General features: G+C 37.6%; 5 protein-coding genes across 19 annotated transcripts; 2 read left to right on the top strand and 3 right to left on the bottom strand.

Annotated features, from left to right (window-relative positions):
• Positions 1-10,051: 10,051 nt before the first annotated feature.
• LOC6583975 (probable G-protein coupled receptor B0563.6) lies at positions 10,052-39,594 on the top strand. Of its 8 annotated transcripts, none has more exons than XM_032732300.2 (9): positions 10,053-10,183; positions 20,569-20,855; positions 23,288-23,590; positions 25,892-26,045; positions 33,239-33,388; positions 34,916-35,009; positions 35,091-35,688; positions 35,762-35,806; positions 38,107-39,594. In XM_032732300.2, the coding sequence occupies exons 3-9, from the start codon at positions 23,402-23,404 to the stop codon at positions 38,107-38,109; spliced, it is 1,233 nt and encodes a 410-aa protein (XP_032588191.1). In that variant the 5' UTR covers positions 10,053-10,183; positions 20,569-20,855; positions 23,288-23,401; the 3' UTR covers positions 38,110-39,594. The 8 variants fall into 8 exon arrangements, with proteins under 8 accessions (XP_015016838.1, XP_015016836.1, XP_032588191.1 ...); XM_015161351.3 differs by lacking the exon at positions 38,107-39,594 and adding an exon at positions 36,383-37,190; XM_015161352.3 differs by having other exon boundaries at positions 10,052-10,183; positions 35,091-35,806.
• Positions 39,595-41,654: 2,060 nt separating this feature from the next.
• Positions 41,655-42,519, bottom strand: LOC6583973 (putative cyclin-dependent serine/threonine-protein kinase DDB_G0272797/DDB_G0274007). The gene is made up of 2 exons (XM_002009597.4): positions 42,179-42,519; positions 41,655-42,097 (listed from the first exon to the last, which is right to left on the bottom strand). Exons 1-2 carry the CDS (start codon positions 42,473-42,475, stop codon positions 41,753-41,755), a joined length of 642 nt encoding a protein of 213 aa, XP_002009633.1. The 5' UTR covers positions 42,476-42,519; the 3' UTR covers positions 41,655-41,752.
• Positions 42,520-53,026: 10,507 nt separating this feature from the next.
• On the bottom strand, positions 53,027-102,270 carry LOC6583972 (frequenin-1). Of its 5 annotated transcripts, XM_015161462.3 has the most exons (9): positions 102,147-102,270; positions 101,836-101,884; positions 75,566-75,798; positions 58,414-58,438; positions 57,561-57,609; positions 55,100-55,189; positions 54,961-55,039; positions 54,804-54,892; positions 53,027-53,670 (listed from the first exon to the last, which is right to left on the bottom strand). In XM_015161462.3, the coding sequence occupies exons 3-9, from the start codon at positions 75,627-75,629 to the stop codon at positions 53,503-53,505; spliced, it is 564 nt and encodes a 187-aa protein (XP_015016948.1). In that variant the 5' UTR covers positions 75,630-75,798; positions 101,836-101,884; positions 102,147-102,270; the 3' UTR covers positions 53,027-53,502. The 5 variants fall into 5 exon arrangements, with proteins under 5 accessions (XP_015016948.1, XP_015016949.1, XP_002009632.1 ...); XM_015161463.3 differs by lacking the exon at positions 101,836-101,884; XM_002009596.4 differs by lacking the exons at positions 101,836-101,884; positions 102,147-102,270 and adding an exon at positions 82,065-82,336.
• On the top strand, positions 98,903-100,071 carry LOC6583970. The gene is made up of 2 exons (XM_002009594.4): positions 98,903-99,652; positions 99,742-100,071. Exons 1-2 carry the CDS (start codon positions 99,133-99,135, stop codon positions 99,858-99,860), a joined length of 639 nt encoding a protein of 212 aa, XP_002009630.1. The 5' UTR covers positions 98,903-99,132; the 3' UTR covers positions 99,861-100,071.
• Positions 102,271-113,648: 11,378 nt separating the features above from the next.
• LOC6583968 (frequenin-1) lies at positions 113,649-142,645 on the bottom strand. Of its 4 annotated transcripts, none has more exons than XM_044007028.1 (9): positions 142,484-142,645; positions 142,269-142,409; positions 130,824-131,134; positions 117,004-117,028; positions 116,875-116,923; positions 116,187-116,276; positions 114,304-114,382; positions 114,075-114,163; positions 113,649-113,911 (listed from the first exon to the last, which is right to left on the bottom strand). In XM_044007028.1, the coding sequence occupies exons 3-9, from the start codon at positions 130,885-130,887 to the stop codon at positions 113,744-113,746; spliced, it is 564 nt and encodes a 187-aa protein (XP_043862963.1). In that variant the 5' UTR covers positions 130,888-131,134; positions 142,269-142,409; positions 142,484-142,645; the 3' UTR covers positions 113,649-113,743. The 4 variants fall into 4 exon arrangements, with proteins under 4 accessions (XP_043862963.1, XP_043862967.1, XP_002009628.4 ...); XM_044007032.1 differs by having other exon boundaries at positions 130,824-131,101; XM_002009592.4 differs by lacking the exon at positions 142,269-142,409.
• Positions 142,646-144,179: the final 1,534 nt, after the last annotated feature.

Below are 144,179 nucleotides of genomic sequence, written 5' to 3'. Positions count from 1 at the left end.
GCTCTTACAATCCCAAGTTCAAATTCAGCTCCCAAAAAATAATAATATTAAGAAAAAAATAAAATAAAATAAATAAATAAATCAAAATAAAAAATAATAATAATAATAATAATAACAATAATAATAATAATAATAATAATAATAAAATTAATTTAAAATAATTTACAAAATAATAATAACAAAATTGAATATTTAATTCATTTGACTATTGATAATAATCGATAGATCAATAGATTATTAATAGAATAGATCATTAATGTATTCTTCAATTTACTATTCAACTAGATAATATCTATAGACACTCGCTGGAGACGTGACAGTCAGAGCTCCTTATATAGGGCTGTCCATATTCGACGGACCCATCTGGCAACCCTACAAGTCTGCCCACACTCAACGGACCCATATTTCCTGTCTTTATTCTTATGTTGACGATAACAATAATTTTATAGATTTGTTGACATTCTTTTTTTTTTTGAATATGATATCTCTCAATTGGGAGCCTAGAGTCTGCCCGTCTTTGCCAACAGATATAGGGTTGCCAGATGGTTACATCGAATATGGACAGCCCGGTATGGAAACAGTACTCGTTTGAAATCAGTTTAAGTGCATGCAAACATCTGTCGCCTTGCTAGACATTTGTCAAGTGAGTGAGAAATTTCCTTGAGGCTGATTATCTGAATTTGAGCTGAGCAACATGTGGCAAAAGCTTTGCCCCACTGTGCGGCATTAGTTGGCGGCAATGGCGCAAACAATGGAGGCATTAATTTCTCAAAGGCTGCGGCGCAGCTGCACGGCCCAGAATAGGGACGAAGCATGGGACTGGGGGCAAGGGCTGGGCCAGGGGATACGCGGGAGGGGCAGGGGCAGCTGCGGCAGCTGTGGCAGCTGGGGCAAGTGGAAGTGCGTCAACACGCTCTCGTTGGCCCATCGACGCGTTGACGCTCGACTAAGCTGCCAGAGATTTAGCATGTCGCGAATGGCTGCGGCACCTGCGTGCTAAATGAGCGTTCGTCTTGAGTGTCGAGCAGGAGCTCGAGCTGTAGTCGTTCCACTTTGCCACGTAGCAGTGGCAACTGTTTGTGCGTTTGCTCTCTCTGCTTTTTTTTTGGCGAGGTCATTGCACCACGAATTGGCAGTGGCCGTTGCCATTGTCCGAGGTCCACGGTTACGTGTTGCGTGCTTTGTTTTTAATTGGCTAAAACAAACGTAATTAAAGCATTCAGCAGCCAGATTGAATAATGAGTAATCACCGAAGGGGTGGGGCGGAGCGGGCAGCAGCCAACAGCCAAGCAGGAAAATTGTTACAGGCAACCAGTGAACTGGCAATTAGTGCCACCAGCTCTCTCTCAGTGTGTGTGTGTGTGTGTGTGTGTGTGGGCCAACTGAGCCGAGTGTGCCGAGTGTGCCGAGTGAGCCGAATGACCCCTGGCCGCAAGTCACAGGCAACCGGTAACTGAATCCAAATTGCACACACATAACAAAGGAAGCTACGCTTGCATCACTGATATACTTGTGATGCTGCGGCCAGTCAGTCAACAGGCAACAGGCTATAGCAACCAGCTGGTGGTAGATAATTACGGCCATCTTATGATGTCGGCTTCCTAATTACCACAAGCATCTCAAGATATTAACGCATTTAATGCTTAGCTGCAGCTGTCCAAAAACTAATCAAGCTGTCGCTCAGCTTGGCTCCCAGTGAGGAATGCAATCGGATCGAAATGCAGAAAATCACCAGGCACAAATTACACAATTACACTGGCCAACAGCATTTGGTAAGCAGAGAGTGCCAACGCCTTTTTCAGTGATGCAACTAAAGTGCACAGCAAAATACATTTAAAAATGATTGCATTTTATTATTAATAATATAATAAATTAAAAAAAAAAAAAAAAAAAATTTGTATCGCTTTTTTTGTAATTTTTATCAAGAAGTCTTAACTTTGTGCTATGAATTTTTTTAAATTAAATTTAATTTTATTTTTCAATTTTTTTTGTTGCTATGCACTTTTTCCTTTACTGTTGCTAGGGTTCAAAAAATAAATCTTATTGTTTTAAATTTTTAGTTTTTAAAAGGTTAAATTTTTTTTTATATCTTCGGTATTTTTTTCTGAAAAAAAAAATCGAATTTTGTAAGTTAAAATGATAATAATATAATCACAATATGTTCAAAAATAAAATAAATAAAATATTAAAAACAATGTTTTGAGTATATTATTATTAATATTATTATTTTGTTTACAATTTATTTGTTTTTGTTTTTTTTTGTGTGCTATAGCTAAAATTCAAAAACAAAAATATTTTGGTATTATTTTCTTTATTTTTATTTATCTATTTATTTTATTTATTTTTAAGTTTATTTATTATTATTATTATTATTTTAATTTTGTTTTGACAATTGACTGAAACAAATCGACATAAACTTTTATTTTTGAATTTTAAATTTTTTTGTTAGTATATTATTTTTTGTTATATTATATTATTATTATTATTTCATTTTTTACTATAAAAAAGCAAACATAAATTTTAATCATTACATTCATTTTTTTAATTTTCTAAAAATTGTTTTCAGTGTAGCTTAACTTAAAATTGATATCTAAATAAAATAAATAAAAATTCCAATAATAATTGATATTTAATTAAAATACTTACAACTAAATAAAATAATAACCTGTTGCACATTGGTTCCTAACATTTTGCTGACCTGTTTTATTCGGCTAGTTCCATTGTGCATAGCCTCGCTTCAATTGTGTTTAGTCACTTTTCAGATATGCCATTTGCTTAGCAACATGCTCTCTCTGTGGTGACAGATGGCCAAAGCTGAAATATTAATTATTTACTTCCCATGTAATACCAGGCTGAAATGTGGCAATCGAAGTGAGCAGAGCATAAAATTTGGACTCGCAGAGAAGAGTGAATACAATTGAAGTGAAGCTGCCATACTTCATGTGGGTTATTAGAAAATTGTTTTGGGCTATTTTTTAATTCTAGACATTGACTAAGATAACCCAAATAGCTATTCGAATTTCCAGTTGCACAATGAACTCACTCTTGGTCTCTCTCGCTCTCTGACTTTTAATTAGTAGCGCGCAAACCGAGTGTTAATTGAACTGAAATGCAAAAAGGCATCGACTTGAACGAATCTTTGACAAATGCCCAAAAAAAAAAAAAAAAGTGAAAAGAATCATCTCTGCGTTAATGAAATGAGCTATCAGAAGTCATCCAAGTGTCTTTTGTCGCTAGGTACGCCCAAAATTGAGGCTAAAGCTGAGACAGATGCTGAGGTTGAGACAGGGGCTGAGGATGCGGATGGGTCTGCGGATGGGTCTGAGGATAGGTCTGAGACTAATGGCAATGCTGATGAACACATGTTACACCACACACACTATTGATTTCCATGGAGGCGATGGCAAGTATTGTGTACGGGTTGCTCGCCTGCCTGCCGAACTAATCTGTGTCACTCTCGAAATATTATAGAACATGCTGCGTCAAGGAATTTTTTATTTTTTTATTTTATTTTTTTTTTTTTCTCTTTCCCTTTCTTTTTTTGTCGGCAAACTGAGTAAGTCCCCACTGAAGCGGCATAGGCATTGATAGTGGAGGCTCATTCAAGGGAACGAATGATAGGCATTCACACGTACCTAGACTAGAGGCGTGCCAAAAGACAACAGCAATAATATCAACAATACCAGCGCTCTGCGAGGGTGGCTTCGTAACTTTCGACCAACATCTCATTAAGTAAAAAAAAAAAAAAATCGAAAGAGAGAAAGAAAAAAAAAACAGAAATAGAACACTTTTTCAATGTCAACAAAGTTCAGATCTTTGTTACTCCGCCGCCTGGCTGGTTTTTTGCGTCTCTCTTTCCTTGAGGATAGCGCTTCGGCCCCCTTCCCGCATCCTGCTCAGCCAGCCGCCCGAAAAAAGCGCCTTGCACGCACTTCTTAAGTAACCGCCGTGCTGCAAACAATTTTTTTTGCTACTGACCTACTTTTGCCGAGAGCGGGGAAACTAAAAAAAAAAAAAAAGAAAACGGAAAACATAAAAATGAAAAAAAGAAAAAAAAAATGGAGAAAAAGAAAATGTTGCCACGCTTGGTTTTTGTTTGACTTGTCCAGACATATCGATGTCGTTGTTGGCATTACACAGCCTGCGTTTGTGCCTGGGGCTGTTTTTGTTCCTGTTCCCGTGACTGCGACTATCACTGTGACTGCGACTGTCACTGTGACTGTCCGCGTGGCTAAAATATCAAAGCTAAAGTCGCAACAGTTGCAGACAGCGCCGACTGATTGTGACAAGGTGTCGTACTTAGGAACGAGGACTCGAGCAACCGGCTGACTGGCCACAGTAAAGAGGGCTGAGTTACCTGACGTGTCACGGGCACAGGCAGCGTCACTGACTCTGGGGCGTGGCGAGGCGTGGCGCGGCGAGGCTGGGTAAGGCAAGGTAGGCACGCAAAGGCCGTTGACAATCAACAAAGCCACTCGGTGCAGTGCACACACACACACACACACACACACACACACACACACACACAGACGCATACAGTGCGGAAACGGAAGCTGCAGCCATGTTGGCAGCGCTGCCAGTCGACGACGATGAAAAGGACAATATCATTGAGCAGCTGGCGACCGGCTGAGCAAATAGAAACCGAAATCAAAATGACAATCGTAAAATGTAAAAATGTTGAAATTCAGTAAATTGGTTGTAGGCAAGGCAGGCAGCGAGATGACGACTGCGATTCCAATGATGACAAAAGCTTAATGCAACGACCAACGTGAAACGACAAACGGCAAACGACGAACGACATGCGACATGCGACAGCGTCGCGGTCGATGCTCGAGCTCAAAAACAGGGTGAAGGACACGGCGCGTGCATAACGTAACGCTTATTGAAATAGTTCTGAAGTGAGCTCGACGACGCCAGCACCAGCAGCAGCAGCAGCAGCGGCAGAGGCAGCATAAGATTTCAGTCAGCGTCAGCCCAGTTGAGTGCATGTGTCTAAGTGGGCCTTAGACCCAGTTACTGCCACTGCCACAGCGAGCAATTGTTCAGCTAACAATCTGCCCTAACGAAGGCAGCAACTGCAACAGCAACAGCCACAGCCATAGCAGCAGCCACAGCAGCAGCCACAGCTGCAGCCACAGCCTCTGTAGCAGCTGGGGACCTTTCTCATGGATCTTTAGTGGCAGCAACAGTAGCGGCTGCTCGGCAGCTTATTTAGCGCCGCAGCCGTTAAGAAAAGTGCATGGCATAGATTTTTATCGATTCGTCTCACACAGCCACTCAACGCTGCGTTCTCTCTGTGCGCTTAGCTAACCAAAAAGACAAAACGAAGAAGAAGAACAAAAACGCAACAAAAATGCCAGCAATAGCCGTAGAGAACCAGCGACCCTTCAAGCCAACTACTTAGCCAAGCTGAGCTCAAGTCTTGTGCTATTTAGCATATTTCATAAATGCACAAAAGCCACAAGTAACATGCGATTCCGCCTCTGGCATTTGCACATGTTGCATGCATCTGTCGTAATTATTCACTGAATCGGAATTTGGGGTATATTAGTTTTGATAAAAGCTATTCAACAGGCCGCAGGAGGCGTGGCAGGTAGATACATATATATAATGAGCATGATGAGCTGAGAGTCAGCTCAGTATATATAAATAAATATATATAAATCTATTATGGAAATGGTAAATGAATAAATTTCTAAAATTTAAATAAATAATAGACCAAAAATTAAATTTAAAAAAAAAAAAATATTTCTTATAGAAATAGAAATCAATATATTTTTAAAAATTGAAATAAATGAAACTCATATATTATATATCATATATAAATAAAAAAAAATACATATTTGAAATATATATTATACTAAGTAAATACCAACAAAATAAATAAATTTATAAAAATATATGTATATAATCGTAGCCCACACTTTCATCTGCCCGTCTGTCTATTCACAATTGGAAGTCTCTTAATATACATGCATACATATATATCAAGTTTAACTTTTTTTTTCGATAGCTCATCCCACGTTTATATTTTCCGAGAAAACTCATTTGACTCCTTTTCTTACGCGTGACTCGAATGATTTAAGAGCTAGAGATTTTGAATTTTGTTCGGCAGGTCCGTGAAACTTTAATACAACCTGGCCTATGCTAAAATAAAACATGTAATTATCATGCTCTGAAATTCTTCAGATTTTCAACAAATCTATCAGCATATATGCCCATAGCCTATGCTGCTGCCCAAGCGCAGTCGCTGCCCAGTAAGCAGAGCGAATACTTAAATGCGCGTGTATGTGTGAGTGTGTATTGCACATTTCTGCATAAAATAGGCTTAGTATAATGGGTATATTAAGTCTTCAAAGGGCTTAAAGTATCTTCCTGTCGAGAAGTCTCAACTATGTCATTGTCATTTCTTATATTATGATATATTTTCTCCGACCTTAAGGTATCTCCTATGCGGGCAGCCTCAGCTATGTCACTCTTATTTTCTATTATTACGATATGTTTTTTTTTTTCGGGCTTAGGGTATCTCCCAGTATCACGATATAATTTTCTTCGACTTTAGGGTATCTCCCAGTCGAGTAGTCTCAGCTACGTCATTCTCTTTTGTTATTATTATGATACAGTTATCTTCGACTTTAGGGTAACTCTTATTCGAGCAGCCTCAGCTATGTCATTCTTATTTCCCATTCTTACGATATAGTTTTCTTCGGACTTAGGGTATCTCCCAGTTGAGCAGCCTCGATTTCGTCATTCTCATTTCTTACTATTAGGATACAGTTTTCTTCAGTTGCCTTTGTCAATACTGAATGCAAATTCCTGGCATATTCATTGCGAATTGCTGGCAGTTGTTGTTGCGGCCCACTCAGGTATGTCCACGCATCGATTTCACATAAATTTGAACGCAAGTCTCTTTGTCGTAATGCGAGTGTCTTTCAATTTGAGCAGTCCGCACATTCCATCATCAGCTAAGGCTCTTTATCGCACTCTGTGGCCCGCCCCAGCCCCTTGTCGCAGTCTGATTTTCTATTAGCATCTCGAGATTTGCTGCTGATTAGCCAACCTGAGAAGCTGAGCAGAAAAGCTTATAAACATTCGCCTGCTGCTGCAGCTCCAGCTACTCCGGCTACCGTTGACAGCCAGCGACGGCTTCAGTTCCAGCAGTCGGGGCCATTCATTGAGCAGCATCTGCATCTGATACCAGTTTATTGTCATCATCAACTCCCTTCTTATGCCATTGTCGTTGCCCGTGCGACTCATGTTTTGATTTTGTCCTGCTGCTGTTGTTGTTGTTGTTGTTGCTGTTGTGCTTGTTTCTGCTTGCAAAGTTGTCGTGGCGCTGCGAAATCTGCTTATCAAAGCCAATGATAACGTGAGACGCGTCGCAGCAACCTGCTATGGTCTTTGCCTTAGATTAGAATCATAAGTTGGAAATGGAAATTGCATCTAGTTATGCACACATTTGTAGCAACTAGATCTGCTCGGGGGGAGGGGGGACTAAGGTGGAGTTACCCATGTATCATTATAGGTTTTCTGATGACTTGTTCATATCATTCCAATTAGAATATAGCATATCAAATATGCATATACCATATATATTCTGTACTACTACTCTTTGAATTTATCAGCTAACTGCCCTTCTTTGCCCCCCTCCAACCGTCTTTCCATCTCTCAAATTTAGACCTCTTTCTTTGGCTTCTTCCACCAGTTCAACCAGTTTTAATTGTTCACTTTGCCACTGAAAATGAGTTTTACTCTCTGCTGCAATCTAAATTAAAATTTGTTTTTTGGTTTCTTTACAAGTGGGCAAAATGTAATAAAAAAAGGGAAAAAATCATTTATAAATGAAATTCAGCAAACTATGAATTTCCTAAAAAAAAAAAAAAAAAACTTAGCGAAACTCTAAAAGTGTTAATTAAAATAACAAACTTTTCTTAACCCATATTCATTTATTCATTTATTTTTCACAATTATCATTATTTCAATTTCCAGAAAGCAAATATAAATAACAAAATTTTTACAAATATGAATATATAAATATAAATTGTAAATTACTAATTGAAAAAAAATTTTTTCAATTTAAAGTCAATGAATATTGCTAAAAATATTTCATAAATTTTAATCATATACAAATGGAAGGTAGACATAAATACATATATTGATAAAAAATAAAAAAAATGTGCTAATTGAATAAATTTATAGAAAATTTTAAAAATCAACAAATTTATAAAAACTCATATAAATATAAAATATTGTAAAAATTTATTTATTTACAATATTTGTTATAAATTTATTTATTTATACACACTTAAACAACGCTTTTTTAAATAAATATATAAAGCGAAATAAATAAATAACAAAATAAATAAATATATAAATAATAAAATAAAAAATAAATCAAAATATATAATTGAACCAAAAATAAAAATGTTTAATTTGTATAAAAAAAAATAAATTACATATCATTCCAATTAGAATATATGCATATATCATAAATATATTATTCTATTACTCTATGAATTTATTAAGCCCTTCTTTCCCCCTTCCAACTGTCTTCCTTTCTATCAAATAAATAAAGGTGAAATTTGAATGCCATACGACTAAAAACAATTTTAAATAAATATAAATATATAAAAATATATGAGGTCTGATATTTAAAAGATGTAGAATAATAAAATGTTTATATAAATTTACAAAAAAAAAAAAAAAAAAAAAAAAAATAATAATAATAATAATAATAATAATAAAATGTAAGTAAAATAAAATTTTAAATATATAAGAATATATAAATGCAAATTATAAAATATGTATATGTAGGTATATATTTAATTTTCCCGAAAAAAATATAGTGTCTTAAAAGTATAATCATAAATAAGAAAAGTATATATTATAGAATCAGCGTCTAGCACAGCTGAAGCAAACCTTCCGCTCGTTGGCTAACAGCGGCATAACAGCTGGGGAAATTTGTGGCTAACAGCGGCCGTTAAAATGTCCCACACTTGGCAGGCGCCTGGCCTGATAAGAGCCGCGTCGCAGGCTGGCTTTGAGCTAGTTGCCAGCGAGCAACCAAACGACATGGACGTGCAACAGCAGCCGCAGCAGCAGCAACCATAGGCAGCAACTGAAAGCCATTTGAGCCAACATTTGAATGGACAACGGTCAGCAAGGCAGCACCAACTAAAAATATTGAAGTTTCCGTTATTTTGGAGTTGTGTTTTTTTTTTTTTTTTTTTTGGTGCTCGTTGCTGATAACTTTTGAAGGCTGGCAGCCAAGTGAATGACTCTTAATTGGCAGTGAAAAAAAGAAGAAAAAAACAAAAATAAATAAATATAAAAAATAAATAAATAAATAAAAAAAAATAGTGAATATAAATTAAGTTTGCTTTGCAATATTTTTTTTGTGTGTGTTAAATTTTGCATTTGTTCCTTGCGACATTGCTGTGGCTAATAACAAGTACATTGAGTGAGTGAATATGTGCATGAGTGTGTGTGTGCGTGTGTGTGTGTGACTGTGCATGCTGTGTGTGTGCGTGTGTGTTACGTGTTGTGCATGTGTAAGCAGGCGCATAGCGAGAATTGCTTGGCGCGCTCAAAAGTAGGCAACGGAAACGCAACGCACTGAACTTGGCTGCCATTTGGCCGTATGTGTGTGTGTGCATGTGTGTGTGAGTGTGTCACTCTGTGTGGGTGCATGAGTAAGTGAATTGAGTGTACGTGTGACTGCATTAGTAAGTATGTGAGCATTCCGTCTAAGCGTTTTTTACTCGGCTCTTGCCTTGCCTTGTTTTGTGCATGTGTGTGTGTGTGTATGTTATATTTGCGACAATTTATCATAATTGGCTTTACATTTAAAGCAGCTGGAGTTTACCCACCGACATATATATATATATATACATACATATATTGAAATACTACTGCCAACTGCGTAACACAAGCTGCCAAAAATAAACGTTAAGCAACAAATAAAACTGCCAAGACAAAGTCAGACGAAGAAGAAGCAAAACAAACAGCAAAAAATACGCTTTCTTCCACCTGGTTTTTTTTTTCTGTGTGTGTTTTTGTTTGTTTGTTGACAAAGTGCAAAACAACAACAATAACAACAACAACAACAACAACAATCGACAATAGAAGCCGCCAACGTGTTCACAATTTCGTTAATGCTGACGCCCACAGAGCAGGCCGTGCGGTAAGTTGACAATTCCATTCCATTCATTTCCATTTTCATTTTGATTTCTCTCTGCACGTTGCTCCCCCCTTTGTCGGTCTCTGCCTCCTGCTCGTTACACATTTTCCAACGCAATTGCGAGTGCACTTTTAGCAGCATTTTGTTCGTACTACACGAACAAGCTTCAAACGCCGCTTGATTTCTAAGTGCATCTGCATGTTTGCATGTGTTCGATGCTCTCTGTGTGTGTGTGTGTGTGTGCGAGCAGGGGTCGTGGTCGGTTTCGTTATTACAAGTTATGCGCTTTGGCATGCCAACAGCCAAAGCCAACAAGCCAACAAGCCAACAGGCCAACAATCTAACAATGCCAGGCAGCTGCTACCAATGCTGCTCCTGCTGCTGCTGCTGCTGCTGCTCCTGCTGCAAGCGCCAAGAAAAGTCACGTTGCCAATGGCAAATGGCAACTTTGAGTTGCTGTACCCCAAAACAACAAACTATAGATATATAAATGTATATATATATATATATATATATATGAGAGCAAGGAGCTGAACTAAAACGTATAAAAGCTAATTTCGTCACACACACACATACACATATATATGCACATGTAGTGGCATCTCTTTCGCACACGCTCACGCTGTCCACTGATAGCAGTTGGCAAAAGTTGTCAAATTGCACGCTGCAGCGACGCAGCAGCAACTCTCATCAAGCCAAGGCCAATAATTGTCATTTACGAGCGGAGCAAGGAGACAGACATAGATAGACAAATATATATAGATATATACAAATATATATAGCATATAAATATTTATCTATCTCTTTTATATTGTTAAAAAATAAACCAATTTTTAGTCGGGTGCTACCGACTGCAGAATACTCATTCATGTTCAAAACGCTGTCAGCTCGAAAATTTTGATTATTTACCTATATTTAATAATCTATATGAATATTTGATATTTAATAGAAATTTATATATAAACCATATTATTTATGATTTGAAATTGGAATAATATCTTTATTAAAATCTGTAATATATATTAAATCTATACCAAAATCTAAAATATATATGTATATCCATATTCAAATTTGTCTTAGAGCTGACCTCCTTTTGGCATAAAATGTTTTAGATATAAGCTTTGTATAACACATTATATTATTATAGATTATTCTGATTTACCATGCCCAACCCAAATGGATATATTTAAATATATATACAGTTTTTAGTAGATCCTTATATGAAATCAATAATGATCTCTTAGCATTGGCTAAGCGTTTAGTCTCTTACTGCAAGACCATAGAGGGTACAATTTTTCTTAATGCACCACGCCCCCAGCTCTACGGTACTTTTTTGATCTTGTATTAAGTATATGTACATTTCCAATCTCTAGTCTAATAGTCATCAAAACCTAAATGAACACAAAAGTCAGACTCGATTTGCCACGCCTCCAATGAGCGCGGACACAGAAATTTTGTCAATCTTAAGAAGAGCTCTAGAATAATGTAATCTAACTGTTGTGTGACATCATTTCCAAAACTGCAAATTAGAGGGTATTTTTCAATATGCCACGCCCTCATGGGAGCGCAAAATTCTTTTGGACTTCTGAATACAGGAGATTAGAGCTAGGAGCTGTGAAATTATATATATTGAGTTGAATTATTCCCAATTATATAATTCTCTAACTTCTAGCTCTAACAATCTAATGAGCGGCTTTTTTCTTTATCTGCCACGCCCATGTGCCCATTAGAGGCGTATCAAGTAAATTTTACTGCATTATCAATATACATACCACGAGTATATATTTCAAATTTCTAGCACCAATAGTGCCCAAAATATAATAACTATATCCGAATATTCACGCCCCTAATGGGCGCATCGTAATGATATCAACAGCAACGAATATGTAATTCAAATTGCAAGTCTCTAGCGACGAAATGTTTAAGGACAGACGGACGGAGGGACTGCAAAGTAGAGAATACACTAAGCCAATATACCCATTTCCATTTCCATTTCCATTTCCATTCTTGACTGAGAGTAGAATGCCAACAATGTGCAAATCGAAGTAGATTGACGGCATTTTATGGTGACTATAAAGAAATGTTATGCTTAAATTCGAATTTGGTTTTCCCTTTTGGCCGCATTTGAAAGCTAAAAGCTTGGCACAAACGAATTGGTTAATTGAAACATATTTTTGTCAAGTTAACCAAATTCAATTAACTCGAATCGAAAATGAGATTCATTAATGACTAGAATTCATTTAATAATAATTGCAGGAAATATATGTAACTCACTCTAGCTCTATCCCCATGCTCTCGCGCTCTCTCTCTCTCTCTCTCTCTCTCTCTCTCTCTCTCTCTCTCTCTCTCTCTCACTCTCTCTCTCTCTCTCTCTCTCTCTCTCTCTATCTATCTATATTCTATATAAATATATGCTTAAATATTTAATACAAAGAACACTTTGAATGCTTTGACTATGCCGCAGCAAACTGAGTCAAAGTTTTATAGCTCGGGTCAAAGCAATTTATAGCAATCTCTCTCTATCCCTCTCGCTCTCTCTCTCTCCCTCTCTCTCCCACGCTCTCTTGGTTAATGCTGTTGCTGCTGCTCTGCATACCAATGTCAATTTCAATTGCAAATTAATCGAGCAGCCTCCCGTGTCACGCCCGTGTCACGCGCGTGTCACGCGCGCCACGTCGCCACAATCGCTCTGACCCTGAACGACTCTCGCTGATGACTTTTGCGATAAGCCTTCGATTAAAAACTCGCCCATTTGCACTGGCCAACAAGTTAGTCAAACGGAAAGTTTCGAGTTATATTTCTATACGCGCACATATAGAAATCTAATCAGCGCAAAGTGGAAATTTGTTGGAGAGTGTTATCAGCATTGGCTACTCAGCACTTTCGCTCGTCCTTGCCAGCAAAGTTTTCCAGCCAGCTTCCATCTAAGTTTTCTTTGTATTTTCTTTTCTTCTGCACTTTCACGATTTTCTTTGAAATTATTTTCACATAGATTTCTTTTAGCTTTTTGCTCTGCGAAGTTGGCGCCTGCAAGTATGCAAGTATTTTTTTAATGCTTTTTTTCTTGATTTCATCCGCTTTTGAGCCGCACGCGCCTTATTTCTATATTTTTTAATTAAACGCTTAATTGGCTGCCACACCTTTGGGAAAATTAATATAAGAAACGATTGCGTAATTAAAAGCAAACAACAAACATATTTGCTGCTGTTATTTTTATATATCTCTAATATAAAATACATACCATACAATATATAGGTATATCTGTTAAGATCTTTCGGCTTGATAGCGTCACAGTCCCAGACACGCCCCACACATCTCGACTCGTTGACGCCTCGTCACAGTCCGCATAGAAATTATAAACTTAATGGTCTGGCAGGCACACACACACACTGACACACACACACACACACACACACACACCCATCTCATGTGCTCATAGTGTTTAGTATTAGGCTTCACCAGCTTTGCTCCTAAACAGAATTTGTAGTACGAAGTGAAGTGCGCGTGGGCTTAGCCCAGTTCAATGGCTATGCAAATATTGACAGCTTTGTTTTACAGAATACGGAATACATTAAAAACGTTCAACGTTCTCCCATGATAATTACGAAATGGCTAAATATTAAATGCTTTACTTTAAATATAGTTACAAATATATACATACATACATTCATATATATGTTCAGTTACAAAAGCTGAACAAACTTAGATAATGAGATCCTGAAAATCCTATATACAGTAGTAGTATACAGTAGCATCCGGCTGTAATGATGCTCAAGATACCGTCGTTATAGCAGGAAGACGCTTTACCCATATAAGTTTGCTCATATTAGTTTATCTGGGGACCAGATGAATATGAATTTCGTCGCAATGACCGTACGGACGCTTTAAACAGAGTCGTTATAATCGGACTCTACTGTATTTGTATATACATATAAAGTCAAGACATTGAGTTAAATTTTTAGCGTGTATTGCTCATCCTCTCTCTTTCTCTCTTTTCATCTCTCTATCTCTTTCTCTCTCTCGATCTGTCTTTTGTAATTTCTCAGTCTTTATGAGTGTTTCACACTATTTCTCTCTCCTTTGATCTCACTTTATTACGATCTGTTTCCATACTCTCCCATTCGCTGTTTCACTCACACTCTAACTTTTCTCTGTGTCACTCTCTCTCTATCTCTCTCTGTCTCTATCTATCTCTGTCTCTATCTTTCTCTTTACCTCCCTCTCTATCTCGCTCTCTATCTCTCTATCTCTCATTATCTCTCTCTACTTCGTTCTCTTTCTCGTTCTCTATCTCTTTCTCCCGTCCATTCAGCTGTCCGTTCATCCGTCTCTTCATTCATCCGTCCACCCATCCGTTCATTCATTTCTTATTCTATCCGTCCATCCGATTGTTCAATATTCGTTCGTCTGTCGGTTTATTCGTCCGACCCACCATTCGTTTTTCGTTCGTCCGACGTGTCGGTCACTCCGTCCGTCTGTTCGCCCGTTTGTCACGCCGTCTCATAAGGTGCTCAGAAATTCCCGATATATTCTATCTGGGGTCATGGCTAATCGCTATTTATTATATTAGCAATGAAAGAAGATTATAGATACATGAGCAGATAGTTCCCTGAGCAGATAGTTGCACAACGAAAATATATATGGGTCTTTTTAAGGGCGTGGCAAATTGAGCTCCACAGCAATAGAGTTTGATTCCCGCAGATGTCCACTTAAAATTGAATTCAAAATTAAAGACATAGTAAACAGAGGATGGCGCCCGACTTCAGTTAAAGACTTGAAAAGTAAATGGGAGATATATATCCGCATTTATAGCTTGCTACCCTTACAAAAATCTGCAAATTTGCCAAATAGGATATCATGTATGGAGCTCAACGCGTTTGTGAGCCGAAGATCTGCTTCGCATCGCAGCAGCTGATAGACGCTTTCAATAGTCTCTAATCTGATTTGGGTTCCTTTTGAGGCGTGAGCTGATGTTTAAAAGGACATTAGGAATATACAAATCAAATACTTTAAAACTCATTTAACTTTGATTCATTGCAATGCGCCGTCTGTCGCCTTGGCTTAAAGTCCAACTTTTCTTTCGCTCTGTTTTTGTATTTATTGACTTGAGTTGATTTCCTGCTTTTCTTTTTGCTTTCTGCTGCTTTGTTTTTGTTGCGTGTTTGTGTGTGTATGTGTGTGTGTGTTTTTCCTTTTCTGATATGTGGCTTTGGTACAAACTTAATTTGTGCTTGGCTAGCGTGAGAATGCTCGGCTCGATGCGATTTCCTGTCGCTCCCTTTGTATGCCGGCCAAAGGACGAAGCTCATTTTGTGTGTAAATTAAAGGAGGTTCAACAATTTTTGTTTTTTTCTCTCTTTTTGTTTTTTTTTGTTTTTTTTTTTGGGGACATTGGCCAACTACCCGCTGGCAAGCGGACTAGAACACGCACGCACACACATGCACACACACAGACATACACATGTGGCATATTCATCTATGTCGCACATCGTTAAGCGCTGCCAGTTTGACTTAATTTGCGTTAAACTTTTTTGTTAAACATATCATTCGACTGGCAGGCCGGCAGCAAACAGGCCAAAAACCAAGCAAAACACACACACACACACCCACTCCCACACCCACACCCACACAGACACACACACACATATGCATAAATGCGACGCGGGAAACACAAACAAAGGCATTAATCATGCCAGCTCGGGGACTAAATACATATACACACATAGAGGGAAGAGTTAGAGAGGGCGTGGTAGAGAAAGAGAGAGATAGAGAGAGAGGGCTGTATCTGAAAAAGAAAAAAAATGAAGCGTAACAAAATCTTTATGGGATTTATTAAGCATTTGCTTCATTTCGCTTTGTGTCTATTGAGGGCCTCAAAAATGCTCAAAATCAATGTCAAACAGTGCAGAGTCATCTGTGTGGGTGTATGTGTGTGTGTGTATGACAGACCATATAAAGCCCAAATATGAGTAGAACCATTCACAAATACTCTTACCTTTAACTAAATCAATTCAAAAGGAACTGCAAGAATATCTTTTTTTTATTATTTATTATATAAAATCAAAGATTACTTCCAAGAGAATATTCAGCTGAACGTAAAAGCAGAGTGAATATTGCAGAGTTAGGGTATTATAGAATTAGAGACTTAGTCTGACTTGCCACAGAGGTGGACGCCGAGGCCTGAGAGCGAATAGCGGAAAATTTTAGGAGTAGGGGCTTCCGCTGGTCCAATTAAGACCACGCCCAGGAAGTTGGGGGATGGGGGACAGACATCGACGCAGCTTAGCGAGCTGGGCAATAAGATCTATAAGCAGACGATTCGAATTAGTGTACTTACGCTCTTTCAGGAGATGTACATATGTATGTACATGTTGAGTGAGTGTGAGAAGTGAAACAACAAGCAAAGGATGCTCGGGTCGGCACTGCTCGACCTGGCGATACCCTGACAACTACAAAGAACTTGCATTCCCATCGTTCAAACACTTATCATCAAATAGGGGAAACTTCTTAATTGAATAACTTTTCGAATAGATAGCTGCGCTTAATCACTTTTGCACAGACAGCAATGATTTGAAATATGGGCTTCTCACACTTCAAAAGGAAACGAAAAGGGTATCGGAAATGCAAATATTAAATATTTCCTTTGTACGCAGTACACGGAGCTACACACCAAACCGGCATTAAATTATCAACTTATATCGATAATAAACATATTCGATGAGCTACCGAAAAAGTCTTTGGCTTTATGGATTTTAAAAAATGATTTGGCTGCTCGTCGTCCTGTCACAAACCGAATATTTTCTGTAGACGCTGCTGACTATCCATTATGGATTATAGATTATCGCTTATCGAGAATCGATTACCAGCTATTAACAAGCAATTACCGACAATCGATTAGTGAATGTTGATTGTCGCCTATTCATTATAGATTATCGATAATTGCATGCTAATAATCGATTGTCAACAATACATAATCGACTATAAATGATCAATTACCGATTATAGACTGTTGATTGTCGACTACCTCTAATTCTTGATCGATTATAGACTGTCGATTACCAACTATCAATTACTGATTTTCTTATTGAATTTCAACTATCAGCTGCAGAGTAACGACTCTTCATTTTAAATGATCGATATTGGTCTATTAATAATCAACTATCGGTGCTGGGCTCTCGATTAACAACTATCAATAACCGATCTTCCACCGATCTTCCACCGATCATCAACTATAGATCATTAACTGCTTATTTTCGACTATCGATTGTTGTCCTTTAATAATCTATTTTTGACCGATAGTCAACAATAGATGATCAACAATAAACGATAGACTATTAATAGAGTGTTTGTCTACTATAATTCGTTTTGATGGATTGTTGACTGTCGATTATCGATTGATTGTCATCTATAGATTATCGACTATCGCTTATCGACTATTGACTGTCGCTGCATATGCTGGTCTCTGACGTCGATAGACGCAATCGGACAGGTCGTCAGTTAGCTAGGGCTTGGTCATGGTCAGGCGGGCATTTTGCTTTGTTATTTTCCCTAATTTATCTCACCCACTCAATATCTCTGTCTCTCTTTCGCATGGTCTCTGTCTTGCTGTAGCTTGTTTATTTAACAAAATGAAAACTTTTGGCCCGAAACTAGACCGCAATAACTGTAAGTGCTCAGCAAACAGTATCGCAAAAGCCCAAAAACTAACAACGCCAGCGACAAGTGTAGACACACAGAGACAAGCGCACACAATAATACGCACATATAAATATATATATTGAGGTACGAGTATATCTATTTATATAGCTCTACCTGGCCTTGCCCAGTCACTGGCACACACACACACACAGAGTGAGAGAGAGAGAGAGAGACAGAGATATACACCAGCCTCCATATTGGCGCGCTTGAATCATTCGTGTGTGTCGAGCGTCCTGGCCACTGGCAAATGATTATGATAATCGCTGGCATAACTTATGCGACATTTTTACAATATGACAGTTCGATGCGTGCGATTGCGTTGGCGCTGGCTGCTGGCTGCTGGCTGCTGCCTGCTGCGTGTTGGGGTAGTCGCACCTATCGAGTGGCAACAACGTGTTGCCAGGGTGTTGCCGCGATTCATTCAGTCACTCTGTCGGGCAGCTAGTCGGGCAGCGGGAGGGGGCAGTGGGCGATGGCTGCCTTGGGGAAATTAAGTTTGTGTCATGTTTTGTGTCATTCAATCTCCCCAGACGGCAGCTACACAGCCAGCAAAGCCGAGCAGAGCAGCCAAGCAGCCGAGCAGCCGAGCAGCCACCATACGGCGTCTGCGTGATGTGGGCCATATGCAAATGGCTGAAAGTGTTGCATACTTATTCGCGCGCGCGGCAAGTGCAGGCTGCAAGTGCTTGGGCCAAGTGGCAAGTGGCAAGTGGCAAGTGGCAGCCACAGTGGGACATCGATAGATGCGCGTCAGCAAATGATTAACGCACAGTTTAAGTCTAGTTTTTATAGTCGATTTACGGTCAAGGGACAAGAGCGTCAGCAGGCCAAGGGGATTGCTTTTGGGCCAACCAAGGCTGTGCTGCATGCAGAGTTTAGAGTTTAAGGGGGAAATACGTTTTGCTACTGCCTCAATTTGATGAAAAACTCAATTGGAAAACAATTTGTAATTCGGATTAGCTACATCATTTGGAGAGGATGTCCGGACGGACGGACGGATGGACGTACGGACTGACGGTTGAATAGATAGATGAGTGGATAGAAGAGCGGAAGAATAGATGGATAGATGAGCTATCTCATTGACAGATTGATAGACGCACTGATAGATGCCATAGGTAACAGGGTGGTTAGACTTGACCATGTAAAGTCTAAACTCTGGCTGTCCTAAACTCAGAAAGCTTTTAAAGCATAAATAACTTAGGGCAGCCAAATTCCGAGTTGACTATTTGAAATAAGTCAAATTGATCGATATTAAGAAATAATTAATATGATAGAAAAAAATACTGTAATAATAATAATATTATGGATAAAATAGATATATTCATATATTATTTAAATTAATATAGCCATATAGCAATAATCTCTAAGCTATGGCTTAAGAGACACATCAAAAGTTATATTGATAACAAAGTAGAGTTTAGAGGTATCGGAAAATAAACAACAAAATTCTATGACGAATGAAACTAGAAAAAAAAAAAAATATATATATATATATAATTTGTAGCTTATGATCTTCGAGATCATTGAGAATATGAAGACGAGAAAGAGAGAAAGAGAAAGGAACAAACGAAGAGGCAGAGACCGACGCGTCGGCTGAACAAACTGGCATAGCTAATCAACTCAGCTCGAAGAAACTTAATCATGCTTGCATATTTTATCTTCTTCTTATTTCCATATGACCTATTTATATCGAAAAGCTAAAGCTTTTCTGTAGTCTATGAGCCTCTAGTCCTGTTTATTCCACAAACACACACACCTCAGCAAAACCAATATACCCGGCCAGCGCACTTGCAATTGCAACAGGGTATCGTCAGACAAGGCCAGACAGAGATTGAAAAATGTTGATTATACTGTCATGGAATTTACTCAACAATTTCCATCTCAGCTGCATATGAGAAATCAACTTATCTGCTCAAGGATTAGGGTGGACTGTAGAGCAATATGAGCAGGTTATTAGACACAGAACAAGCCAAGGCCAAGCATATTCTAGTCGGATATTCGAGGAAAATAATCTATAGCTCAAAGTGTTGCTAGAATATTAAACTAGAAACCCAGCAAAATTTCACTCTGTTGAGTATATATACATACTTATATACTATATATCTACACAATATGTATGTATGTATATGCCTTATTAATATATGTATGTATATATTGACACATTGATATATGGATATCTGGCATATTTGCCTGGCACTTACTGTGTCCCGCTTTATGACACTCGCTCCTGAATCCTTGGCTAGCTGAACGTCACGGGCTTCTGGTTGGGGCAATTTATCAAATATCTTATACAAAACTCTGTCGCCTGTCAGCGTTGATTTTAGCGCTTAGCGAGCACTACACTCGGCCCCCTTTCTCTCTCCCCCCTCTGTGTCTGTGTGTGTGTGTGTGACAGGCGCGTGTTGACTGCGTGAATATAAAACACACCTGTTGCAAGGGCCCCGGGACGCGTACGTGCACGGCGAGTCGACATCGTCATTTATATGACACATGAGGTGCGTCCTTAACCCCAACTACCAATGGGCAACACTCCCGCCTCCTGCCTCCCATCCCAGTTTATTCCCGCTCAAGTGCCGCCAGCACCGTCTCCTGCTGGTGTACTTTGAGGGCACAATAAAAGACAAATAAAGTGTGCGCGTCGGGCGAGTGTCACAAAATGAACATGGCTGAGCGTATTATTTTTATTGCAGCGTGTTGATTGCAGCCCCTGACCAACATGCAACATGTGTCAGCAGCAGCAGCAGCAGCAGCAGCTACAGCAGCAACAGCTACAGCAACTAGGGAAACTGCCTCGACATCTGCTCGAGCGCTTCAAGTGCTAAGAGACTTTCAGCCAAGCACCGAAGTTCGTGGGACTAAAGCAGCATAAGAAGAAGAAGAAACAGCAAGAAGAAGAAGAGCCGAAAGAAGAAGGAAAAACAGAGAATTTGACACTGCGATTGCAGCTCGTTCCAGTCGATCCCCAAGGTATTTACAGGTAAGCTCCACGTATCACACCCATTGTATATACACACACATGTATAAATATATATATACATATATATATACATATCTCTTTATATACTAATCCAATGTTCTAATTGCACGCAAATTCAGTTTCCATTCATATACATTATGCATAAGCCAAGCCAAGCCAAGCCAAGCCAAGCCAAGCCAAATCCAGCCATGAATTTTGGCTAGCAGAACTTCAGCTAGTTCAGCAACTCGTTTCCCCCCTTGCCCCGCTCAGTCAACGATTCTCGATTGTCGGATGTCAGCGCACTGACAACAACAACAAGCAACAATGAGCCACAACAACAACAATCAATCAAAAACAACGTTTACCATAAATTTAACTCAAGCAATTTGCTTAAAATTTCTCAAATTCTTTACTTCGATCCACCCTATTTGATGGGATTGTTCGGATTGTTCGGAGAATAGAAGAGCTCAGTTCTTTTCTTTTGGGCTCGTACATCCACAGCTTATAAGCATTACAGTAAGTATACAGATATATCAGCTATCACTTTACAGCATTCTCTATCATCTCTCTCTATATAAGTTCCAAAAATTACTAGAATTACTCAGACCTTGATCAATTCCTCAAGACTTTTCCAAACAAAACACCCATAAGAGAATTGCATATAATAATAATCATAATAATAATCTTATATACATATGAAATATGCATGATGGGGACTATTGACTTATCCTAGAAGCTCTGTTTTAAAAGTATCCCGAACTTTTAGGTTTTATACTCTATTTGCTATGGAAATAGATATATAGGGTATTTATTGTTTTATGAGAATATACATATATGCGACAGTTTGTCTGGGGACCAAAAATATCGTCGCAAATAACCGTACGGACGATATAAGCGGACGCATTATAACCGGATTCTACATTTATCAAGATCTTTAGTATATTTTTTAATAATCAGTCTTCGTTTTGACACTTTTCTAATTTCTGATATTGCAGGGTACTTTTATTGAGCATGCGACAAGGAACTTCTCTCGACGGTTTTCAATGTAAAAGTTAATTTGCAAACAGACATATTCGATGTTTTTTACCTTACAGATTAGATCCATAGAGACTTAGTAATATTTACTTTAACAGAAACATTTTTTTTTTTTAATACTTAAAGCTTAAAATGAAGTCAACCATTTCTCAAAACTGCTCCTTCGATGTTGGCTTTATATAATATTAAAATATTTCAATTCTGTTCGGTTGCAACATAAATGGAGAGCTTGATTGGAAAGTGGAGAGAGAAGAGTGGAGGGTACGCTATGTCTGCTCCCACAATCTCATAATTCACTTAATCACGAACGTCGCTCAAGTTGATCAATTCGGATCCGATTGGAATTCACTCAATCCTTCATCTCCTTCATGATTGGAGTGTAGAGAGTAAGCCCCGTTCCCTCACACAAACTCATAAATGATATAGAACTACTCCCATAGATCTAAATCGATTCAATTGGAACTTACTCAAATACTCTGTTCCCTGCATTCAACTTCAGCCTGTTTCATTTCCCATACATTCCCAACCAATTCATACAGAGATCATCGCATCTCTCTCTCTCTCTCTCTCTCTCCTCTCTCTCTCTCTCTCTCGCTTTGGGATTAACTATCCTGTTCCGCCCATTTAGTGGGCATTGTTTCGCAAACGATTTGCATTCAATTCAAACATATTTCAGAGGCCGCAATTATTTCCAGCATTTTATTTTTATGGCTGGACGTTTGCTTTACAATTTGTTTCCATTTTTGATTTTTCTCCTTTTCCTATTTCTTTTTTTTTTTTTGTTTATTTGTGAACAATGATTTGATTTGCGACAATGGCTATCAAAGCGTCAACTGTAATGTGTCTTGGGCATTGGGCGCTGATACAGATGATTGGTATGAATGCTGCCAGCTGCCAGCTTACAGCTCCTGCCAGCTCCTGCCGGGTCCTGCCAGCTCCTCCGAGCTCCTGCCAGGTCCTGCGAGCGCCTAGCTCCCCATCGACTTACAACTTTTGTTTTTATAGCAAAGTGTACGCTTCCGTTTCCGCTAGTCTCTGTCGCTCTCGCTCTCACTCTCTCTTTCTGTCGTTCTCTCTCTCTCTCTTTCGGATAGCTCTTGTTGCTGCTATTATCTGCGCCCTTCATCTCAATGGCGCTGCCGTTCCGGTGTTGAGGGTCGTCGTCGTCGTTGTCATTGTTGTTGTTGCTGTTGTAGTTACGGCTATTGTTGTTGCTACTGCTGCTACTGCGGCTGCTGCTGCTGCTGCTGCTGTTGTTGTTGCTGTTGTCATCACCGACATTTAAATTACATAGCTTCGACATGGTAGAGGGCCCGCATTCATTCATGAGCTTGTTCCCGCCAGCTATTTTTACACGCAATTTCTTTGACTTTGCCGCCTTTGTTCGCTTTCTTTACTTACACAAATTAAACTAGAATCTAACTGCGGATACTTGAAGGCTTAACACATACCAGCACCCACCCACCCACACACACACACACATACGCGCACGCTTGCGTACGCACACTCCTACACAGATTGATAGTCGCATGGAACGAATCGTGAGAAATCATCAGAGCAAAACTATGATAACACGACTCTACAACACCGAGGAGGATCCCGCCTATTGCTCCGTCATCTGGGGCGCGAATCTAACCAGCAGCAGCGACCTCGTCCTGGGCACCGCCACCAATGCCACCCACATTTACGCTAACGACTTGCGAGACGACCTATATGCGGTAAGTGAAATCTCTCAGCCTCAGTTCCGCACCCAAGCGAGGGGTACTCCCACAATTAGCATAATAATCACATCAAAAAGCAAATAGTAAACGGAAGCAAATTGCCTAGTTTCGGTTTTTTTTTTTTTTTTTTTTTTTTTTATTATTATTTTAATTTTGCAAAAACAAAATAGGTATATTTTAAAATTCATTGGAAAAGCTCTCAAACGGAATTCGATTTATATGAAATATAAAGTAAAAAGTTATAGTTACAGAAAAAAAAAGACTTAAAATATCAATATAATGGCATAGTGAAATAAAGAATATTTAGTATTTTTTCAAATATTTAAAACAAGTTTCATATATTTAATAATATTTAAAGTATTTAATTTAAAAACAAAAGAGAAATTATTTTTTTTAATCCCATTTTTTTTCAAAGGATATACTAATTAAAAAAAAAAAAAAATAAATAAATAAATAAAATGGAAATAATTATAACAACAAAAATAAGAAAATTTTAAAATAAATACACAAGACTAAAATCAGAATAATAATTGCCTAGTATTATTTGACTAATTTGTTAGTAGCTAATTAATACTAGGATTTTTTATTTATTTATTTATTTTTTTTTCTTTTTCCTAACAAAAATTTTTTTTCTTAACATTTATACAAAAAGAATTTTTGGAATACATTTTAAAACTTTTCGATAAATTAATAAAATATTTATTAATAATTTAATTTCCAATTTTAAAGAGCTAAATTTTACTAAAAAGAAAAAAAAGAAAAACAAATAAAAACACTCAAAACATAAAAAAAAAATCTATCAATTAATTATAAAAAAAAAAAAATCTCCTTTCAAGCAAAAAATGCTGTTTGCTAGCTCGAAAATAGTTGCGTAAACTGACATAATTTTTCTATTCTATGTTTTTATTTTATATTTGAACTTCTATGTTATTATTTCTTTTTATTTTTTTGTGGTTCAATTCAAACTGTTCTTTGAGTAACAATACTTAACGCTGGCTAGAGGGGGGCAGCCTGCTGTGAGCAGCTGTGCTGCGAGCTGTTGCCTACTTTTACATCACACACACACGCACAGCACAATACTCATGCGTTTTGTGGTTCTGTGTGTGTGTGTTGCTGTTATTATTATTTTTCTTCTTTATCCCATTTAGCAGTGGGAGCAGGCAAACGTTATGAACAAAGTCTCATTCAAGGCGAACGCGAAATAACTCATTTCATAGCACAGCACGTGCAAAAGTTTGCTGCTGTTGCACTAGATGTTGTTGTTGTTGCTGCTGTTGTTGTTGGTGTTGCTGCTGCTGATGCTGTTCTTGCCGTTCAAAAGGTGCTTTGTGCACAACTTTCGCCCAAGGCTGCAAAAAAGGCGAACTCAAGTGAACTGGCGGTGCCTGTCTATCTCAGTGTGGAAGAGAGGGTGTAACAAAACCAAAATGAAACAACAGCAACATCAACAGCAGCACCAGCACCAACAAGAACAACAACAACAACAGCAACAGCAACAGCAGAACACAGCAATAAGAGGAAAACATAACAAAGAGCAAAAGCAAAAGCAACAGCAAAAGCAAACATGCTAAAAAGCATGCAAAACATATTTACAATACGAAAATGCCAACCCACTTAGTGGTAGACGTGCAAAAGATAGAGCGAGATAGATATAGACACAGATGAGATAGAACAAGAGCGTGTGCGTGCTCGTGTGTGTGCGTGTGTGTGTGCGTGTGTGTGTGTGCGTGTGCATAACAAGTCACAAATAAAAGTGTCAAGTTGACTATTGAATTTTTATCTGTAGCAGCCCATCCAACTGGGCAACAATGCGACAGGCATAACTGCAAGCGCGACAGAGACGGACTGAGCCGAGCTGGAGTGTGCACATGAGCAAGAAAGTAAATGCAGCATGATTTATGAGCTTTGACGATTTTGTTTACCGTTCTCGGGCTAGCGCAGCAAATGTGATGAAGTCAAGGCATATTCGTTTCATCAGCAAAAAAATCGTTAAAAAAAAAAAATAATAATAATAATAAAATAAAATAAACTACATATTGTATTTATGTGTATAAATCAATGAGTATTTCGTGCTACATTTTATTATAATTTTTTTTTTATGTGTGCTGTAAACGAGCATTGTGCAATCAGCTATAGCCGATGGTCGAGTGTTTATGTTTGTTTTTGTTTTTTACTCTTATTCTATTACTATTATTACTTTCGATTAGCTTCGTTACGCTCGCACTAAAAAAAAAAAAAAACACCATGTGATATTCTTTGCTTACTCCTCTTCTTCTTGCTTTGCTGCGTATTCCGCAGGATGTGGAAGATCCGCGCACCGAGGCTCTACGCGAATACTGCTATGGCCTGATGCTGCCCATCATCTGCGCCCTGGGCATCATTGGCAACGTGCTCAACCTAATTGTCCTGACCCGACGCAATATGCGCGGCACCGCCTACATCTACATGCGAGGTAAGTGCCGCCCGAGCTGACCCCTCCCACAATGTACATCTTCTTTAGGCCGCCTCGCTCCCCGGCTATCCGATTTCATTTACTGCCCGGCGAGCCGCACTTATTCGCTGAATAATTGCCAATTTTAGTTTCATTCACTTAAAATGCCCACGAATTGCCGATTTCAATTGCCGGCAGCGCAATTACGATAACTTGGCACAGCTTGGCATGAAAGCGAATCGAATAAAGACAAGCAGCAAAAGAGAGCGGTAGGCGACTGAAAGATACCCCTTTCAGATAATCTCTATGATAAATATGCAGTTGGAAAAAACTCTTAATGGAGGATTTGTAGTCAAAGTCAAAGTGAAGACAAATAAATGAGCTGAGCAATATGATATATACATATAGATATATGATATATAGATATGATATATAGATATATGATATATAGATATGATATATGAAGGGGATTGGTATAGTAAGCGTAATATATGATATGTTATTTACAAAAGTAAAGGAGATAGTGAAGGAAGTTAAATGATATATGTGATATAGTAAATATAGATTTATACTCGAGTCTGATATGGTATGATGCAGTATGATAAAAAAAGATATGGTTCTATATATATAATCTTTAAGTAAATAAATGAGATAAGGAAATCATATATATGATATAATATATGAATATGAAATATGCCTTTTAGTTTATATATAATAAAGTATGGTATTATATATTTTTATATAAATGAATTGAAAAGAAAGTTTTTATATCCTACGAGTTCTGGACAGATATATAGTAGTACAGAAATATCAGCAAAACATAGAGAACAGATCATAATTAGATCAGCTTGCCTTCACCATCCTGATAAGGAATATCTATAAAAACCAACTTCATCAACCAAAAAAAAAACTTTGTTAAGAAACAGTTTACTTTCAATTTCACATATACACATACACACATATGTGTCTCCTTCCCATAGCAGCTTGCAGAATATTTAAGATTCGTCCTTTCGCATCGTTGCATTTAAATTTAATTTGGGTTGCTTGGGACATTCGGGAAGTTCTTTTCCTTCTCAGAAATTCTCGTTTCTTTTATACAAATATTTTCGCACTTATTTATACTACTAAAGAAATTAACCTTTGACCCCACCCCAATCCCAATGACCTGGCAACTTCAACAACAATAGCCATAACAATACAAAACAATATGCGTGTAAGTGTGTATGTGTGGAAGTGTGTGTGTAACTATGTGTGTATATGTGTGTCTCTTCGTATATGAACTGGCGCTGTGGAACCTTATTTGATTAGGCAGTCCTCTGAAATTTATGTAAAGCCTCTAAGCTCTAGAGAGAAAGAGGGAACACGGCCAGCATTGCGTCAAAAAAGTAAGAAGAAGAAGATGAGGAGTAAGAGGAGCAGTGAATAAAAAGACAATGGAAACAGACGTGCAGAGACATAACGAAGTCTCAATACACTAGAACTGAATAACCGAATGAGAAAATAAAAATGAAATAGTAAAGTAAATAATCCAAGGATATAAAAACATCTATATAGATGATATAGTTATACGGATATATAGATGTATAGCTACATAGATAGTCAGCTCTCTTACTATATATTTGATATAGATATACGGATATATAGATTGATAGATAGATAGATATGTATATAAATATATATAGAGATATATAGATATATAGATACATAAATAAATAAATATATATATATATATATATATATAGATAGATAGATAGTTAACTCTCTTATCACTTGCCCCATCTGTGTGTTACATATGCCTCGCTCTAGTCGCAAATGCCCCGCCTGCGGCCGCAACACGTGGCTGCTGTATCTAAATGCGTGAAATAATGCTGAAATGTATTAGACAAGTTGTTAAATGCTCGCAAGTAACTGGCTAAGCTGAGGCTCTCGTTTGCTCTGGGGCCGCCTAATTGATTAATGCGTTGGCCGACAAAAAATGAAGCATGTCAACGGACGCAGCATGTTGCCAATTCCGGCGTGCAATCAGTCATGCGGCGTGTGGCAAGGACTCGAGCGGCTCACATTACACTCGGCAACTCAGCAACGACAACGGCAACAACAACGGCAACAACAACGACAACAACAACAACGGCAACGGCAGATGAGGGGAAGAACACGAAATTTATAATTCAATTAAGATTAGTTTCATTTTTTTTTTCTTGCGCTTTCTCAGTTTTAGACTCAATTTAAAGCGAGAGGTTTAGCATTTAAGTGGCATTGCAATGCAAATGCAAAGCAGCTTTAATCAGAATCTTTAATCTCTAATAAATAGCCAGAACTTAAAAATATTTAATTTATTTTCCCTTTTGCAATAGACTTGAGCTGTTCAAAGTTAACTATAAAATGAATTGAGAACGAGTAGATGCAAAAATCAGAATTTTGTACGAGAAAAAGGTGTTGGTAGTGCTCAACTGATAAATACCCTCAGTCTACACAGACTTTAACGCACTACGTTATACAAAAAGGCCTCCGGTTTGGTTAAAGCGTCCCTAACGGTAAAAAATCGTCGATACCTTGAGCGTCGCTATAACCGGACTCTGCTGGGCATGAATCAAGTCAAGTTTTTATATAGGTCTGATCAACGTACAGTGGGGAATGCACAACAGGCAAATACTCTGAACCTGCTCTTCCACAACTTCAAGTTTTGTGACTGCGATCGTCACGTTCTCCAATCGTAGTGAATATTTTCTATATTTTATTGACTATAGCTCTAAAATGATGTTTCCATTTATTGGTTTTTTTATTATTTCATTTTTTTTAAATAAAATTAAGCTGGATTCTGTAAACCACAAAAAATGGAAAATAAAAATTCGTCCGAATAGCGCACTGAAATTAAATTTTTAATATCTAATTCAATTTGACAATCACAGCTACCTACATATTTTTGGTACGCTACAAATTGAATCTCTTTGAGAAATAAATTATTTATAGAAAATTTATATATAGAGATTTATATATTTACATATTTAGAGGAGGAATCTAAGACTGACTCACAGACAGATTGGCTTACTGCACTCGACTCTTAATTCCAAGCAAGAATATATTTGTATATGTATATTCATCTTAGTTATATACAAAGATATGCAGTTTCAGTTAACTCATTCTGAAAGTGTAGTCCATAAAGAGTTTTTTTTTTATGATTAGCCGGTGTCTGTTTGTGGCTGTTCCATTAAGTCGAGCACAAGTGAAACGAATATTACTTTCACAAAGATAATTTGCTACATTTGTTTTTGACCAAAAGCCTGCGAGGCTAAAGTAAATAGCAAAGAGCAAATAGCAAAGAGCAAATAGCAAATAGCAAATGGGAAATTTGTTGAGCAGTGTTGGCCTGCCAGGCAGCCGCCAGTTGAAGGTGGCGAAAGGTTGGTGAATGTGGTGAAGGTAGTATCTCTGTAAAATGTGAGCATAAAATGTAAAATGTAAAATGTAAAACGTGAAACGGCTCCAATGTAAGACGCAAGCGATGGCAACATAATTGATTGCCTTTTGGCTGTTGCCTGGGCGGCGGAAGCTGCGGTGGCTGTTAGCTGATAGGTGATGGCTGTTAACTGGAAATTGGAAAACCTAGCGACTGCTGCCACTTAAAGTTCTTTGTATACCCTGCATAAAGATGTGGTTGAGTGCATGTAACAGGCAGAAGTAGGCGCGGTATACCCCCATAAAGTATATATTATTCTTGAGCTGAGTCAAGCAGCGTTTTGTCCGTCTATTCATAAATCTGAAACTTTTGAGAAATGATATCCCCTAGACCTTTAAAGCTAGAGTCTCCAAATTTTAAGTATAGATTCATGTATATTTTATAGAATTTCGATTTTTGTTATATGTGAAATATCGGCACTAAACTCTACACCCTATATCAATTCCTCGCAGCGGTTCAGCGGTTTTCGTAGTCGAACAGCTCCGACTAGAGTTTTCTTACTTGCTTTTTTTCTCTGAAGTCAAGAACTGGTTGGACTGGGCTGCGCTGTTTGGGCTGGATAAATGCAAAGTGAGGTCCTTTTGCCTGAAATATCACCAGTCTCAGTTCGAGTGGCAGCTCGCAGTAAATAAGTTGAATAGCCGTGCAGTTGCCAAGTTCGCTAAGAGTGAGGGAGAAAGAGAGGGGGGAGAGGAATAGGGGCAGAGCTGTTGCCAGGCCCTGAGAGTAATAATGACCGAAATCAGAGCAGTCATTTTATTAAAATAACAAAAATATTTTGCTGCCAGCAGCAGCCTTTTTACGACGCGCTCGGTTGCCATTTGTCGGTCATTGCCTTCGAATATTTGTCCGACTTGCTTTATGTGTATTTCTCTATCAAAGTGGGCGTGTGTGTGTGCGGGTGTGCGGGTGTGTGTGTGTGTAGGAGGCTACTCTGCTACTGTCACAGATTTGCGCTGGTCGAGTCAAGGAAGTGTCGATACATTTTAGCTAACCAAAGTTATGCATTTGGGCTTCGAGAGACAGAGAGATGGAGAGTGAGTGAGAGAGAGAGAGAGGGAGAGAGGCAGAGGAAAAGACTGACCCTTGCCGCTTGCTTTATGACTCACAGGGGAATAGATCCGGAAAAATTATTGACTCTACAATAAAACGAAGAGCCCAACTTGCTGAACGTAAAAGCAAAAACTTGTCAAGCGAGCTTAAGGACCCCTAACTCATATTTCCATTACAATGAACTACAGATCCATATGCTCTTAAATGAGCTGCTAATCTCGATCTTTATAGTGAGTATTACATAGTTGATTTAATAGTCACTCGGAAGGTATATGTAGTCGCTCACAGTACGAAACATATGTGCCTCAAGATACAATGCAATCGCCATGAATCATTTCGAGTATTATCAAGGGAATCTTTAGCGAATTTTTCATTTTGGGCAATATATTTTGATTTATTCTTGATTAACTTACATAAATTATCGCTGAAAAGTCGACGAAGAGATAAGATATGAATTCCAATAGCAGAGGAACTTAAAGTTTTCAGCAATAGCTAGGAGGCGCTGTGCCGTGGGAAGTGCTCAACTAGTAAATACCCTGAACCTGAAGAGATGGAGGTTGTTATACAATACACTTGAACATTTTTATAGTAAAATAAGCAGAGCATGGGATTTAGGAAATTAATTTAAAGTTTTTAACAGCCGTTGACTAGCAAGAGCTTGGGGAGTGCTCTGCTAGGAAATACCCTATAGGCTGTACTATAACCCATCAAGCATCTACCTCTGTCGAAACGTATGCTCTCATTTCATTTAATTGTCATAACTAACCCACGTTCATCATCCATCCACTAGGTTTTTATGGCATCAATTAACCCTTGTTCTTGTGTAAACACATTTTCACTTGACTGTGTAACACCCGACCTTTACAGCTATAGTCCTACGCCCTTGTCTCGCTTAACGATCTACCAATTATTTGCCTATTAAAAGGAACAATTGAGGACTTGTTCAAATGGTCGTATATGGATATTATTGAGCAGTTATCAGATTAGTTCAGTTTCTTGTCCTGCTTGTATTGTCATATTTAATGCATAATCCCATTTCCGGATGCCTTTCACGTAAAAACCTTTTCCACCAAGCTGGCAATCCTTTGGACTCAGGCAGCGCTGCCAAACGAACAGATTTGTATAAGTTGGCCCCATGTGATGGACAGTCATCACACAAAAGTGACATTTATATTGATGTGCCATCAACCCAATTAGATCAACAATCTAATACAAAACTGTCTAACTGTGTGTGTGTGTGTGTGACTGCTTCTGTGTGTGTGTGCTTGTGTGTGTGTGGTTTGTTTGCATCACAGGAAGTCATATATCCCGAATTAAGCTTTGTGTGCACGGCAATTTGCGGCATCAGAGGAGCGGGTCAAATGGACCCGACTCGACCCGACCCAACACACACGAGCCGAGCATATAAGTAATAATGTAATTATAGGCCCATAAACAAGTCGTAAATCAATAAACAACGCTCACACACGCACTCACACTCGCTTGCTCTCGGCCATAAGTAGAAATTACATATCACAACAAAAACTACGTCCAACAAATCAACTAAGTGCGGTTATCGCACAACTGTCCGACTAGCCCATACCCTAATCGAGCGAGCTAATGGAATATGCTGATTGCTAATTAAATAAAGGATCGATTTGAGCTCGATAGCTAAACGAATTCTCAATGAAGAATGTCAAGTCTCAAAATCGATATTTATCGATCAAGTGAGGCTGCTTAGAACATTAAGCCTTCATCTTATATTGCATTAAATTTATCAATGATATTTCTAGTTCATAATATTCATGGTCTATGGCTAAAAATTATATGAATAATATTTATAGATATTACAGCCCGTAAAATATCTAAATGGCATTATTCATATACAAAATATTCATATATAAAACTAAACAAATAAAATAAAATATTCATATATAAAATATTCATATTAATATCGAATATATCTAATTATGTATACAAATCTAGTTCACAGATTTTATTCAGTTTTTGATCTTCTTAAGTCTTCAGATCGGTAATCATTATAGAAATAGTTAATATAGCTAAGCCAAGCTATCTAAAATATTTAGTGCTTAGACGACTTCTAGTTTACTTTAAAAGCCAAAACTTGAAATCCAAATTTATCGATAACATGTAGAAGTGCAGAGAGCGCTATGTCATTCATACATAAATACACATATTACATTAGTAAAAATTATTTTTATATATGTTTTATTGATTGCAAAAGTTAAAAAAAAAAAAGATATTTATTATATACTTATAAATATATTAGTACATGAAAGCAGCTCAATATTCTTAGAAACAATATATAATGATTATATGAAGTCAAAGTCGAAAACTCTGTGACATGCAATAAGGCAAAACAATCCCAGCTCGCTTACACATTTTAAATGGGTTCAGGGTATACAAATTATTTATTTCAAAAAAAAAAAAAAAAAAAAAAAAAAATGAAATAAATAAAAAAGGAACGCAAAATTAACGATATAAGAGAGATAGAGAGAGATAGAAAGAGAGAGAGAGAAAGAGGGAGACACAGCAAGAGGAACAGGAACTCGAAGCAATTCATTCTCGTTGAAGTCGGTTGGTTTCGTGTTTCGGTTGCTTCCTGTGGCGCGCCACTGTCGGAAGCGTCGCCATAATTATGGCATAAACTCAGCCATAAAACTGCTATAATGTGAGCTTTGCACATTTCCCGTTTCGTTCGCAGCCTACTCGACGGCCGCACTGCTTGCCATTGTCTTTGCCATACCCTTTGGCATACGCATGCTGGTGCACAAGGATCGCGGCCAGTGGGAGGAGTTTGGACCGGCCTTCTATACGGCCCACTTGGAGCTTTTCCTCGGTAACGGTTGTTTGGGTAAGTGACCATTGAACTTACTACAACTACAGACAAAACAAATATATTGAAAAGCTCATCTCCTAAGGGCTTACACAAAAAGTCGAGCAGCACTCGAGAGTTGAGTATGATTATAAAAGTGAAATACGCAAATATTACAATGCTGATGAAATGTTTATGTTTTTAAAGTGTACGACTTGCAAATACCCTATATCAAGCTCTCATATACAATATAATAAATTCTTTATTATTATTAATTTATTCAGTTAGTGAAAGAAAAGAATAAGACTCATGTAATAAATAAATAATTTATAATAACACCTTTTTATTTGAATAATTTTACAGCATTTGCTTAGATTTTTTTTAGTATTATTTAGCGTTTTATAAAACACTTACTATTTGATAGTAGCTTGTATTATTATTATATTTAATAGATTGTAGCTATTTATATTCTAGCTTTCTTTAGAATTTATTTATTTTTATTATTAATATATTTTAATAGGTTTCAGTGTTCGTTTAGTTTTTTCAAGAATTTTTCAAATATTCTATTATTAGTATTTACATATATACCAAATGGAAAATATATCACAAATTCAATATATATTATTTTGAATATATTTGAATATATTATAGCACTTTCTAGTATTTGTTATTTTGTATATTTTGTAGTATTTGACATTTTCTTGTGTATTCTAGTACATTTTAGTACTTCTATTTTAAATAAATAATTCATTTATTCTTTTATAATATATTATACCATTAGTTCATCACCTTGTAATATTTTTAATTAGGTATATTCTGTAGTATTTTATATTTTCCAGTATTTTACATAATTCTTGTGTATTCTAGTATTTTAGAGTACTTTTTAATTCAAATAAATAATACTTATTATTTTATAATATATTATAGCATTTGTTCATCACTTTATAGTATTTTTAATTAGCTATATTTCTACATGTTTCTCGTGCATTCTAGTATTTTGTAGTATTTTTTGTAGCTATGCATATGCATTTCATACTTTCTAATATTAGCATGTTGCAATTTTATATTGATTGACCCAACAAGAGCAACAGCATAACGAATTGCAAAGGAAAAAAAAAAAAATTATTTAAGTTTTAAAGTTGAAACTATTTTTGCTGTAAGGCCACATCCATGCCATTTAGTAGGACATCAAATAGTGGCCTTCCCTTCGCTGGCAGAGCTTCAAGCTTGAGCATCAATTTGGAACGCCTCGCCTTAACGTTCCGCACAGAGCGTATCGAATGCTCGCCTCGACCTCATTCGAAGTGCTGGGCTTGTTAGCGTGAGCCAAGGACTTGACGTTGTTCCAGAGAACATAATCGAGTGGTGTTAAATGTCAAGATGACAGCTGAGTCGCCAAATTGCTGCTTCACAACAGTCGAGCTGGAGTTTAGATGGAAATTTGAAGAATGGCTAATGAGAAAAGTTACGACAAACTTCGATAGATGATAATTATCGATAACAGAAATGATGATTGAGATAATGAATGACTAAATATAGTTATGTATATATGATACTCTGTTTCAGGTGTTGGCGTCATGATGCTATTGGTGCTGACCATCGAGCGTTATGTTTCCGTCTGCCATCCGGGTTTCACGCGACCCGTGATGGGTCCGCCAGGGTGAGTATGGGCAGTCCGGCCGTGCCGTAACCAGCTAACGTATGCCAGCTAACTTTTGCATGCCGTTGCCCCACATTGCAGCGTGGTTGTCTTCGTCACCTGCTTGGTGACCTTCATCATCTACTTGCCGAGCATCTTTCGCGGCGAGCTCATCAAGTGCATGCTGACCTCGAACAACGTGTACGTGTATCTCCGGCGGGACAACAACATCTACCAGCGCACCATCTTCTACTCGGTGTACAAGATAATGCTCGAGGTGATCTTCAAGCTTGTGCCGACCGTCGTGATCGCTGGCCTCAATTTGCGCATTATGCTCGTCTATCGCCGGACCTGCGAGCGCCGCCGTCAGATGGTCCTGTCGCGCGCCACCTATGTGAAGGACGACGATCCGCGCAAGTTTGCCGAGGAGCGACGCCTATTCCTGCTGCTCGGCAGCACCTCGATCCTGTTCCTGCTCTGCGTCTCGCCCATGGCCATACTGCACATGACCATTGCCTCGGAGGTGCTGCCCAGCTTTCCGTTTCAGGTGTTCCGGGCAATGGCCAATCTGCTGGAGCTGATCAACTATTCGATAACGTTCTACATCTACTGCCTGTTCAGCGAGGACTTTCGCAACACGCTGATGCGCACCATCAAGTGGCCGTGGCTGAAGGGCAAGCTGTGCCACCAGGTGGATGAGGTGAGTGCCACACCGCCAGCAACGGCTACAGCAGCGGTTTGTAATCCAGTTTGCCCGACAACTCTTCACACAGACCACACAGGCCATCATGGGTGTTCCAATGGTGCGATTCGAAAAGGTGAACATGCGTAATCATCACATCACCACCACATCCGGCATTGGACGGTCCAGCAGCATATAGTCCCGGCCTAACACTCCCCAATCCTCTGTATCCTCGCCCACGCACTCACCCACACCCACTGCCACGCCCTCACCCTCGCCCTCGCCCTCGCCCTCGCCCCCCGTCACCAACTCCGCCCCCTCTCTTCGCCCTCGCTCCCATCATCGCGCACGCCCACCTCCTCGCCCTCGATCACATGCTCGCCCTCGCTCTCGCCAGCTACCACGCCCATAACCTTACCCAGCCCATTTCCGTCACCACGTCACACCGCATCGAGCAACGATCCGAGCGTGGTTTGAAAACGCCAAATCCACTCGATTGCTATCAATGAATCATCTCGCTATCTACATATTATTACCCAACTACCGGAATATCCCAACTACTCGCAATACGTAAATACGTAAACCTCTGGACGCATCCACAACTCTTCATGACGCAACATTTTCAATACTTTTCATCTGCTTTGTTCGAGATGTAACAGAATTCTTTATGCCTTTCACAGCTCTCAATAGACCTTTTAACTCGATTTTACAGATTACAGACTATAAACCAGACAGACCGATCAAGATAAGCAAGTTTGAGTTTGAAGTTTAGATTGAGGAATTTCCCACAGAGAAGAAGAAGAAATAATGCATATGAAGCACTCTACTCATATATATATATAATCAACGAAAATTATTGGTGTTGTTCAATTTCGATGGTAGAAAATGAATTTCCAAGGAAAACTTAAGAAAATATACAACTTTACGGATAAGAAAAAACAAATATGAAAATCAATATTCAATACAGGTTATAAAATTGCGAACCAAAGAATTTAGATAGACTTGAAGGGGAAGAGGGAGACCCTTCAAGGCTTAGAGTATCGCACGGAAAGGGGAATGAAGTGGGGACGTAAGACAGTTCAAACTCCGCACTAAAATGCTTGGGGTATGTTTTGGGGCTTAAAGCGACGAAATTTGGAGTCAAGGTGAACGCGCCTAGAAACTAAGCGAAGCTTACATCAGCAGCGAAAAATAAGACAGAGATACAGAGAAAACACATTCAATTAGGGATAATGCAAATATTAAAGGAGAATAATATAGATCATAAAAGGTGAAGGGCCGAATGGGCAGGGGGATTCATCGCAGAAGGGGGATGCAGTGGAGTAATAAAAGCAGACAGTCAAAAGACAGTTCAAGCCGAACTTGGGAGTATAAGAAGATTTTTTTTTTAGTAAATTAAAACGAAAGAATTTGGAGTCGAGGTGAATGAATCCAGAAACTGAGCGAAACTTAAAGCAGCATCAAGACAAAAATGGAGGAAATCGAGTTATAGTTACAAATGAGATCTATCCAGAATTATATATATAAGAGAGAGAGGGAGATAGAGAGAGAGAGAGAGTGAGAGAGAGAGAGAGAGAGAGAAAAGAGAAAGAGAGAGCGATAAGGAAAGACAGATAGAGAAAGAGACAGTGAGAGGAAGAGCGAGAGAGAGACAGAGATATAGAAAGAGCGAGAGAGATATAGAGAGAAAGAGAGAGACAGAGAGAAAGATAGAGAGACAGAGAGAGAGAGAGAGAGAGAGAGAGAGAGAGAGAGTGAGAGAGAGGGAGAGAGGGGAGAGAGAAAGAGAGAGAGAAAGAGAGAGAGAAAGAGAGAGATAGAGAGATAGAGAGATAAGAGCCACAATTTCCGATTGAAGCTGGAAAAAATTTAACAGTTAAGCTGAACTTAAAAATTAGCAGAAAACGACAGACTGACGAATGACAGACTGACGGAATGACAGACTGACTGACAAACTGACTTACTAATACACAGACAGACAATGATAGACAGACTAATACGTAAATTGACAGATAGATTGACTATTATATATATAAAATATAGAGAGATCCACGAGAGATATTTTAAAGATGTCCGAAAGCCATATTCAAGAATGATATCAGAGAAAACAGAGAGAAAAGGTAAATGAAGTGAGAAGTTGAGCTGAGTCAAAAGACATAAAGACAGATATGTGGACAGCATGGGGACGAACAGACTGATGTGCGAGCAGAGGAACGGTTAAATGGACGGACAGACAAGCGGACGGACGGACAGTCCATTGCGAGTGCAAAAGAAAGAGCTTAGCTAACAGAAGAAAAAAGTATCACAATGCATTTAATTAAATCGTCGAAGCATTTAGATATTCATAAGCATTCCTACATAATGAACAAAAAGAAAAAAAAAAACATAAAAAATATCTAAAAAAATATTTCAATATTTTTGTGTGTGTCACCGTAGTAAATGGCATTTAAAGAAATAACCCCCACAGCCAGATGATGTCTAATGCCATATAGCTATATGTCTAGTTTAGTTTTAGAAGCATTTCGAAAAAGACATGAAGATGATGATGAAGAAGAAGAAGAAGAAGAGAAACAGCAACATCACAAAATGAGATTAAAACACGAATATGATATTTATGTAAACTGATATATTTATGTATCTATATAGACAAGCGCGTATTTATTGAAATATACATGCATGTGTGTATATCCATATGAATATGTGTGAGCGTATACAACAATTGAATATATTTATATACACGTATATATTGATCTATTGAATGTAGTACTTAAGTGCGTGCAAGTGAGTCTCTGTTCGAAAATCAAACGCAATTCTTGAGTTCGATTTTGACTTTTGATTTGAAACATTCGTCAGACGAAACGCGTTTCAAGTTGAATACTAGATTGTTAAACTAATTTTAGTACTATTTGTATGCTACTGAATTAGGTTAGTCGATAGAGAATACTTTGGCTTGTCCTTATGTGTGCTATGGATGATAAGGATCAAGGCTTTACCTGCCATAAATTAATTTACTTTTAGTCTTATTGATAGAGCGTAATACTCAAAATTTGTGTATACCAGAGAAAATCAATATCGAAAATATTCGAGATGTCCAAGATATGGGATCAGCTTTGTGATCTGATATCTCACATCTGGTTCGATTTGTTTGTATCATTGCATTTAATATACCCGCTTCGAGCAGCTACCTTTAATGGGTATCCTTGAAATCGTCTCCTGACTTCTGTTGCCAAAACTAATTTTGATTGGTTGAGCAAAATGTTTCGAGTACGCAAAGAATTTCAGATGCTTGCAGCACTACTTAGTAAAACGTAAAGAAATAAATGTGTGTACCTAGCGAATAACTGTGCAAAATGTTGTCTACCTACAAGAATCTTAAAGAAAAATGTTTCAGTCGGACATGACCGACTACACAATGCTCGTTCACAATGGCGTTACGAAGGAACAAGGAAGGAATTTTTATAGAGCTCAGTTTCAAATCAAGGATTAGAAATTCTATATCAATTAGAAGAACAATCACAGATATTTTCCGATTTGATAGATCATTTTGTATAGATCTTGAGATTTACCCACATAGTGCACTAACAGTGAGGCAGGTATACCTTTAATAGTTTTTTTTTATTGTATATTCAAAAAAATATAACAAAAAATAGTAAACGAAAATCTTAGCTTCTATAGAAGACAAATCTTAGCATTGTGAACGAGTATGAGTTATATACAAACACTAAATATACATACATATATGAATGTCAAAGAAAACTGTATTTATTGAAAAAATAAAAATAAATAAAATTATAAAATAGAAACAAACAACAAATTTGAATATCAAAACAAGGAAAAAACAGAAAGTCCAAGTTATAAATGGAAAGATATTTTTTTTCGATAAAATTATTATTTTTATTTTTATTTATTTATTTATTTTTATTTTTATTTTTTTTTTTTGCGAGCGCAGCTCAAATTGAAAAACTAAACATATTATAATAGAAATTTAAAAAAATATATAAAACAAAATATATATCTATATATACATATATATGGCAAGAACAAAACTCTATAGTTATGTAAGAAGGAGAATATCGAATAAGGCAGGCACTCAAGTGAGTACTTAAGAAATGAGAAAAGCGACAGGAGTGTGGAAAGCAAATGCAAATGAGGAAGACATAAGAAAACGCAAAAGTAAATACAACAATATTACTATGAATATGAATAGCAAATCGCAAATATTAAACAAATGAAAAAGAAAATATACTACCCAAATAACCTAAATATACCCAAACACACACAAACATACATATATATAGACAATGTCTATTAGACATAGACACACATATAGGACATACTCATTGACATACATAGGTATACACCCCCACAAACACACACACACAGCGAGCAGACGGCGTCTTTAAAGCGTCCCACTTAATAGTTACATACTAAAAAATAAAAAAAAATAAATAAATAATTAAAATAAAAAACAAATATGCATTTATCAAGCAAATACTACTACTATATTGATCAATATCTAAATGTGAATTTCAACCGTTTCAATTGGTGTCAATGTTCAATATTCAATACATGCAAATATTATATACGCACATGCAATACTACATACATACATAAAGCAAAGTTTAATGAAATATTTAAATATATTACACTTCGAATTCCAAATGAATGTCAAATGAAAAAAAATAAATAAAAATCAAGTTTTACTCACCAAATGCCACGGCAAAAGCAAATTATCAATAAATTAATTGGATTCTCCACAGAACAAATTGTTCGTTTTAATATGCAATGGGAAAATTGTAAATTGGATTACACAGGCCAACATGGGTTGAGTTTGCAGACTGAATAAAGCTCACTGAAGTGGATGTGAACATTCTCTGTTCAGTATAATTGAGCGATGAAAATAATAGGTTTTTTTTTTTTTTTTTTTTTTTTTTTTAATATTGAAATAAAATCTTTTTTGACTCCATTAAATTAAATAGTAATGTATCCTTTTGAGTTTTATTATTTATCGGATATTAGAGCTCATACTTTATTATGATATCTGCCATTATATATTAGTTTGTATGACTTATAATATAATAACAAATATATCCTCTTTATCCCACCTGAATATAGAAAATGTTATAATAGATCTCATTTAATTACAGTTCAGCAATTGAAATATATCTATTATAATTGTATAGTTATCATTATATCCAGTATAATTGTAGGTTCCTGTATAGTACAGCCCGAATTTGGCGTGTCTAAAAAAATTGATAGCTACATTATTTTTGGTGCTATCAATCTAAATCCTTTTTAGAATTCATTTATATTATTATATTTTCTATATCTTTAGAGCTAGAGCTTTAAAATTTTGCTTTTCCAAAATCCACCCCATTTCCTCCAAATTTGCAAGGCCATACACATATTAAAGTAATTCTGAAAGTTTGATTACGCAAGTCCAGCATAAGAAAAGTTCTTCAACAATTAAGTCCCCATAGTAAACTCCGAATTGCCGCTTAAGCGCAGTCGCTGCGTCAACTGCGCAGTTCGCAGAGCTTCGACGTATGAACGCCGATATGTGGTCAAAATATTAGATTTCAGAAAATATTAAGCGAAAATCCTACAAATCTCGAAACAGGCAGTTAAATCGCTGCAGTCTCTCAAGAATTTTTCAAAATTAAACTCAATGAAATAAAAAGAGATCTAACAAACCTTTGATCTACTGTCAGCCAATAATAAAATTATTCTCTGCTCCTAACTAATAGAAATAATTGACTAATAAAATAAACATTATGTATATATAATGTACAATCCAAAATATATTCTAATTTCAATATAGAATCATGATATAATCAATTTAAAATATCCATATCCATTAAAAGACCTGGTAACTCTCTCATCTATAATTAAAAATATATATATATTTATTTTCATTAAAAGAAAGTTTTATTAACTATGATAATTATAAAAAAAAAAAAAAATATATTTTAAAAAAAATTCTGTTTGATTACGATATGGAAGAACGATGTAAGAATCACACGGCAGAGGAATATACAGTGATCATTGGTTACAGCTAACGGTGGGTAGTGCTGAGGGTGGTCTACCATGGTCGCCAGACCACCAGACGCTGCTTCACCAGGTCCGCCAGCTGGCGCTGCCGCTGACGCTTGCGCTCAAAGATTTGATGGCGGATCTTCAGCAGGATGCTGACGCGTGGTGCTGCCGAGCCGGCGGCTCTGTTGCTCAGTGGCGGCCAGGATGAGGGCGAGGACGATGGCGAGGACGAGGGCGTGGGCGAGGTCGAGGGCGTGGCATCGCTGCATGTGCTCAACTGTTCCATCAGCAGATCCATATCATGCGTGCCAGCCACTGAGTGTGGAGCAGGCTCACAAGGATGAGCACTCATTCGATTGCATGGATCCTGCTGGAGCTTGAGGCGCTGGCGCTAATGAAAGCAAGAGATAGGGAGGGAGAGAGACATATGTGATTAGCCAATGACACCAATTGGACCAGACTGTTGACTCACCTTTTTGCGCGCCGCATTCTCGGCGAGAAATCGACAGAGCTGCTGCAGCTGCTGCTCGGCCAGGGATTCATCGTGCTCCTGCTGTGTGCGCTGCTCCAGACGGAGCAGTTGGCGCTGCCTAATGGCCGCCTGCACCTTGCACTTGGTCGACGTGTTCAGCTCCATGCCGAGGCTGCGCCGCTGCTGCTGCTGCTGGTGCTGCTGGTGCTGCTCGTGTTGCTCCGGTTGTTGCTGATCAAGCATCTCTTGCTGCTGCAGCTGGCGCTGTTGCTTTAGTATTTTGTATATGACGCCCATGCTCTCGATGATATCAGCTATCCGTGGTTCACTCGCGCCGAGCTGCTGGCAAAGACTGTCCAAATTTGTAGCCGTTCTTCGCTTCTTATATGAGCAGCGGCTCGGCTACTCCTACGAGCCGTCGTGAGAGGGGAGAGCGGGAGAGCGACGGGTGTGAGAACCGTTGCTGGGTTTTTTGGAAAATGCATACCAAAAAAAGAATTACAAATAAAAATAAAACATAACTCACTCACTGTGCGCGCGTGTGTGTGTGTGCATGTGTGTGTGTGTGTGTGCGCCAAACTTCAACTTGCCATATGAGCCATTGCCTCAAGTGGAGTACTATTTTCTTCTTATTACAATGCCTTTGGCAACAACACATGTGGCGAGCCGAGCATAGCTAATAATAGCCCACTGCATGTGCAGAACGATAGAGAGAGAGAGAGAGAGAGACAGACCGAGCGCGAGAGGGAGTGTGAGTGTGAGAGTGAGAGTGGCAGCAAGAGCGGGAGAGAGGCACGCACATACATACCATACATATAACACTTTAGCTGCATTGTCAGCGAATGCAGTCCCGTTAATGTTCTCGTCCCTATCTTTGGCGCCCATTCCAAGTGTCGACTTGCGCTGCTGAGCCCGCCTTTTATGACATACATACATATGTATATGTATACACTTTCACACCGAAGGAGTACCACGACTTTGTGATTCACTTGAACAGCTTTGAAATGATCCTGACAGCGATTAAACACTCTTTTATTTTAAAAGGGCATATCACGTAGGCCAAATGGCTAAGCTAAGCTAACTTTCTTAATTTTAGAGTATTAGAGTATTGTTATTGACGAGTATGGAGTAATGTAGAGTATAACTTTGGTCAATTACAAATAAATTCATATTCGTATATTTTAATTCTAGTTTATTAATATTTATTATTATTCATTCTTATATATATGTACATATGTAAATATATGCACATAAATATATGTGTACATTTGTTCACAAATATTTAATCATATGTGTTTTTTTTTTTTTTTTTTATTGCCTTGTTTGAAAATGCATTTTAATAATATTTCATTTCAAGCGTATACGCATGTATTTATACAATTCTAAAAATAGCGCATGGGAAAAACACTTTGCAGCAGACGCGCTCACACGAGCAGAGAGAGAGAGACCAGCAACCGAGAGAGAGCGGCAGCGCGGCAGAGCGAAGGAGTGGAAGCGCAACAGCGAAATAGACAAAGACAGAGCCTCGTTCTGGGCTGCGTGTCTGTGTCATGCCATGCACTTGAACTCCGCATTCACATGAATGTTCCATTGGCAGTCGCAGTCGCAGTCGCTGGCGCAGTCTCTGTCGCTGTCGCAGTCGCCGTCGCAGTCGCCTGTCCATGTGCGTGTTCCCGTGCCTCTGCCCGTGGCCCGATCCTGTTACTATGTAGTCCAGTCGGCTCGGCCGCTTGCCATCTTTTTTCTGCTCTGCTCTCTTCTTCCTCTTCCTCGTTACATACATACATACATACTTGCATATGTGCATACATATTATCACATGCCTGTCGTGCCGTAATGCATGTTTTTGTCATAATTCTTTTTTCTTTATTTCTTTCATTTTGTTGTTTGTATTATTGTTGCTGTTTTATTTGAGCGTCAAGATGTTTCAAAGTGCACTTCAAGTGCGCTACAATTTTTGTCTATTTTTAGGTACTTGGGAATACGACAGATAACGCGCCGCCAGACAAATGACGACTCCTCATAGCATTCACAGCCCATGGCAGCAGCGTAAATCATAATCATACATAGAGCTGCCATTGAGAGAGGGTAAATTAAATAATGCCTAATGAGCACATAGAACTAATGCTGATTGAAGCATTAGCTACAATTCGCAGCTTTTAGAGCTCTGCACAGTGGAGCTAAAGTGAAGAAGAATGAAATGCGAGAGGTGGAGATTTGTATGTTAACAGGAATGTTATATATATATGTTATATGGAATATAATAAAGGTTTTTTAGAAAAATGTAAATTAAAAGTGAAATGACTTTGAAATATTATAGAGCAATGCATAGCAATCCATGCACATTTAAGCATCTGATTGTTACAGAAGCATATATAGTGACTAATTAATACTAATACCAATACTAATAAAAGGTAAGTTGTAGATTAAAAAATTACCTTTTTAAAGAGATATATATCAAAGTAGTATATTTAACTTATCGAATAAAAATTATGCCTAAGCGGAAAAAACACAAAAATGAACACGTATTAACCGTAAGACAATATATTTCTATAATTACATAATAATTTTTATGTGTCAACAAGATGTAAGTGAGTACAATATAAGTAGAAGATAAAATGATATAAGATAATATGAAATGGAAATTTGTTTAGTTATAGAGCTTTAGCAACTACATATTTAGTTATGGAGCTTTATATATTGGATCTGCCAAAATTAGATTATTATTTAGTAATAGAACTTTTAATATTGGCACTAACCTTTCTTATTGGTATATTGCAGTACCTTGCCAAAATTTAGAGCAACACTTACAGATTTCTATCTGATTTAGTTCAAATTATCATAAACTATTTTGCTTAGAGGTAAAACCCTAAACATATTATATCAAATCAGTCTTCATTTGTCTTCAAGTAAAGCTTTCATTTAATTTCGTTTCATTAGCCATTTGTTATCATTAGTAATGCTCATATCGAAATTTCCGACATGTCTAATTTATTCACTTTACAATTGCATTAGCGCAGCATTAGCATCTCCAATGCGCATGTGCGACCCTCTGTCTATAAGGAAGAGGATCTATTGTTCCCCTGCACCCCTTGCTCCCTTCCCATGTCACTGAATGTGTCAGCGATATGTGTGTGCGTGTGTGTGCGTATGTGTGCTGCGCTGAGCTGGGTTAAGTGAGGCTCTCCGCACTTGAATTTCATTTAGTGGTTCATTCTACACGAGTATTAGTCCCTCATGCTCTCGCCTTAAAAGTCTGTTACGAATGTCACTTGAATGTTGCACTCGTGCATTTCATGCGTTGCATTTTCAAATTGGGTCCCTTTTGGAATGGTCGGTGGTTTGTTGTCTTTTTCGTTTAAATACCCTGCATTCAGTGCAAGTGTGTAAATGGGGTATATGGCTTTGATCCAATGGCATAGGCAATTATATTTCGAAACTAACATCTGAGCTCGTTTGGTCCGTCTCTGAATGTCGAATGCAGATACCCTTCGATCTGATCTAATGTATATAAGGTAAATACTCATCTCTCATTTCAAACAATCATTAAAATTATTTTACGGCAATTACTTTAGGTATATCCAAGTCGAGCCCTCCCCAATTAGAGCACTCTCACTTGTTCTTTCGTTGGTGACAATTAGCTCAGGGTATGAGTGCATGTGTGCGTGTGTGTGTGGGTGATCATACATTTCCCACAATTGAACCGGAAAACAAAGGCTACGTACGCTGCAGCCCAGAAACGCGTGGAAACTCTCCCCCGTTTCAGTGGAAAACCCAAACAAGTGCCGAGTGGGTAATATAAATATTCGTATTGCCTGCTCGGATTTGATAGGGCCCAGCCATGGGCTTTTCGTTCTGGGAACTGTGCGGCTAATCGATATGAATTGGCCCTCCACTCGTTCGACTTTTCATCAATTTGTGTATTACTTGTGTTCTATTTGCGTACTTCCGTCTGCAGCTTATTTTTGGCTTCCGTCTATCCCTGTCTCTCTTTCTATCTCTCTCTCTTTACCCCTCTTCTTCTTTTGTTCGATAAATAAATCGATTCCAAAACATGTTCGAACTGCAATTGCAGCTGACCCACAAATTCTACGCGCAAATCTCTTTGGGCAATTCGCTCCTCGTCTCTGGGGCGTCGCAGTGGCGCCCAACGCGTTGGCCCATATTCGTGAGGAAATCGTCACTCGGTGGGGGCCACGGTCACCGGCTGTTCGGCATATTGGCGACCCGACAACATGCCATCAACGATATGCAAACAAAGAGATATATATAGTATATACTCGTATATACATGCATATATCCTCAGGCATATCATGACACAGCGCCACAATTTCTCACGGTTCCCGCACTGCAATTTGCCAAAGTTCGTGCGGGGATCTCGACGATCCGAGCTCCGAGATTCCCCCAACATCTGACAACTTGTCAGCAGCGGTAATAATGAGTTGCGTTTAGGGTGTCCCAACTAGGGGCCTATTATATACGATATGATGAAGCTAAAATGCAGAAATTCGAAATTTCTTGATATATAAGTTAATTTATATATAATACTAAATACTTAAAATTAAATTTTTGTAGAGTTAAATATCCTCTAATATCCAATTTGTTAGCCTAGTTATCAGCACCCTCTCCAAACTCCAGCCCCAACTTGAGCTCAGGCAACTCAATGCGAGAGATCGTCGCATGAAGAGAATAAAAATGAAAATTGCTTGAACACATGTTATCAGATGGAGCCAGCCCGCTGCTCGTTGCTTTGACTTGCCACCCACTTGCCGCAGCCAGAGCCAGATGCAGAGGCGTCGATATGCAGTTGTTCAGCTCTGTGGCAAGTGCAACTGCCCCAAAGAGTGTCGCGCTGCAGCAGCGTGGGAAACTTTGGTTTGCTGCAATCTCAAAAAGATCAGCATGAAGAGCAGCCAGTAGCCGACTCAGGAATACCCTGCCAGAGCTCTGCAGAGGGCCAAAGTCTGTCTATCGATATTTATCGAGCTAACCAATTATGTGCATAAGATTAATTGAACAGATCTCTGCATAAGCGGGCGTATTAGTTTCCATTATCATAAGCAGGCACAGATCAAGCATAAACAGAGAGCCTGCAGATTGAGCTGGTTTCTATATCACTCCCATAGCAAGTATACTCTGTCTTGTCTACTTTCCGAGGGTATACTAAAGAGTTGTATTTGTGCACACTCTAATTTCAGCAATTTCTATTATGAATGACAAAGAAAATGCTGGCACTTTCATTAACGTCTGAGTACATATATTGATTTTGTGCTATATCCCTCGCTCAATGTGAGTCAAACCATGTAGCAGCAATTGAAGCTAGAGATCCTTTCCTGAAATGTAAAAATTTCTCAGATAGACCCATTAGGGCCATGGCAACCGGTAGATGATATTTCCCCATCGCCACGTAGCCCATAGTGAACATATTGAAAGTATCATAACACATTATAAGATGACGATCCCAAGAAGTATACGTCTTTACCTTTATAGGTTCTTTCAATACCAGATATAGTATTTCCTGATTTGCCCCAAGTGAACTTATAAAAAACAAAATTCAAGTACAGTATTTTAACTCTTTATAAGATGACGGTCCTAAACAGTATACATTTCATATTCCTGTAGGTACTTCTATAAATTCCTTTATTATCAAAAAAAAAAAAAAAAAAAAAAATCGTAGCAGTTTTTGAAACGAATCTAGAAACAAATGGACGGACAGCAAAACGGCAAAAAGCGTCCCGTACATAAACAGCTACCTTGATAGCTAAAGATTCAACATCGACAGCAATAATTTCAAATTAGGCTTAAGCTGAGATCGTAATATATTACTTTTTCGGTATTAATTCATGAGCAATTCCTGGTATTTCTTTCAATAAAACAAATTTTCCATTTTGGTTTCTTTATAATAATTTCAAAAAACGTTTATTTTCCTTGCTTTAATATTGCATATTAAATTTGAAGTTTCATCTTGTATTTATTTATTTTTTATTTTTTTTCTTGATGAGTTGGTTTTTTTTTTTATTTTGATAGGCAAAATCAGTGTAAATCAATTAGCTTAGTTCAAGTTGAATCATTCAAACTAAAATATTGCTTATGTTTATTAAAAATTATTGCACTTAGCTGGATAAAAGAAAAGAGACAGAATTGCTTGTTTTAAGTATTTGTAATAAGTATTATGAAGTAGATTAAATTTAGTTAATAACGGTTTCTTTTTTTTTTTTTTTTGTAGTTTTAAGTTATTTTGCTTTAACTTAACGTCTAAATTTGGTTTATGTACAATTCTTAATCCATTTTTTTGTCAAGTGTATTAAGCGTCAAAAAAAAAAATTGATTGTGACTGCATTTTTTTTGTTTTTTTTTTTTTTTTTTTTTTTTTTTTGCATTCAGTTTTGATTTTGACACTTTGCTCCCAAAGGGGAAAAGTATATTGCTTTTTTTCTTTTTCTTTATAAAGCAGCTTTTTCTCGTTTGCTAGCTAATAATATAGTTTATTTATAACTATATAATGTATAATATATTTTTAGTTTTATTTGATTTTTTTTTTTTTTTTTTTTTTTTGCACTTGCATTTGCGGTGAGAATTAAAAAGGCATGCAAATATTTTGTGCTTGAATGCAATAAATGTATATAGTTTACAGGGTATAAATAGGCCCTAAAAAACTCAATTTCGTATTATATATAAATATATATGTACATGTATGTCGTAGCGTTGGTAATACTACCGGTAAAGTCTTCCACTTTAACGATGTCGTTCAGTTAACTAGCTAAAAAGTGCTGTTACTCGTCTTTTGTAAGACTAGAGTCTCGTTTGCATTCTGCTCGTTTATCGATAACATAGCGAACCAATGCCCTCTTGCTTTCACTCGGCAATACCCGGAACGAAGTTCAGCTCTCTCTCTCTCTCTCTCTCTCTCTCTCTCTCTCTCTCTCTCTCTCTCTCTCTCTGTCTCTCTCTCTCTCTGTCTCTCTCTGACAATATAGCGTGTGTTAGTTAAGACAACACCATATTACACCGATACGACATTAATATATAGACATATTATTTATATATAAACAATATTTGATGAGATTCACGGTAATCAAATTTGGCCTCTAATAATGCAAAGCTTGTTAATGAATTTTTAATTGTGCTGAGCAATTGAATAGTTAATTAGAGTGTGTTTAGCCTTGTTTTGCTTAGTATATGTTTGGCTACTAGCTTTGAGTAACGGAAACCAGATTATGTCAACTTCTATTAATTGCAGCAATTTCTTGATTTATTTTATTTTCCTTTTTTAACCAACACATTTTCAGTTTCAGTTTAGAACAAAAGTCTTGAGTACATTTTTTTTTTTCTTCACATTTTACTATGTATATATATTAATATCATTGCACTTCAAATTGGTGTTAAGCAAGTGATTTCACAATTTCCATTATTATATATTATTATTATTAACAAAAATATCTCTAAAAAATGTTTAATTGTATATATGTATATATTATTTTCATTGATTGCTTTTATGCTGGAAACATTTCCACTAAAAACTATACTAAAACTTCAGTAAACATTCAATATGGGCCGCTTAGACACCATATCGAATGATCACTGTAGCAACTCAAACTCAATTTTAGAAGAAATCGTCTACAAAAACGCAACGCAAGCATTAAGAAAAATTCGTTTAATGAAAACAATATAATAATAATAATAAAATTGAGATATTGAACACTAAGAATTGTATAGAAACACAAAGCAATATTGACGAATAGATAACATAGGTGAAAAGTAAGTGGATCAAATATAGTATAAGTTGTATAAAGCACATTGCACTAGAAAATGTACAATCGAAAGATGTATTTATAAGGAGTAAGCCCTGAACCCAGATGACACTAAAATATTTCACATATAGGATTTTGATAAGGGATATTTGATGGAAATATCGTTTTATAGATTTTTTACTGTTATAATGATGCCTTAAAGCTGAAAGCCGAATCAATCAGTTCTTTACTTGACTTAAGCCAGGGTATTTCCTAGTCAGACAGTCGCATAAATCGGAGTAGACAGAACAAAACTCTTCTGCTATGCTTTAAAGCTAAAAGCGGAATCAAAAGACTATCTATTTGGCTTGAGATATTTATGTGTATAATGAAATCCATGCCGGTTTCAGGGTATTAGAAAAGCAAGCTGTTCAGGGTATATCCTAGTCAGGCAGATATAAAAATCGGACTAGAGCTATCAAACTAAATCCATATTTTAAAGCTGCAGGTGGAACAAGAAAAATAAAAGTGTTGCTGGCCCAGGATATTTGCTAGTCAATCTAGTCAGGGTATTTCTAGTCAGGCATTCATATAAATCGAACTAGAGTCAAGCAAATTAATTCTGCCAAAATATCCGTACTGGGTTCAGGGTATTTGCTAGTCTGACAGTGCCGACTAGTATATCATAGATAAGGTGCTTTAACACTTTTTTTTTTATTACTCTCAGATTTTTAAAGGGTTGTTTAGCTTATATTTTATTGATATATATATATATATATGTATTTTATTTTATTTTTGTTTTTGTGTGTGTTTTTATTATGATTTTACTATTTCACACATTTGGTTTTACTGTAAGCTTGGTTTGTCAGAGTTTAGAGTTTGGTTTTAATGCTTTTTTTTTTTTTTTTTTTTTTTTTTTTTTTTTTTTTTTTTATAAAGCTGAACCACATATAAAATAGAAATCATTTTAGTATGGTGATTAGACTGTTTGTAGAGAAGAAAATATATATACGAAAGCAGAAAATTAGGAGAATATTGTATAAATTGTTAAGCATAGGTGTATAGTTCGTATAGAGAGTGTATAGAGCGTGTATAGAGCGTGTATAGAGTGTGTGTATGTTGAGTCTGTTTTCCAGAGTGTTTGCACGACGATGATTGTAAAATGCGATAGTTTCTAAGGCATTCAAAACGTACTTATATAATTCTATATATAAATATTGTATGTAAATATATATGTATATATTTTGTTTGTTTTCGTATTTCCATTTGAATATGTTTTAGAAAGTTGCAAGCTCTAAGTAGTTGTAGATTGCCAAAATAAATTGAATAGAAAAATTTTGATATTATTCAATAAGGCATGCATAAAAATATCATATCATATCATATATGTATATATGTGTTTAACCATAGTAAATTTAAATAAAAAAAAAAAAAAAACATATATACGTATTTAGTATATATATATATACAGAGTATGTATAAGCAACTTTTATTTCAATTTGTACTCCAAAAATATCCATAGGCTTTATCATGTATGTGTGCAGATTGACTAAACGTGTAGATAAGCTCAAGAGTTGACTATTCCAATCAAGGTTTCAATATGTAAAGGTTGAGTAAATTAGGAAAGGAAATTTATAAATTAAAAGAGAAAGCAGATATATCCACCATATCTTATTGCTTTTGGGCTGTCAACCCGAATATCCACTCCAACTTCAACTGTCTATAAAGTATATAAAAGTATATAGTATTATAATTATATAAAAGTATATATAGTATAACCCAGATAGGGTTGATTTAGCACTGTTCTTCTGTCTCATCCCTATTATCCTACCATTTATTCTTCTTCATAAAATATTAAAAAGATATATTGAAGCATCGGAACCAAAATGATTGTCTGAGCTCAAGAAAGCGAGAATCTAAATTCAAATAAATGAGATACTGCACGCATACATCATTCAGCGAAAAGGATCGATTAGAATATACAGAACTTAGTATGTACAGCATGTATATATATATGTATATGATATATATACATATTTAAATAAGGAGATTAGAAGCATGCCACATGCAATAGTAAAATTAAAGTTTTTCCTTTTTCAAGTTTAATAAAAAGCTTCCTGACTTTGTTTTTGACTTGAGTTATCCTTCTATACATACATATATGTATGTATATATCTAAATACATAGGTAGGTACATATACGTATGTATGAGCACACGTATTTGCTGTATGCTCATACATATATACGCACAAATATACATATATATATGTATATATTGCCTCACATATTACGGGTACTGCCGAACCGGCTCTCGCAACTGGAAAGTGTTAAAGTCCGAACTACAGTTCGTCTCTGTCGCTCCTACAGCTTCGGCGCTTGGATCTCGCGTCGCTCTCACGACGATCATCGGGGATCGCTAGCCGAAGTACCGTTTTCTGGCACGTGAGAGTATTAGGTGGTTTAGTTAATCTCATGGCAATAGCAATTCTTCACCCAATAAGAGCTCAAGCCAGGTCAAACCATAAATACATTGAGTACTTAATATAGCAGGCGTTTTCAATCGGTTGGCACGAATTCGGACCGGCTCGAGCTGGAGCAATATACATATATTTATGTATATATATACATACAAGTATATCTAAGTTTATGTATATATAATTCATATTTGATTAGTTCACAATAAGCAAATTTTGTATTCAATGAATATCGATTATCAACATATCGCTTTAATCGAGCTGAGTAAGCGGCGTATTTAGGGGACTTTGCATTGTTTTCATTTTTTTGTTTTATTTTAAAAGCTTTAGCATTAGATTTAGGCATTTGTAATTTATAAACATATATATATACCTAACTTTGCCTAACATATTTTTGATATTATATGTATATTAGCGTACTTCATTTATTATCAATGAAAAAAAAAAAAAAATTAAATTAAATTTCGGAATTTAAAAAATTTGCATATTTTTTTCATCTCTGAATTTGTTTTTATTTTTATTTTTTTATTTCTTTAAGCATTTCAATAAAAATGCTTTCACAATTGAACAAATGCCTAATGTTTAGTTATATATGTATATATTTATATATAGTATATACATACATCAGTGATAAAAAAAAAAAATACAACAAGCATTTCCTTTATTTTAGTTGGTGTTCTGTTATATAAATATATATCATATATTTCTATTATTTTTTATGCATAACATTCCACACTGTTAATTGGGTTTCTATTTTTTTCTGCTTATTGTTATTGCTTGTATATATTTTTTTTTAGTTTCAAATATTTTGCAATCCTGTTGAATTTCAAAGAAACAAATTTTCAAATTTCCGTTTCGCTTTCATTTTTGCCTCCAGCAAATGGCGTGTGTGTGTGATGTGGAGTGTGGGAACGTATGTGGGAGTGTCTGCATGTGTTGGTGGATATACTTAACCATTTATAATATACATATACATATACATATACATAAATGTACATATGTATATATATGTGTGCGTCTGTTTGTTTGTATATATCATCAAACCATATTTAGATTTATTGTGCACGAATTCGTTGTCTTCCAACTCAGTGACAATCTCGAATTACAATTACTCCATTGGTTAATCACCACCTAAACTTAACGCCTGAACTATACGTGGATCAGCTTTACTACCCTCACGAAACTCTTCCAAGGTTAGCCGATCGTCGTGATTCTTGTCCATTTGATCGAAGATCTTGTCGACACGCTTCTGCGGCGTATTCTCATCCTCCGTCTGCGGCTGTTGGCCCTGTTGGAAAATACGAACATTTCATAAATATTCATAAATTCAATAATCAATTCAATCCGTTTATAATCAATTCAATCAATTTTACCCACCGAGAAATCCACGGATTCATATAATTTATGGGTCAAATGAGATTAAACTGCAGGAATTTTCGATTCTTGATCAAAGACTCTGACTCTGGCATCCTGATTCTGACTCTTACATTGATTTTGACTCTGATTCTGACTGTGATTCATACTGTGATTCTGACTCTGACTCTGACTCTGAATGAATCTGACTTTGACTCTGATTCTGGCTCTGACTCTGTGAATCCGACTCTGACTCTGTGAATCCGTCTCTGACTTTGACTCTGACTCTGATTCTGAATGAATCTGACTCTGACACTGACTCTGACTCTGACTCTGACTCTGACTCTGGCTCTGACTCTGATACTGACTCTGGCTCTGACCCTGACTCTGACTCTGACTGTGAATCCGACTCTGACTTAGACTCTGACTCTGATTCTGACTGTTATTCTGACTCTGACTCTGTCTCTGACTCTGTCTTTGACTCTGACTTTGACTCTGACTCTGACTCGGGCTTTGACCCTGGCTCTGATTCTGACTCTGACTCTGACTGTGAATCCGACTGTGATTCTGATTACAGATATATATTCTATTGATTCTTCTTCTACTACTTGACTGTTTGCATTTGTATTTGTGTGAGCCTGAGCGATTGTCTAGAGCTACGTTGGTTTATGTTTTGGCTACACGACTCTCATTTGCAATATCCTCTCAAGCACAGTAGGTAATAGAGAGAGACAGAGAGAGAGAGAGAGGCACAGATAGCTAATGCTAAGCACAGCTACACAGACTATTGCTTAGCGAGAGCGAGATGGCTATTGAGGTACATGTACAAGCTCCTGCGATTGTCAGTGGACAATGAGAAGGTGTCGGGGCATTGAAATTCCGGTATCGTTCACATTGTAAAGGACAGCGCACAGGGAATTCGTTTTTGAGCGCAGTTGTAAAAATATCAAATTAAAAGTTGCCACAACTCCAACATAAATGTTTTTATTTCAGTTTTCATGTGACTCCCTTTACGCTCTGTTGCTCCCTCTCGCGCTCTTTCTCCCTGGAGACTCCTCGAGCACTTACCACCATTTGATAAATTGCATCGACAATATTGTACATTTCCTCTCGCGTGATGTAGCCATCGTTGTCGACGTCATAGAGACGGAAGGCCCCTATTAAGTGAACAGATTCATATGTTGAATAATTATTTCGCTCTAGCCGTATCACCGGCTCCACTTACAGTGCAGTTTCTCATCCAGATTTCCACGCGATGTTATGGACAACGCACGTATGAATTCCTCAAATTCAATAGCTCCATCCTGGCGATATTTTAATTGATTAATTCATTCAATTAATTCACACACATGTGATTTACTTACATTGTTCTCATCGAATACTCGAAATACCAACGAGGCAAATTTACTGGGATCACCGTCTGGGAAAAATTGCTTGTAAATTTTGATGAATCCCTGTGCGCAGAGAACATTCACAATAGAGAACAAGAAAATTTTGATGAAAATAAGTCAAAATATATTGGCGATATATTGTATATAAATGTTTGTTAGTACTTAGTACAGTATTTAGTACATTTTAGTAAGGACTACAAACTATGACACAAGTCTAGAGCAATTCCTATCGCCCTATTTTGTAACCATTTAAAGTAAACATCAAGAAATTCATATTGAATACCAATCGAATCTCTTCGATTCGATTTTCGATTGTCTGTATTTATATTCCTTTTGTCTGTCGATAAGTTTGACTAATCGATTGAAAATTGAGTTTTGAACAGATCTTGAATATCGAGTATATAAGAGTAGATATGTACATTATAATATAAAAGTATAAGCCGATTCGTAGCCAAGAAATATATAAAATATTATGCAAACAGATAAATATTTTATAAAATTATTTTAATTTTATAGTTTAGTCAGCTTACACAAAGGTAAAAAAAAAAGTTAATTTTAGTGACTAGAGTAGTTCGTAGAAGTTAAGTAAGAGCTGGAATTTAGTTGAACGTATTTACATTATTTTAAATTTTTTTAATCTCATGCTCGTTATGTCTGACCGGAAGGAAGACCAATCGCATTACCCAAAAGCAACCTGACTTAGCCAGCCTTAATAGAGATATATTTCTATGAAGTAAAAACACATTTTTAGCGCTGCACTAAATTTAATATCAAATAAGAGCAAAACTCATATGCCATAAAAATAACCATTTTATTTATTATGATTTTATTTTATTCTATTTTTGAAAGGCTATGGTAATACATCATTGCATGAGTTGCATGAAAACCGCAAATGCGTTTGTGAGTATGCTGTGAATAAATGATATATCCACAAATATGTGTATAAGGCAAAGCTCTATTGCACAACTAGCAGATACCGCTTAATTGGCTTTTTATAGGAAATGTCCCTTTCGCCGCTTAGCTACGGAGATCTAAACATTAAATTTCATAGTCGATACTTATCGATCAATGAATATGAAAGACTATATCAGTGAATTGATAAGTTTGGTATATGAAGTCTCAATATCATAATCGAAGCCTATTGATCCATGATCCATCCATATCTTATATTAGTAAATTAATAATCTGCTATATATGGTCCCAGATTTTCGATACTTATCGATTTATTGCAATGAAAGTGCACATAGCAAAAACAAAACAACAAAAAAATGATTAGCTACTCTTTTTACATCAAAGTTTATAGTCGATATCTAGCGATCCACTGAAATGAAAACCCATTGAGGTAATACCCAAACTACAATAATCGATACGATACGATTCTTTTTTTTTTTTTTTTTTTTAATATGCTCTTCAATTGCACATCCTACCCAGGATCAACACAATCATATTTCGTGTGCCTAGCTCTTATAGTTGACTTAAGTAAATTTAATTCTCTCACTCACGTTACACTAAATCTCGAGTGTTTGCCTCAGCCAGACGCTGACTAAGAAATATTTGTTTACTCGACTATCTTCTGGGCTCGATGCTGTCGTATAATAACCCCTTTGTCAAGCATTCAATACTTATAGTGGGAGTGGGACCTGCGCCCTGGCAGCAACCACATTTTGCACATCACAAGAAAAAAGCAAGTAAAAAAGTCTAGTCAAGTTTATTCGACTACGGGATGCCCTTAGTAGAACTGAATAATTATTCGCTTCCTTTGTGCATATAATCGATAATAGTCGATAACATTAAAACTACAATATTTATCTCTGCTTTGAAGCAACCTTGATATACGCCTGCCTTATAGAAACCTACAATCAAATGTGTTCTTCCTAAGATCATACAAGCGGACAGATGGAGAGACAGACAGGCAGAGAGACGGAGTGTCCTAAATGGACTTAGATCATCAACCTGAGGAAGACTCTTTACACATTCTGGGCTCTGCCACGCCTCCATCTGGCTGTTACATACATTTTAACAAAACCGTTATGCCCCGATTTTCCATTTTGAATGGGCTCAGGGTATGGAAAGCATGGACAAGTTCCATTGGCAGCCGCAAACAGGCCGCGAAAGGCCACAGAACTGCGGCACCAATAATCGCGTTGGCATTGAGCGAGGCACAAGGCCAAACAAACATAAAAATTCGAGTATGGCCATAACAAATTTAGCATGAAAATAAAAAAATAAAAATAAAATAAAAATAGAAAATAAAAAGTAGGAATTTTCAAGTAGTTTTTCCTCTTGTTTAAAATTGTGAATTATCGAATCAAAAGAGGCTGCGAGAAAAAAAAGCAGACTTCAGTTGACCATGGCTATTGCTTGGTTAATGGGTTAAAATGAATAAATAAAATGATGTAAACGTAGAGGCGATGGGCTCGCGCCCTTTACTTACTTGTTCAGTCAGCAGACCGTTCGGGCAGTCTTTGAGAAAACCTTTGTGCCTTCAAAGTGACATAGATTTTGTTTGGTTTTTGGTTTTTGGTTTTTGATTTTGTTTTGTTTTGTTTTTGGGATAGCACAGTTTAGAGTTCAGTGAGATACAGGTAAAACAAAACAAGTCCAGAGCAAAATGCAAGAGTTGAAGTAGAGACAGAGAGCGAGAGAGAGCGATAGAGAGAGGGAGAGAGGTAGACGATTTAAGATTAACAAACAGTCCAACATCAGTTGATCAAACACAAAAAAAAAAAAGAAGACAAAACAAAAAATTAAATAAATAAAAAATATTCAACATAAGTAAAAATTCTTATATAAATATCCGAGTATATATGTACATACATTCATGTATATATTTTGATAGAACCGAAAACGGAATTGAGAGAAATTTATACATGGAAAATTCGTTGAATGTAAATATTTAATAATCGAATGTCAACAATTTTGTGTACATTATTTAATGCTAATTGTGTTTGTGATATTTACATAATGTGAGGCATTCGCATTTGCATTCGCAATCGAATCGCCACTGATTTATTGCACAAATATTTCGAATATCGAATTTCGATGCGAATGCACACACACACACACACACACACACACACTCAGAGAGATATAGAGAGAGAGAGACAAATGAACATGATTACATTTGATTTAAATTTTAAAATCAAAATGAATAACAAATTATTGTAAATGGAATGAACTCATGTGTGTGTAATACATACATACGCATTAAGAGGCGCTACGATTTGTGGCATTTGGCAAATTGCGAGTCGCAAATTGCTTTCTAATTGGAACACCTAAATTCTTACCATTGACGTATTTCCTTTTCGGTAACTGCAAAGAGATGGGGGAGAAAGAAAGAGAGAGAGAGAGAGAGAGAGAGAGAAATATTTATTAGATATTTGAAATGGAAGCAAGTGAGAGTGCTCTAGTCGGCTGTGCACGACTAGCAGGTACCCTGAACTCTGCTCATAGCATAAGACACTTTGAATTCATTCGAATTGAATTGAGTTGAGTGAACGAGCGGCACACAATGAATTGAGTGAGCTTGAGTATGAGCACGCATTTGATCTCATACCATTCGTCATTCAGTTAAATGAGAAGAAATATAGCACAAAACGTAATGCAAATTTGAGCAAAGTCAGAAGCACTCGAATCACTCAAGTTTTGCCCATGCTTTGTCTTCGTATTTCTCAGCGCATGTTCAACACTGCGCATTTTGTTGTTTTTGTTTTTAATATATTTTTTTTATTGCTGTTGTTTTTATCCTCGCTAACCCGCACTCCCACTCATGCAATTCGCTTTTTTGTCGCTTGATACGTGAGCGCACTCATTTACTCAGAGTTTTTCGGTTTCGCATTCAACGTTCTCACTAAACGCATTTTATGCATTGTTAAATCGAGGGTTTTTTTTTTTGCCATTCATTTATGTATTTACTCTGCCAGGCGAAATGCTCATGCATGTGGCTGTGTCTGTATACACACACACACACACACACACATAAGCAGATATTCTGCTTACTGCACAGTTAACGCAGCTTATGGGCTTTACTGAGGGAAATTAATTGTTCCACAACTTGAATAACAAGTGCGAGATAATATCATTCCGAATACGTGTTTTTGGCAAGTAATTGCATTATAGTAATTCCTGATTTGTGAATACATTCGTAAACTATGTATTCATTGCAGCAGCCCGCATAACCCATTTAAAAGTATCAATTTTTTAGGGTATTCCATTGAGGTTTACAGCAGTAAATATAAATCTATTATATTGTTTATCCTACATTAAATATGTTATATTTGTATATTTATTGCTGTAAACCTGAAGCGGTTACAGAGCCCAAGCTATGATTAATATACGAAATTAATCGGTATCGAAAGAAAACTGAATTATACAGGAATATATACATAGGTACATGTACTTCAAATGCCAAGTATCTAGCTTTTGAGAGACGGTCGCACGCGTGTAGATCAAGAGCTTATGAATATATAGCATACTTTATGGGGCTAGCCACGCGTATTTCCTGCATATTACGTTATGAAAGAGTACTTAATTTAAACAGTGGAGTCGACTGCATGATTCTCGCTCAGTAAGCATTAAACTGTTACACTCAAGGATTATTCATAATATTTAAAACAATAAAAACATCATTCACAAGTCTTAAGAGCTTTAGCTTGTCAAGACAAGACAAAATCAGAAAACGAAGTTCAAAATAAACGAGCCCTGTTCAGTTAGCAGACTCAAGCTCATATTTTGCGACTGATTTGTTTTCGGCGACTATAGCAAAATAGCAACACATAAAAAGAGAGAGAGGATGGCAGCTCTTTCATTATCAGCATCGCCATACGAAATTAGACATGCATACATACAAATATGTCGGGACACAGAGAGCATACTTCACAAATAACTGTTGCCCGTTACGCGATGTCTGCCAATCAGTGTATTTCACTCTTACTTTGAGAAAAAACTCAGAGAGCAGCCGATTGCATCGGCTCCTTAACCGTAACCGTTTCGCTCTGGCTGTTCTCCAACCGTTTCGTTGAGTTAAATGAAACGACTGTCTCTTTTGTGTGTATTGGTTGTATGCCAGCTCTCTAAACATATCAATTAAGGTGTGCTTGTGTATGTGATTTATTTAGCTAATTTACTCAGTTACTGAGTATCGTTGTGCGAGCGTCAATCGTAGCGCAACCGATTGCATCGTCTCCTTAACGAGCTCGTTTTTGATCGGCTCGTAAACGTTTTGTGTCACTCTGGATATTCTCTAACCGTTTCGTTGAGTTAAATGAAGCGGGCCATCTTTTTTATATGTATTGGTATGTATGCTTGTGTTGTGCTCGCTATGCGTATCAGTTGCGTACCTGAATTGAGTGTGTGTATGTGACTTTTTGAGCTATTTTACTCAGTTACTGAGTCTCATTACTAAGTCTCGTTAAACAAGCCAACTAAAGGCGCTCAATCGAATACCAAAACGAAAAGAACCGAAGACTCTTGCTGAGTAAGAGAGAGAGAGAGAGAGAGAGATGATCATAGATATATTAATTATATATATATTAATCTTATAATCTAAATATTTTAATGCGACGCTGATTATAATAATGCAAAGGATAGTAATTCCTTGTCATAGACAAGACTTATCATTATATCTATGCAGGGTATTTGCAAGTATATATTCCACATAAGTATTTCAAGCTTCCGCATTTGCTGTTTTCAGAACCAACAGCATTTTAAGTAAGTGAATTAGTGATACAGTTGGACATCTAATTTGGAATTTACGACTGGAATTGAGTCGAATTAGCAATCATCGGTGAGTTGTTCCAGCGAGCAGAGCTGTGTGATTCACCGAAGCACTCACTGTATATATTTAATATAGCATATGCCACGAATAATAATAATAGTAGTCATAATAATAATTATAGTAATAATCACAGCAATATTAGTACTAATGCTGATAATAATCGCCATCATTCACAAGCTTAGCTTCCGCCCATTCATTCTGGAGTTGAGCATTCTGGATTGAGCCGAGACTCGGGCCTTGGCCTAAGCTGCTTACCTCTGGCCTTATCGGCCGCCAGATGGCCAAGCTGATGAACTCGTAAACAATTTGGCTCAGCCGCTGAGTTATGCCGTCTTAGGCCAAGTTTGGTCGGCTTACGAACCTCAAATATTGATGGGATGCCATTGGCTGGGCTTAGAGCAACAGACCCCACCAAGGAGCTGGCCAATCGACGAGGTAGCCCACCGGAACTTTACTAACTGCCTGTCTATGTCTATGCTTGTGTGTGTGTGTGTGTGTGAAAGTTGCATAAAGTTCATATCATTTAATAAATCATTTAATTTATTACCTGGCAGCTCAGGCAGCACGAGCAGCGCAGTCAAAGACAGACACACATACATACATATGCACCCATGCACATATTAACTGTCGAAGCTATGTGCTCAGCTATACATGTATACATATATCGATATGTGTGCGTGTGTGTGTGCGTGTGTGTTAGCTTATCGTCATATAACATACTTAGAGGCGCGTGTGGTGCATGCACGTCTGCACTTAGGAGCCAGCGCGAGGCCCAGAGTCGTGTGCCACTTTACAAATGAAAAAACATTGAAAAACACGAGTCAAGTTAGCTGAGTTGAAGGTAACAACCTTTGAATACCCTTACGCCTAGAGGAAGCTAAGCTAAGCGATGCTATATTAATGGTTTTTGGAGTGAAGAAACAGTTTCAGAGAGAAGAAAATATTTGTTTATTTTATTTAATAAACAAATGGCTTACTACACTTAAGATTTATATTAATATTAAGATTAAGTGTGTACAAGAAGAAGACTTAGACGCCATCACCTGGATTGTGTCTTGACCTAAACAACTTCAATGTACTCACGATTCCATAAGCTTTATCTGTAATTACCACGCCCTAAAATATATATCTTCTTTTAATTTTATAGCTTTTAGAAAATATATATGATATATATACATAATCAATTTATATTTATAGTTAATCAATTTACATATGAATATGACTATTAATTAATTTCTGTTTAGACTAAGTTGCCTAAAATGTAGTAGAGCTTTAAATAAATAATAAATAAATGACCCATCATTAAAGGATAAAAAAAAAAAATTTTTTTTACCTTTTCAATTATTATATAAATTATAAAATGAATATGATATGAATATATGAATATATATATATAATGAATATATTTTTCTATATAATATCTAAGCAATTTCTGTTTAGATTAATAAAAATAATGAACAAAAAATAATAAATAATAAATAAATAATCCATACTTAAAAAAGAATAAAAAAGGTCGATGTTTATTGTTCTCAATATGATATGAATATACCATAAGTAGAAAATTGAAATGAAATATGCAAATGTATGAAATTCTACCTATATCCGGTAATTAAGAAGCTCTCTCTTCTTATACGATCTTTATAGACATAATATTGATAAGCCTACGACATATACACTAAAACAACAGAGTGTTCTAATAACCAGAACTCATATCATTCCAGTTCAAACAACAAATGGCAAATCACTTTATTGACCTTTCCAGTTCCTCAATTATACGCTTTATCAAATCAATCTGCGATCTGAACTCATTGTTAAGCCAAATGATTTTCTATTGCTCTGTAAATTGATTGCGATTGCCACTCCAATATATGTATATCTCAATGGGCTCACATCTGATCCGAACTCTTTGATTGGGCTCGTTAAACAATTTGCCAAGGAGCAGTGTATGAAACAGAGAAATCCATTTGATATTTAGATATATGCGAATTGCATTATTAATTGGAAAATGTGTAATGGCATTGGGGGTTAGCTGAGTGGCTGAGTGGCTGACTGGGTGACTGGGTGAGTGGCTCTTGAGTTGGGTCTTGAGGCCGACTGGCCGTCAGTCATGGTAGTCCTTGCCTTGCACACGCAATTCAAGTCAGCCGCAGCCATTGAGCACAAATTGAAAAGCTCCTCAGTTGCCTGGCATCAAAATATAACTCATTATAAGCGCCATAGGCAAAGGCAAAGGCAAAGGCGAGGGCGTGGGCGTGGGCGTGGGCGAGAGCGAGGGCGAGGGCGGCTCTGCACCAGCATAAGCACAAAGCGGCATCGAATCGCTGGGGCTAACACCACGCCGCCCCCCACTACCACACACACACACACACACACACACACACTTAAAAGTCTACGCACGCCAACGCGTCCGCTAAGTTAGCTCCTGGGCATGTTGATGTCGACGTTAGAGGACTTTTACTGCGGCTATATGAATAATGCATATGTGTGGGTATATCTCATGCTACGTGTGAGCGTCACTATGTGTGTGTGTGTGTGTGTGTGTGTGCTTAGCGCCGCCAGCAGTTTTTTTTTTTTTTTTTTTTTTTTTTTTTTTTATTAGTAGGAAGCGCCAGAGCATCATTTTGCCCTATAATCTTCCTTGAAACAAAATTTACATCACAGGTTTAACATTTACTTCTAAAATTTAAACATATATATTTAAGTAAATTAATTACTATTAGCGATGAGGTTTTCGAACTGTCGTCTTTTTAATCGACGAATGGGTTTCGAATTTGGCAGCTTTCTTGCCAGCCGGTTGGCGTGGGACTTGAGGCGATCATTATACCGGCTTGAATGAAATGAGATCTGCTCTTCCACTGAATCCATTTTGAGATCTCTATGCAAGGAGGAGTTTCTTACGAACCAGGGGCATCCAGTGATTTGGCGCAAGGCCTTGTTCTGCATTATCTGGATCTTTTGTCGGTTACTCTTTGCGGCGACTCCCCAAACTTGTACACCGTACCTCCATATTGGCGTGATTATGTGCGTTATTAACATACGCTTGTTTGCAAGGGACAGCTTGCTTTTGTTGTGTAGCAGCCAGGACATCTGCTTGAGGCGGGCGCGACAGGTGCCAACAGTCGCCAGAATGTGGGGCTTGAAAGTGAGCCGACTGTCCAAGTGGATGCCCAAGTATTTTACCGTCCGGGCTTTTTCCAAGGGGGTACCATTGATGAATACGGTGGTGGGCGCCTCCTTTCTTAAAGAAAAGCATAAGCTCTTGCTTTTAGTGGCGCTAATTTTAATATTCCACCTGTTCGCCCATTGTACAAAGGAATCAATAAAATCTTGGAGAATTTCCGCCGCTGCGGAGCTGGATTTTGTTGACACCATTACGCAGATATCGTCCGCATAGGTTGCCACCAAAGTTGAACTTTGGGAGACTCCAAAGCCTGAAGCATCAGGAAGAGGAGCATCACCTATGAAGATGCAGAAAAGAAGAGGAGCGAGGATACTGCCCTGTGGTACGCCAGCGGCAATCGAGTATGTGGAGGACTGACTCGATTTAACTTTCACTCTGAAAGAACGACCCTCCAAGTAGGATCGGATCAGAGCGAAGTAGTGCGAGGGCAGCTGTTCCTTGACCTTCTGCAGCAGTCCTGGGTGCCATACCCTATCGAAGGCCTGTTCGATGTCCAGAAAAATGGCATTACAGTGCTTTTTGTTGTCGAAAGCCCTGAGGATGTGATCCGTCACTCTGTGCAGCTGCTCGGTAGTACCGTGTCCAGCGCGGAAACCAAACTGCTGAGCCGGAATGAGTTTTCTAGCCTCCGCTACTGCTACCAGCCGACGGATGACCAGTCTTTCCCAAACCTTCGATAAAGAAGGAAGGAGACTGATAGGTCGGTATGAAGCAGGGTCTTCCTCAGGCTTGCCAGTCTTGTGGATCATCACGACAAGCGCAACCTTCCACACTGCTGGAAAATACTGAAGCCTCGTTATGGCATTAAAGATTAATACCATAACGAGGATAGCATTCTCCGGCAGTGCTCTGAGTGTGCGGTTACAGATATTGTCGTGTCCCGGGGCCTTATTTGGGTTTAAGTGTTTGATTACGGTTGCCACCTCATCAAAATTGTACGGCTCCTCCGGTGGATCGAGCTGTAGTGGGGACAACAGGGCTTGCTCGGTGGATTGCGTATCTTCTTGTGAAGCTATAGCAAACGGCAGGAAGCGGGCCTCTAAGTGGGTGGCAAGAGCCTCCGCTTGCTCTTCATCTGATCGACACCAGCTATCCGGGCCATTTTTGATGGGGGCTTGCCGTATGGTTTGACGTCTGCTACTTCTGGTGGCTTTCCACAGGTTGAATTTAGCGTCTTTTGCAGTCGACATATTTTCAAGCATGTCGTCAAACATCTGTGAGCGCTGTCGGGCCAACTCCGATCTTAGTGAGTTTGCTGCTCTGTTCCAGTTGGACTTGTCTACCGGATGTAGAGTACGCTGGTAGATTTTCCTTAAGCGACGCTTTTGCTGCAGTAGATGACGGAGCTCTGAAGTGAGTATCAAGGAACCGGCTTGGCGGGGGTATGACTAGGCTGTGTCTTTTGCGCATCCTTGGCAGCGCGGCGAATATTTGCATTGAACAGGTGCAGAGCGTCATCAACATCCTGTTCCGAATTTATCTCCAATTCGGGATGCATCATATTGTTGAGGATCAACTTAAATAGGTTTACGTCGACATTTCTATTAATCAGTCTTTCGGCCTGAGGGTAGCATTTTATAGAGGCATCCAGCGAGATTACCAGAGGCATATGATCTGAGCCGAGATCGTTATAAGAGGCAATTTTCAGCTTCCACTGAGGTATGCCCTTATATAGACCAAAGTCCAGACAGGAAGGCCGTTGCCTATTATGGTCTGGGAATCGAGTGGGGCTGCCCGTGGCTATGATCTGTGTGGATGTAGCCAGCGTGAGGTTGAAGAGGTCTCTACCCCTAGCGGTGCTTCTCGCTGATCCCCAAGATTGGTGATGAGCGTTCCAATCGCCACAGATCAGGAATTTCCGGTCCAAGGATTGCCATATATCAAGCATATCTGCCATGGACAGTTGATTGTTTGGTGGGCAGTAGATTGCGCCAAACTCTACATGTCCCAATCCCGTAGCTACTCTGGCCCTGGCCAGTTGAATGGAAGCAGACCGAACTGGGATGGTGAAAAAGTGTTCAATATCCTCTCTCACGAAAATGGCGGAGCCACCTCTCCTATTGCTGGTTGATGGGTAGTTTGCTGTGTGACAGGCAAAGCGGAAGAGTTTGGGCACGAAGCCGTCCACTATTTGCGTTTCACTGATTAGCAGAATGTGAATATCGTGAAGTTGAATAAAGAGTTCCAGTTCACGCATTTTGTTGGAAACCCCTCTGGCGTTCCAACACATAATGTTTGTTACATTAGACATTGTTGGCACGCGCGACGAGAAGGTCCAGTATTTTGGACTGCATGCTCAACATTTCTTCCTGCATCTTGACTAGTCTGACTACTGTCTCGTTCAGGGTATTAAGAGAGGCTATGAGTGCCGGAAACTCGGGGCTTGTTTGTACAGTGGGTGGTGTGGGCTGGTAGGTGGAACGGGTTTGTTGTCTGGGGGTATGACCGGGATCAGTGAAGTGTCCTACTGGGGGCCAATTGCTTCCGTCATGGGGGTTACTCCTGATCATCTGGGCATAGGTGGGTCGCGAGTTGTGGTAAGAAGCAAGTGGAGGTCTGCTAGCGGAAGTCATTGGTGGCCAGGGGACCTGGCTAAGAGCTGGCTGAGTTGCAGCCGAGAGAGGGTACTGGCTGCGGGGCTTGCGCTGGTTTCGGGCTGCATACGACACGTACGCTTGGCATCCCCTGTAATTTGCGGTATGGCCCTGTCCGCAGTTAGCGCAAGTGGCGGGTGCAGAATCTGGGAGTAGACATTCAGAGCTTTTGTGGTGCTCTGCGCACTTGACGCACACAAAAGTCTGCCTGCAGTATCTTGCCGTATGCCCGAAATTTTGGCATCTTGAGCATTGTGTCCACTGTTGCTTCTTGCGAGCTTCTTCAATCGTAATCCGTTGTCCATCCAAGTGAATGATATTCTTAAGGTCTGCTTTGTTGCAGCCTGGCGCAATACTAATGAAAAACATGTCAATGGGATTTTCCGGTCTCTTTGTGTTGTCTGGACAGTGAATATTAGTGACGTTGAATCCCAGGCTACCAAGTTCGTTTTTAATGGCGGAATGTAAGGTGGAGTGATGCAGACCTTTGATGACGAACTTATATGGCCTATCCTGCTTTAGTTGATAAGTGTAAAACTCGAGATTGACAGTCTCAAAGAGGTTTTGAATAGCTCTAAATGTTTCTATGTCTTGGGCGTAAAGACGCGTGAGACCCCCGGCAGAGGTGCGTATTTGTACCTTATTGGAGCCATAAAGTTTGTTGTTCTTCAATAGTTCCTGCAACATCGGAAGATCTGTCAGCCTTGGGATGGTGATAGGAGGGATATTTGACTTTGGAGTCAGTTGAGACTGTTTGTTAACTCGGGGCTGTGCTGATGTGTTTTTGAGCTTGTCCTGCTGTTTACGATGATTAGCAGTACACTGCTCAAGAACTTTTGTCAATGAGACTGGAGGGTTGGTATGCTCGGTCGACATTGCTTCTTCCTCTTCGTCATCAGAATCGCTGGTCAGCGCCTCGAATCTGTTCCGGTACGTATTGTCCAAAGTGGGCTTCTGAGAAGTAGATTGGGAACTTCTCTTGGGATTGCTGCTTGTCGGGCTATCGTGAGGAGAGAGGACGCAATGCTTTTGCGTTTGCAGGGAAGCGGCTTGCGTTGAGATTTCACAAGTGAGAAACTACCCACCGCAAAGCTGGAAGTTTTAATTTCAGAGCTTCTCGCCTGGCCGCTAGAGCTGTGGCTGGTGTTGATGCTAATAGAATCATTCGATTGCTCGGCATTGTTTTCAATTGCTGCAATTTCGTGCATGATTTGTGATCTGAGTTCAGCAGGTGTGGCACCTCTCAGATTCTTAATTTCATTTATTTTCTCCATGTCACAAATTGTCTGAATGTCTATGATCTGTGTTTCACAGAGAAGGCACTTGCCCACAGGGCAAGCGCACGAATTTGTTCTTGAAGTTCGGAGCTGTTATTGTTTCTTTTTACACAGTTTGCACTGACACCGCGCGCGACGATGTCTAAATATAGATATCTGCTGATAAGCACAGCTCGAAGAGCAGAAAAACAACGGTAAATTGCAGAATCAAAACAAAGGGTTTAGATTTTGGTAAATTTCATGCGCAACACAACCGTTCACAACGAGAGCTTGTCGCGGAGTGCCGCCAGCAGTAAAGCAAATTAGTTCATAGCTGGGCGAATTGAGTGAGCTACTCAAAGCGCCAATTCCCTTCGCACAGGCCAACAGAAAAATAAAAAACCAAAAAAAAAAAAAAAAAAAAAAAAAAAAAACAAAATTATTTCGATTTAAATGTTTATTTGTACAAGACGGCGTTTTTTCACGTCTGATTCAGCCATTTTGTCTTCCTCTGGCAGCAGCAGCCCGCAGTGTTTATTTAAGAGAGAGAGAGAGAGAGAGAGAGAGAGAAAAAAGGAAAAGGAAAAACGTTTTTCGTTGCCTGCTTTTAGGGGCTGGCGAGAAAAAGGCCAACGACTCTTGTGATTTTGACTTGGCGGCATTTGATTTAATTTTAAACTGATTAAATTTAACTTTTTTGCATAAGCTCACATGGGCAATAAAAGAGAGAGGCCGAGGCAGAGAGAGAGAGAGAGAGAGGGAGAGGGAGTGCGAGCGGCAGAGACATCAACACGCACACACCTACATAGCTGGTGGCAAGAACTCATTCAGCCAGCCGCCGCCTGGGAGTGGCCACATGCTAATTAATGAATGGCTGCCAAAGGTCTTGCCAACATCCACACATTGAAAAAGCCGCCAACAAAAAAACAACAACAACAACAACAAAATGAAAGAACAACAAGAAGAAAGTAATATAATTAAGAAATAAGTGGGGCAAAAAAAGGAAACAAAATAAACTCGAGCTGCATGCGGGCGCATATATGCATGTGTGTGTGTGTGTGTGTGTGTGTGTGTGTACATGTGCGTGTAACGGAAAACTTTTCCAGCTGTTTGCCACATTCAACTCTCAAGTTTGTGTCTGCATGCCGTATACCCTGTAAACATGACAGTCCTAAATACGATACAAACACGCCACCTGGCGGCGCAACAAATGACCAATTAATCAAAACACCTAATTGGCATTCGATACGACAGCGAGATAATCCACATTAAACAGTCACACAAAATACAAACCTGAATAAGCATACATATATAGATGTCTTAATTAGAAGACCAAATGTCAGCTCAGCTATTTCTATATCGAATTCCATTTATTTTCGATTTACATTTGATTTGGAATCTCGACGAACTCAATTAGCATTCCTCATTATTTCCATTGCAAACTTCATTTACTCTACTGAACCCCTCACTAGAACTTCCAAATAGGACTAAGCATAGCTGTAAATCATATTAGTATATAACTTGCATTGCCGAAAAGTTTCGCATGAAATTTCATAACTGTAAATTAAATTATCTAAGTAATAGCTTTTAATATTCATTCATTAGCTTGACATCTTCTTTTCCCTCTTTGCTTCCGTTATACCCTGCCCGTTTTACTGTCTGCCTTTCTGTCTGTCCGTATGATTATCCGTCTGTCTTTCTATCCGCATTTTTATCCGTTAATCTGCTCGCCCGTCTATCCGTCTGTAACTCCTTCCGTCTGTCCATGAAACCGTCCTTGGATCCCTTCGTCCGTCATCCTGCTGTCCACATTTTTCTGACCACATTTTTATCCGATTGTCTGTCCGTCCGTACGTCTATCCGGCTATCCGCTTTTCTGTCCGTCGGTCCATCCTTCTATCTCTCCGTCTATTAACCCGTCCGCTTTTCAGTCCATATTATAATACGATTGTCTTTCCCTCCATCTGTCCGCCTGTCCGTCCTTCTGTCCCTCCGTTTTGGACGTTCCTCTGTCCGTCCTTCTGTCCGCCTTTCTGGCCGTCCTTCTGTCCGTTCGATTTGATTTCTTTTATCCCTTCTACTGTTCGTTCTGCTGTCTTTCACTCTATAAGTCCGTCCATCTGTTCACCTATCCGCCGTATTTACTTAAGTTATCGATAGTCAATGCACTTCTAACCCTTCCATCCATAAATTCAAAATAAAAGCTCAAATTTCAATTACGCTTTCGATGCTCCGCGACAAGGAAACTAACTTTTTATCGCTCTAACCGCTAACTGTATCTATCGCGTATCGTGTTACCAAGGCTAGCACCCGATTCTCGTTACCTTCAGTAGCACTACCGTTGCTAACAATGCAGCAATTAATACAAACTTTCAATTGGCCTTGGCATATTTCATGCAAGCTCTTCATTTATATTCCGCGTGTGGCGTTGTGGAAGTCATGATTTGGTGGCATGAAACCGAATGCGTTGCAAATTCCAATTGGTCAGAGAATACGCAAACAATTCCCACAACAGCGACAGTGGCTCCAGAGAGCAAAGATGTCGCCGAGCTAAAAGTAATTTCATTAGCCTCACAGCTGAAATCGAGCGAGAGACTGCCAAGTTGACAGCTGGAAGCAGCAGTGCAGTAGTAGCTGCTAATATCTGACGTTAAATTCGATAAATTTGACGTTAATTTCGGTTCGATACAATAATTGACACTTTAGTAATCAGCCATCAAGAGTCGCTCCCCCTCCCCCCCTCGCTCACTCTCTGTCTCTCACGCCTTTTCTCTCTTTCTGCATGTGCAGCCAAGCGAATCTGCTGGAGACTTCCACTGAGTGCCTGACTGACTGACTGACTGTGAGTCGACTATGTGTTGCACTCAGAACTATAAAGCTGGAAGAGCTAATGCTCTCGAGCACTTGTCCCTCGTCCTGTGAAAGCTTCAATGGCGCCATTAGCAAATTATTTACAACATGTGCATCATGTTTTTGGTCTGGGATGGGTATTTGTACTGGGACTGGGACTGGGACTGGCCCAGGGACTGGGACTGGTCGTGGAACTGGGGCTCAGACTGTGACTGGGGCAAACGCTGTGCATCGTCACTGGCGCTGTCAGCGGGGCAATGACAAGGGCAGGCAGCGATGCACAGTGTCAAGAGTTAGGTGCTAAATAAAGTGAAATTATTTGAACAAGATTTAAAAAAGATGTTAAATGGGGATTGCCAAAATTATGAAAAAGTTGATAGGATTGAGGCGATAGAAATAGGAGATATGGGCAAGGAGGTTAACTTGATTGCGCTACAGTGGAATTTGAGAATGGACTTGATGATAATAAGTATCTAATGAGCTCAATGTCAATCAGATAAGTCAGATCTAGCTATCTGTCCTCGAAAAGGTAATTTGAAGTAAATTCAGTTGAGTTATAGCTGTTCCATAGATTCTAGAGCTAAAAAACAAAAAAAAAAAAGAGAGATTCTCCCGCAATTTAGAAGAGGAGTGGAACTTTATTAGATCCCAACTAACTCGGATAAAAATCAGATGACTTGATCTACTGAAACTCGAAACTAATAAAAAATAAATAAATAAGGAAGAGAAATGGAAATCGAACTATAAAAAATAAATATATATTTTTTTAATTAGCAGTCTATAAAATAATATATAGATTATATCGAATAATTGAAAAGCTGGACTTAATCACACATCACATTTATTCACCGCATAATAAATCCAGCAAAAAACTTCTGCATTATACAACAAATGTTAAACTAGATTAAGTTGTCACTAAAGCTAGCAGAAAACTTGTTTAATAAAGCAGAACATGTTGTTGAAAAATACAACAACAAAAAAAACACACACACACACAAACTCAACAGCATTGCGCACCATGTTTGCTGCACCTCATACCACTGTGCAATTGTTAGTGGGAGGGAAATGGGCGTCAAGCATGGGAACGCAGGCAGGAACAAGCGCTTGAGCATTCATTGGCAGCAGCTGTTCGATGAGGGGCGGCTGCAGTGTGGGGTGCGGGCGGGCGGCGTGGACAGTGTGAGGGGGGGGAGGGCTGTGCTATGCTTGTATGTGTTTTTACTGCTCTGGTTGCTGGTTGCTTGTTGCTTTTATACGTTTGATTTCCAGTGCTAAATGCCAAACAAACTGTCACGGGGAGACAAGCTGAGTGCCTACTCATACCCATGCAGCCATTTAACGGCGCACAACAAGAGAGAAAGAGAGAGAGAGAGAGAGAGAGAGAGAGGGATAGTGTATGTGTATGTGCGACACATACAACAAGTGAAATAATAATTTCAACATCGAATTGAATTTTGAGTGCCAGAACTGACTGCATGCCAATGCGTGCAGAATAAACTGACGGGCGGCACCGGTTGACAAGGACATTGGACCTTGCGACATGGTACAGTCGAGAGGACCCTTGCCAGGCCCCAGCAGGACCCTCTCCATATCCCTGTGGCTCTGCACTGACATGAGCATGTGCCAAATGAATGCAGCTCAAATGGCAGCGCAATATGACATTGCGACAGGCACGAAGCCTGTCTGACTGTGAATCTGGCTCTGGTCTCATCTGGGCTCTGGGCTATGGGCTCTGGGTTCTGGGTTCTGGGTTTGATTCTGGGGCCACTGCATAACATTGGCTGCATTTCAGTTTTATAAACGTTTTGCCGCCGTCTTGCTGCGGCTGTTTGGTGAAGCATAACACAAATAGAAATTGACATAAAGGCGAGACATACAGCGAGCGAGAGAGTGGGAGAAAGAGAGAGGAAAAAAAGAGAGAGGGAGACAAATTCGCATTCCCGAAGATGGAAATACTGCCAATGCGCACAACAACTGCCAAAGTTATCAAATGTTGGCCACATTTCCGCACATTTTTCCTTGGTTGCACTCAGAATGCGCCCCTAGGGACATTGGGTACAAAATATTCAGCATTTGAATGAATCCCCAAAATTAATAGCATCGAGTTGTGAATGAGTTGCAGCCTGTCTATGAATCATTGAGTCAGTCAGTTAATCAATGTTTCATGGTTGATAAATCAATCAGGCAGAATGCCTATTCATTCTATTAGTCAATCAGTCAGTCAGTCATTTAATTAGTCAGTAAGCTAGTTAGTAAGCTAGTTAGTCAATCAGTCAATCTGTCAATCTGTCATTCTTTCAATCTGACAGTCAGTCAGTTAACCCATCAGTCAATTAATCAGTCTTCAACCAGTCAGTCAATCGGTCTGTCAATCAATCGCCCGTGTATCAGTCAACCTATCAGTCAGTCAATCTGACAGCCAATGAGCCAGTGAATCAGTAAGTCAATCAGTCCGTCAACCAGTCAGGCAATCAGTCAGTCAATCAATCGCCCGTGTATCTTTCAGTCTGTCAGTCAGTCAATCAGCCAGTGAATCAGTAAGTCAATCGGTCAGTCAATCAATCAGCCAATCAGTTAATCAATCTGTGAGTCAATCAATCAGTCAATCAGTCAATCCGTCAATCACAATCAGTTAACCAGTCAGTCAATCGGTCAATCAATCTGTCAATCAGTCAGTCACGAAGATTTCAATCAACTTCAGTCAGTCAATCATTCGTGTAGAAAGCCAGTCAGCCAATGAATCAGCCAGTCAGTGCTGTAAAGACCGCCAATCAATGAGTAAGAGCTCAGTCAGTTAGTAAAAAACTCAATCAAAATCACAGTCAATCAATAAATCAGTTAGTGACCCTGGCCTAGTCTTTCAATCAATCAATCCTTGCGTTAATTAGCCAGTCAATCAGTCAACCCAGTTGGTCAACGAGTCAATCAACCACACATTAAATGATTCAACCTCACTGGGTTAGTAAAGCACATCGATCGCACTTGTTAAGCTCATTTTGAATAAACACAGAGTATTAGCTGAGTTTGAAACATTTAGTTGGATCAAAGCTCGATTGAAATACAGCCCAGTGGAGCATTCGGCACTTGAATCAAACGGGGATTGCCAATAATATGGCCACTCTGGCCAATGAACAATAAAGAATACTCCTAAGCTCTTAAAGCTCATGAACCGACTGTGAATCGAAGCCAGCAATCCGAATGCAATGGCCCGCCATGGACGGCGATGGGGAGGGGGCTGGGGGCACAGGCACAGGAACAGGCCGAGTGCACTCAGAAACTTTTGCCATGTGCAACTGTTGGAAAGTAGTATGTGTATAGAACATTTGTACCAATGCTCCCATAAACTAAGCTCGCACAAAGCGCCAAGGCGCCCCGCCCCTCCCCAGGCCAACGACAAGCAGCAGCAGAGGAAGAAGTAAAAAAAAAAAAAAAAAAAAAAAAAAAAGTTTCCATCTGCTGCTGGCAAACAGTAATGGAGCACTCGGCCAAAAACTCACATGTCGCTGACGCACTTCACGTCCAATTTGTCAGAGTTCCAAGAAATGTTTCATATGAAGAGAACAACTGATTTCATTCACATAACTAAATCAAAAAAAACTCTAGCAGCTTGTGGCTCTCAATGGTCAACAAATTCAACTTTAACTAAATGATTCTAAAATTTATAGAAATCTCGAGCGATTAGTGGGAAATATTGAATTGATATAACTAAGTGCTGATCTAATGACTTGACCCAGGGCTGATGACTTGGCAGTGGCATAAAGACTTTTAATCCTCAGTCCTAGCTAGCAGTCGAGCTCTAAGTAACCAAGATTTCGTACGTCTATCTGCCACATGTCTGTTCGTCTCTTTATAGTATGAAAAAAGTCAAGTTTTACGAAAAAAAATCGTTAACTTTTAGTAATTTAAATTTATTTAAAGCTATACTTCGATTCTATTCAAATATATTTGAAAAGTCCTAAGAGCTAGAACCACTATATTTGGTACAAAAAATCTGTTATCCTCAATTATACTTCAATTCTATTCAAATATTTTTCAAAAGTCCTAAGAGCTAGAACCACTATATTTGGTATATAAAATCTTTTAAATATACCTCCTTCATTTCCTTCTCAAAAAAAATCGCATTCTTAAACGCCTTGAAACTGGGCAGATTATACAACATTCTCTATTCACAATTTAAGAGATTATTTCTTAATGCAAGATATCTTTCATCTCACTCTTGATCTCTTGATCAAATTCACACAATCCGATTCAATCGAATTCATATGCGAGTGAATTCCATTATGCAGACTTGATTGAATTCGATTGACTTAATGGATATAAAAATGATTTAAGACCTCCTGCGTGGTCAATGATAAATCTTTGTAACATCTCGAGCTGACAACTTGAGTGGAGGAAATCAATTGCTTCATATACTCTTGGTGGGAGCATATGAAAAGCGGTCTAATTCGTATGACTCAGTTCGGTCCGAGAGGGGTTTACCAATTCGAAAATAGCTATAAAAAGAAAAAAAAAAAAAAAAGAACCAGACCCTCATTGGCACTTGAGAGGGATGCGGACAGCACTTAAATGCAACATGGCAGAAACATAGTCGAGTTTTCGTCCTCCTCTCTGGTTCGTATTTATCTGCGAAAAACTTGCGCACGTTTGAGCTGCCAAAATGGCTTTCAAGAGTTTTTAATGCTCGACACAATAATTCATATAGAGTTCAAGGCTGGCACGCACCCCACATGATTTGTGAGCCCACAGCGGCAGAGGGGGAGGGAGAGAGGGGCTGGTACTCACAGTATGTGTCCGTTGTCAGACGATCAATGGTGTCCTGCTTCAATTTGGAGTTCTTCTTGCCCATTGTGCGGCTGTTGTGGTGCTGCTGTTGCTTGGTGTGTGCCCCTGAGAGATGAGTGCGCCCGCTCAGCCAGTTGGGTCAGCCAGTTGGGGGTCAGCCAGTTGGGCCGCCTGTTAATATTAACAGGTAATTGGACGGGGCGTGTCTTATCCCGATTTGCCAGTGGTTAGATCTGAAAGGACACAAATAACAGAGAGAGATTAAAGATAGAGACGCACGAACATATCAGCGGCTCTGCTGCTGCTGCTCTGCTGCTGCTGCTCTGCTGCTGCCACAAGGCGCATTGTCACGGCGCAATGCTATCCATCATGCGCCACCGCCGCCGCAGTCCCAGGCTGCACCTGCCATGGCCGGAGAAACAGCCAACGCCACAGCCCCCCGAGCGTCAGGCGCGCTGATGAATAGCAAAAGCTACTTTGATATTTAAGCATGTCAGAGCCAGTTGTGTGTGTGTGTGTCTATGTGTGTGTGTGTGTGTGTGTGTGTGTCGCCCAAGCCAAAAACAAGAAGCTGCTGACTACGTCAACAGCCAGGGACATCTCACAATACCAGCGAATGCCAAAAGGAGCTGGCATCACTCACTCACTCACTCACTCACTCAGTCAGTCACTTAGTCAACCTAGTCTACTCTGCCGCTCAGCTATTCATAATTCTCTAAGCAGGCAGCTTACAAAATTATGCAGTTCCTATGAAATCCCACGGAATTTTATGGTAAATTTATATTGTAATTCTTGTCATTTTATATGTAGTCCTCTGTTAATTAATTTGCTTATAGATTTCATTAGCGGGAGTCTGAGCAAAGAGCATCTAGTTGACGGCTAGCGAAAAGTTTCGCTACGCTTTGGCTCCTGTGTTTGCCTCCTTTACCTTTGCGGTTTTAGCAGGACAAGGACAAGGACAATGCCGAGACTGCTGCTGCTGGTATGGATAACGACGACAAGTTTTGCAATCAAGTTATGTAATTAAAATGTAAATAATTTCCCAAGCAAATTTCGTGCGCAAACTTTTTTAATTCCTTTTTATACAATTTGGATGAGCCTTCAATTGACTTTAAATTGGCTATTGAAACTCTCGCTTTCGCTCCAGCTCTTGCTGTCTCTTTCCCTCTTCCACTACTTTCTCTCTCTCTATCTCTCACTATCTCTATATCTCATTGATTTTTGTCTCTGTATTCCTCTCATTCCCTATCTATCACCCATATCTGTCTCGCTCTCTGTTTCCCTGTTTCTTTCTTTCTGTATGTTTCTATCTCTGTCTCTTTCTGTTTCTGTACTTGTTCTATACCACTCTGCCATTCCACATCTCCCTCTCTGGCGCCCCCATTTATTTCACTATTTCACTTTGCTTTGCATCTCTATCTTTCGTTCTCACTTTATCTCTGTTTGACATTATTCCTATCGATATAGAGTGTCTACCCCTCTCTCTCTCTCTCTGGCTTTCTCTGTCACTATCTATGTCTTTATATAACTTATTCCCTCTTCCTTTATGTCTCTCTATCTCTTTCTCTCTCTCTTCCTCTATGTCCCTATCTCGCTCTCTCTCTCTCTCTCTCTCTCTGTGCGATTGTCCCTTCGTACCCCCTCTGTATAGGTTACTGTACACGTATTTTCAGCTTCTCTCTCTCGCTCTCACTCTCTCCCCGTTCGCCCTCTCTCTCTCTCTCTCTCTCTCTCAGCCTCTCTCTCTCTCTCAGCCTCTCTCTCTCGCTATCTCTCGGTCTCCCCATCATCTATGTCTCTCGCTCTCTCTCTCTATCTCCTTCTCCGCCCATCTTCCATCCCCCTTTAACATTTCTACTACATATATTGTCATATTAATCTTCTAAGCCATTTTCCTTAATTAGAGTAAAATCTAAATAATTTCCGTGTCACATATTGAAGAGAGCAACAGCAATTAGCAATTCGACAGTGTAATTCGCATCAGATTTACTTCTAACCCATTTAATGTGTAAATTATTCAGCTCTTAATGTAGTAATTAAAATGTATACAAAATAATTTAAAGCCATGCGCCTGTGTTCAACGATCATTAGAAATGTACGCTTAATGACCGTACAACCCAGGGTTATACACACACATATGTATATATGTATACATGTTTACATGTGAGCACAAGTATATAAATATAGATGTGTAGAGAGTAGATGGAGATATGTATTTAGTCAGCCTAGAAACAGGCTCTTGCTCGGGTAGGTAAACAAAAAGGACAAATGAAGCAGAAGCGAGACGAGGCGAGGCGAGGCGAGCTGAGGCGTAGGCGTAGGCTGAGATGGACACGGACGGACGGACAGACGGAGGGAAAACGTTGTCTGTGATGCAATTGCAATGGCTAACGAGCTGGCCAAGCATCGCTCGAGTCACATTGCTGGCGGAAGTTGTTTGTGTCAAAGGCTCAGACTCTGGCTCTGACTCTGGCTCTGACTGGGGCTCTGTCTTGGTCGGGTCTGTGTCGGTGTAAGGAAATTGAAAAGGAAAGAAAATTGAACATACTTTAAGACCTTTGGGGCAGCAGCAATCCGAATTGCAGGTACAGGACGCTGAATTGGCCAACGGGTGGCCATGCCTAGCATCTGGCTCAGCTCGACTCAGGGCGACTCTCCCCTATCATTGAGACGGTCGACATTACGCGATTTCCTGTTAGCTTTAAATGTATTTGAACTTTTGGCGCTACGTGCGTCGAAAATTACACAGAATTGCCGCTGGCGTCGACATTTAATTGAATAATTGCCAAACGACTTGTAAACAAGTTAGAAGACTGGCCCAGAACTTTGCCCAACGAGCTCGTATGCCAATTTGTTTTGGCCAGAGCCAGCCAAGGCACTAACATTGGCTGCCAGCCCAGGCAGCGCTGACGTAGTTGCTCAACAAATTGCCCAACGTACACACACACACACACACACATATACACACAGACACAGACATTAGCCACTCAACCTGTCTGAGCAGCAGGCAGCGCTGCTTAACAAATAACTCGAATGCCAAGAGCCAGAGAGACAAAATCTTTGCAATCGCTTAACTATGCGGAATTCACACAATTCGCAGTCTCCCGAAATGTTGCAGGCCTTGTATAATTAAATCAAATGGTGCGTATGAGAAGATATACTACAACCGAGTTAAGTATATTTGGCTAATTAATGTGCACGACTCAGGCGGCCCATAAAGGACTTCATTAGGACATGGAAATGGAGGGGGAAGTCTATAAGCCATTGACTTGTAAATATATACATTTTATTAAGTGAAGTAGAGTGTGTGTGTGTGTGAGAGAAAGAGAGAGAGAGAGGGAGAGAGAGAGAGGGAGGGAGAGAACTGCTGAGAAATCAACTTTTAGGTAATTAAATCATCCTCAAATGCACAACCAACTGTAGAGAATGGGATCTATTGCAAATATTATGGAATGCTAATGACTTGATGGATTGCTAATATAAGAACTATCAATAAAGGAAATATTACCATATATCTATAATGCCAATTTAAGAGCTAATGTACGGAAGCAGCATATCCACAAACTCTTTGGCCTTGGGCTGGCCTCCCGAATATGTTTTCCCAGATTCTGTGCAACTAAATCTTAGCATGGAATTTCCCGATTTGACACACCTTCAGTTGGTATAACCGAAAAGTATATATTGATATCTTATAAAATGAGGGTGTCAATGGATATACGAGTATATCAAATTTGAAGTCAATAGTTTTCATTGCGATAAAGTGGTTTTCGTTCAGATGTAGAGACAGACGGACGGATAGGTAGACGGAAAGACAGATGGAGATGGAAAGATAGATGAATGAACGGATAGATGAGAGAATAGACTGACGGACAGACAGATAGCTGGATGGACGGCCGGATAGTTAGATTGATAGATGGATAGATAGATGGACGGACGGATAGATGAATGGACGGACGCATATATGGAGGGGCGTACGGATAGATGGATAGAAGGACAGATGGAGAAGACGGTTGACGATACGCGCAGAAGGACGGACGGATAAATGGATAGACGGATAGATGTAAAGACAGACCGTTGGATATATGAATGGACCGACGTATGGATGGATATACGGAGGAATGGATAAACGGACAAAGAGACGGATAAGCATACGGACGACAGAGAGACGTGCAGAAGTACGTAGGAGTAGGGACAGACGAAGGTTGGACAGAAAGACGGAAGCACGAAACCAAAGTACTCTCTCTCTCTCTCTCCATCTGGAAATAGTTGCTCAAACATGACCTAAGAACTTCAGCAATTGCAATGAGCAAATGGTGTTTAAATAGTCGTGCAAAGGAAATGTGAGATGCATTTAGATGGAATGCCAAACAAACAGACCCAACAGATTCGCTCGTTATTGCTCAATAGCTACACATAATATATATACATACAATGCCATTATATTCCGAGCATTCATCTGTAATGACTTTTGAATTCATTTTCCAAAACTCCCATTTTCATTAGCCTAAAGCTTAGAGCTTAGCTGTTCTTCCCATATTCCGCCATTAGTGCGACGTTCCACGGCTTCGTTCAATGGAATTCCGCAGCCGTAAACTATTCGCATGGCACATGTTGGGCCGCTCCATGGCTCCAGCTAATTGCCATATTCAGGCACCCCAGTGCCACGCCCCTGTCCCGTGCCTAATTTAGGTGTGTATTGTGTGTGCCTGGTTTTTGTAGTTTTCGGGTCTGCCAAGAGGTCGTGGGTGCCGTTGGGACTTGGCCAAATGCTATGCAAAGAGCCAAAGGCCGCATACGGCTGGCTTTTTGTGCAATTTTTGCTCTTTAGCTGTGATTGCAGTCTTCAGGTTCAATTTTCTATTTTCTATTTTTTTTTCTATTCTATTCTATTCTGCACTTTTTTTTAGGTTTTTTACAATTTCTTGTTCAGCGTTCGCTGAGAAATGTCTTGCAATGCAAATTGCAAATTCCTATCCTGACTATGTCTGTCTGTCATTCAAAGTGAATGCGATGTGTGTGCGATGTGTGTGCGACGTGTGTGTGTGTGCTTTAGTTGAGATTGATAGTCGTTGTTGTTATTGCTGCACATGCCGTATATCGCATATAAGTCTGTGGCTGCTAAACTCTGCATAACTAACTCACTCGCCCATTGAAATTATTAGTACCCAACATAAAGTCCAGCTAATAGTCTTGCGGATGCGACAGCAAAAACTTTTCACTGTTGTTCAAAGTTCAAACATTCCAAGTGAATACCCAGCCACACACACACACACACACACACTCATAGATAAGCCTCCCATGCCCCACCCCCCAACGAGCGCTCCAAAAATGTTTCAACACATGTGTTTGGCTATTAACTTGCGCTTTAAATTATGCAAAATGCCAAACAACAGCAACTCGGATGAAAAACAACGCCAGCAAACTGCTAGATACAAGTTTTTGCCACATAATATACACACACACACACTCACACTCACACATACAAGCAGAGTGAGAGATATATATGTACAAGTTTTTATAGTGGGTGCTATGGGGAGTGGCGGCGCGAATGAGAGCAGGCAGCGCGATGCTGTCGACAAACGTGAGCGAAAGCATTTACATAACCTCCTTCAGTCTGATTTGATTATATTCATTCAATTTCGTAAGCCAGCGACCATCGACCATCTTACAACAACAACAACAATAACAACAACAACAATGGCAAAGACAGCAACAAAGCGCAACAGCAGCAAAGCCAAAGCGTAAAGAGCAAAAGGACCAAAGCAAGCATCGCACCTTTTGCTTTGAGAGAAACACGCAAAGAATAAAAAAAAATAAAAATAAAGGCCTGAATATTTTAACAGACAACTGTATAGATGTGCGTCTGTGTGTGTGTGTGTGGGTGTGACTGTTACCCTTTATGGCTTGCCTGGGCAGTCCATTAGGCCGTCTCCTTACACAACTTAAGCAGCATTTGGCCAACTCACAACTATCTGTCTCTATCTGGCAGCCTGGCACCTATTCCTCACCACAACCCCCCCCTCCTTCCCCTCTCAGCTACTGTCCACGCCCACCGCCACACTGCCCATATTTGGGCCATGTTATTTTGTGTCGTCGTACCTCGCTCTTTATTGGACTAAGTAAGTCGTTAAGTTGTCAGACTCGTTTTTCAGTGCGGTCTCCCCCAGCGCCTGTCCCCTCGTCCGTCTGTCGCTGTATTAGTCTGCCAGAGTCTCTCTTCTGTTATGTTTGTCTCTGACTCTGTGTGTGCGTGTGTGTGTGTTTTATTAAGTTTTGTGTGTGTGGCTTTATCAATATAGCAGCCGCTTTGCTTTTGACTGACATCGCCTGATGTCTGTAATTTTATTTATTTTATTTTTTTATTTCTTGTTCATATATATATATTTTTTTTAGCACAAAACACATTTCACACAACAAAAAAATAGTTTGTAAAAAAAAAAATGCAAATGACTTGAATGAATTAAATAGTTGAGAGTCTGCAATTGCTTGAATAATATACCTCGTCGAGCCGGACGGCAACAGAGCACACACACACACACGAACACACGCACACACGCACGCAGCACACACACTGTTGTGATAGAAGTGGCCAACGGGTAGAACAACAGCAACAAAAAGAGATTGTTTTTCTTTTTTTTTTTACGTTTTTTTTTCTTTTTCTTCTTTGGATTTAAAAAACACGCTGCATGCTGGGCGCTCGCTCGCTCGCTATTGGACTCCGGCGTATCGGCAGCCCTCGTGTTCCGTACGTGGCACGGTCTCAAAATCAACTGAAAAGCTTCGGTGCGCAATCAACAGTAGGTCGAATGTCCTTGTTGATACCACGGACGACGACGAGGACGACAAACGACGAGCAACTTCAACACTAACACAGGCACAGATGCCAGCATACACACACACTCACACGCACACACACACACACATGCACTGGCACACTCTGAAGTTGAAGAGACGCGCATCGTTCGTTCGAGGCGGACATGCTCCTGGAGCGAGCTTTTTAAGCGATAGCCGACAAATAAAAGCCTAGCCTTGCTCGCGGCCAGCTGCCAGCAGCCAGCAGCCGTCGATGTGCTGTGTGGCTAAGGCCACATCGGCTGATATCGCCGGAATAGTTTAAATAAATAAATGCACCATTTATTTGACTGTCACGACTCGGCAGCCCCAGCGCATAAGTATGCTCTGGCAATTTAACCATCCGCCTAGTCACACTGCATACAAATGAGACCCAGCTGGCCCACAATACACCCGCACACACACACACACACACACACACACACACACACACACACACACACACACACACACACACACACACACACTCGCACACAGAGAGAGAGAGCAGAAAAAACCAATTTGTTGGCGAAATGTTACCAAAATATCTTCACAGTTTAGCTACGGTATCGTTTTAATAGTAGCTCGGATATTACCTAAATTATTACTATTGAAATTCAATTTAATTGAACTATACAGAATATTCATTCCATTTCAGTAGTTATTATTGTAAACAGATCTATCATTTAATGCTGGCTGAATGGTGGCTATCGTGTTTTTACACTACTCGAGCGGAATTCCTTTTTATATTTGTTTTAGTATTTTTATTATTTGTAAAGCTTCTAAATTATTGAATTTTTTGTATATTTATGAGAAATATATATTTTTTATATATAAGAAATTGTAAAAGTTTTATATTATTTTCAGTATTTTATTATATTTGTTATTATTTTTTCCTACGTGTTTATTTATAGCATATTTCATTTGTTAAATGTTTTTTTTTTTTTTTCTTGTTATAGTACTTTGAATAGGTTAACATAAATACTATTTTGTATTTTAATATATTTGTTTTTTTTTTTTTTTTTTTTTTTTTTTTTTTTTTTTTAATTTGATTTAAGTATATGTGTTTAATTATGTATATATTTGAATAATAATATTTTTTTATTTGAATATTTTTACTGTTTTTCAGGTCTATACTTTTATATTATTTTTTTCGTGGTTCTATTTATTAAAAATAAATGCTAGCTAAATTATTATTATTTTTTTCACCTAGCTGCAAATTTGTATACCCTATCTATCATATATAAACTTGTACACTGGAACAGTCTAAACACTGTACAGCCAGCTAGGATTGTACCAAAGACAAAGTCTGACAGAATAGAACAGAAAGTCTTTTCAGATGCATCAAAGTTTTCATTCTTTAACTATAAATACTACAAAATAATATTAGAATCGTTGTCAATATGGATTTCATTAAAGTTGAGATTGCTGCACTACTCGATAAATTTATACTTAATTAAGTTACATCAAATTTTTAACGTAGACTAATTTTATAGAAATTATACATTAGTAGAAATAATTTTTAGTTTAATTATACTATGATTGGATATGTATTATATTCATTAGTATAAAATAAAGCAGCTCTGGGCAAAGAGAATTCAGTTTTAAATCCCTGCTGTAAAATTTAAATATTTTTAAAAGAGTTTTTCATGCTTCAAAATTCATTATTATTATAATTCTATTTCTAAATCAGCTTAAGCCACATAAATAATGAAATGAAAATAAACCAGCCGACCTGCCAGTCCACATTATCATATAATTTTCAGCTCAACTTATTTCACTCGCATTTGATTAAGAGCTATATGAAGAGAAAGTGTGCGAGGCTGCTGTTGGGCAATCCCTTTTAATTATGCTATAAAATTTGTTATTTTCATTAACAAAATTTTATTAATTTCGCTCATCTTGCCCAAAAAAAAAAGACAAAAAAAAAAAACATTAAATTGGAAAAAATCCGAAACGAAACAAACAGCAGCCCATGCGGCGTATGCGTTATATTATAGCATTAATAAATCCACGGAAATCCATCCAAGTCCGTGGGTGTTTGTGTGTGTGTGCGAGCGGGCTTTCTTTTGTCTCAGCTGTAAGCGAGGCAGAGGCTTCAAAATACTGCACACAGACTTAGAGCCCAAGCAATTGACATTACGAGCGCTAACTCCCACGCGCTCAACCCGACCAATCCTCCGCCCGCTCACGCTCTCAAGCCGCCCTTATGACAGCTTTGCACACGCTCTCTCTCTCTCTCTCTCTCTCTCTCTCTCTCTCTCAGTCTCTTTGAACATACTCAACACAAGCTTTTGTTGAACTGAAAGCTTTAAGCTTTTGTCCGTTAGCGGCATCAAATCGTTATCAACTTTTGGCGCCTGCCCGCAGTCAAAAGGCGAGCAAAAGTTAAACCCAAATCTCGTCGCGCTAATCGCATTTTCCAATCGGCCATATCTACTCTCGGTCAGCTTGACCTTCTTCTAGCCCGACAAGTGCCGTTAACTATCACGGAAAGGCAGCTAGACAAATAGTTCAGAGTGGCGCTCTGAGAGCTTTTTCTATAGAGATTTCTTTGCGCTGGTAAAAAGAGCAGCTTCTAGGGAAATTTAATTATATATCTGTATGTTGAGTATATAAATTAATCAAAATTTTGTTATATATGTATGTAAATAAAATGGTTTTGGGTGCAACAGAAATCGAAAACTTAGCCAAATATCTATAAGAAGAAAGCTCAACAATTTCCATCAACTGTGGAAATTGTTTTAGGTATTAATATTTCCTTATTAAAGTTGAAGAAAAATATTTTATTCATTTTTAAAAAATATTTGTATATTTTATTTTATTAAAGTTGAAATTGAATAAAAATAATTTATTAGTATATTTTTTATGTGTTAATATTTTCTTATTAAAGTTAATGTAAAAAAAAAAAAAAATTTTATTTATATTATTGAAGTTGAAATTGTATAAAAATAGTTTATAAGCAGAGTTTTAAATATTTGCTTATGAAAGTTAAATAAAAACATTTTATTAATTTTTAACAAATATTTTTTTTCTATTTTATTGAAGTTGAATAAAAATATTGAATTAGTTTTTAGAATTATTTTTCTTTGGTGAAAATTCATCGACTTTTTTCTGCTACCCATTAGGTAATTTAATGTACGCTGGAATTTATTAAATTTATGTTCTATAAGGCTCAAGAAAGATAAATGTAGATATGATACACAGCTTAGGAAAAGTGAGAGCATGAGTAGAAGAAGCAGCTACCTGAGGTAAACACCAAGGGAATCTTTGATAGATCTAAAGTCAAGAGTCGGTGCTGCAGGTCTTTAAAATGCTGACGTCAAAGTCTTCCCCCAGTTTGCATGAGCTGTAGTAACTAGATCCCACCAGAGCTGCTCAGTTGAGAGTCTATATGAAAGATACAGGCTCTTTAGTATTACGAAAACCCAAAATAAAACTGATATAAATACCTCATAGGTATGAAAAGGTATTGTAATGGGAGCCACGCTAACAGCTTAATTAAATCCGCAATCAATCAAATCTTTACAAATACAAATTGTAATTTTAGCCCACTTGAAAGATTCATTAATTCTGAAAAGAAAAGATGCAAATCCTTTTCTTGTTCCCGTTTTATTTTTATCCATACTGTAAACAAACACCTTCGCCAACACGATTCGTGTTTGGTATAAAAAAGGCCTTTGCTAAAAATAAAAGCGCCCTCCACACACAACAACAACAACAACAACAACACACACACACACACAAATACACATTTAATTACACTCATTATTGCATGGCCTAGGTGCATGGAGCAAGACACTTGGTGGCTGTCTGCATTGGTCTCTGGTCTAGTCTCTGGTGCTAGGTCCCTGGTTCCTGGTCTCTGCTCTCTGCTCTCTGGTCTCTGGTTTCTGCTTTCCATGGAAGTCTGCGGCCTGCAACGTCTCTGGCTCTGGCTCTGGCTCTGGCTCAGGCTCAGGCGCTGCTGATGGTCGGCAGGGCCATGTTTGCCTGGGCGCCATATCGTTTAGCTGCCTCAAAGCCATTGTTAATTAGTGCACCGACCTTGTCGTAATTAGTGCGCACATTGCACACTGCACAGCCCAGCCCCGGCCCGTCTTGCCCCGCCCCTTCCTGGCCACAGCGGCCAAGCTGGCAAAATTTCCGTTGAGCTTATAGCAAATGCCGCCGGCGGCGACTACATTCGGCCAGCAACATTTTTAGGCACTGTCTATGTGTGTGTGTGTGTGTGTGTGCGCGCATGTGTGTTGGTAATGTATCTCAGCTGAGCCGTGCTGAGCTCATAAGCTAGCAAATTCACATAATAAGTTTTACATTAGGCGTAGACAAGCCGCTTAGTCAAATGCAATGCAATTATTCGACTGGCTAATGGAAGCGCGTCCGAAATGCGACGCAGCCAATTGCAACGGCTCTGCCAGCCGGGCTAGAAGCCACCCACTCAATGCTAAAAACATTCCCAATACTGGATAGAGAATGACGGATAAAGTTCTCCTTGAGCCGTGTGCCTTTAGGCCTTGGCTTGCAGTAGTTGATCAAGCATCAATTTATTGAGGAGATCTTAAGTACATCTTAGCGAGATTATAACTTGACTGCCTTGATTTAGATCTTGGACTTGACTGTGATAAATCGTATGACTATACTCATGCGATTTATCTGCTTGTGTAATATGACAGTGTTGTTGCCTATATCATCCACTTTGATCATATCTAACGTATGCGCAAATATTCAAAAGTAATTAATAAATGTGTAATTAATCATACAATGAATATAAGTAATAGAGTACTAAAAGAATATGTAATATTACTAATAGCGCAGTAATACGTTCTCTATCTTTAAGGTCTCATCTATTCTGATCAACCATAATCTAGATCATTAAAAATTATTATTATTTTTATTATTATTATTATTATTTTTTTTTTTTTTTTTTTTTTTTTTCATTATGTCATTCCTGTTTAGGACGTCCAATGCATGCATCCTATTCACTGCTCATTTCACCTTGAAACCTATGGATTTTTCTGTTGAAAAGTCCATCTTGTTTTTAGAGACCATTTAGAGACCATTGGCCTTTACGGTTTTATTATAATTTTTGTTTTTTTCTTTCTATCTCCAAAAGAACAAAATCTATAATATTACACCAAATTCCCTTTAACCATTAAGTTTGTTATTAGCTTTTTATGAAATCAGCTTTAAGCTAATAATATGTATAGAAATACAATAAATGTAATTTCATTGAAAATTTATGTATGTAAAGTTAATTAATCACATAGTAAATAGATAAGCAAAACCCCAATGATTTCAGACTGATAATTGCATAGTAACAGTATCTGTGTCTTCGTCTGGGAGAAGGAATAATTATTAATGCTCTACTGCTTTAACTTTAGACTAGATTATTATAATATAATATGAAACATTATCAAGTTTGACAAGCTTTAAAGTCTCTAGATATGCCAGCTATCAATAGATACCAGAATTTCTATTCTATAATAAAATAATGTCTATTTTTATAACATAATATATAATAACAAAATATAATATAAATGTGCTAGCACTGTGACTAATAAAAAATATCATTAATAACCGAATAATAATCCTAAAGCTGAAAAATATTAATAATCGATAATATATTGTAAATAGACAATAGAGTAGATGTAGGTATATAGACTGAGCTCACTGGCGCTCAAGCCATCTGGTTAATTAAAATTAATTATTGTAGCTAATCAATTTTCTTACGGCTTAAGTTAGGACAGAATGCAATTAAAAGATAATTTACAAAAAAATAAATAAATAAATAAATAAAATTAAACAAAATAAAATAAAACATGAATTTCTTTACAAATTTAAAAAATAGAAATTCCAGCTTAATATCCAGGGTAATAACTCACTCAACCAACATCCATAACACTTCGGCAATTCCTTGTATGCCTCATTACACTGCTCCTCCATTCATATAGTCAAAAAAAAAAAAAAAATCTCAATTTTATTCAGTCTGCCAAGCGCTTATAACTTGCATTCAACACTTTGGTTTTAGCTGGCTCTTCAAGCATCAATAGACCTGCTCATAAAACACAATTCGCACTTCAGATTCCATTTGAGCTGAGCTCCTCAAGCCGTTGGCAAATAAATGAAAATTTAAATAGAAAAACTCAAGTCGCAGCTGGCAAAACCAGTGGGTGATCAGATTATGCGGAGAGCCCAACCGCAGGACGGCAAAGAAATGGAAAATGGAATTGCGGCACATGAGTAAGCCAGAAACTACTATCACATGCCCGCTCACATTGAGAAAGTGGGCATATTAGTGAAAGGTAAATAACATGAAATAAATATGGAATATTATAGTCGAGCAAAGATGTAAGAAAATCGCTGCATATTTGTACTCTATGAACGAGTATTGTGCAGTCATGTATACCTCACACTCTATGAATATGTTCATCACGGATTTGATGATCCTTCGTGTTGTTTGTGTGGCTACATTTCAGTATGAAAATCGATTTGGCTTAAATGAATTTATATGCGCTTTGCTTTCATACCATTCATTTGTCATCTCTCTCTCTCTCTCTGTCTCTCTCTCTCTCTCTCTGTCCCTTTCTCTGTCTTCCTCCCACGCACACAATTGCTGCAAAACTAATGCTGGCTAGCATTTTAACGCTGACCAGCTGTCCCTTTGTCTGCCATTGCAAATATTGTAAAATTATGATTATGGGCTACAACTGACTGCATGATACTCGCTCAGGATTGAACTGGATTGAATAAAAAATGCAATTAAATATATTTGAATGGGTACAGAACTCAAGAGTTAACGAAAAATATATTTAAATTCTAGATGCTCGACTGCCCTCAGAACTATGAAGAAGATGACTGTGATGTCAGCATTCTCAAGACCTTGTTTTGACCTTCAAATCTATCAAATATTCCCTTCAAGTTGTAACCATTACAGTTCTCATTCATTTCTTCTATTTCTTTCGTTTCTAATGAGAAAATGAGAGCGAGAGAGAGAGAGACAATGAGAGGGGGAGAGAGAGAGATAAAGAAAGAGGGAAAGAAAGAGGGAGAGATTGAGAGAGAGCGCGATAATGATGGCGTAGCAGTAGATGGTAGTAGTAATTGGACACAAAGCTTTAATGATAAACTCTTTAAAGCAATTTCATTAAAATTAATGTAAATATGTATATTACATATTCGCTGGAGTCATCTGGACCCATGTGTTTTTTTTTTTTTTCCTCTTAATCATAGAAAAATACAATTTTTTTAATATCGACGATAATAATCATTTTATAGATTTGTTGACATCACTTTTTGCATACAATATGATATCTCTCAACTGGCCGCCTTGAGTCTGCATGGCGTAATGTGTCCGTCTCTGTCATTAGATATAGGGCTACCAGAGGGGTCTATCGAATATGGAGAACCCTCTATATATTGTTATTTATTTAGATGTTGATATACTTAATGTCTACATTTTATATCCAATATTTAGTGCTGAGTCGCACAACTATTTCTATTTTTTTTTTTTTTATAGAATAGATCAACTGCAATGCATTTGCTTTACTTTTCTTGACTTCTCAGATGAGCTTTGTCTATATACTCGCTTTCGCTTCGCGCATGCAGAGCAGCTTTACAATTAAAGATTATACGGAGTATTTTAGACCATTGACGGCTACGCTCCGACCACGTTTTGTCCAAACGAAAGTTAATTCTACGTGCCGACATTAGTTAGGCGACTAATTATTTAATTTGTTGCGTGCTGCTGCGGAATGTTGGCAAATGGCCGGACAGCGATGGCGATGCAAATGAATGGGCGATGGGCGTGGCCGCATTAGGCGCAGCCAATATAATTATTAAGATATGCCGGCGAAATGAAAATAAATGAATGCACGCACTGCAAAGTGGTTTCACCCACACACACACACACACACACACACATATAGATAGACAAAGTCGAACAATCAAATGGAAATGGCGTGCAGTTGGTTTAAAGCAGGTGTTTGTGGCTGTGGCTGTAGCTGCCAGGGAGCGCACAGTGGTTGCGCTTGTATGGGGAGAGCGGCCAAAAATACTTCTAGTGGAGATAAAAATCTAAAACTTTTTTCGAAATTCAGTAAAAGTATAATAATTACAATAAGCAAAAAAAACCGCTGATATTCAACCCCCTCCCAAAGTTACAACCCCTACTCTAACTCAAGGCCATGGGCAAAAATAGCTCTAGTTAAAGTATGGATTGGAAAATAATGTTGTTTTATTTTAATAAATCAAAATTGTAAATTTTGAACAAAGTGGGCGTGGTTAACCAGCCTTTATAATATTATTTAAACAAAAATGGGTAAATAACATATTTTTAAATATAAATCAAATACGACTAAATATATAGCATTAATCTTCTAATAAATCAATTACATATTTTGTTAATTTTGATTTTTGTCTGCGCGATAACGCCCTCTGCTGTGGTATTGAGGGATTTAAAAGCAAATTTGAAATAGAGTTTTGTTGCACTTGCACTTCAGACTACAATTTAGTAGCTAAGTTTTGCTCTAATACTGTAGAAAATTCAGTTTTTCTCCATTTGCCACGCCCCTACTGGGCGTAGACACTTCATTCATAGAACAAGCTAAAGGTAACCTAGCTGCAAAATTTGGATGCTTTCGCTCAAAAAATGACAAAATTACAGGGTATTTTTTCATATGCCACGCCCCTAAAGAGGCGCATCCATTTTTTTAGCTCATCGATAGAAGAAGTCACTAGTAACTTAATTATCCAAATTTGAAGCCTCTAGTTAATATTCTTCAAGAGATATAATTTTTTTTTGGGTAAAACTTACCCTTGCTAACCAAAAGTCCCCTTAGTATATTTACTACTATACATCCATGGGCAAATTTGGGCAGCTAATTTTAACATATTTCTTAGAAATATTATAGGCAAACACGATGACATAAATTTCATTTGTGGAATTTTGTGGGATCACAACTAAAACTTTAACCAAACATGAAAAATACGTTTACAAAACACACAAAAGTGATTAGGTTGTTCAAAACAAATTCTCAAATAGAATTCATTTGTTAATATAATTTTTAAGCTATAAATTAATAATAAATACCTTCAACTCTAAATACCATTTTAAATAATTAAATTTGGACCACTCAATCAAAAGTTTTACCACTCTAAAGTTTGCTTTTGGAGTAATAAAAAATTCTCTTCGCTGCGAAAAATTGCAACATTGAACAAGTGTTGAAGCTTTCAATGCTATTTTTAGAAATCCCGTTAGATTCCCGCAAAAAAACGGTTTGCCATTAAATAGTTTGGACATTTACGAGACAATTTGTGTGGGTTTTGTCAAAATTGGTTGCGATGGATTTTTTGACTTTTGGCCTATGGGCGCAACCACTGTGGAGCGGCCGGTGGGCGTGGACGAGCGTAAAGTGGCCAGCGAACAGGCCGGCATCCCACACACACACACACACACACACACACACACACACATCCCACACCATCCACGCACTCTAATGTCAAGCTCAAGAGGCGCACTCGACGTGACGTATACGTAATATTTAGCATAGACACAAAACACAGTGAGAACGAGAGATAGAGAGAGAGAGAGAGATTGCACTCCACTCAGTTCATATTACACTCACAATTGTTTTCACTTGTCACGCCATCACAATTACAGTGAGCCCACAATATGACAGCTCGCACGCTCATTGACTTCTGCCCGGCGGCTGCAGAGCGCCTCGTCCTTTGTGTGTCGGCGCTTCCTGATTGATAGGATGCTGGGACAATGAATGCGGCTTTTATATGAATGAATTTGCACTCACAGTGCGCAAGGGGCTGAAGAGCAATTGTTGTAAGCGTTTTCGTGTTTTGATTAGAAATGCACAGAAAACAGAAATCCATGCAAATCTCACAATTAGACTCACGGCGTTAAGTCAAGCCAGAGCTTGGCTCTTGTTTTTAGTATTCATACTATCTCAACTAATGAATGGGCCATTATGCCAGCATTTACATCTAATTTGTAGGCTAGATTTAGCACTAGTTTCATGCTATTCTATAGTAATTGAAAATTAGTTGATTGCTCGACGGGATTCCCCGAAAAGTTGTAGCCTTTGGAGTCTTGCCATTTGCTGTTGCTATTTCTCCGTAGAAATGCAAACTATTTCGATTTCGAAAGTGGAAAATATGGCAATGTATACCATCGAATCTAGAATGGGTTTGCTACTCACATGCTCCATTGATTTGCACAAACTTAATAAGTACAGTAGAATACGGTTATAACAACATCGCTTCTAGCGTCCGTACGATTACAGTTACAATTGCGACGAGTAAACTAATAAAACGACGGTTCCTTGAGTGTCGTTGTAACCGGATTCTATATGTATGTATATACCTACTAAGGAGGTAGTAAATCGGTAAATGGATCTAGCCCGGAGTGAGATATATAAACATAAAAAATTTAAAAAAAAAAAAAATTAAATTAAAATTTAAAATTAAAACAAAAAAACGTAAGAAAATAATAAAACAAATTATTTATCTATTTTTTTTTCTTAAGTTTTTTGTTTTAATTTTAAATTTTAATTTAATTTTTTTTTTAATTTTGTATAAAATAATATAAAAATAAAAAATAAAAATAATATAATAAGAAAATAAAAATAAAAAAATGAAATGAGAAAAAATAAAAATATAAAAATATATATAAAATAAAAAAAGTAATAATAATAAAAATAATAAAAATAATAATAAAATAATAATAAACAAATAATAAATTAACAAAATTTTAAAAAAATAATTTAAAAGATTCTATTTTTTATTTATATTTTTTTTATTTATTTATATATTTATTTTTTTTTATTTATTTTTTTTGTTTTGACACATGTTCTGCTATCTTTAATATCCACATTATTTAGTTTTACATTTACATTACATTTAGTTTAAGAGCAAATGATGACCAAATTATCACATTTGATACATACACACCACTAATTTAACAAACATGAAACGCATATATAATTATATACAATATTTACAAAACTTAAACAAAAATCGTTGACTGTGCAGCTTTTGATCTATTTAAATCTCTCTTGTTAAAAAAAAAAAGTTGAAAATAATAAAATAAACAGTGCTGAGCCTTAGTAGATTTAAAATATTTACGGTCTGCCCAGATGCGACCATGCGGCCTTTAAGTCCAGGCTCTTACGGCCCGTAATGATCCGATGCCAGCAGATCCAGTCAATTGTGGAAGTAATCAGGCTACTTATTTAAAGTCGTGTCGTGGCTGGCAAGTGATGCCGGGGCAAAATCTATATAAGCACATATTTATGTGTATAGTACGTGTGTACACACACACACACACACACACACGCACATTAACACACACTCTCGCACACACCTGGGCATAATGTGCTATCAGCGAGAGGTAGTTAACAACATGTGAGCCAAGTGGCCCGAGCCTAAGGTGAGGGGGAATGGTAAGGGCCTTTTTGCTAAGCCAGAGGCCGTAGCTCTGCTAGGTGTCTAGTGGCAGCATTTGCTCGCCCATCGCCCATCGCCCATCGCCAGCCAGACCCCACCCCGCCAGACGCCATCAAAGAGTCGCCTCGTCACCGAGCCGTGCCCGTTGCCCTATCGCCCCAATTGCCGTCTCGCCGTCTCAACCAATCTCAAGCTCTTTGCGTCGTTGGCTGCGATAGCTCCGAGTAAACAGCATTCGAGTGTAGTGTAAACAATCATTGACCTCGTTCATATTTCTCGGAGCGCTCATTTGCCTTTGGCCCCAGCATCAGCGAACCGCCCCTATGCCACACCCACACACACACACACACACACACACACACTCACTCATGCAGTGCTGTGATGGCGACGATGACGGCAACTTGGAGCGGAGCACAATTAAAAATTGTTGTTTAGTTGCTTAGTTGGCCATGTCCACAAGTTGCTACTTGGCTAAACAACATTGACAGTCTGCAGTTGGAAATCAATTAGCCATGGTAGCTGGCCAAGTTGGCTAACTTGTAGGTCGTGTACGAGTGTGTATAAGTGTGTGCGTGTGTGTGTTACACCAATCAAAACCCAATGAGTTCTTTGCTTGCCCTTTTGCCAAATGATGATGAGCACAGGAACAGCGCAAAGCAGACAACCCAAAGGCCAACAGAAAATGAGCAGCGCCAACAACAAAAGCAGCAGCAGCAGCAGCAGCAGCGGCAGCAGCAGAAGGAGAAGAAGAAGGCGCACCAAATAAGAGCAAAATCACGATAGTCCCACACAAAGAAACGCAGAAGAAGAAGAAAAAACAATGAATGCCGACTATCTGCGACAAGTCAAAGATTAAATACTCTAAGAGATTAAAGGCCAAGAATCAAATTGAATTATTTGATCTTAGCATCTTAGTACAAGCTGAGAGCATTTAAGTTTCTCACTTTGAGGATAAATAGAAGCCAGAGTCCATATCGAAATGATATCGTGTAAATCTAATGGCAATAGTTAGCCCAAGAATCATACCCATATATAATATTAAATATTGAATAATATCTTTAGGTACTCTAGAGTGCTATATGTATGTATGTGTAAATACCCTTTGATCCACCTACCTATCTTTCTCTACTTCACATGTTCGATCAGATATCTTATAGAGTAAATGGAAAGAATTATACTAAGATCTATAGATACTATAGATAGATCTGGTTTAATGATATAAAGTAGAAAATAATAGTTTTGTGTACTCTAGATAGTTGTATATTAATATATCCATCTACCCATCTTCATCTCAGTCACATGTTTACTCAGATATCATATTAATATCTATAGGAACTATAGATAGTTAGGGATTATTAATATAAAATATATATTTATATATTGAGATACTCTAGATAAGTATATATCAATATATCTTTTAATCCTAATCTACCCATCTTACTCTACATCACATGATTGCTCAGATATCTGAGAGATATTTTATAGAGCAAATGGAAATAGTTAAATATGTAGATAGCTAGATAAATATGTACATAGATATATATTAATAAATCTTTTAAACCATCTTACCCATCACATGCTTGCTCCGAAAATCATGTGACCTTTTGGCCAAGTGTGTGCGTTTATAAGAAACGTTGAGCGGCTTGTTTGCAGCCGCCTCATATCCTGCTATCGAAGCAGGCAATCAAGGATAACGCGCATTATACTGCGTCCAACCATCTCCTGCCATTTCACACACACACACACATGCGCACAGACGGGGAGTAAGGGAGAGCCACATACATTACTATATGGTCATATGAGCTGGGTGTTTGCGTCGTTGCGACGCCAGCATAGCGCTGGTTTAGCATTTTTATGTGCCGCCCCTCGGCCCCCGGGTCGCACCCTGGCCTACAGAGACATTATGTAGTTGGCTTTATCGCAAACGATTTGCCAAACACAATATGACGACGACCAGTTCCAAATACAGCAGCAGCAGCGGCAGCAGCAATCCAAAGATGAAGGCACTGACAGCGCCACTGTCAGTGGGTGGATTCAATAGCAACCACAGAAGCTCGCACGCACACACTTAAGCACATCAACTGACAGTTGACAGGCGACAAAGCTGTCGATTTGCAATTGATAACAGCTTGCGTGATTGCATTTCTTTTCTTTCTCTCTCTCTCTCTCTCTCTCTCTCTCTCTCTCTCTCTCTCTCTCTCTGAATCGATTCATTTTGATTCGAAATACATATTGGAGCAGACCATTATAAAAGTACAACTCCTGATTTAGTTTTTACATATACAAATTCTAATTCCATATAAATATGAAAATTTACAAATTTTGATTGTTTATTCATTCAATAAAAACTAAAAAATTAAAAAAAAAAAATTAAAAAAAAAAAAATAAAAAAAAAAATTAACAAAAAATTGCCTTTGAGAATAAATAATAAAATTGTATATAGCTCAATTTAAAATCATTACAAATAATGTATATAATTATAAAATATTTAATTTATATAATTATATAAGTAATTTAAATATTCTCAATGTTTAAATGTTTATATTGCTATGCAATTATACAATTTTTGTATATTACACAATATTTATTTTATTATTTTTGTATATCATACAATTTTTTTTATTCCATCTTTTTTCTATTCCATTTTTTTTTTATTCAATTATTTAAATTCAATTACTTTGTATATAACACTTAAATGAAAATAAAATTTAGTCATCTCTAAAAATGAGCATTAGGTGCAGCTTATGCGCAAATAAATATATATAAAATTAAATAAATATAAAAAAAGAGAGATATATATATAAAAAGTTATTACATTTTTGTTATAATATTATCATGATATAGTTTTTGTTTAGTTTAGTTGACCTTTTTTTTTTTTTTTTTTTTTTTTTTAGAATTCCTATTCTAGATATTCTAACTATTTCTATATAGTATAGTTCTCTTAAGCATAGTTAGCTAAATAGTTCAGTTTCTTTCTGACTCAAGCCGTGTTTTGTGTGGTGCACCGTCCCATTTTTCTTCTTTTTTTTCGGGGCTCAACGGCAGCCGTCGCCATAGACACTTTTGTAGTCGGTGGCAGCTTTGTTTACTTGACGCCGGTGACTTTAGGGTCTACCGTTTTGTCGAGCAGAAAATGCGAAACAACAAGAAAAATAACAATAAATCGGCCAACAATCAACAAAGCAGCATGACTGGCAGATACCCTGTATGCGGCAACAGCAGACACATAGCAATACAAATCTTCTTTGTGTCTATTCAGCTGTATAGTATAGTTCGATTTGATGGTAAATATAAATGAAGAAATGGAAAAATGAATAAATTATAAAATAAAAAAAAAAAAAAAAATATATATATATATATATATATATATATATATATATATATATATATATATATATATATATATATATATATATATATATATATATATATATATATATATATATAAAATTTAATAATAAATTAAGCAGCATATTAATATTTAGTGTTGTTAATTATGTTATGTCTCAATTAAACTAATTATTAAGAAAGTTTTCAATTTTTCACATTTATTATTTTTTTTTTTTAAGTCTTCTTTTAAATTTTCAGCAGTTCTCCCTATTTAAAGATTTTAAAACACATCTCTATAAATTGTAACCGAAATTTAACGGAATTTTAGGCAATCCTCTTCTCGAAATTCCATCGCATTTCATTTACATTCCAATTAAAAACTCTCTCTTTATATTCCAAAGTCAGAAAAACCAACCTGAATTTTTCGTGACTTTTCATCACGTCGGGCTATACGCCTGCCTGAGTGCCAATAGTACAGGGTATAACAACTACTACTTTTATTAGAGCAGCCAGCGAATGGCAAGTTTTTGACTGAACGGGGCAGGATTAGGGTGTCCTTTCTGCCCTTCACGTATGAGAATGTATTATGGCGGTTTCTTTTTTCTCATGCTTTGCGACGAGGCGGGGGAGGACCCTCCCATATGTGGAGCCAAACGTGGGTGGCCCCCTAACACCGCCCGTATCGTTCAGTCTGCTGATTTGACAGAGAAATTGATTTCGTGGCCAGTTCCAAGTCAGCTCTCTCAATCAGCACGTGCGAGCAGACAAAAACAGGCCCGATGCGAGCTTTAGAGATATTTATTTATGGAAATATGTGAAAAACATGCTGAAGAATTTTATAAAATCAAAGAATATGAAGAGACGTGAAAAGGACATAATCCAGATACGTTTAATTAAAAAAAAAAATAATAATTAAATTTACTGAGTAAATTTTACAAGGCAAATATAATGAAAATTATATGGAATATTATTACCTAGATTACTTTTATTTCGGGTTTTATATATGTATATAAATGTTTCCGTGTGCTTCTTATTCTATGTAAAAGAATTCTGTTTAATTTCGATTATGATTTTCTAAAAACCTTTACCTTAAAACAAAAAAAAATAAACTATGTTTTATTTAATTATTTATTTTTTATATTCGAGACTAATCAATTATGTTTGAAAATAATGTAGGTTTAGCATTGATTTGATAAGTTGAAAGTAACACAGAGCTCTGACAAAAATTTCAAATGCATTTGACATTTGTTTCTCAAACTCAAATATAATATTACATTTACAATTAAAATAAATTTATTTATCGTCTCTAGGCATTTGTAATGTAAAAGGAAACAAAGAAAAATTTCCACCATTTTTATACCCTGAACCCATTGAAAATGGGAGGTCAGGGTATAATGGTTTTGTGAAAAGTATGTAACAGGCAGAAGGAATCATCGCAGACCCCATAAAGTATATGTATATGTTCTTGATCAGGGCGATGAGCTGAGTCGATATACCCCTGTCCGTCTGTTCGTCCGTCCGACCGTCCGTCCGTATGAGCGCCTAGATCTCAGGAGTTATAAGAGCCAGAGGGCTGAATTGCATGTAGACTCGTGTATACCATAGACAGTAAAAGTTTATTATATTTTTTCGATAACTCGTCCGATAACTTTTTTATCGAGAATAATTGAAAAATTGATTTTGTTTTTTCAACTTAATTTGAACACATATTGAGATTGTCAGTTACAAGATTGGCTTGATAAGTCGAAGCTGATACAGAGCCGAGCTCAAATGTATTTGAATTTCGAGTCGTTTGTTTTTTTGTTCATTTCACACACAAAAAATAAAAATAAAAATAAAATAAAACAAAAGGCAAAAGCGGTTCAAAACGTTTGTAGCTAGCGTAGTTGAAGCTTTCCTTTTTTTTCTGAGAATTGTGATTCCAAATTCGGCAAGAGCATTCGAGTGCCATGAGACAGTTGCGCATGCGCCGCCAACAGAGGCGAGCCGAGGAGCTGGTGCGAGAGTTCTACGAGTCGATGCTGGTGCTGGCACTGGACCTGCTGCTCCAGTGGAACCAGTGGCATGTAGTACGCGTGCTAAAGCCCAACAAGCTGCCCGACGAGGTGCCCGAGCCGCTGCCGGTCAGCTGGTCAACGCTGTTCTTTGCCAACGGCCTGCTGCTGACCTTGACCCAGTACCGGCCGCAGCGGTTCAAGCGATGGCCGTCAGTGGTGCGGAAGCTCTTGCTGCTGCTTGAGCTGTTCGTAATGCTCTTTGTGGTTGATTACGTGCTGCTCTCCATATGGCAGCCATTTCTGAGCATATGCGATCAGGCGCTGCACGCCCTCGGCCATTCGAAGTGGACGTGGACGCGTTTCATATTCCACTACTGTCCAAGGCTTTCCGCTTGGCTGATTAACGATGCTTTCTACTTTATGCGTTTTGTGGCGTCCCTATCGTGGTTCCTGCTCGCCATCGAGGGTGCAGGTAAGCCGTCATCACCTGACTGACTGACCACCTGCCACCTGCCACCTGGCTGACTGACTAACCAACCCATGCCAACCCATGCCACCTAGCTGCCAAATGGCGTCTGGCAATTGATTTCATGCTGCTCGGCCAACTGCCCGACCCCATCATAGTGCCACGCTATCGACCAAAACGCCGCCATGCCCAGTCTCGGCCCACTCAAATCTAACGTCTATTTGCCCACCCGTCGTCTTGTGCGGAGTCAGCTGTTTACAGGTACCAGGCCAAGCCAGGCCTGGGGTAATCTCAGCCAAAGAGGAGCGAGGAGCGAGCTGAGATGCACTGCATCGGCTCAAGCAAATAAGCAAATACATGCATAGCTATCCAAACAGATTTCTATGCAAATGTATTCTGCTGTAAGGTATTTTTTTTTTTTTTTTATTAAGCTCGTTTTTTTTGAGCACTTTAAATTGTTTGTATAAAACTTTTTGAAAAATTATTAAAATAAAAGATATGTCAAAATATATAAATCAAAAATAAAATAATACAATTAAATATACAATAAATATTAAAAAAATATATAAACAGAAAAACAAATAAAATAAAGTAAATAATAAATATATAAAAATACAATAACAACACACACACGCAACATACACACGCATGCATAAGCACGCGCTCTGCGTGCAGCGACTGCGCCTGAATAAATCCTCTGCAGAGGAACCCTTAGAATATGATAAGTGATGTGATATTTAAAATATGATTTTAGCGATTTTAGAAGGGGTGGACGTAAGGTTATCTATAATAATATTATCATTTTATAAAAAATAAAATAAATAAATAAAACAAAAAAATTAATCTAAATCATAAAAAAAGCTGAAAAAATTGTAGACTATTTTATAGCCTATTTTCGACCCTTAGTTTTATTCAATAAGACTACAACGAGAATAATTATCGATTTACAGAAAAGTCTGTAGTCTCTAGCTCTTCTTATAGACAGATATATACCCAACAGACAGAGATATTTATTTATTATTCAAAATATTGACAAATATATAGTTAACTTAAAGATATACCAAATATATATAAAAACTAAGACTATCGACTATCTAAGGCTGAGGAGTCCAGGCACACATTCAAGGGGAAAACCCAACCAATAGAACTGATATGGCTCAGTTCTTATTCGGACGAGAGAGAGAGAGAGCTTTGACCTATTGTTACTGAATTATATAAAATATATTACTTGAATGAACACAAAGTTATTTATATTCACAAGAACCCAACTCAGCGTCCCTATGCACTAGTACTCTAGTGTGGGAGCTCTTAACTTATGTACTATATAGCCTACGGAAAGGAAAGTCTGGGTATATTTGCTTTGTTAAAATGTAAGCAACAGGCAGAAGGAGGCGTGGCAGACACCATAAGGTATATGTAGTTGTAATCAGCTGTTTGTGTCAGCTGTGATTGCACAAACGATCTTCAATAAGTAGTTTCCCATGGCCCATTAGAGTCAATTAGTGCAGCCCAAGCAAAACATCTGCTTATGCGTGTGTGTGAATGTGTGTGTGCATTAATTATTTGAATCATGGCAATAGCAACCGCAATTCGCTTGACTCATATCTTCTCTAATGATCGTATGATCATTTCCGATAAACTCACTCGCTATCGCACAATCATGGTTCCTTTCTAAAGTATAGCTTGATAGCTGATGATGATGAGCTGATGAGGGACTGAAAGCTAACTGTGGATGATGCATTAAGAATAATATATGTTGGCATACATACATACATACATATATTTTGGTGATCCTGAGAGAGATCTCTCTTAGAGAGTGAGAGAGAGAGCAGATGGGTAATGATTCTCTTTGCGCACGCAAATTGTTATTATTTATATAAAAGTATAACAATATTAATTTCACTTACACTAAATTATTTGTTCTCATTCGATCTCTCTCTCTCTCTCTCTCTCTCTTTAGTTTTTCAAACTTTTTCTTTCAAAGTTTACGTACTTCTACAACAACTACAAAGATCTGTTTAAGTTCTGCATTTGTTAAATGTTATAAGAAAACGAGCCCAAGCGCTGAGACAAGATAGAGAGCGAGAGAGAGAGCGAGAGAGTGAGAGAGAGAGATTAACTGAGTGAGAGTATGAGATGACAAAGTGCAGACATCAGTTAATGCCTAATTATAAAGCGTTCGCACGAACCTGTATGCACTTGTTGCCACGCCCACGTTGTCGCAGCTGGCTGTTGTGTCTGAACCGTTGCAAATGAAACGATAATAAATACGTAAATAAGATGCTCATTAAACTGACGTAATTCTCAGCCAAACTGAGACTCGAAATACAAAACGAGTTGGCGCGCGCACTGAACGCAGTTTAAGATTTTAGCACGGCACCACAAAAAAAAAAAAAATTAAGTTAAATAAAATAAAACAAAACACCAGGCCAAAAGTACAATTAAACAAGTACAAATATAATGAACAGAGGGGGGGAGAGAGAGTGAGAGAAAAACCTACTTTAAAATATGCACAACGCACGCGAACCGAAAATAAAATAACAATGCGAAGGCAGCCGCAGAAACAAAAAGAAAAACTTAACGCGCCTCAACATGCAACTTGTGCGAATGGCTAACGGCAGCCGAGTGGCAGCAATACGCCCAGTATGCCACTGCCAGCAGCAGCAGCAGCAGCAGCAGCAGCAGCGGCAGCAGCAGCAGCAGCAGCGGCAGCGGCAGCGGCGGAAGCACAGCCACAGCGACAGCCGCAGCGTCGACGTAGGCGGAACTACAATAAGAAATTTGGTCGATTCGAGAATCGAGCATTGAGAATTGAGAAATTTACTTGGCATTTTTGTGTGCAGGTGCCGACAGCAGATGCTGTCGCTGTTGCCGTCGCTGTCGGCGTCGTTGCCGTTCCCGTTGCCGTTGCCGTTGACTAATTGCAATCGAGCAGCAGCAATGAGCCCAATGATCACAGTGTTTGGCTAAATTTTTAGTTTCGATCCAAGGCGCGCGGACCTAAATAAAGTAAATAATTAAAACCTTATGAGACGCCCATTGTCGGGCGCATTCAAAACAAAACAAAAACCAACAACAACAACAACAATAACAACAACAGCAATAAACAATAAGCAGAACAGCAGATACGATAAAGCGAAAATTTGTTTGCCATAATGCCAGCTCAGCGGCCGGCCTCACGAGCTGCGTAGCCGCTACAGAACAACAGGTGGCGCTGTGCATTTAACATTTCGTTTGCATTTTGCATGAATATATGGATGTTTAATGTCTGCCTGAAGGCCTTGAAACTTGTTATTTCCAATTAATTCTTTGTAACAATTAATAAATAAATAAATAATGTTGAATGTGCATTTTTGATTTTTTTTATTTATTTTTATTTATTGCACATATTGTTTTTTATTTAATGCATATATTTCTGCCATGCTTTAATTGTTTATTTATATACCAAATAACTTTATTATGCAAAAATTTGATTTTCTTCATTTTATTTCTATTTTATTTATTTTTATTTTATTTTTTTTTTATTTATTTATTTATTATTATTATTATTTTTTTTTTTAATTAAATTACTCTAGCAAAAATAATAATATGTAAGAGCATTATTCATAGTTGGTTAACTATTTTTAATTAATTATTTATTCATTGTATGAAATTATATTCTATTTTTAATGCTCATTCACAATAATGAAATGAGTATATTGGTTTTATGCAATGCTGACTTGTGCTTGCTATGCAAAGTATTGACTAGAGACTTGAAATTTGGAATAGATATTCCACATATACTTGTGTAAATTTCCCCGATCCGCTCACTAATGGCGTGGCAAATCGAAAAATTCACTTTCCACTATCTCCTGGAAAATTTGAAGATTTTAATAATTTAACACAATTTACTATAAGTAATACTATATTATTATATATACAACATATATATACATGAATATATTTTGAAAATAAAGTAAAAATTAAATGCAATTTTTATTTTTTATATATTCTTGAACTTCAAATATTATGTTTGTTTTTTTTTTTTTTTTTAAAAACATTTTGAATGTATGTAAATAAATGACTAATCAATATTTGTAAAGTACTAAATATAAATTAAAATACTAAAATAGTAAGTACTAAAGTTATATCACATATATATATACCTTTACGAATTGGATATACTCAATCAAGCTGTTTGCTACTTACATATGTATATATAATGCAAATGTATATACCTAACGCTTCTGCCGTAGCGCCGTCAAAATTCGAACGCGCAAAGAATAAATTCGGAATTGCGTACGTAAGAGGCGCATTTAATGGGCCGCAATCGACGTACCTAAGCTGACTCGAACGTGAACGCAGACGCGGATACGGTCTTGGTCATGCCGGTGCTGCTGCTGGTGGTCAGAACGTCGACGTTGGCGTCGTCGGCAATAAATGGAACGCATAAACGAAATACTGAGGAATTGAACGCAGCCAATAATTGTTTATTTGTTTTACTTCAGCGCTGATCGCTGCTGCTGCTGCGGCTGCTGCTGCTGCTGCTGCTGCTGCTGCAAAGAGGGCGGCGATAGGGGGCGGCGGTTGGAATTAGGTGCTTTGCAAGCGGTGCGGCAAATGCTGTACTGTGTAAAATTGTTGAAATTTGAATTTGTTCATCTAGAGAAATTCATGTACGTGGCATTGTTTCGCACTGCGAACTACACATTTTATGCGATTCGTTAATTTGCTTGTTAGCTCAATGCTGCTGGCTACGTCGACGGCGACTGCGGCGTCGACTGCGACTGCGACCGAGGCAGCTGAGCCAATTTATAGATACAAACAAAAAGCAAAAAGCAAAAAACAAATTAGACACCAAGCTATTTTCATTTTTATTTGGCAGCCTTTTCATTATAAATAGTTGGGCTGCCTAGATAAACAGACTCCGATGCAGACACGAGAATAGAGAAAACAGTCAGCTAAGTAAGTATATGGCTGGCACTGTTCTCCCTCTCCCCCCTCCCTCTTCCTCGCCCTCTCGCCCTCTCTCGCCCTCTCTCTCTCTCTCTCTCTCTCTCTCACTCTTTCCATTTATTAATTATGCACGTGGTTACAGCTGACGTTCCGATTGCATTATTAATTCATATTCATAGCATAGCCGCAATGGTAAGCAAAAGGGTAATTAAGCTGCCTACACTCAGTCGAACACACACACACACATATATATATATATATATATATATATATATATATATATATATATATATATATATATATATATATATATATATATATATTATTGTGGGCTGAGCAATCAGTCCCCGGGATCATGTGAACTGAAAATATGCAATAAACCCAAAGCATAATCAAATCAACTTCAACAAAACCACAAACAGCAAAACGAACCGATGCGAAGCCTGAGCTGTTTAAGTGACCGACCACAGAGCATGTGCTGTCAGGGCTCTGAGTGTGCCAAATGAACTGAATGATGGGCCACAGCTCAACGTGACCGCAAATGACACACGACTCCAGTCCACACTCCACACTCCGCACTCCACACTCAACTCGGCTGCCTTACGCAACAAACTCACTCGTTTCCCTCCTGCTTCTCCCTCTCTTTTCGCAGTGAAATAACCGCAAAATTCTAGACTTTAATGAGCCTTTCGCCACCCCACTGAAGCCGTTACGACTTTGCAGTATTTTATATTTTACACAATATAATATAACACATAATATTGTGCTCATTATTTACATATATCTTATATTAGATTCAAATGTAATGTAATGCTGAAGGCAAATCGAAGAATTTATTATTGAAAAAGTTTGAGTGAGATTAACTTAAATAATCTCAAACTGAGTGTGCTATATAGAAAATTACAAAACAAATTTCAGGTCTCTAGCTCTTATAGGTTACGAGATCTACGCGTTCACACATACGGAGCAGACAGACTCTCCTCGTTGCCCTGATCAAGATTCTATATACACTTCCTGGGCTCTGCCACGCCTCCTACTGCCTATTACCCATTTCGATGAGTTCAGAGTATACAAAACTTTATTCCATGATTTCCCATTTTCAACGGGATCAGGGTATACAAAAATACTATATTCGGTAGCTGAAAATAAGACTCCATTGAAGGCAAAAGCAAGACGTGTTGAATAGTTGGGAGAAACATGAAATAAATTATAGCTAGGTAAATTATATATTACTAAATTATATATATTTCTTTATATATTTATATAGAATCATTAAAATTCTCTAGGCAATAAATAAAAAATGTATGTATATAAATAAATAGTTAATAATTAAAATTTATCAATGTTTTCAACCCAAACACAAGCAACTCCTTACTTAAAAAAAAAAAAAATACCAGTTGAATAAGTTGTTAATGAGCTTAAAATGTAATTGATAGATTATTGAAATGCGTATGAAATATTGAGAATCTAATGATTGAGTACAATTTAAATACATAGTTTTCGACAACTTCATATACATCTTGCAAATTACTACTTCTACGGCATATTGCCTCGTTGAATGTTCTTCTCGAACTCTAGTTCTTGGGTGTTAATATTGCCATCCAATTATCGCTCGACAAAGTTGCTGTTCCTCCTATATCTAATTATGTACGTAATATAATTAAGTATTTAGTCAGTCCGACTCTCTCTCACTCTCTCTCTCTCTTTCTCTCTCTGGCTGACGCAGTGTAATTAAACATTAGTTGGAAACCACTCAAAGAACGCTTTCGTTTATTCATTCAGTTGGCTAGAAACTCATTTTTAAAGTACTTCTTAATGCTCGTTCGCAATGTAACACGAGTATATTGATTTCTATGAAACTAATATGCTTTCAAAAGTCACACAAGGCAATGCGCTTGTATTTTTTTAGCTGTGACTATTGAAGAAAATTAGACAGTGCTAGTTAAATCATTTATATGATTCACAAAAAAAAAATAAATAAATAAATAAATAAAAAAATAAAACTTTCGCTATTGTTGAACACAAAGAGATGAATAATTTCCATATAGCTTGTCTACCATGTCTATTAGAGCATTCAAAGATATAAGTTAGGAAACCATTTAGAATTGATTAAGTATTTCACAATTTTACAACTGAATCACTCTATGCAAACTCAACAATTAGATTCGATAATGCTGAGAACCGCAACCCTAGATCTATCCCTATATTTTGTTTTATAAATTGAGCTGTTTCATTTTTCATTACTACGAACGAGAATCATGCAGCCGCTTCAGATACTGTTCGAGTTGCGTTTCACAATTACAAGAATTTTCACACTTCTCTATCGTAAAGAGGGTCAAATGATGCAAGAGCAAAGTTTTCTGTTTATTTGGCATTGAAAATGTCTTCATAGATTTATTTTAAAACGAGTAAGAATGTTATGGGTGTGCTCTGATCGACACGACTAGGCGGTATTCAAATTCAGAAATTTATGAATTTAGTATACTGTATATCTGTATATCTATATATTTAGTATATCTGTCTAAAAACCTAATCTTAATCTCCAACTTGTGCGATATTAAATAAATAGATTCACATAGGTAATACGAAAATTGGATGAGTTATCAAATCAAAATTGATTAATTGGCACTGCTCATGGTATACTAGAATATACATCTAGAGTTCTAGAGAGAAACGGATGGACGTACACGCAGATGGATTAATAAATAGACGGATGGATGAACGAACGAACGGGCGAATGGATGGATGGACGGGCAGACGGGACGATGGAGAGACAGATTATTAGTTATCTGTCATCTGACAGACGTGCAGATGAACGGAAATACGAACGGTCGGGCTATGGGATAGACGAACTATCGACTAAGCTAGTCGTTCTTCTCAACAATATACTGTAGAATTCCGATAATTCGAAATGGCAAGGTATGAGTTATTTTTTCGATTTACACAGAAATTCAAATTATCGAGAATTATTGAAATTGGGTAAGAAATATCGAGACTCGACTGTACTTACATTTTATGAGATCCGTCTCGCTTCATGCATTGTCACAAAACCAATATACCCCAAAGTATTTTCGCTTCTACAAAGTATAAGAAACTGAGTCAGATACCGGAAGCGCAGTTCAGTTCTAGCAACGGCTATGATTTTGCACCTTATAGACAGGGGGTTTATTTAAACTAGAGCAATCAAAGCTATTGTTGGCCAGCGTTTCGCAACTGTTTTTAATAGCTTCGCTCTCAGCGACGTCGATATGAATTTGCGTTGCGAGTCGGCGTAATCAAGCTGTCGAATTAAATGAAGACAAATCAAAGAGCAATTAACTAGAATTGCGTATACGCCGGATGGGCGCTTATATTTGATTGGAGCTAAGGGCCAAGGCATGTCGCTGCGTCTCTTGGCCATAAAAACAATTTTGATTCAACAGCAGAGCAGAGCAGAGGGGTGGAGCTATAACAACTACGACGACTTGCCACTATGAGTGCTAACTGTAAGTGTAGCAGCCCAACCCCCAATCCCCCCATCCCCTTAAAGCAGATGTTCAGTTCGCAACGGCATTTTGTGGGGAAAGTGCGTCGAGGGGTTTGACTGGGTGGCTAGGAGGAGCTATGGGAGCTGGGGGGGGGCTGGGGGGCTGGCTTGTTGTCTCTGTTGGTGTGCGTGTGTGTGTTACATTAGTTGAACTTACCTTTTATGCATCTTTTATGGGTAGTTAGGGGCACTTAAGTTAATTGTCAGAAAGTACTCGACACCAGGTTTGGCATATCATTTTAAAATGTTTATTTGAAGTATAAGTAATATTTCTGACAGTAACAAGATAAATTTTCTCTTTTTTGTTTTCTTTCGTTTCGTTTCGTTTTGTTTTTTATGCATTTTGCTTTTTGGTTTTGCTTCTTCTTCATTTTTCTGTTGTTGTTTGTTTCGGAAAAAGAATAATAACGGTAAAAGAATTTAGCATGGTTGCTGCTTTCGTTTTTTATGTTTTAGTTTGTCCATATATGTATATATACATATATAAAAGTATGTGTATACACAAATAACAGTAAATAGTTGTATATATATATATAAAGAAGAAGAAGAATTAGCAGAGAAAACAACAAGTGAAAAAAGTGAAACAAATTAGAAATTGCTTTAAAGTTTTTCTTTTTCATTTACATTACTTTTTTTTTCTCTTGCAATATTTTGTTTTAATTAAATTTCTAGTTTTTGTATTCTTAACGTTTCTTAGCAAATAAATCAGATTCGATTTTTCTCGGGTTTTTTTTTCTGTTTTGCTAAAGAGTATCACTAAAAAAATGTGTATGTTTTATGTGTGTGTTTTTTCTTCATATTTATTTTTATTAAATTGTTTATGTTTTATGTAAATGTTGACATTTATTACAATATTTGATTTACTATGCCAATTATTTTTTTATTTTTTTTATCGTTTTTTTTCCTTTTTTAAGAACTCGCATCTATGTAAGTATATACTTGTATATTTTTTATACATTTATATATGTATATATGTATATATACATATAAATATATATACATACATATTTATATAATGATTTGTAAAATATTGCTTGTGAAACGTTTAACTTGACATTTGTGTGTTCGTGTTATCAACGCCGGCTGAAGGTGACGCTGCGCATTGCACAAAAAAAAATATATTCAATATACAATTTTTTCATTTCCTATTTCTTCTATTTTGCATTTGCATGAGTATTTTTCATAGCTCGCAGATAACTGTTGTCCGTTACTCGATGCCTGTCAACGAGTGCCTTTCACCCATACTTTGAGAAGAAAAAAAAAACTCAAAGAGCAACCGATTGCATCGGCTCCTTAACGAGCTCGTTCGCGATCGGCTCGTAACCGTTTCGCTCTGGCTGTTCTCCAACCGTTTCATTGAGTTAAATGAAGCGAAAGCTTGAGTGTATGTATTTCGTATATGTATATACCAGTGTTGGGCTCGCTATGCATATCAGTTACGTACCTAAATTGAGTGTGTGCGTGTGTATGTGACCCTTTGAGCTTACTCAGTTTCTGAGTCTCATTGTGCGTGCTTTAATCGTATCGGTCCCCAAGCGATGTTCGTCAAGCGAGCGTCACGCGAACGGTTAAACTCAGAACGCTCAATCGAAAGCGAAGAGGAGCAAAAATGAAGTAGGAGCGAGAACGAATTAGTTAGAGCGAGAGCGAGTAGTCTTCTTCGGTTGATTTCGCGAGCAGAGCGTAAAGGTAAAACTGCTAACAGTTATTTGTGAGCTATGGTATTTGTATTGAATTTTTTTCAGCTATTTTTTTGTTTTTACTCATGCTCTGTTTTACAATTGACTTGAATGCCTTTGACAAGAAAAAAAACTTACTTACTTTTTACTTAAGACCCGTCAATATTTTGGTGTTAACAAACTTACTTCGTATGTGCCTGGACCTGGGCCGCAGCGCACTATTGAATGAGTTGATGTTCTTGAGTGATATTTACAGCTCTTATAAATGTTTTTTTTTTTTTTTTTCGGTGTCTTTTGGTTATATTTATAACTTAAAGGAAAGTCAAAGAAAATTGTAAATGTATTTGCTTTTCTTTTTATCATTATATATTTAATATATAGATTTTTGTTACGTTTAACTACTAAACTACAGACACATTTCTTTTTGTCAGCTATATCACGAATTATTTAATTATTGATTAAGGTTCTCATATAATCATGTGTTGCTGTTGTGTATTGTATTTATTTAAATGTTAGTATATATTTTTAGTATATATATATATATAATAATTTCTGCATTTTGTTTTTCGAAGAATTTCAGTGAGGTTCTTAGAAGCGTTTGTTTTTTATTTTTTCATTTTTTATTATTATTAATTATTATTAGTTTGTAGTGCCTACTACAAGTAATATATATATATATATATATATATATTAGCTTGTCAGTATATAGATAGGTATATAGCTATATGCATATATATATATATATATATGCATGTATGTGTGTGTGTATATATGTATATCTATGCCATTTTTTTTTTTTTTTTTTTCAAATTTTAGTGTTTTTTTTTCAGTTGAGGCGACAGGTTTTTTTACGGTTTCAATTGTTTCAATTGGCGTGCACTAAGTCGAAAGAAAAGAAACATGAAAATCTGTGAAAATAATTCCATAAATAAAAATGAAGTAAAAATTGCAGAAATTGCATTGAAAAAGTTTATACGATTATTTATGCCGATAAGCGTCTACGAATGTATAATATAAACATACATATATATGTGTGTATATATGTATGGGTATGTGTATATATATAAATTTGATGCTGGTGCCATTTAAGAATTTCAAAGTGATTGGAAAAATTTGAATTTAAGGCCACTCATTAAAGTAGTCAAAGTAGCAAAATAAACAATAAGGAGATAAAAACGATGCTCTTCGGCATGCCGAAGCTCGAAAACACTTGTAGAAGCCGACTAGAAGTTATGTATCCAAAAGAAGCTCGAAGAGATATATCATATCTCAGATATATCTCTTAGATCTCAGCAGAGGTAGCATAAAAGCTTTATACCTTGATAAGGATCACATCATATCGCATGGAAATTATTGATCCTGATGACGGTTTCTCCTTATATAAGCTATATTTTAAATCTGAGATAGATCACACAGATCTCAGCATGTATAGCATTGAAATGTATATAATAGAAGCTATATTTCAGGACTGAGATATATCATCTGAATTTCAGCATGTGTAGCGTGGGACTTTTATAAGATAAAGAAATCATTATATAGTATAGAATTTATATCTTGATGCTGCATATCATCTATAGCCTAATATTGCTTTAAGAGCAGATATATCCGATATAGATTCCATTTAGTATTGCAGCTTCTACAAGTGTGCAAAAATGATTGTGAGCCATATCCAAGTGATTGATTTGGTATACGAATATATATATAGCTATATATATATACTATATATGTTGATGGTTCTATATGGATATGAGCAACGTTTATAGTATATAATATGATCAGAGTGTTCGGCATTAAGTACTTAAGCATATGTGTATGTACTCCAATCTACAATACATAGGCATACATATATTTGTGTATGTGTATATATCTACATAGATATATAATATAAATAAATATACATATGTATATATAAATATATATGTGTGTGTGTGTGTGTTGCGTATGGCATAATGGAGCTTTAATATGATCTATGAGCGAGTATATAAAAAGTTATGGGTGTGCATGATTAGCCGTAAGAATTAGCAAATATGTATTCAAGTACATATATATATATATATATATAGAGAACTATATACATATATATATATAGTTGCATGTATATAAATATATATATAAATAGTTTATAATAAATTATTAACTGGGTTATTAAATCAATGCAATAATAAAGCTGAACCGCATATAGAATAGAAATTAAATCGCATGATGGATCTGTATATAGATTTTTTTTTCTGTTCATTTGTTTTTGGGCTCTCAAACGGGACTATTTGTACTACATAAAGATAGATAGATATATAGAGCAAGATATACAGAGAGACAGAGAGAGGGAGAGAGACAGAGCGAGAGAGAGAGATAGATAGAGATAGAGCGAGCTGGCTATTGATGTACATGTTGTTGTTGTAGTAGTAGCTGTTGTTGTGGCTTGTTTCCTGTTGCAGTTGTTGTTGTTCTTTTTTGGTTTTTTTGTTTTTCTTTTAAATTTTAATTTACTAATCATTGCTTTTTTTTTTTTTTTTTTTTTTTTTTTTTTTTTTTTTTTGGTGTTCATTGCTTTCAATATGTTAACTTTTCTTTTGTTATTTGTTTATAATAAAAACTATATACTTTTATATTATTTTATTTGTGGCGGCTATTGTCAAATTTCCGTTAACTTAATTATAATTGCGCATAAGAAATACAATTTACAAAGAAATCATAATCAGGATTATAATGATAATCATAATATACCCAATTGTTGCGCTTGTCTCTGTGAGTGTGTGCGTGTGTGTGTGTGTCTCTCTGTACGTGTGTGGGTGTGTGTGTGTGTGCTGTGGCCTAATTGAAAATATATGACGTTCGGTTTTGCGCGGCTTTTGCACTTGTCATTGATTAATGCCTGGGTATTGTTAATTAATTAATTAATTGCCTTTGCTCTGTGTTCCTTCTTGTTGTCAAATATAAACATATATACATATATATCTATGTGCGTGTATATATATATATATATATATATATATATGTATAAGTATATATGTATATTTTGTATATATTAAGTATTAAGTTCAATCCATTTTGTTTTTTTTTTTTTTTTTTTTGTGGTTTCTTCATTTCTGTATATCAACAATGCTTACGTTTTACTGTTATATTCAATATTTTTTCATTCAATTTTTATTTTTTTTATAAATTACTCGAAGGCTGCGTTCGTTTTCTTTTTTTTTTTTTTTTTCTTCTTTCTTTTATTTTTCGTTTGCTTGCGTGATTGTTATTTTCATTAAGTATATAATTATTATATATATGTGTATATTTTATTTTTATGCAATGATTTTTTGTTGTTTACTAATAATTTGTGTATGCTCAAAATATGATTTACGTTACGTTTTTTCTTTTAATATTTATTGTTGTTTATTTTATAGTTTTTATTGCTATGAACTGCGTTCTACTTACGCCACGATTTAGACTTTAGCCATATTTTGTATATATTTAAACATACATACATATATATGCAAATACATATATATATGTGTGTGTGCTTTGAATTTCTCTATTCGTTTCATTATATATATCAAAAAATTATTATCATTTTGAATATTAATCGACGCGCGAAATCGAGCAAAAAAAAATATATATATATATTTAGTTCTTAAGTTATTTTTTTTTTTTTTTTTTTTTTTTTTTGCAAGAGCGACTCTGATCTTTGATTGCTTGAAAGAGTTCATATATAGTTGTATCTTTGAACTATATATGTATATATATATATATATTATATATATATGCTGTGTGGGAGTTTTGTAAGATTTGTAAACAAAAACCAGAAGCGCTTCCATTGAGTTTTTTGTTTTTGGATTTTTTCTTTTTTGTCTCAAAAACTTGTAGCATTTTGAAAGTATTTTAATTTTTGATGTTACAGTTGTATTTGTTGCGCGTTTCTATATTATGTTGATTTGTTGTTAATTTGTTGGATTATTATTATTTTTTTTTTTTTTAACCACCACCTAAACTTAACGCCTGAACTATACGTGGATCAGCTTTACTACCCTCACGAAATTCTTCTAATGTTAATTTGCCATCATGATTCTTATCCATTTGATCAAATATCTTATCCACTCGTTTCTGCGGCGTGTTCTCATCCTCCGACTGCGGCTGTTGACCCTATTGAAGTAATAATAATAATGACAGTAATACCATTGAGATAGCATAATTATTGCTTCGATCGGATATCTACATATATCTCTATGTGTGTGTGTGTGTGTGTCTGTCAGATATCTATCTATGTGTATGTGTATGTGTGTGTATATATAAATGTCGTATTTACCACCATCTGATATATTGCGTCCACAATGTTGTACATTTCCTCGCGGGTTATGTAGCCATCGTTGTCGACGTCGTACAGACGGAACGCCCCTGCATGATTGGGGGAAAGAAGAGAGAAGAAAAGAGCAAATGGAATATGCCAATTGACGTTAATTGGTAACGTCGGCCATTGACAATGATTGGTCTCTCATTATTTGATGGCTGCACGGCATGGCAGCATGAAAACTTACATTGCAATTTCTCGTCCAGGTTGCCCTTCGATGTGACGGATAAGGCGCGTATGAACTCCTCGAACTCGATGGACCCATCCTGCGGAGCACAAGCAAAACAACAGAAAAGAAGAAGCAAAACCGAAAGGAGAGACAGAGACAGAGAGAGAGAGAGAGAGAGAGAAAAGCGACAGCAGAGCAAATCAGTGCAGACCCCAGACAGCTAACAAGTTAAGGGCGCCAACGTCGACGACATCGAAGACGACGTCGACGACGCCAACGGCAATGCCATTGCCCTATCCACCATCTTAGCCACCGCCACCGCCATCGCCACCGCCATCGCCATCGCCATCGCCATCAGCACCGCCACCGCCACCACGTCTGCACCACAAGTCATAAATAAAATGAACGCTCCTTTATGAGTCCCTAGTGGGGTTTGGCCATAACCAAAACGTTGCATGAGATATTCGAGTTGAGTGCTACTTGGTTAGTAAATAACAACTGGCACTCTCTCTCTCTCCCTCTCTCTCTCTCTCTCTCCCTCCCTCTCTCTTTCTCTCTCTCTCTCATTCTTTCACTGTCTGCTTCAGATCCAATCTAAGCTAACTGAGCTCAGCATCTCAAGCAGTTTGTATTCCATTTCCCAATAGATTCATATTGTTCTCCATCAGCTTTATTGGGAACTCATTTTACGAACTTTAAAGCTGTAGACTAGCAACTTTTATATTTGAAGTTTTCTCCACTTTGCCATATTCATTTCTAATTAATTTTTAGCCCTTATTTAAGCCAAAGTCTTGATTATATTTCTATAACATGCTCCAAAAGCTCTTTTAAAATCTATTTTACATTCATTTCAAAAATCACTTTTATACCCCATTCTAAAATCCCTTACAAAATCTTTGCTTTATCTTTTCAAAGATTCGTTCGAAAATCTCTTACAAAAATCTCTTTTTATATCTCTTTTAATATCTGTTCTCTTCTAATAATTTCTTCAAAATAATTTCTAAAGTCTCTTTTGAAATTCGTTATAAAATCTCTTCTAAAATATTTTCTAATCGTCTTCAAAAATCTCTTCCAAAATATTCTTTAGCAAAACTGTTAGAAATCTGTTCTCTGTAATCTCTTCTAAAATCTACTTTTGAACCCCTTTTAAAATCGTTGAAAGTAAATCTTGTCACTTCATCACTTTTAAAAGTTATTCTAAAATTTCATTAAAAGTCTCTTTCCAAAAATGTTTCAAAACCCCCTTTGAAAGTCTGTCAAAGTCTCTTCTAGAAATTCTCTTTAAAATTCTTCGCTATTAAATTTCTTCAAAAATATTTTCTTGTCGGTTTCAAGGATATCCTTCAAAATATTGTCTTCTAAAATTTTTTTTAATCTGTTCTATAACCTCTTCCAAAATCTCTTTTAACAATGTTCGCTTCTTTTCTAAAATTACTTTTAATATCTGAACGAAAACTACTTTGAGAATCTGTTCGAAAATCCTGTTAAAATTTTAATCGGAACCCAAAACGAATTATCCTTTGTCTATAATCAAATATTTCCAATAGATAATCTTCAGCTAATTGATTTTCACACTAAGCACTCGCATATCCAGTTACAGGGTATACAAGCGCCCATAGGCCCTAGCCGGCGTGGCGCACTCTATTAGGCCATTTTTGGCTAATTGGCCTAAATCGTCAACTTTTGCGCTCCAGTTGCGTACAAATTCATCATTGTCAAAGCGCCCGGCTGGCTTTCATGATGGGGCTGGTGGGTTGCTTGGAGTAGGATCTGAAGGTTGGGTGCTGCTTGGGTGGTTGCTGGCTGTGAGTGGTTGGGTTTGGCATTGGGTAAGGGCATGGGCATGGGATGGTTGTGGAAACGAGCTGCAAGGACATGAGCTGAATGGCCTTAATACTCACATTGTTCTCATCGAAGACACGAAACACAAGCGAAGCAAATTTACTGGGATCGCCTTGTGGGAAAAATTGTTTGTAGATTTTGATAAAACCCTGGCAGAAAGATGAGAAACAATTAGGATGTTGCGGGCGTGGCTTAATAAGTCGTATGTGTGTGTGTGTGTGTGTGTGTGTGAATGTGTGAGTGATTCAAGTTGTGTTTTCCAATGAGGCGCACATTAATACATTTTAATATGAACAGCAGTCAACAGCAGCAGTCAACAGCAACAACGACAACAACAACAGCAGCAGCAACTGTTGCCGTCAACACATTGGAAATGGCCTGTCATTCATTTTGGCAACAGGATGTGCTGTGAGTTCTTCTTTGCCAAGGACGAATAGCTATAAGCTGCACTCAATGTTGTTGTTATTGCTATTGTTGTTGTAGTTGTTGTTATTGTTATTATTCCTGTTGCTGCTGCTGCTGCTGCTGTTGCTGCTGCTGGATCGTTTGCTGTTTCAAGAAATTAGTGTTCACATATTGAGAAGATTAACTTAATTAACAGCATGACTTGAATGAATTGAATCAGCTTAAACATGTGCTTGCTCTCCATAAGCGTATGAGTGTCTCTGTGCATGTAAGTGCCTGTGTTTATGTGTATGTGTGTGTGTGTGTGTGTGTGCTTGAGTGTACTCATTGTCAGCTACATACTTGCTCTGTGAGTAAACCATTCGGACAGTCTTTTAGAAATCCTTTGTGCCTGTATTGATGCCGAATGTTTACAGTTAGCATTCATCATTTAATTACTTTTATCTCACATTTGCAGCACGGCATACTCACCATTGACGTATTTCTTTTTCAGTAACTGCAAAACAGAAAGAAAAGAAAAAAAACAGAAATTTATAATATCTATTAAAGTGAATGTGAAGATTTGAAAAAACATTTGGCCTTAAATAGAGAAAATTGAAAAGCAAATGCAAATGCTTTGCACATATGAAAAATATATATAAATAACTAAATGTATATGCAACTATATGAATGGAGGCGAAAGGAATGCAAGGCTTTTAATTAAATGTTTCATATGTGAGTATGATTCGTTGTGGGGACCCTCAAATACCCTTTGGATCAACTGCGATTCAAGTTAATTCGAGCTGAAGTCAAACTTTCTTTCAGTGAACAAATTTGAGATAAATAAATATATGTTGCTTATATGACCAAGTAATATTAAATATCTCTAATCCTGATCTATAAATATTATAGATAATTAAATACCCTTGATAGCTGAGATTCTTATTCGAGTTAAATTACAATTGCTTCCCCTGATGTCAAAACTTTCATTCAGTGCAATCCCAATTCACGTAAGGGAATATGATATAAACATATAGACCTACATACATATATAACTAGATAATTCTAAAGATTTAGCTTATATTTATCTATAAATATTCAAGCTGATAAACAGATGATAACTGCCAAATAAAATAAATATACATATTATATTTCATTTGCAGTATATCAAATTCTAATCTACTTCTTCTTCTTCTTCATCTACTCACATAACGACCCTGCATGAATAATCTCAGCTGCTATCTCGCTCTCACTCAGCAACAGCCACATACTACGTTCAGCAAACAGCTACCTCTGTCTCGCTCACTCACACAGAGTGAGCTTTAGACGATGTTAGCTGGAAATGAGAAGCGTGTAGCTGAAACACAAGCAAACTCTCTCGGATAATATTTTTACAAGAGCTCTAGGCAAGCTCACTAGCTCAGTCGAATAATATTTCTGCAGCTCAGCCTCACACTAATACTAAAACAACACTATAATACAATACTACTAATATAACATAAGCAAATACGACATGGAAATGCTCAGACCCGAGACACTGCTCATCTTCATAGAGAGGCGAGAATTTGATGGGCTCATGACAACTATGTATTCGATATATATGTATGTATATATTTGACATATATATATGTATGTATGTTTAGTTTTATGTTACGCTGCTCTGTTTGAAGAGTGAAGTAACTTTAAAGAGTATTTTTACTGAAATTTTAATCTGGGATCTGGCATCTCTGTTCAGAGATAGATGGCAGCCTTTACATTGTTAGTATTACTGCCTTCCATAAGAACTCTGCTTTCCTCCCACGAGCTCCTCTTGTCGCTCCGTTCATTTGTCTAACAGTCTTGGATCGAGTGCGGGTGTTTGACTGCCTCTACCTGACTCTCTATTTCTATAGCAGCTCTATAGGAAGAACTTAAGTAGCCCCCCAGCTTTCACTCAGCAACAACCGGAACAAAGTTCTGCAATAGCTATTGTTATCCCTCCCTCTCTCTCTCTCTCTCTCTCTCTTTCTCATTGCCTCTCTATCGGTAGAAAGGAAAGTAAACTGTAGCTAAGCCCACCTTAATAAATTGAGACAAATATCTGAACTAAATCAAGCTCTACTGACTTTTCTTCGAGTTTCCTCATGTAACTAACCTATCTCTAGAGCGAACGAGCTAAATGAAAATAGTAGTACTCTGTTAACTGACTCTTGGGACAAATTCCACATTCACCGAGAAGTTGTCCGACTTCATTTTGATTATAATGAATCCCAAAATAAATAAGTAAACGCACCCTTGCCACCTTCCCCCCGTTTCGGATTTGTGGGCTTTTTTAAAGACTTCGTTCGGGCCATAAACAATTTACAGTAAGCCACATGTGATGGCCATGGTTTGGGCCCTTATACCAATGGGCTCTGGCCGGAGTGCTTCTGCACGCGTTTGTACTTACATACATACATTTTTCTCATTGTCTTGCGGCCCCGCCCAAAAAAAAAGCAAACACATTTTTTCCCTCTATGCATAACGATTTCCATATACGGCTTGGGCTCGCTTCTTTTTTTTTTTCCTTATTCCTTATTATTATTATTATTATTTTTGGTCATGGCTGGCATTGGCATGGCCTAATGGCCGTTTACGAAACGTTTAAGCTACGGTCTCCCGATCCCTGGCCGTACACCGGGCACCGGCCTGGCTCCCACTGTGACCGTTATGGGCGTGTGAATGGCGCACATGTTACACCGCACCCGCCCACCGCCCACCGGCCCGGCCGGGTGAGTGAGCAATTGGTGGGGCAAATGAGGGATCTTGCGGCAAACAAAGTTTAAGACCAAAACATAAATTCACGCAAAATTACACACACGGAATTGCTGCTAAGCTCCCAGCCAATGGCCACCGCTCAGCTCCCATGGGACAACAGCAGCAGCCGGAGCAGCCGGGGCACCCGACCCAATCCAATCCGAGCCCCCAAATATCGCGCATTAAGTGAGCTGCCTGACCGAATCGAAAACTGACTTTGGTAATTTTTCATGCGAACGTGGCTCATCTCTAATGCCGCGTCTCAGACGAAGTCCAAGCGCGATGACCAGCCGAGGTCGCAGCTCATTGCGATTTCAATTATAATTCAGCTGCTCGTTCTTTTATCTTTGCCAATATCTTGTTGTTCAAATATTCATTAAAATCTGCCATTTGATCATCCGTTGTCCTTGGCAATTCCATCATCAAGTCCGACGTCATCAGGGGAGACTCTGACGACTCTGCATGAGTTGACTCTGTCAAAGCATGAGTCAATGGCAATTGGACAAAAGTGCAAACGCAAAAAAAAATATTGAAGAGGACCCAGAAAAGCCCACACACAATGTTTTTCGTATGAGAAAATAATAAATAAAAAAACAGTCAAGTCTCGATAATCCGCTAAATCGAAAATCGCGGTAAATCAAAAAAATTCGATCGCCTTGAAAAATATTCGCTCTCGATAATCTTAATTTCTGCGTAAATAAATAACATCTGATCTCCTTGCTATTTCGAATTATCGGAGCTCTACTGTATATAAAGACTTTGATTGAAAATTTATCATTGACATTTAGCTGAAAGTGATACTAATGAAGTTTTGTTTACGATTCAAAGAAATACATAGGTTCGGTAATAAGCTTCCAGATTCATATATGTATCTATTTGATATGTAAGGCTATATTGATATAGAAATGACCAAGAACTGATAAATATGATATATATTATATAAGAAAAAATGTTTAGTTTAAAGTTTAAAAGTTAACATATTTAAGCCAATATGGAATATGGATGAAAGTTGTTCAGAAGTGATGAAAGTGTCTTATAGAACAAGACCCAGAAAAGAGGTCCAACAACAAGCTTCCAGATGTTATTGCCCTCATCAAAACGCATCTAATAAAATGAGTCATGGAATGAGTCATGGAATGAGTCATAGAATGAGTCATGGAATGAGTCCAAATGCAGCTTGATGTTTTAAGCTCTGCAGCCAAGCAGAAGCATACAAATTAATATTGGTATAGCTTTAAAACAAAATGTAAAATATTCTAAAATCGTAAAGGGTTTATTTCATAGCGATTTCTCTTATTGGGTCACTCTCAACATGAAAATGCAGATTTTGCTTTATTACAGTTGGTGCTACACAGGATCACAGAAAACACCTTTATTTGTATGAGTGGGGCTGTCGTTCATAGGTTTTTCCTAACGTCTAATGAGTCAACATATCGAAGCTAGAGACCAGAGCAGCGATCCATCGGTACAAAATCTTTGTATACATTAACTTTATATACAAAACAAATTTGAAGTCTACAGGTCTAAAAATGTTCAAATTTGGCTGAAAAAACAAAGCCGATTTTTCAATTATTCTCGATAATAAAGTTATCGGACGAGTTATCGAAAAAATATGATAAACTTGTACTGCCTACGGATAACACGAGTATGCATGCCAGCTCTCTAGCACTTATATCTTCTGAGTTTCTATTGCTCATACGGATGGACAGACGGACAGGGCTATATCGACTCAGCTCGTCGTACTGATCAAGAATATATATACTTTATGGGGTCTGCGATGATTCCTTCTGCCCGTTACATACTTTTCACAAAACCATTATACCCTGATTTCACATTTTCAATGGGTTCAGGGTATAAATATGTGCCATAATATATACCTACATGTTTAACATATATCATTAATATTCTTAATTTATAATCATACTATTATTGTCCGTCACGATTTGTGGCACTCGAATGCAGATTCAAATGCTCGAATCTTTCAATTAGCCAAGTCGCCCGAGCCGTGCAGTCCGGCTCGCGCGTCTGCCAAACACGCCAACAAAAGAACTCACGGACTTCGTCAACTCAATAAAATCAACAATTGGCGAAGCTGATACTGAATTGATTGGTAATCGATAGAGTGAGGGCGAGAGTGGTTGGCTGAGGGTGGTTGAGGGTGGTTGAGAGCGTGTTGTCACAAAGCCACCAGCAACTCGTTCACAATGTTATCCCAGCGGCAAACGGCGGGCTTTGTGTCCGCTTCTATTGCTTCTATTATTGACGTGTGGCATGTACAAATATATACAGCGCCGTTTACCGAAGCAATGTGTGGATTGTAAATAATGCGCATATTGCTCATACGACTTGTTGCCACTGAGCCACACATCGAGCCATCGAGCCATCGAGCCACTCGCTGTCAGTCGATAACGTCGCACAACTGTCACAGGCAAATGACTGCCATACATTTTCATTTCATTGTATGCTGCTGTAGCCCGGCTTCTCTTTAAAGAGCACCGGGATGAGCATGAATTGGCCAGGCACCAAATATGGCACACTGACTCATATAAGCTGATGCACACTTGCAATAGTAATCCGATGTAATGCAAGATAAGCACTTGTTCACCTGTCATTCGGTGATTTAATGCCGTGTGATTAAGTTTGCTTTCAATCGGTTTATAGTTTGCACTGAAAATCGTTTTCGATGAGGCTTAATGCATATATACATTGACATATACATATACATATATTTGTGAAGTCATTTAAGTGACAAATACCATGAAATGTTTGTATAGGTGACGAGAGCGGAAGCATTGCGCTCATTAATTGAAAATGCAAGCAAATCAGAATCGAATCAGCTGGACTGGACAGTCAGAGATCCCTTTTGTTAGCACAATATTATATATTTATATTTACATAATATGCTGACTCTTATTGGTTATGTTCCAATGTCTTTATTAGAATAAACACTAAATAAATTATCTGCTCAAAGATAAATGCAAATAAATAAAGCAAGGCCAGCCGTAAGACCAGACATGTAAAATAGATAGATTAAGTGCTAAATATATTCTACTACAAAAAAAAATAATAATAATAATAATAATAAAATAAAAATAAAAATAAATAAAAAAATTAAATAAAATAAACAAAAATAAAATAAAAAAACACTTTAAAATGCTCTAAATGCACTCTTATATTAATATAGCATATTTTTGCTCTATAATCTCTCTTGAGCCTGATTAATAATCACATATTTAGATTAAATTATATCACTCATTTGAACACCAGAACTTCTCCTTGCTCTGTAATCTCCATTGAGTCCTATTAATAATCAGAGACTAGATTATCTACTAATTATAACTAGTATTGGGAATACCTTAATTACTAGTTAGGGGAAAGGCTTTCGAACTGACGTATGCTTAGCCTTCTAATGGGTCTGGAATATGATAGTTTTCCGGCAAGCCTGTCGGCGTGGGCCTTAAGCCGATCGTTCCAGGTTGAGGTCTCTGTGCAGACATGAATATCGAACAAACCAGGGGCTGCCAGTCTTGTTTTGCACTACCTCAATCTTGTGGCGGCTGAAAAGCGCTTTAAAATTCTAAAATTGTCTGGAATATGCTTTCGAGGCATTCTTTAAGATGTGGTTATGGCTATGCCCTACAGTATTGCTGGAAAATAATGTAGGGCTTAGAATTATTAATCTGAATCGATTTTTCGCCCTCTTTTTTGGTGTGCAAAATGTCCGCACACTTAAAATCCGAGCTAAAAAATGCACCAACTGAAACGGAAATTTGAGCTCTAATATTTGATTTTAGTTCGAGAGATAATACTATATGCAGTCGAGTCCCGATAATTCGAAATGGCAAGGGGACTAGTTTTTTTTTTTTTTTTTTTTTCGTTTTACACAGAAATTTAAATTATCTAGAACACTTTTTTTTTAAGGGGATCAATTTTTTTTTATTTTTTTATTATTCTTGCTATTTTCTATATAGCTATAATAATTTGTGTCTCAAAGAAGATCAATTTGTTGGCATACCATTAAAAATCTGGGTAGCCCTGGTTGCCAAATGGAGTGAGATATGCACAAATTAATTTTTTTTTTTTTTTTTTTCGAAATAATTTTAAAATATTTGCGATAATGATACAAAGTTCTGTTTTATTTGATTTTATAAAGAATAAAACGAAAAACTATAGGACAAAGATTTAATACTAATAATAATAAGACTGACTATATAGAAAATCTTGACCATTAATGGCTAGCGGGAAGAGAGTATAGATTGTAGATTAGAGTATATATTGTATATTGAAAGATTCACAAGGACGAATGGTAAAATGCGTGCAAGGACCAAGGATGATGGGCTGAGAAATTCGACCAAACGAAAAAAAGGAAGCCAAACGCAGAACTTGCAAATATGCAAAGGAAATTCCATCGACTTATCTTTTTCTCTCTTTTTATGCGGCTCTTCGCATCTCTGTCACGTTTTGTTTGTCCCTTCTGCTTTTTTACATGCCGGCTGAACCCATTGTCTAATGCAATGCCACGTTCGGCTCGCAAAGTGATGATTCAATAATAGAATGCCAAATTGAGTCTGAAATGCCTACAGCAGAGTCCCTCCCACCCCCGACATATGTACGATTGATACTAAACTGCTTTGCCATGAGAAATTAAATGAATCGACTTGGTGAATGTACTGAATACATTTGCTTTGCTGAGTGCTTTGTGGCCAGCTATCCAGCGGAGTCAGCTGGCAAGTGCAGTTCGATTGATCATACAGTTACGACTGATTTAGTGCTAATTGCTTGAATTCTATAGATATGATCAGGCTTTTAACTAGACCTGAGTCTCTTCTAGGCCAGTCAGTAATGCTGACACATCAGCTGAAGGTGGCTTGTCCGTTTAAATTGAATTTTAATTCGATTCATTAGATTTGCTTTGGAGCTTAAAATACTTAAGATATATGTATATATCTATAGGTATTTTTATTTCAGGGTATAATGAGTTAAATAGAGTTAATAGTTAAAATTCTACAACATACAAAGTAAGGGCGTGACAGACCCCATAATGTCTATATATTCTTGATAAGCGAGAGCTGAGTTGATTTATCATCCATCTTAATTATATCTCGATCAGCCTTAGAGCTAGGATGTCCAAATGTTTCATATACATAGATTCATGATATCTAAGATAAGTCATATAATATTATATTTGATGTTTATATATTATTTTATATTTCCTTCCTTTATACAAATTATATGCAAATTTGGCATAGAAAATGAGAAGAAAACTTCGTTATTTCATCAAAAAAAAATAAAAATACTAAAAAATTGCTCAATTTACAAAAGTACAGAGTAATAATCGAATAAAAAACTGTGTAAAATTTAAAACTTGTAAATTCAACACTGAAGAAAATTTATTAAAAAAAATGGTTAGACAATTTGGATTTGATGAACTTTTCAGTCAAGTGAAAAATTTTGAGTAACCTTTTCTCTGTATTTTCGGTATTTTTTTACAAAATCCAACTAAAGTCGGCAATCGAGGCTATCTACATTCTGACTGATAGATATAGTTTTTGGATTTTATTTACAGCGATGAAACAACATTTTGTGGCATAATTGAAATAACTGGATTGTCTGACTAGCTGCAGGCCTGCAGTTTGCAGTTTGCAGTTTGCATTTTGCATTTTGCATTTTGCATTAGCATATGCCGTTGCCCGTACCGAACAGAATAGAACCAAACCGAACCGTACAACGCCAACACCCAAACAGCCGCATGTTGCACACTTGATGGGGCATTGGAAATTCCATTGCAATTGTCGCTGGCATTCAGATGGAACCGCGCCCCATGCACAGCAGCGAGCTGTGGAGCCGCATTTCTGATTGCCATGCTCCATGCTCCACACACACACTCACACCCACATACACCCACATACACTGCAGCTGCACTCCTGGGAATGTATCATGTAGCCGTTGCACGGATGTATGAGTTACGGCTATGGCTACGGCTACGGCTATGGCTATGGCTACGGCTACGGCTACGGCTATGGCTACGGCTACATGAAATATTTGTGTAATCGCTGCCATCAATATGTGTGTTTACAGCGCGATTTTAATTGCATTTTGTCTGTGCGAAGACTCGCAGCATTTCCGATACGCTTTTTTTTTCCTTTATTCCCATTCGATTCCCATTTTTGTTTTCGCAATTTTATTTTACTTGTGTATGTCGTTACACAATATTGGCAGGCGGAAAATGAAAATGAAACGAACAAGAGTGCTCTGAATGGGAGTGCACGCCTAAGAGATACCCTGAACTACGCGAAGAGTTGATATTGCAATCATTCGTAAGGTTCTTTTATAATATTTACTACAAATGACTCATGCGCACACACGTATATACATAGGCAGTTTCTCTGTTTACTGCACCATCGTTACTACGGCTTTACTAAGGGAACTAAATTATTAGATACCTTTTCAACTTTTCATCTTCATCATCAACCAAATGAGTTTAACAAAGTCAAAAACAGTTTATTAAATAAATTTAAATTGCGCTTAATATGAACTGAAATTATGGATTTTTAGCTATAGCTTCTTACCGGGATGAGTTACGAAACAAAAAGGTAAGCTCATACTCCGTATGGTAGTATGTAACGAATGATGAAACTGACGGACGGATAGACCAGAAGTTAGGAGTGAGAACGGGTAAAAGAACTAACGTAAGAAAGAGACGGACGGACGGGCAGAAGAACAGACGGAACGACGGCTAAAGGAACAGACGGACGGACGAGCGTACAAACAGAGGGACGGGCGGGAAAAATAATAGACGGACGGACGATCAGACGGACTGAAAAAATAACAGACGGACGGACGAGCAGACGAACAGACGGACCAACAGGCAAAAGAAGAGAGGGACAGATAAGCAAACGAACAGACTGACGGACAAATGTACGAAGAGACGGACGGACGGACAAAAGAACAGACGGACGGATGATCAGACGAACAGGCGGATGGACAGGCAAAAGAACAGACGGACGGACGAGCGTTCACATTGACGTACGGACAAGTGAACGAAGAGACGGGCAAACTTGCACACAGACGTAACTACACCGCCTCAGCACGTAGTCCTGATCAAGAATAAACACACATAATAGCACCAACCCTGCTTTCCTCTGCCTGTTACATACATTTTCACAAACTCAATATACCCCGAGCTTCCACTATCAATGGGCATGGCGCACAAAAAACCCAAACGGTTGAGTAAACACTTTAAGTCATGCGTAAGCTACAGACAAACAGAATTGCAACTGAAGTCGACTCGAGTGCATCAGAGTATTTATTAAGCAAAGATGCGTGAAAGAGACAGCAATTGAAGCTATGAAATGACAGCTGCACAGGTGTGCAACGGAGCCCAATTGAGATTTGAGCTGAAGCCAATTTGGCATTGGCAATCATATGGCTAATGCCGAATGTTGACGTCGAACTAATGACCATGTTGTTGTCTTATGGCCAATAGCTGTTGTTGTCGCAGTCATACACGGCCTATCGCTCTCTCTCTCTAGCTCACTCGCTGCCTGTAGGTCTCTGCATTCATTCTCTCTCTCTCTTAGTCAGTCAGTTTATTTGCTCAACAATTTTAAAATCAATTAAATGTACTAATTCGCCAGCCTGTATAACATGGCCTAAGGCAAACACCTGTGGACCATGACAAACACACACAAACACACACACACACATACACATACACTATAACTGTAACTTTAACACACACAGTCCACATTCGTTAGCCCATTTATTTATAGTAAATTGCGGCCATAGATGACCCCCAACGATGAGCTCCCGTTCGCCTATTCAATTGTTGAGCTATCCTAGCCCTTTCCTGACTCTGGCCCTGACCCTGGGTGTGGCCCATAGCCGTAGCCGTGGCCCTGCCCGGCCTAGAGCCTACCGTAATTTGTATCTATTTTATACAGAGACACAGTTTTGGGATTTGCACTTTATTGCTACGGTCATTTCGATTTTCGAAACCCATCCGAAACTAATCAAATTTCTAGCTATTTATTTATTCATTCGTACGCCGTGCGCTGCACAGTGGGTGCAAAACCCACAGAAATGCACATAAATCTTTATGTGACTACACACAGAGAGAGAGAGAGAGAGAGAGAGAGACACACACAGACAACGAATTTTCTTTAATGTAATTCCCCAATTGATTGCCCAGCCCAGCAGCTCAATGAACAGCATCAGAGCCGTTGAGCCGGAGCCCAGGTGCTGAGCGGGGGCAACAAATTTAGCATATTGCTCATACGACCCGTTGTATCCGCTCATAAATTGAATTCCAGTTTATTTGTTTGGCGAATAAATAAAAGTCGAATTCGTTGTGGCTGCTGCTATCAGCTGCAGACAGCAGTTCCAAGTGTTTCAAATGCCAGCTGAGGACTGAAATATCTGAAATAAATATATATATATATATGTATATGCATATGTATGAAATTTACAGTTAATTGCATTTGAGCTAACTAAGGCTCTGGCCCGAATCATGCGGCTTCACTTGAAACTTTCCTAAACAGAGCAACGGACAGCTTATTGAATTGCATAGCAAAGCGTAAAATAAATTTCATCAAAATGTTTTCTCCAACAGTGCGGAGGGGAATGGGAGTGGCTGATGCTGATGCTGATGCTGATTCTTGTCGAGCACCGCCCAGGAGGCGCAAGACAAATTGCTTGGACCAGGACATTAAGAACTGGCAACTTGGCAGCAATCTGTCAACACTTTCGAGGGCGCCCGCCAGGTGCACCGAATGCCCTTCAGCTACGTAATTATTTATATTCCCACCACCCGACTGCCGCACCGCACCGCACCGCCCTGCCCTGCCCTGCCCCGGCCAGCCCCTCGACCGCAAAAACGGCAGCAGCGGAGCACAAAATGCGAAAATACTTTAAAAAGCAATTAGTCAACAAAGTTTGTAGGCCCAAACCGGGTGACTTGCATTTTTAAGCAGCCCGCAAAGAGCACGAATAAACCAGCTGAAGAAAACGAGAAAAAGAGAATTACAAAAATACTCAACAGCAAAATATGACCAGCAGAATCTAATTAAAATAATGATAGAGAAACAACAAAACAAAAGCTGCCCGACTACAAAGAACCAGCAATGCCTGCTGAAGGTGCTTCAGCTTAGTGGTCCAAAGCTCTGTGTAATTAGAGCAGTACGGACATATTGCAAATAGCTGTAATGTGCTCTTAAACGAAACTATATTTCTGCTATGGTATTATTTCTATACAACATAATTTTAATACATGTATATATATTTATTCTAAAACTTTTTAAATAACAAGAAAATTTAAACAAAAAAAAAAAACAAAAATTTAAATACTTGATGAGCTCTGCCACGCGTCCTTCTGCCTGTTACATACAATAAAAAATAAAATAAAAAATTCATAAAGCAATTTTCAATATTCATGCTTAAAATCAAAAACAAAAAAAAATGATTTTAGTCCCACAAAAAATATTTAAAGTCCTTTTTTTTTTTTTTTTTTTTTTTTTTTAGTTTAGTTTAGTTTTAGAATTAATAAATTCAACAAATGGAATAAATAAAAAATAAATAAATAATAAATAAAATTTAACACAGAATTAACTAAATATTTAAAAGCTGCCAAGAAAATTAAAAACAAACCATCGTAAATTATAAAGAAAAAAAACACACAGCTATACAAAAAGAAAATTTAAAATTAAAAAAATGAAAGCAATAAAATAATTTTAAAAATTTTAAATATTTAAAAATAAAATTGTTTTTATTTAATATTTTATTCATATTTAATATATTTTTTTTTAATTATATTGTAAAATAGAAAGAATATAAATAAATCTATTAAATTTATATGCTTTAAATTTTTCATAAAATGTAAATATTCTATTTAACAAATCATTTGTAAGAATTCGAAATTCAATGCTCACAAATTCAATACTTTAATTTTTTGATTTATTTTAAAATATTTAAATGAATTTATTTTTTAAATTAATTTTTTTATTAATATTACTTTTTTTTATTTAAATTTTAAATTAGTTTTGATTTTAAAAAGTTGGCATCTATTAAAAAAAAACTATACGAAATTATCTGTGGAAATTTAAATAATAATAATATTTATATTCCCAACCGATTTTTATGTTTTTTTTAAACGAGTCCCGAATTCCACTAGAAGCCTGCCACATGTAGAGCTCAACAGTGACAGAAGAATTTAGAAAGAGACAGAGACAGCGAGAGAGCATAAGAGCGGGACAACAACATTGCTCATTAACATAATTAGTTGAGCTGAATTGGCATTATGCTCTTTGACAGCTGTTTAGATATTCGTGAAAGTTGCAGCAAATTTGATGAAGTTGAGTTAGAGTGGGGAATGACAAGTGGACAGAGCGCAACTGTGCGCATTATTGTGGACTTTGGACTGAGTTAAATGAGAGATAAGTAATTGCTTAGACAGCTTAAGCTTATTAAATATTAATGACGCTCCGCTCTGCCACACTCTCCCTCTCCTCTCTTTCGCTTTCTCTATCTCTCTACGCGAGGCTCACTCAAGCCTAGAGGCTTTAACTAAATGGTTCAGCGTCTTTGAAGTGACAAAAGATTTGCGTATTGCTGAAATTATTTATAATACTCATTCGGGAAAGTGAATTGAGTATATTGGTTTTGTGCCATGTCTGTCTGTCAGGCTGTTCTTATGAATAGATGAGACGTGAAATCTCGTATATATCGTCGAATTAGAAAATGTCAAGATTTTTTCAATCCGCCCACTAGGGGCGTGGCTTTTGAGTTCGGGCCAAAATCTATAAGATATAGTGGATTAATATTTTATGGGGCTCCGGTATGGGCTGATATTGCCAATGTACATATAAATCAAATTCAGACTTTACAAAATAAAATACTAAAAATGATTTATAACCTACCGTGGTATTACTCCACTACGGAGTTACATTTGAAAGCAAAGGTAGAATTAGCATCAAGTAGAATAGAGAAGCTGCATTCTAACTTCATAAATAGATGTTCAGGTTCCATTTACCCACACATTAATAATATTATCTTACATACATAGTAGAAATAAGTTTAACTTAAGTTCTAGTTTTAAGTCAAGTAAAGTTATTTTTATGGGGTTTTTATATCAATTTTTCCCCATATGTATGTTAAACTCTAAAGAATCAATTTCCATATTATAAAAATATATATTTATATTTAAGTAGAAAAGGACAATGTGTCATGTTCTCTTAAATAAAAATAAAAAAATATGTTAAAGACAACACTTTTGTATGCAGTAAATTGATGAAAAATAAAGTGTCCCATATAAATAAATAAATAAATAAAATAAGATATCGTGGATAAATCTAAGCTCATTGTTGGCGTGACAAGTCGTAAACTAGATTTGAATGAGTATTCCACAGTCGGCAACACCCGACTGCAGCGCTCTAATTTGTTTCTGAATGGTTGTGGTAATCGCAATGAAAAACGCAATCAAATAACTATGCCAAGTACCAAATAAGATTATCATCGTATATTGCTGATGGTTATCTACTTACAGTATGTGTCAGTTGTTAAACGATCGATGGTATCCTGTTTCAATTTCGAGCTCTTTTTTCCCATGTTGTCGTTGTTGTTTTTCCTCTTACAGCTGCTCTTTCCGGTTCTGGTTGCTGCTGCTGCTGTTGTTGTTGTTGTTGTTGTTGTTGTTGCTCTTTAACTGACGGCGCTGTTACTGCTGAGGCTTCACCTTTTGGCAGCACTTGACTACTATTGCTTTTTAGTGCCGAACTTTTAAGTTTCACAACTTGTTTCTTCTTCGTTTTTTTAACTTTTCCTAAAGTTTTTTAATATGCTCTATAATATTTCGCTAGATAAAAAAAAAAAGGCACACACATAGACGCACACACACAAGCAACTATAACTATAACAAGCATTACAGCGGAATTGCACCATTTCACACAAACACTATTGATTCGACTTGAAATGATTTTGTTTTCCGTTTTCTTTTTTTTTTTTGTTCTTTTTCTTTTATTTTTTTTCGTGTTCTAATTTGTGCTATATTGTGCTTGGTCCGCTTGTCATGTGTTCCGTGTGCCGATAGTCAGGTGTTCAGATTAGAAGATAAGCCACGACTATATTGATAAGCTGGCAACTGCGCGCTTTAGCTGCCCTCGGCCCTCAAACGCACGTCTCTAATACATGTACTATAAATTTAATCGATTATCTAAATATAAGCAAAGAATTTGCTTAATATAAACATAGTTAATTAAGTTGGGCCTTTAAATATTGTTTGTACGTAAATAGCTCTATTCCGGGAAAAGCAGATTTCAGATTAACCACGATGCAATGATCCTATTATCCCAAATATGGAAAAGACCTTGTAATAAACGGATAGATTTTGAAAGACTGACCTGCCTCTAACGGTACACGTAAATTTGTTAATTAAATATACAAATTTTTACAAAAAAACTATAACTGACATATGACTCTCGCACTTTCTTTCTCTGTTGCTTTCTGTCTGCTCATTTTTTCTCTCCCTCCCTCACTTAGTATCTTTATAACTGTTTTGTATCACAAATTTTAATGGAACCTTGTATATATTTCTGTACTTTTTTCCATATTGCTGTCTCTCACCTCGATTTTTTATTTTCTCAATCTTCATCTTATTGACGCTCTCCTTTCTCTATTGTCTCTCTTTCTTTACGTTCTCTCTCCCTCCCTCACTATCTCTCTCTATCTTCGACGCTAGCCCACGATTTCGATTACTTACTCTCTCTCTCTCTCTCTCTCTCTATCTGAGCCTGTCTCTCTTTATTCGTCCTCGCTCTCTCTCTCTCTCTCTCTGTCTCTCTCTCTCTCAGTCTGTCTCTCTTTCTTCTCTCGCTTCCACCTATTCTCCCACATTCTCTCTCTATCATTCTTCCTCCAATGTCTTTCCTAAATATTTTTCTGTCCTTCTCTTTTCCTCTCTCTCCTATCTCTCTCTATCTCTCGCTCTCTCTCTCTTTCTCTCTATTTCTTGGAATCACTCTTATTATCAATCTTTTATCTCGTTCTACATATCATTTTCTCTCAATCTTTCTTTTCCCACTGCTCTACTCTTTCTCACTCTTCTGTCTCTCTCTTGTCTATCTTTCTGCCCTTTCCCTATTCTTTCTCTTTTCTTTCCTCTATCTGCTCTCTCATATTCCCTCACTCTCACTATCACCCTCCTTGTCTCTCTCTCTCTCTCTCTCTCTCTCTCTCTCTAACTACCTCTATCCTCTTACGTATGCCTGATGAATGATATATATTTATATATAGTATTTTCATTTATGGCTACAAATGCGAAATGCACGAAACGTTAGCTCGATTGACGGGATTTAGTAGATTGATCTGCTGCTAGATGCAACCGTTTGGCATAATGGATTACGGTTTATCCTGTTGACAATTCATTTGTTATGGCTGTGCGGCGTAGATGTTGTGCAATTTGCATGAAATCCAACACAAAGCTGACAGTAGACATTTTGATGACTCGGACAAAGAGACGATAGCAGTTGGATTGTGGGCGAGACCCTGGCCGTTGCCTGGATGTTCAATTTGGGAGAGACGAGGCGTGTCATGCACACACAAAAAAAAAAAAAAAAAAAAAAACGGAATAATGAAGACGTACACAAAAACATAATAGAACAGAACACACGCCAAATACAGCGCACACATTTCACATTTCAGGTCAACTCTAGACTCGAACTTTTCATGACAGTTGCCAATGGCAACAGCAACAGTGACAGCAACAGCAACAGCAACAGCAACAACAACTAAAAAATGGCCAGAACGGGGCGCTGATGCTAACAAAAGCGCATAAAAAAGAAACTTAACCCTGCATATGTGGGTAAAGAGTGGCCAAGGGTGGTGTTGAATGTTGTCCCTTGCTCCCAGCCTCCCTCTCCCTCTCACTCTCTCGCTCTATTTGTATTGCCTGCTGCCACTGACGCGCATAGCATAAAAATAAGTTGCCTTTGTTTGCCCAGGCAGACAGACACGAGTGACGACAATGACGACGACGACGACGACGACGGCGACGGCGACGGCGACGGCGACGGCTCTGACAATGTCGCTCGCAATGAGGCGCATAAAAATGCAATGAAATAAATGCTGTTAATTTCAGACGCAGACGCACAGCAACAGCAACAGCAATAACAATAACAACTAGTAGCTGGCGGTGCTCTAGCCGAGCTGCTGGCATGTGAGGCGGCCGTTAAGCCGCAGCAAAAAGTGTCAAGTGCGGGCCAACAGCCAAAATCAAAGCCACATACTCAGCCCGCCCACAAAAGTAGGCAACGCTTTTTCTCTTTTTAAGCATCCCAAGTAGTTCATGCATGCTGCTTAGCCGAATCTTCAGGGGCAAAATCCACACAGAATATTAAAATTCCGTTTGGTTTCCAATTGCACATATATCTGTATACATATATGTATATATAAAGATAGCCAGGCAACAACCTCCTGAACTAAAATCTATCAAATATCCATCAACTATTCCCATAAACTTTGTCTGCAATATCGCTGCAAACTCTTGCCTCTCCAAAGCTGCAAATGCTGTTTGCGCTTTCGTTCCCTAGCCTTAAAAATATAGATTAACTTAATTTCTGCTTGCGTAAGAGCACTAAGGAAATACCCTGAGCTAATTATATACAAATTTTCGACTGAAAAAATGAAAAATAAGAAGGAAACCAAGTAAAAAGTTCTAGTCGAGAAAAAATAGCCGACTAGAAAATACCCAGAAATCAGAGTAGGGTCTGATCTGCGTTTTTAATGTGCTAGTTAACATGAATCTAGTTTAGCTTTTTTCTTATAAATATGTTTATATTTTATCAGTTAAGTGCTATGCTACCCTTAGTAGGAATTATTTCTAGTTTTATGTGGCATAAGCTTACAAAATCTAAATACATCGCATTTTATAAGACCAATAAAATCTTTAAGTAAACTTAAGACGTTTTAGTGACGCTCACCGCCTCTACCAACACCGTCACTTCACTGCTCGAACACCAGCTGGTAAATGCAGGCTAAAGTAACAGGTGATAGGTTAAGCACAATTCAATTGCGATTTTTAGATGAGACAAGCATGCACTTGTGTGTGTATATGTATGATTATATGGAGAAAGTTCGAGCACTTAGTCAAGCGTTTTCTTTTATAACTTCTGCCTTACTTCACGGATTTTAATGAATTTGCCTGTATTTAATCTACGTATTCTATAGAGTATTTGTAAATATAGTTTAGCCGGAAGCTCTGTCAAATATTGGCTATATTTTCAATTGTACTAGAAATTCGAAAATGTATTAAAAAAGTAAAAAATCTGTAAATTGTATAAGTGAATAAGTAAAGAAAAAAAAGTCCATAACTCAGAATAGTTATCAATTATTTAAATAAACTTGATCTGCACGTGCTCTCTTAAAGATTCTGAGTCCTATAGATAGAAAGACTACCGAACAGGCAGTCGAATATCGTAAGACATATACTTTATGCTCTCTGTCATGCCTCCTTCAGCCTGTTACAGAAAACCAGTATACCCTGCACCCTGCTTATTTGCAATGGGTTCAGGCCATTCGGCCGCATAGTCCGGCGTTATCGCCTCGTTAAAAGTAACTAAATAGTTGCACTTGGCAATTTTTGTACATGAAAATACTTTTCAACTATTTGCGATTTCTTTTCTGTTTTTGTATTCTTTTGCTTGCAGATATTATCAGGCTAAACTTTTGCTGGCTGTGTTATGGAAAACAAAGACATTAAATATTATTCGATCAATGGCATGGCAGTTGTTTGCCTTGGCTATTATTTTAAAAGTCGTTTTTGTCCTCGTTTGTTTACGAAATTGACAGAAACACACACACACACACACATACACAATAGCGATAACACCTGACTTGTAAACACACACACACACATACACAGCGCCTCTTGTTTGTTTTTCTTTTCCCTTGTTTTTTACTGCATATACTATTGGCATTTTCTAACTAACCACGACTCATTCTCTGCATGTGCATAAGCGTGCATAACTGAGCGAGTGTGTGTGTGTGTGTGCGTTATCTTGTCAGCTGCCTTTGCCTGTGTGTGTGTGTGTGTATTTGTGCATTCGTGTGTAATGCCTTGCGAAAAGCTTTCTCAGTATTTCGCTTTGCAGAATTGTTCACACTAAAAATATTTGTACGTTTATTTCGTTCACAGCTGGCTGCTAATGCAGTGCCAGACAGAGATGCAGGTAGCTCACGCATACACATGCATGCATACACACGCACAAGCACACAGGCGCCTTTGCCATTGGCACGCCCACCTACCCAAATTCGGTGGCTTTTGCTGACTTGTAGGTGTAAGTCGACGCTTTTTATCTGAATGAATGTCGCCCTAGCTATGTATGTGTCTATATATGTCTGTCTGTATGTGTGTGTGTGTGTGTGTGTGTGTGTGTGTGTGTATATTGCTGCAGCATTTATTTCTCATGCTGTTGCAATTTTATTGCTGCATTTGTATGTTCATCTTTTACTTTGCTTTCGGCTGTGCCTAAATAAAAACGAAACGCCTGAACGTATGCAACGTTTTTTTCTTTTGGTATTTTCCTGTTGCTCCTATGCTTCGTTCTGTTTACACACGCCAGCAAAACTATGGGCTTTGGCAACTTTGTCAACTTTGATGGCGTTGGCAGCCATCGCCATAATCTGGACGAGCTATTCGAATTAAATGGATTGTGAATTATATTTGTGCAGCACTCGAATGACAGTCAGTCAGTCATCATAAATTTTCAAATGAATGCGAATGCGAATGCGAATATGAGTATTTAAGTGCTTGCCGCATTCATTTTTTATGCTCTACATAAAAATTTGAGCAAGGAAAACGCGTTGACACTGTCGTAAGCCATGGCCATATAATATATATTATTTCCATATATAAATATATTATAAATATATGTATGCATGCATATATATTTCATGTTGAACAAATCGCATCAAGCAAGGAGCGTGTTTATTTCGTTTATTCAAGACTTATTTGCTTACTGACTTATTTAAATTAACTAAGGATATAATTGATTAGGTTAACGAACTAAATTTAACTAGTCAAATCCATTTTTTTGGCTCGAGTGAAAGCTAAAGACGTAAAATTTAAAACATATTTTCTGTTACGAACTTCTTCTAATTTCTGTGATACTTAACCACTATAATAGTTAAGGTATATTAAAAAATGCGCGATAGAGTTAGGACAACAACTGAAAAAAAATTTAATAAAAAAAATTTTTTTTATTGTTGTAATAAGTCTACACTGAAATTATTTTCCATAAAGAACTTTATATTTCCTTTTTTTTAACTTCGATAAAAATCGATCTATCAATAAATATTCAATCGATAGAATTTGAAAATGCCAGCTCGACAGAAGACGTGCATGCCATCTCATTCTCTATCAGCATCATCCGGGGCTACGCTCACCAGCAGCTATATTTCTGTCTCTCTCTCCTCCAACACTACTCTAATAATAAGACGATATGTTGTTGTGCAGCTCACTCTTACTTTACCACGTCAATTTGTGATACTGCATATATGTATATACATATAAAAATAGATAAGTATACCTATATTTCTGCTACACATATATACATACTAAAAGCATCAATAGCATGTTCCCTTTCCTCATTATCGATAACAATCGATCCCTTTATTTGAAGCCTAAAGCTTAGCTTAAATATTGATTTAAAGTAAACTGTGTTCCCTTTAACTTAGGATATTTCGAATTTGTTATACACACACCACACTAAGTTTCTATATAAAGTAGACAATATTATTCTTAACAAATCGATAATAAAGCAAACATTCAAGAAATTTTTCATGTGAGAGTACTCAATAATCATATACTAGCTTCCCCTTTTTTCAAATGGTATTTTCCTGGGCCTGGGTACTATACTATATGTATATATATATCATATATTTATCACAAAGATCGAATATCTACAAACCAAGTTAATAAATAACTAATTTCATATATAGACTGACTCTATGGGAAGAAACGCAGCTGTTGCATAAAGTGCGTACTATGCTTATATGTGGCTATCTGAGAGTGTATGCGTGTGTATAAACAAAACAAAAATTAACTGTTGAAATAGCAGATCGATGCAGCGCTTAGGATAACTACTGTTAAAGCAGAATAAAGTAGAGTGGTTCGAGGTATAGAAATACGAAGTCATAGTAGAATAAAGTTCTATGTGAAAGCGTTTTTATACTCATTCACGAAAGTGAATCAGTATATTGGTTTTGTGCAATGTCCGTCTTGCTGTCCGTCCGTCTGTCCGTCTGTCCGTCCGTCCGTCTGTCCGTCTGTCCGTCTGTCCGTATGAACGCAATCTATTTCGGCGCTATTGAAGCTAGAGACTTGAAATTTTGAACACATACTCGTGTATATCTCCGATTTATAAAGTGTTAAAATTTTCCCGATCCGCCCACTAGGGGCGTGGCAAATCGGAAAATGCATTTTCCGATATACCAGAAATCATGTTAGTTAAAGAGCTAGAAAGCTGAAATTTGGTATGTAGGTCCGCGTTGACCACCCAAGATCACGAGCTATGGCGGATATATCTACGCCCATTGGGGGCGTGGCAAATAGGATAAAACTGTATCTCCTAAAGTTGTAAACCTAAAGTGCTGAAATTTTGCACGTCAGCTAATGGTATGATTCTATAAAGTCTGAAGATAAATTATAAGTCTACGCCCAATGGGGGCGTGGCAAATCGGACCTGAAGATATAGTGATTTTTTAAATTCTCCTATATTTTGGACACTATTGATGGCAGAGACCTCAAATTTTGTATATATACTCGGACTGATCACCCAAGACCAAAAAGTTTTGTCGGATATATGTCCGCCCACAGGGGGCGTGGCAAACCGCAAAAGTTTATATCTCCTAAAGTATAATAGCTAGAAGCTTCAAATTTGGATAGTTGAGTTACTGGTAGCATCCTCTATCGATTCCCCAAAAATAATTTTTACGCCTCCTTAGGGGCGTGGCATATCGAAAAATACCCTGTAATTTTCACATTTTTTGAGGGTAAGCATTCAAACTTTTCAGTTAGGGTACCGTTATCTCTTTCTAAAAACTGACCAAAAATGAGGTGTCTACGCCCAGTTGGGGCGTGGCAAATCGGAAAAACCTGTATATTCTACAGTATTAGAGCGAAACTTAACTACTAAATTGTTGATGGGATGTGAATGAGTATTCCGCAGTCGGTAACGCCCGACTGCAACGTTCTTACTTGTTTTTTTAATAAGCTGTGCGAACTGTAAATTGCTGTTGAAATATTCTCAGTGGAAAAAGTCAACTCATTGATTTTTCTTAATTTTTAATTGTTGTATTGGAAAAAATAAAATTTTGGGTTTTTTTTTTTTTTTTTTTGTAGTTGTTATGAAGTGAAAAATCTGTACACAAATTTTATATTTTTACAAGACATTTAGTAGAATTAGTTAAGAGCTAAACCCCCTATTTAGAGGTGAATTTTGTAGCAAAATTATCCTATCTGAATACATATGTATTGACAAGTGTAGAAAGTGTAGTAAAATCTTTGCTATGGCTGAATGTGCAATACGGTTTTCGTTTCGCCATTATCCAAATTTCAAGTCTCTAGGCTAATTTCAATATACTCATTTTATTTTTGTGAAGGAGTATAAATATATAGATATTTCAGAATGAAAGAAGTTAAAAAGCAAGAATATAAATATTTTATATTAATTATTTAATATTCTTTTGCTTTACTCATATACTGGCCAATTGAAGTCAGCTTATTATCTCATTAAAGGCAATGAAGAATTGAAAGTTTCAATCACTCCTCAGGGTCTCCGCTGTCTACGCTAATGCCTCGTCGAATGCCAGAAATACAAATTCACATAAGGACATATCTATTCACTCGCATCTAAACACATCAAGCCCCAGATAGACTATGTATCTATTAACAAAAATCCATAGCTCTCAGGGTTGTAAAGCATAAAGCACATCAATAAATTATCCATATATCCTATGTAGGGCAACAAGAATATGTTAGAAGTCGAGCGCACAGGACAGCATAATTATAGTTTCCCGACTCCCACTAACAACCGAACTTAATCAAATATCGATATTTTTCGATTGGCCACTCCTCGACGGGCGCACCACCTGATAAATTATGCTACTACTGAGCTGGGTCAACCGTAATTTATGAGAGCAAACTTTGCGCTGGCAGGCTGTAAAGCTATGCGGGCTAGATGGTGGGGGATTCCAAAAGTATTAAACTGTAGCTGAGTTAGAAGTATATAAAAGAATTCATGTAGAGAGGGACATGGAAGGCACGGCGTAAAAAACGTATAAAGTGGGTATTCAGACTTGATAAGGCAGCAAGTCGAAAGTGGCCATTGAATGCTTCAGCTACAGATGGATATACCACGAAACCTACATACTATCATCTTTGTTTCCTTACCAGAGTAAAACCTATATTGCCTGTCTTCGTTTTTCTATCGAGTATTTAAAACAAGTATTCGAAACTGTTCAAGGTTTTGTGAAGGAGCACTCAAAAAGTAATTTCGTCAGACGAGTAGTTCATAAATTCGAAAAAGTCCAGTCACTAACTACGAATGGAAAATCCACAAAATCTATAAGACCCTAAGGCACTGCGCACAGAGCCTTGATATACATTTAAGAAATGGGCGTGAGTATTCAAAGGTATTCAAAAACTATGAACACTTTGTCAGACGAGTCCAAACCGAAATACGAGTTTCTAACCATAGAGGAACCTTTCACAAAACCTAAATACTCTTTACTTTCTGTAAAATATTGAATGTGCATGGGTATTCAAAAAGTATTCAAAGGTAAACTAGATAACCCAAATGCAAGTCTTTTGCCACCAATGGATATTCCACAAATGCTATATGCTCGTAATGCATGGTAAAACATTAGGCGCAAAGACGAATACACTTATGAGATATATGAGTAAGGATTCAGAGAGTATTAAAAAATATGAACACGTAGTGAGTTGAGTCAAAACAAAAGAACCTTTCTCAGAACCCAGATACTCTGAGCACAAGCCCCAAATATACGCTTGAGGAATATGCGTAAAATATTCAATGTCAATAAGTATTCAAAAGGTATTTAGAAGTATTCAAACTGGATACCAAAAGTCGAATCTCTAACTTTTGAGGAGCCACTCACAAAACCTTCTCTTAAAGCTTTGTTAGCAGTATTAAGCTCAAAACACATCTATAATCTTAAGCAATGTGCTGGAGTATTCTAAAGTATTAGGCACAAGTCCCATATACTCTTCACCTTTTTTGAGCGGGTATTTAAAATGAATTAACACTTTGCGAGGCGAGTGAAAACTGGATAACAAAAAATCGAGTCTCTCAAGGGAACTTTCACAAAACCCATTTACGCTTCTAGCTTTTTATTGAGCGCTCCAAACGTATTAAACACAAAGCCTGGACCCTCATAACGCTTTATGAAATAGCATTAAAAGAAAAGTGTGAAAATGTATTCAAGAAATTCAAGTGTAAAGAGCCTTTCACAAAACCCATTTACACTTAACACTTTAGGAACGAAAATTCGGCAACAAAAATAACTTTTCTGAGAATTTTGCCAATTAAACGTATCTATTGGGTATACCTAGAAGTCTATTATTGTCAGTTACAGTTACTTCAAAATTGTCAGCATACAAAATTTTTCTATTTTTTTTTTTAATTCACTGAAGCACCACAAATTACATTGGAATGACAAAATTCTTGACACTTGGCGTTGCTCGGACGATGGCCTCGCGTTTGTTGTAAAGAGATTTGTTGCATTATCAATTATTTAATAATTGTTATAAATTAAAAGGCACTTCCTGTGAGTTGCTGTTGTTGTTGTTGTTGTTGTTGTTGTTGTTGTCACGTTTCAGCTGTCGAATGTGCGGCAATTGAGGCTCGGCACGCAATCTTCGTGTAGCTAAGCCAGCGACAGATTTCGGATTGCATTTGGACAAAGCAGACATCCAATATACCCTGCCAGTAGTAGCTACCTACTCTCTCTCTCTCTCTCTCTCTCTCTCCCTCTCTTTCGCTCAGTATGTCTGTGTCTCTGTCTCACTTGCTGGTTCTCTCAGCCTCGGCTTGTATTTATTATGATTACATGGCATTTGTGTGGGTGATTGCACCCATTGAGGTGCCAGTGTATTGCGGGTGCGGGTGGCACAGCGTTAAGGGGGCATGCCATCCGAGAGTGAAAGACTTACAAAATGACAAACTGACAGTGTGACAGGCGAGGCAGGGCACGGCGGGGCAGAGCGGGGCGGGCAGCTGGAACGGGCGGAACGGTCGGGGCGAGGAGCAACCGCAGCTGCTGCCTCTGCTAGTGGGAGTGAATCAACTTATTTTTTTGTTTACATAATCCTTGCACGTTGTCTGCTTGTATGTGTGTGTGTGCGTGTGTGTTTCTGTCTGTGTCTGTCTCTCTCTCTCTCTGTGTGCGTGCGTGTGTGTGTGTGCCCTCCGTCTATGCATGTGTGTGCGTGTGTGTGCAAGTCAAATCGCAGCTTCCACCTGCAGCCCATTCGAGCTGCCTTTGAAAAGCGGCAACTGCTGGACCGCAGAATGTTAATTTGGGTCAAGTTTTGTAAGCGTTACAAATGCCAAGCCCCACATTCCAAGCACATACAAATACATATATAAATATATCTACATTATGTATGTATGTAATCATATTTATATATATATATATATATTTGCGACTTTCCTGCAGCACAAAGGTATGCAACACATTTATATATATCTATATATATAGGTGATATAAACACTTGATGTTTTGGTCCTTTTTGTTTTGTCTCTGTGCTTTATCATTGCCTGATTGGCTGCTCATTGTTATTGTTATTGTTATTGTTATTGCTATAGTTGCTTTTGTTCTGCATGCTTTCATTAGGCATTTGTTGTTGTTTTTTAATTTCCGTTATTTCATTTATTTTTTGTTTTTATTTTCACTTTTGTTTTGTTGCTTACTTTCAATACTTGACGTCGTTGATATTTCTCGCTTGTTTATTTTGTAAAATTTTATTTAAATTTTATATTAAATATTTGAATAAATATATATATCTGTATATATATTTTCGTTAAGGCATTTATTGTGCAAAAAACTGTTAACTTTAAAAAAATATATATATATATATTTGTCGACAACAACAAAAAAAAAAAAAGTGGTAACAAGGCGAACAAACTGTTGTTAGAAATATTATATTTATGGCGTTTGTTGTTGGATGCGCTGACTGCGCTTGCTGCTCTTGGTGTTTGTGTACGTGTTCGACGTGTTGGCGCACTCGAGTTGCGTTGCGTTTGTTTGGCGGTCAAATCAACGACTGAAAGCGTTGCCACGTTCCACGAGCGAACGAACCAACCGACAAACATTTAATGGTGTGCCAGATGAGAGCCGTGTGTCTCGTATGCCCAGTCTCTCCACGTCTTTGTGTGTGTGTGTGTGTGTGTGTGTGTGTGTGTGTCAGTGTGTGCGTTGAGCATTAACAGCAAGCACAAGAACTATACACACACACACACACACACACATATATATATACATGAATGGGGCTGCACGGTGCTGCCAACTTGGTCCGTGGTGAATTTGGGGCCGCTGCTACGGCTCCTGGCGCTGCTTCAAGTTGCGTGCGGCATGTGTGTGGAGCGGCGGGCTGCGGTTCATAGCCGACTTATATAACGCACACTAGCAACGAACTCACCACACGTAAACGTAACGCAGGCAGCAGCAGCAGCAGCAGCAGCAGGCAGCAGGCAACCAAATGCGGCGAGCTTTTCACCACACCCACAGCGACAGAGAGGTGAGCGCAGCTGTGCTGTGCTGGTGTGCGTGTTAGAGGCGCGCTGGTATGCGTGTTAAAAGCTGCACCAGCAACATGGACAAGAACTTCCAACCAAATCACCAACAACAGCAACAACAACAGCAACAGCAACAGCAATGCGACCAAAAATTAAATGAAAATAGCCATTGCCTAATGCCAGGCGCTACAAAAGATAAGCAACAGCTCAAAAAAAAAAAAATAATAAAAATAAAAATTTCTATAAAAGAAAATGATTACGAAGAAAATCGTATGTCACACATTCTCCGTATGAATGGCACCGTGCGTCAAGCAGTTAAACGCTGGGGTCTGACGTACGCACCGCTGTCAGTCAAACAGTTGAACAAACAAACAACACACAATACAACAGTAGCACACACTCACATACACAGACAGACACACGCACACTCACACACTCAGACAGAGATGGCGGAGGCAGAGTCAGAGGCAGTGTAATGAAAACATTCGCCTTTTCGCCAAGTTGCGTGTCTTTAAATGACGTAACCACCGGCTACAGCACACAACGTACCACTACATAACGGGCCATGGGTACCGTTCAGTTCAGTTCAGCATTGAATGCGCGACGCCCATATCCACGTGCTTGGCCCCCGGGCCAACGACCATCATTGAGAGTTTGCCCAGTTAAAAGTTTACATTTACATATCTGATGTGTTTTCCTTTTCTTTTGCTTTCATTTTTTTTTTTTTTTGTTGTTGTTGCTTCTCTTGTTGTTGTTGCTTGTTGTTTTTGCCACGCTTGTTAATTGCCCAGTGGCCACGGCTTCAGTTTTTATGGCGCCCGGGCCCAAGCAGCCATTAGGTGTTAATTTGACGAAGACGGACAGAAAAAAAAAATAAAAAACAGAAAACAGAAAACACACAGTAAGTGCCAGTAACTAAGTAAGCAACAATGCAATACAAGACAATGGTACACAATTCTTCTGCCTCCCTCCCTCTCTCTCTCTCTCTGTCTCTTTCTTTCGCAGCACGCATATATCAGCGAAATACTGCATGCAAAATCTCAAAAGGATTTCATGTATATCATAGTTCACTTTAGGTAATGAAAA

Source organism: Drosophila mojavensis, unplaced genomic scaffold, assembly GCF_018153725.1.
Source record: "Drosophila mojavensis isolate 15081-1352.22 unplaced genomic scaffold, ASM1815372v1 contig_136, whole genome shotgun sequence".
In the NCBI taxonomy this organism is placed as follows: Eukaryota; Metazoa; Arthropoda; class Insecta; order Diptera; family Drosophilidae; genus Drosophila; species Drosophila mojavensis.
Note: the sequence above shows the minus strand (reverse complement) of the source record. Positions and strands in the feature narration are given on the sequence as shown.

Bases quoted from the DNA above. Each gene is read 5' to 3' on its own strand.
- LOC6583975 (XM_015161352.3), top strand. From the start codon at position 23,402: ATGGAACGAATCGTGAGAAATCATCAGAGCAAAACTATGATAACACGA. The intron at 33,389-34,915 runs GTAAGTGACCAT...ACTCTGTTTCAG, and splicing joins CCTCGGTAACGGTTGTTTGG to GTGTTGGCGTCATGATGCTA. The intron at 35,010-35,090 runs GTGAGTATGGGC...CCCACATTGCAG, and splicing joins CCCGTGATGGGTCCGCCAGG to CGTGGTTGTCTTCGTCACCT.
- LOC6583973 (XM_002009597.4), bottom strand. From the start codon at position 42,475: ATGGGCGTCATATACAAAATACTAAAGCAACAGCGCCAGCTGCAGCAG. The intron at 42,098-42,178 runs GTGAGTCAACAG...TGCTTTCATTAG, and splicing joins AGAATGCGGCGCGCAAAAAG to CGCCAGCGCCTCAAGCTCCA.
- LOC6583972 (XM_015161462.3), bottom strand. From the start codon at position 75,629: ATGGGCAAGAAGAACTCCAAATTGAAGCAGGACACCATTGATCGTCTG. The intron at 58,439-75,565 runs GTGAGTACCAGC...ATCTCTTTGCAG, and splicing joins TCTGACAACGGACACATACT to TTACCGAAAAGGAAATACGT. The intron at 57,610-58,413 runs GTAAGAATTTAG...GTCACTTTGAAG, and splicing joins GAAAAGGAAATACGTCAATG to GCACAAAGGTTTTCTCAAAG.
- LOC6583970 (XM_002009594.4), top strand. From the start codon at position 99,133: ATGAGACAGTTGCGCATGCGCCGCCAACAGAGGCGAGCCGAGGAGCTG. The intron at 99,653-99,741 runs GTAAGCCGTCAT...CATGCCACCTAG, and splicing joins GCTCGCCATCGAGGGTGCAG to CTGCCAAATGGCGTCTGGCA.
- LOC6583968 (XM_044007028.1), bottom strand. From the start codon at position 130,887: ATGGGAAAAAAGAGCTCGAAATTGAAACAGGATACCATCGATCGTTTA. The intron at 116,924-117,003 runs GTGAGTATGCCG...GCATCAATACAG, and splicing joins GAAAAAGAAATACGTCAATG to GCACAAAGGATTTCTAAAAG. The intron at 114,164-114,303 runs GTAAGTTTTCAT...CCAATCATGCAG, and splicing joins CCTGGACGAGAAATTGCAAT to GGGCGTTCCGTCTGTACGAC.